The sequence below is a fragment of the Nuphar pumila genome, chromosome 7, assembly GCF_984573655.1.
Source record: "Nuphar pumila chromosome 7, dmNupPumi1.hap1.1, whole genome shotgun sequence".
Lineage (NCBI taxonomy): Eukaryota > Viridiplantae > Streptophyta > Magnoliopsida > Nymphaeales > Nymphaeaceae > Nuphar > Nuphar pumila.
Genome location: NC_143255.1, coordinates 16,593,486 through 16,730,750, shown reverse-complemented (window position 1 = coordinate 16,730,750; position 137,265 = coordinate 16,593,486). Strand labels below are relative to the sequence as shown.

Genomic DNA, 137,265 nt, shown 5'->3' with positions numbered 1-137,265 from the left:
AGCATTTCTATAACAAACTTGCTGCTTTCACCCGCACTTCATATTGCTTTCTAAGTGTTTCCTTTTCATTTTTCATGCATAATGGCTTCACAATTGTACCACGCTTCGCGCTTCATTCTCGCTTCCCCTTCACACATCTTCTCGTATCCATTTATGGTTGATAAATAAAAAAACAATAGGCAAGCACGTATCCCTTTCTATATCCTCACATGTTGCAGACCGGATGCTGTCTATCATATGGACCTTTGGTAAATCTTCAGTGGCTTGTTCCTACAATTTGTTTTTTTTTTTTTTTAATTCTTTATTGTCATGTGCTAGTCAACTTGCATGAGTTGGTGGGATTATGGATATGTATTCTTTTTTTCCTTTTTCTCGGTTAAGTTGGTGGTGAAGGTATCTTCTCATAAATTGTGATTTTTTTTAACAAAATAAAAAAATTTATTAAAATCATGCATCTGCAAGTAAGACTCTTAAATGAGTCGAATGGAACAGGTTTGGGCTTGGCTTTTTTACCAGAGAAAGCTCATGAGTCGGCTAGTGTTCTTGTTTAGCTGAGCCGAGCTCCGCTTGTCCTTGAATGAGGCAAGCCAAATATGAGCGGCTTCATATAAAAAAAAATCCATGTTATTTATTTATAGAATATATATATATATATATATATATATATTGCATACTTCTCTTTATATATTACATTAAAAATATATATCACATAAAAAATATATATTTTTAATCTACATAAGCTCACTTGAGTGAAGCCGAGCCAAACGCCTTGTGTTCGGGCTCTACTCCTTTAAGTGGCTTCACTTGCCAGCTGTATGAGCCGGTCACGAACAAGCTCATGACGAGTCAAGTCGCCAGATGTTCGGTTCATTTACCAGACCTATCTGCAACTAAGGGCTGGTAAACAAGCCTAACTAACCAAAGAGGGCATGTTCGGGCTCGGCTCATTTACTAGTGGGTTGAGCTTGTGGCTTAGCTTGTATTCTTGTTTAGCCGAGCCGAGCTCATGATCTGGTTCGTGTAAAAACATTTCATGTTATTTATACAAAGTATATACATTTGTATATATTATACTTGAAAATATATATAATTTTCTATAAATTACACTTAATAACCCACATTTTATGTGTATATTTTTCATTCATCTTTCTTTTTTATATATATTTTATTCACAACAGAAAACATATAAAGTTTGTGACAGAAACAACAAAGAAATAATTGCAATAAAGCAATTCTGTTAAAGCTGATCCACTCAATGTTTTTGGATGCAATTCTATAGTAAATCCTTTATTCGGTTGGACCTGGGTCTGGCTTATGCAATTCTAGGTGAGGTCCGGCCTGTTGATATTCCTACTAAACGCTGTGTCAATGTTCGGATGAACACAACCATAGCAGCGTCGTGAAATGAATCGAGGCATCTCATTTCACTACTATCACATTCCCTCACAGGAACCACCAACTCTCTCATGCACTCGGCAACTCTACAAAAACCCAACTGCCTTTTGATCTACAGACACCGCCTCACCCTGAGCATCTCATCTCTCTACCATTTTGACACCCAACACCACCAAACGCCAATTTCCAAGCATCGGTTGTTTCCTTCAACTCCCTGATTACCAAACACGGGAAAAATGGCGATCTCGTTGATGCAAAGGTAGTCTTTGACAGCATGCCCTTCAGAAACGTCGTCTCCTGGACGGCATTGCTCACAGCTTATGCTGAGAATGATGAGATCGAGAATGCACGCAAAGTGTTCGATGGAATGCCTCATAGAAACTTGGTCTCCTGGAATGCTATGATCTCTGGTTGCGTATGTAATGGAAGGCTGGAGGATGCGTATGTGCTCTTTCGATCTATGCTGGAAAGGAATGCGGTTTCCTGGACTGCTATGATCACTGGGTTTGCTCACAAATGGTATGTTGGCTGAAGCTAAGAATCTGTTCGACCGGATGCCTGGAGAGAAGAATTTGATAGCTTCGAATGCAATGCTTACTGGATATGTGAAGAATGGCAAGATGGATAGTGCACGTTGATTTTTCGATCGGATGGACCGAAGAGATGTGGTCTCCTGGAGGGCTATGGTCGATGGGTACTCCCGAACAGGCTCAATTATGGATGCTTGGCATCTGTTTGATAGAATGACTGAGAGAAATGTGGTTTCTTGGACGGCAATGATTGGTGGTTATTCACAGAATGGTATGTGGGATGAAGCGTTCAGTATGTTTTTGACTATTTGAAGGCAGGGTGTGATGATCAATTCAACTGCTTTGACTGTTGTTTGTGATGCCTGTGCTGAAGGTGGTAATATCAAAGAGGAAATTCAGGTTCATGCTTTAGTTTTTGTAATGGGTTTTGAATAAGATGCAATCGCGGGGAATGCTTTAATCACCATGTATTCAAGGAATGGAAAGGCAACCCATGCTTCTAAGATCTTTAATATCATGAAGAAGAAGGATGTAGCTGCATGGAATGCCATGATTACAGGATGTGTTCAAAATGGAAGAATTGATGAAGCCTACAGGTTGTTTATTAAAATGCCTAGAAAGGATGTCGTTTCCTGGACTACCATGGTTCTTGGATTATCAAACATTGGATGTATGCAGGACTCAATTTCTCTATATGAGAAGATGCCTGAGAGAGATGTGATAGCTTGGACTACTATGATTTCTAGTTTTGTACAAAATGGTGATTTCGATCCTGCATTTCTATGGTTCATTAGGATGCTTAGGGAAGGGGTTCAGCCAAACCCCGTGACTTTCAGCAGCTTGCTAAGTGCATCTTCCTGGTTAGCAGCATTGAACCAAGGGGAGCAGGTCCATGCGCAGGCCGTGAAGAGGAATTTCCAGTCAGAAATCTTGGTCTCAAACTTGCTAATCTCTATGTACTCAAAATGTGGGAGTATAGAAGATGCATATCAAGTTTTCAGAAGTACCAAAAACCATGATCTCGTATCATGGAATTCGATGATTAGTGGTTTTGCTGCTCATGGCTGTGGAAACAAAGCATTAGGACTGTTCAATACAATGCAACTAGTTGGAGAGCAACCAAACTTTATTACGTTTCTTGGGGTGCTCACATCATGCATCCACGTGGGCCTAATAGACGAAGGATGGCACTACTTCTATCTGATGAGGTCTTCATATGGAATCAACCGTGGGCCTGATCATATACTTGTATGGTTGACCTTCTTGGTAGAGCTGGATTATTAGAAGAAGCATTCAACTTCACCAAGGCAATGCCATTAGAGCCTTATCCAGCTGCTTGGGGAGCTTTACTTGGTGCAAGTAAAACACATGTGAATCTCAAGCTCGCAAAGATAGCTGCACGTCAGCTTTTTGAACTAGAACCTGAGAGTGCAACTCCATACGTGGTCCTGTCAAAGATGTATGCCATGGCAGGTCAGAAGAAGGATGAGAAAAGACTTGGGATGGTCAAGAGGCTGAAAGATGTGAAGAAGAACAGAGGACATAGCTGGATCATTGTGAACTCTGAAGTTCACTTCTTCTTTGCTGGGGACCAATCTCATCCGCAGTTTTCAGGAATAGAGTCTATGCTGAGGAAAATCTAATTTAATATGGCTGATGTCTAAGAAGTTGGGATATGTGATCATGACCAGAATGCAGACTGTTCCATGGTGTGCTAACCAACCTCTATAAAACAAGGAACATTGAGATGATTGACATTTTTGGTTGCCTCAGCACATCCCCTACGGCATCTTGCCACTGAGCCTGATCAACTGTGGCTCTTGGATGTCGAATTAATGAGATAAGCAATGCTGGAGAAAGGTCACAAATCAATCACTATAAAACAAGGAACAGTGAGATTTCATATTTGGATGTCTAATGTCAATCTCTTGTGACAATCTTTTTCCCATTAATCCATTCATTTCTGCTACAATGGCCAGTGTATGAAAAACATCACAAGGCCACCTTAGATGGCAACAGATGATTAAACCACAAAAGCTCGCGTACGATGCTGCCACTGTAAATCAGAGAACAGTGACGAGATTTCCAATATTTGGATGGCTTTGTGTAATCCTTTACCACATGAAAGAAACCGAAGAACCATGGTCACCATGTAGAGAAGGATTATCATAATTTTCTTCAAGAGAAGAATAAAACATTTGCAGCAAAAGAGAAGCTGTTGCTTTCATCATCTTGTTGGGCAGCTCAGAGCTAAACAAAGCTTCCTGAACAAAAATTGGATAAAGTAGTACAAATGAAAATTGTATCACCATTACCACGAAATCCTGAAAAGATTATGACATTATTCATTGCTTAGAAATAAGACCAAATATTTCACTAACTAACAACTAAGATAAATCCTAATCGTTGTAATTACTGTGAATTTCCCAATAACATCTTGGCAGATGAATTAATGTTTTCTGATCCAGTTCCTGTTCACGGAAGATATGGGTTAATATATAGAGAGAGATAAAGCAAAAATGAGCCATTGGAGTTTCTCTAAATGACAATAATAAGAAGCCACAATTGAGACAACTTTCTTTATAACAATTTTGGTCATATGCCGACCACCGAAAGAAAGATAAAACTGACAAAGTTATAGATGTGGCAACCAAAATAGAATATCCACAAACAGAAATACAGCTTGGGTTCTTCTCGAAAGAAGCATAGAAAGTTTAAAAAAGGCAAAACATGAAAAATGCTCCTACACATTTACACAAGATGGTACTACAACTACACGGATGAATATATGCTTGGGCCTACTCTTGAGGGCTAGCTGTCAGCGAGCATCTCCACCTTGTTCCACATCTTCAAACTTGTCCATGCTCAAGCATGGTGGGACATAGGCCTCAAAAACTGCTTCCAGATTTGGTTCTTCCTCCAAATTCTGGCAGGCAACTTCCAGTGGAATGAAAGCAAACGATCGATAGAAGCGTTTATAGCAAACGTAGCCAAAGATTACACTCAGAATCGGAAGGGGTATAGCAAACGGTGCATAATTGAAGTGCTTTACTCCTAAGAAACCAATCATGGTTAGTTGGAAAAGCAAAAGAGAGGCCAGAATTCGACTGTGAATGTGCGGCCACATGCGTCCATAGCTCTCATAGGAGGGTACATACACTTTCAAAGCCTGCATACATAGAAAGTTTTATGAATCAACTCTGCTCTGTGAATAGAAGTAACTAAATCTGTTCATAGCTGTCTTGATTGTCTGTGAAGTTTGTGGTATCAATGATTATATTTCAAACTTGAACGTGCTATAAGGCTTATTGTAGTTTTGGACATTAGTTATTTTCTGGACCATGCTTTAGTTTTAATAGTTGCGTTTTTTTAAGCCCTTTTGGAAGATTGATGATTCAGCCTTCAGACCCGAAGTGCTTTTTAGAGGCAATCCTAAGAACTAGAAGATTTTATTGTTATTTTTATTTAATGTTTGTTTCGTAGTCACTTGGTGAGGCTTTCCCTGAAAATATAAAAATAAATGGTTTTCCGTAAGAAATTCTCAGAGTTTCTTTAAAATAAAGTACAGTAAAAAAAAATGAATGAAGAATATCACAAACATATCATGATATTTTCAATTTGGAACTTTTTCAAAATATCATGATTCTTTTCTGTTTTTCTCAAAAACCTTTAGAACAGAATATATTCAATTATGATTTGGTCTGCTCAATGTTAGGACTTGGTAGAGCACTTTATTTATTATATTTCATGATAGAATATGTTTTTCCGTACTATAGTAGCATGTTTTTTTCAGTCAACAAAATCAAAGTCGGGTTTCCTCTGAGCTTCTTTTAGGAGAAGGCTAGGGACGTTGGTGAGCGTGGCAAGGTCCGACCTTGGTCAAAATCACAAATTTCAGTGGCCAAACACAACTTTTAGAAGTTACTGTTTGTATTTATTTCTAGATGCAGTGAAAAATATACTAATAATCACTATGATGAAAGTAAGAGAAAAAGGAAAGCAAAAACTCAGCAAAGATTTCAAGCCTTACCTGATTTCTGAACAAAAGCCATCCAATTGCAAAGTACACAACACCGAAGGGGAGTATCATTGGTGCAATTACCGAGTAGCATATCACAACTGTTGCTATCAGCATGTCATTGGGAACTCTAGCTACATAATTAAGATCCCCAGGAGCCCAAGCTTCCTTCAACTCGGCCTTGGTTTTGCAGAGGTACCTCCTCTTAAGATGGTAAAGGACCAATGGGACCAAGCGAGAGAGCTCAAGCCCATGGACAACAAAGAACCTGAAATAAAAAATGAACAAGCCACCATTAATTTTTTTATGCAGGAGCAGGAAATCGAAAATGAAATGGAAAAATCTGCGAGTTCAGAAAATGAAAATCTTACTTTAAAGCAACAAATGTAATAAAGAAGGTGGCGCTTTTAGGAAGAGATTTCCCAAGTGTGGGAACAATTTTGTCAGTGTGTGTGGTGAAGTCCTTAAATGAGGTAAGCAGGGTAGAGCCCAGTGTCACCCCAATGAAGACATTAAGCACTGTGAAGTAGAAATACTTGGTAGACGCTGATCTGGCCGCATGGCTCCGTGAAGGGATCCCTTCAGCCTTTGACAAAATCATGAAAATCGTTGGCAGGATAGCCAACAACACCAACAAGGCAATTTGAGGCAGGAAAGCCTCCAGCACCATCTTAATCGTCGGTTGGTCGACAATTGGCTTCAAGAAAGGCAAGTACTTCCTCAAATTCGAAAGAGTGGTGAATGCAGAGACAAATCCCATCGGTATCGTGTAGAAGAAGATGACGAGGAATACAATGCCATAGATCACATACTGCCTGATTTGCCTCATGAAATATGGGATGGATAGATTTTTCCACAGCAACTCACGAGGCTGAGGAGCTGCCGTCACCGTCCATTTTTCGACCATCTGTGCATGGATGGTCTGGGAGGCAGATACAGCGGCTCGCCAGCTGTTAAAGAACACAAGAGCAGAAGCGAGCTGCTTGTCCTTGACGGTGGTCTTCTGTTCGGCCTCTAACTTTGGAGCTAATTCTTTGATTTTCTGGTTGCAGTACTTGATCGTGTCAACTTTCTCACCAATGAGTCCCAGAAATCCAGTCCTGTGCTGCGGCCTAGTTTTCGGGTTTTCTGCAAACACGGCTTCTGAATGAGCAAGTTTCTTCTTGCAACTTTCCAGCTCTTGCCATATTTTGTTGGCCTGTAATAAATACTTGTCATTGCTTATTTACTAAAAATACATGTTTTGATTGAATATTCTGTCACTGTGAGACATGAGCTGTTGATTTTAAATCTCTTGAACAAATTTGAACCTGAATATACCTCATCTAATACATGTTTTTGTTTTCTACCGAGTAAACTATAATAAACACATCTAGAGGTTCAGATTGATCCGAAAAGGCAAAAACAACGGCAACTATGATTCTTAGCAAGATCCTAGTTTATACATATTCCATGTAGGAAGGAGCGAAGAAAAGTAGTACCTCTTTGTTGTCAGTGACCACCATAGATCTAAAGAAAGAATCGGGATGGAGCCTCCTGAAATATGAATCGACCTGCTCTTTACGTGTTTGTTCTGGAGGAAGAGAAGGCATATCTCTAACCAGTACTGCAAATCGTTCGGGCTTAGTTTCATCCGCTTCTAATCGTGCCGCTCTTAGCTCAGAGACATGTTTGTATGCTTTCCATAGTATGTAAAACGTAACAAACGACACCCAGTAAACTGCTAATAAATGTGCCCACATCCTGGAGCTTTTTGGCTGCGTATTGAACACACACCAGTTCACAACAAAGAAACATGATAGGAAAAAGTATTGCATTTGAATCATGTGATGATGACAAGTAATTAGGTTTTTAAAGGGTCCAAAAATCAACGGCTCAAAATGTGCCAAAATTTCTGTCACTCAAAAGATCACATTTTTACATTAGAAAAGCACAACCCAAGGCTTGATACTTGCAAACAAACCACGTTGAACACATTTATGTGTTTAGATTGAGTCGATACAACTTCACCTTATGATTTCTATCTCATTAGTTCCTTATCTTCATTAGTAGCAAATATTATATATATATATATATATATATATGAGAGAGAGAGATACATGGCTTTTATAAAGATTCATAAGTCCACAAATTTGTTACCTAAAAAAATTTAAAATTGATCTTACGGTTTTGATGCACATAATATATATATATATATATATATATATATATATATATAGAGAGAGAGAGAGAGAGAGAGAGAGAGTCACTAGAACATGAGAACTAGAAATATGGGCATTTTCAATACTTTTTTGCAAATTCAACCATGTGCATGTGCTTGGCACGGTGAGTTGCTAGGAATCAACCATTGGATGGTGTATTTTTGATGAAAAAATATGATTTTTGAATACTTGAATATTTATGAAGATTATGAGCCACTGATTTTAAAGCCTTAAAACATCTGCTTTATGCATCAAAATAGAATGATTCAATAATGGGTTCTTATAAAACCATACATGTAGATCACATCCTTATGGTTAGATTCAAGAGAAGAGAACAAAAAATCCATAAAAATCATGGTTCACACATTAGTTGTCATATTCTAGTGTTTATATATATATATATATATATATATATATATATATATATATATATATAGAGAGAGAGAGAGAGAGAGAGAGAGAGAGAGAGAGAGAGAGAGAGAGTTAACTTGCATTGCCTTTTATATAAAGATTCACGATCCATAAATTTGTAACCTCAAAAAATTAAAAAAATGATCTTATGGTTTTGACGTATTATCATCATTATAAGAAATTAGTTATTTTATTACAATATTATGGAAATATGCAACATTGTTTAGTGCATTTTTATTTAAATTTTTTATCAAAATGCTCATGATATAGACAACCGATGCATCAAAACTACCATTAACTTGAAAATGCATCAAGTGTATAATTTTGTGCTGGATATAAGTTTGTGGTGAACTTGTTCACAAAGGGCCATGAGAGAGAGAGTCTCGTTGCAAGGGCAAGTTTTTGTCTTGCATAGATTTCTTTTTTACATTCTATGTTTTTCCTTACATTTATGCACGAGTACCCTAAGAATTCTGTTGGTCACTTAATGAGGAAAAGAAAAAAGAAGAAAACATATAAAATATTTTCTCTGTTCCAATGAGTCATCTCTTCACAGTGCTCCTGTTGCTCCATTCCTAGTTTAACACATCTACCTTGTTAAAGAAAGTGTGGAGGATACGTGAGACCTCAAGAATCATGTGAAGGTGTCCATTGAAGGAAACAAGACATGTAATGAAGCTAATGAAGATAGAAATCTAGTTTCCCTTTCTAAATCTATTCATAATTGTGATAGGACTTTTACAATTGATAAGAGTCCTAAGAAAGAATCTTCTGGTGATTGTAAACCTCCTGTAAAATCAATGAAAACAAGGCCACCTCTCCATTGAGTGTGTGAGGTTTCCCACCGTGGATGTAGGTTCTCGAAAGGAACTGAACCACGTTAAGAGTTTGTGTCTGTTTCTCTTCTTCTCATGCAAGTCATTTATGATATCAGAGCTGTAGACGATATGAAGGAGATGGATCCTCCAAAGAATGATAACACTACCAATGGATCAGGTGCCTCACCAGCTTCTACAAATCTCCAATATTTTTTTACTACAAAATCATCGGATGATAATTTTCTGTTCTGGGAATCTTAATTCATCCCCTTGTTAAAGAGCTATGATCTCATTGGTTTTATCGGCGAATCTAATCCTTGCCAAAAAAAGAGGTTTAAACCGGCTGAACCTGAAAAAAACCTGCTTTAAACCATGCCTATATTCAATGACATCAGCAAGATCAACTTCTGTTAAGTTGGCTGGTCTCCTCTCTCAGTGAGACGGTTCATAGTTAGGTGATTGGCCTGACTACTTATGAGGTATGGATGGTTCTTAAGAAGTACTATGCTACTTGATCTAGAGCTCATGTTCAACAGTTAGAGAGGTCAGTTTCATTACCTTAAGAAAGGCAACGATAGTCCTATTTTCTAAAAGCAAAAGTGCTTGAATCTCAACTTGTACTTGCTTCCAAACCAGCCTCAAATGAGGACTTAATCATGCAGTTCTTGGTTGGTCTTGCTGTTGCAGAATATGGTTCTATTAGGACATCTACTGATACCCATTCAGATCTTGTTACTCTTGATGAACTGTTCAAACTTTTATTGACTCATGAAGCTGAACTTAGTGTGAATGAACAACATGAAGTTGTGACTCCTACTGTCCAATATACCCAAAGGCAATTCGGTAGGGGCCGCAGAAATAAATCTGGCGGTTGTTTTTACTAGAAGAAGCAAATCAATAAGGGTCGGTTCTCTAGAAATCGAGGTGGTGGTTATGATAACTGGTCGTTTAATGCTGGTGGACAAAATCTGTCTCAAAATCAGCATACCAGAGGTTCTTCTAATTCTATTTCTTGCTAAGCATGTGACAAATCTAGCCATGGGCCCTTCAATGTAGGATTTTCAAGTTTTATAAAGGTCCTGAGGGCACATGGCTGCTCATGGTGGTGATTCGTTTTGCTAAAGCTCATAAGATGAATTTTCGTGGCGCTCAATATTTTTTCTTAGGATATAGTGCTCAGCATAAAGGATATTTGTGTTTAGATATGAAATTGAGCGTATGGTTGTTTTTTACAAGGAGAAGTTTCCCTTTCTTAAACCTATGGTATCTCCCATACTCCCCCACCTACCCCTTCAGTTGGTGTAGCGCCCTTGTCACCCTCACCCCCAGTTGTTTTGACTATGTCTCTGACTGCACCCGCTCCCACTCTCGTAGACCAGCCTTCATTGCCAACCCCTCCTCCTCCTCCCTCGTCGACACCTTCTTCCCAACCTGGTTCAATGCTTGATGAGCTTTTAAAGATTGATTCGTCAGTTTGCTCATCAAAGTAGTGGCAAGGATTGATTGATTGATTATGACTTTGTAACCATGTAATCTTAACTTCTTGTATGTGGTAAAATCTCCAAAAGGTGATTATCATGGGATTAAAAAAAAACCACCTTCAAACAGTGCGGATTCATGGTGATTGAAACCGCGAATGGCTTTGTTGGTACTAGCACTTTTTAATAGACAAAGTCTATTTACATTAGGGGTGTCAACGGGACCGGTTTAATTCGGATCCAAATGAAACCAGATTTGGATAAGATTTTCAGGTATGGTATCGGGTCCAAACCTGGGTCTAATCAGGTCCATTATAAGAAAAACCATATCTGGACCTAATAAGAACTACATGAACCAAACCCGGACCATACCTGGTAAACCATATTTTTTTATCATTTTTACATTGAAAAATTATGGGTTTTAATTGGAGCTCGGGTTGGGCCTGTGTCTAGTATAAAATTTCACAAACTATAACCAGGTCCATGTATTAATCGGACCTTCGGATCTGAACTTGGGTCTTAATCAGGTCTTCTTATTTATCACCATACCTGGACCCTGTAGGGTTTGGTTTGTATCGGTTCTAGGTAAACCAGGCCCGTTGATGCCCCTAATTTACATAGTGAGGATGGTATTAGCTACCCTCGTGTATGGGTAAGGAACCCTATATATATATATATATATATATATATATATATATATATATATATATATATATATATATATATATATATATATATATATAGAGAGAGAGAGAGAGAGAGAGAGAGAGAGAGAGAGAGAGAGAGAGAGACTGTTTTGACCAAATCTGCGTTTAACATGGTTCCAATAGTGGTAATAGGCCCTTGGATATAGTGTTTTAATGTAAAAAAAAATTGTTTCTTTTCAGGTTTGAGAGAGAGAGAGGCTGTTTTGACCAAATCTGTAAAAAAAAGTTCTTTTGAGGTTTGAAATTTTGGTAGATTGCGTGGTGTTGATTTTTCAATCCTAGTAAAATCTGACGTACATAAAAAAAAAAAAAAACATGATCCAAACGCCAGTTTTTTATTAAACTTAATACGTATTTCACATCCAGATGGTTTAATGTAAAAAAACCTTTGGAAAAAAAAATGCATTTTTTTTACTAGGGGTTCCATACCCACAAGGTAGCAAACATTACCCTACATAATGTTCCCTAATAAGAAGTCTATGAGAGAGAGAGAGAGCATAAATGGAGTCACACACAAAAAGAGCATGAAGGGCATAAATAATCTCACGGGAAAATATTGGATACCCTCAGGTGTAACTCATTGGTAAAATGGATATTATCTATATGGCTTGTTTAGTAAAAACATCATGGTAAAAACAAATCTTTTGAGGGCTACAAAATACATTAGTCCACAACCAGTGATACATATTATCTTTTTTTGAAAAAAAAAAAACATGAAAAAACAGAAATTGGTTTAACATTTTAAACAATTTCTTGTGAGATTTCCAAAATAGTCGCCAACATTTCCATTCAACTATAAAATATCATGATGTTTACATTTTTAATGATTATTTTTCATGAAATATATGCATTTTTCATTTCATCACAAAGACTATATTTTTTGAAATTTAAATTATTTATTTTACCGATACTTTGCGGAAAAACATGAGAAATGTAAAACAATTGGATTTCCCATAAGATTTAGGCTGCCCAAATTTGATGAAAAGGTTAGGTGCAATATGATTGGACAAATATTTGTGCCTTAAGCACCTGATCACCCTCCATTTTGGGAACAGGGCAAAGCATGATGGAGGGCAATCAGGTGCTTAATGCACAAATTTTGTGCCAGTACCCGATCGGAACTCCCAAATTTGCTATGTTGTCAAGATTTTTTTATTAACAAAGTTATATGTTTATATCAAAACCACTCAATTCAAAGTGCATTTTTTAATAAATGAACCATGCTAAACACATCCACGTGGTCAATTAATCAAATAATGCTTCTACCTATGAGATTCACTATACAATGGTACTATAAACTGTAGCCAATTCGTTACATAACATGTTATCTTTGGTGATTGTCACATCAGGCAATGGTCATAAAGCTTGAACCAGTTTACAAAGTTCGCCCCCTTTTTCCTTTCGGTCTTCCTTAAACTTCTTATGAAGTTGAATGAAAGAAGTCCTGATGATACCACCACCACCACCACCTCCCCCACCTCCCCCACCCACCTACCCACCCCAATCCTGTTATAACCTTACCATATATAGAGAGTAGAATTTGGACTGCACAATAAGCCAAGCCATACCGGGCCGTCTATGACCAGTTGGAACTTGTCCAATTAAATAAATGAGCCAAGCTTGAGCAGGGCCTCATGCTCATCATAATTGGAAAACTCGGCCAGTCAACTCGTGACTCGCCCGAGTTGACTCAGATTGGAACCTAAAAAAGTAAAAAAAAGTTACATAACTCGGTTAGGACCAAACTTGGCTGAATCAGCTAACACTCGCTGAGTTTATCATTGACTGGGCTGAGTCTTAGCTACCATGTTGAAAATTAAAGGTTTTGCTAAAAATTCAAAACATTAACTAAAAGCATTAAAAAAGTTTGGGCCAATTAAAAAAGAACTAAATTTGAGAATCATATATATATATATATATATATATATATATATATATATATATATATATATTCTACAAACAATTATACCTACAGTCAAGTGGGAATGTCACGTGAGTTGTTTTGACTCAATCAAACCTCATAGACATGTTCAACATGCCAAATTTAGTAGAAATCAATGTGAGTTTTTTTTTATTCAATCTAACCTCATAGACATGTTCAACATGCCAAATTTAGTAGAAATCAACCCTTGGATCATGTTTTTTCGACAAAAAAATGTTATTTGCTAAGTTGATTGTAAATAGAATGGATTGTAGCAATATATAAATATATAATGGTACATGCTTGAGTTATATAGATTTAAGCTCCAAATGCAAAATCTAACCTTTGGATCATGTTTAACATGTTCTATTTGTTATTTCTATATGTTAAACTTGATTGAAATATGATGTTTGATGTCATTTCTAAACTATCCTTATTTTGGTGAATTGTGAGTCATCTATTTTCACTATAAAAAATAAGATCTATAAAGTATTAGGCACAATAAAACATGTTAATGTAGTAAATAAACCATCATTAGATCTATCATTTCGTGGCTAAATTCATACAAACACAAACAAGAGTGTGCACCACCATAAGGTATCATAGTACAAAACCATCATATATTTTTCACATACACATATAGGAAGGGTGTAATATTGGACGCTCATTTCATCTGATGTTATTAGACGCAGTTGTGCCACTAATGGCATGCGTAATCAGCAGTGCAAAAAAATTTTGCACAAAAGTGGCCTTTAGGTGCTGTCTTTTCTACCACTAGAGGCCCTTCAGTTGTAATGCTTGTTTTGCGCAAAATCAGCGTGCGCAGATCAACGGTGCATACTTGTCCAACGTCCGCATCCACTGTTACTCTCATATATATATATATATATATATATATATATATATATATATATATATATATATATATGTGGATTAATCTAACAATAAATTAATTGCTGTTAACAGTAGATGAATTCAATCATATTAAAATAACTAAAAAAAAAGCCTTAAAAATAATATTTTTTAATATATGATTGATTTTTTAAGTCAAAAAGGTAAATTTGATGGATTCATAAAGTTACTTTTTTGGGAAAGGAGTTTGACTTTTCAAATCCCTTAAGTTCAAAAAACTTTTCAATTCCCATGAAGATACATGGACTTTTTACACAGAATCAACATTGTTCTGATTCAACCCGTTACAACTCGCATCAAATTGAGGAGCCCCCAATCCAGCCCATAGGATTTTCACTGACCCGAGGTGACCCCAATCCAATCCCAAACCCTAATAAATAATAAATTACAAGAGAAACAAGTTCAAAGATCCAATAATCTATCATTCTTTACTTATTGATCAAACAGACCAACACAAAAAAAGATTCAAAGTTCCTAAGAAAAAAATTACGAAAAAGTGAACCAGCTGGGTAGACTCAGGATCAAACGGCTGGACCTGTAACATCGTAACCAATGCATCACGCCACGGCATCCTACAATACTGCAAACAGAAATATGCCTATGCACGTGGACCTTGCTGTCCTTGTGACCTATAAATGCTGGCAATGCTATTCACTGAAAGAATAACCGAATGAATGGGAGATTCAAGAAAAGCCTGCTTAGATTTCATAAGGAGGACGGATCAGGTGCAATGTGACCACACACTTTTGGTGTGCTCCGGAACCTGATCACACACCATCTGCTGTTGGGCCCCACAACTGATTGTCTCTTACCAAAGAAGGTGGGTGATCAGATGCAACAACACTACGGATGTAAATGGTTCAGATTCAGGTCGGATGTGGCCAATACCAAATTAGACTAATTGAATGTTGACTAAAAGTACTCGAATTCGGATTCAAATTGGGATGGTGAAAAGCTCATACCATATCCAGTTTTTTTACACATAATCAGATTCATATATCCATCAAATCTGGATATTTGTCAAATTAGGTAGGAAAAAAAATCAAAACCATATCCGCATTCAATTATAATTGAATATCAATTTAGCTTACCAAATCCTACTAAACAGAGTTGGATTAAAATTCAATCCATTGACATCTCTAAGCAGCACACTAGAAGTATTCAATCAGATTGCGCCTGATCATCCCTCATTTCAAAAAGAGAAAAGGAAAATTGGCATTTAATGATCAATCGAGAAAATGACAACAATAGCTCTTGTTCACACTCTGTCTGACTGTCAAATATCAAACATAAGCGACAAACAGTAGATTGGGCCAAAGGTCGTTTATCATCCAGCAAAAATACGGCATCATCATTAACTAAGATTGAAAAAATAGAAGCGTATATCATGCAATTTCACTGAAAGAAAAGCAATAAATTTGCTATCTTTCGTTACCTCGAGACACCTTGACCAAACTGTGAGTCGGTGGCAAATTTAGGCAATAAAAAAGCAAAAGCCACACAAAGACAACATTTACCAAAGAAAACAGTAACTAAATAAATGATATTGGCTTTTCCAGGGCTGGACTCCGACTAGAGACCTAAAATCTAGGATAATCTTAGAACTCAAGCGCATGTTCACAATCTCATTTCTATCAAGATGCCCTTCAACCATCTGATGCTGTATTTGCTAAGATTAACTTGCATCCATCTATCTTTAAATATACCAGCCAAACAAGTGCCTTAGCCACCACTATCCTTGGCATAAGGTTGTCATATCAGCTCCAACCAAAGTCCAAAGAGAAGGCTGAGAGAGAGAGAGAGAGAGAGAGAGAGAGAGAGAGAGAGAGAGAGAGAAGAAAAGAATAATCTATGCGTGGGAAAATATTCAGACACCAAAATCTTTTGAGAAAGAAACAGAGAAAGACCAAATGCAACTACCATGATATGAATTAGAAAGATAAGGGTCAACAACATGTTGCATGAATTACATCTTATTACCCCCATAAAAGCAGAGATATCAAAATACCTACCAAACTATTAAAATTACAAGCCAGTCCTCGGGTTTCCAGCGTCAGCTGCTGCAACCCCCATTCCAGTTGCATGGACCATGGAAACTTCCAAGTCTGTTGGCTCCTTAGGTTTTACCACAGGGATGCTGCCAGCTGCACCTTTCTGTACAAGTTCATCAATCTTGCGGAACTGATAAGGCCACCTTGTATTGTATAAAAACTGGCGAAGATCAAATCTATTGTCTTCTGGTGAATAACTCTGCAGGAAACAATGTTGTCTTTCTTAATTTTCCATGATTAGTGAAAGCCTTACTTAAAAATTCAAGAATAGAAAAAATAGGCAAATGTTTGAGCACAACCTGAAAAAATTTAAGTCGAATGAAATAAACAAAATGAAACCATATGGAGTTAAAGACATTGGAGGGTTGAAGGAAAAAAAAGAATAAGAATTTCTATTCCAAAAGATATTAGTTTCCACATTTTAAAAATAAGTCAAGTCTCTTATATCTAAGCTGAATATACTTCATAGAATGCAAGCATAGACAATTGAATAATTAGTCAGTCAAGATCTACATCATGAAAATACCTCAGCATGATATGATGGCGTTAGGACAGTCATCTTATGCCGATTCATTGAGTAGTACTTAAAGAAGTGCTTGACCTTTGCCGCAACCTCAGAAGGAGTAAGCCTACCATGCCACGTGTGAACAAGGTTCTAAAACATAAAAAATAAAGCTATAAATAACAGACATTAACCAAATTATAATGCTATGAACACCTTTCCATCAGGTACAGATCCACTGCAATGGATACCACACCAAGTTAGTCCACAGGAGTACTTGATCCCTTGATGTTTGCTACAGTTGATCGATTCCATGTCATAAATGCATGTGTGTGCTTACATGTGCACACATAATAAGAAAAAACAATAAGATAATTTCATCTCTCAAACAATCTGAGTATAATAAGTAAAAATAATATTATTTAACTATGTCATCATAAGAAGGGTTGTTGCACAACCTAGATAATAAACTGTGATAACCTGAGTTTATGAGAGTAACCTGAAACATTGAGACAGGGCCACATCGGAAAATCTTTCTAAGCCGTCCATAGAATGATAACTCCTCATATGTCATGCCCATATCCACTTCATCTAACTGTGCCACAAAGACAGAACGTTAGACCATGAACTCACATTTTTTATTCAATCTTACTTATTGTCGAATTAGTTTTTTAAATAGAAAAAGCAAATTATTTCATTTCCATCAACTATCATGTTATCATGTCTTTGTATTTGTTGCGATCTGCATTGACAAGTTTAATGTAAATCCATCTACTAATTATGGGATCAGCTGATCCTTGATCTGCAACAATACAAATGTCATTCTAGTTGAAAACCATTTGAACAAACAGATGATAAAATAAAAACTATCCTGCATACAAAAAGTGTTTCCCTCTACCACAAAACAATATCATTGGATGTTCACAGGGCAATATAGATAAAGTTTGATACCAGTGGGGCCAATATGAGGCATATTGATAGCTTGCAAACCCATGCTTTTGAAATTCATTTGCAAGTAACTGATCTGCGGCTTGCACAGGTCAACAAATGAACCAGATAGGTCAATGTGTCCATGCAGTTAGATTAATCGCCTGTCTGAGTCAAGGCATCACTCAAGTTTATGTTCAGTCCAGGTTTGATCACATAAAGGGCATACAATATTGAACACAAGCATGGGCACATTTGATTGAAAATAAATTCCTCAGGCATGTGTGAAAAAATCAGACAAACAACTAAATAGTTGCTAAAACAGAAATCTGATGTATGCATCTTATAGGTACCATAAGTAGTGCAGGAATGTGTGAGAGCTTGCACTTTCCTCAGGCTATCTGGCTCTTCAGTTGCTACTTTCTCTTTTGTAAGCCCTCCATTTGAGGGCATTAATGCAGTTAGACTGTCACCTTCATCTGCAATTGAGTTTTGTCTGATGAAGATTTACTTCCAGCTCTTTGAGGACGAACATGAGAAAGCAATCACTAGAGACATATCTTTTTTTCTTATGCACATTATTGTAATTACAGATCTTAAGGAATTTTAATAAATTTTACTTCATATCTTTCATTGTTAACATAGTAAAAAATGAAATATATGAGTTTTTCATCAGTGGAAACTAATGAATAGTGAGGCCCACCATACTGCATCTTCATCCTTTTCTCTCACATTTTTACTTTGAGATGGCATCACTGGGGCTTGTATCATTTTAAGCTGCACATTGTAGGCATTCAAACTTACTTTATGTGAATGTATCACTCACCTAACATTCTAAGTAATGTACGGGCTGAGATTCTTACTAGTTTGGAAGTAAATAGAAGGGAATGGGCATGACTTGATGCACAGCCACCACAAGATGTTGCCCAGTTATCACAAGATTGTTAAATATGTGTATATGTTATTGTTCACATATATATAGTACATATATATATATATATATATGTGTGTGTGTGTGTGTTTCTTCTCTTGTAATAAGTAATACCCACTAGGGTTTCTTTTGCAATTCTGCATGTGTAATAGGTCCTGCCCATTAGGGGCAGATTTGATATTTTTTATTTCTTTTATTTTTCCTTTTTTGTCTTTCCTTTTTTATGTAAGGGCATTATGGTCTTTAGGCCATATACCTGTTGGGGCTCCCCAACAGCTATATTTCTAGCTGTTGGGGCCTCCACAACAGCTATAATGGGCCCCCTTTAGTCCCTCTTTAGCCTAAAAGGACATCTTGTCCCCTTTGTGGGAATGCTTCTCTTGAGCATTTGTTAATATAATAAAATTATATGTTTTATGTCTTTGTGTTATGCCCATTAGTGGCTTGTGAGTTCTTGAGTGTTTGTTCTAGCCCTTAGTGGCTTATGTGCACCATCCCATAGTGGATTTGTGTGTGCACCTCTCTTTCTATTTCATTACAAAGATGTCATCCCTGATGGAGAACACTGAATACAACAAACAACAACAACAACAACTATGCCTTCATCCCAAAACAATTGGGGTCGGCGATATGAACCAACAAAGAAAATCATTCTGGGTCTTCCACATGAATCCTTCTCCTCCGATCATTTCTATCCAATGCCATGTTCTCGGTGAGGTTCAAAGCATTCATATCCTTTCTTATCATCTCCATCCAAGTCTTCTTAGGCCTACCTTGACCTCTTTTAACTAATATATTTTTCCATTTCACCATCCTTCTAATTGGAGCATCATTAGGCCTTCGCCGAATATGTCCAAGCCACCGTAAACGATTCTCTCTCATCTTATTTTCAATGGGTGCAACGCCTACCTTCTTACGCATCTCTTCGTTCTGAATCTTATCTTTTATTGTATTTCCACACATCCATCTAAGCATACGCATCTCAGCTACACTCATTTTTTGAATATGATGTCTTTTGGCAGCCCAACATTCCCTACCATATAGTAAAGCGGGCCTAATAGTCGTCCTATAAAACTTTCCCTTCAACCGCAATGGCATTCTACGATCGCACAACACTCCAGTTGCACTTTTTCATTTCATCCACCCAACCTTTATCCTATGATTTACATCTCCATCAATTTCTCCATACTTTTGAATGATAGATCCCAAATATTTGAAACAATCATCCACCGGTATTCGATGAATATTCGATGAAAATGACTGATGTATTTTATAATTTTATTATACAAGTTTATGTAATGAACTTTCATAACATTTATGTTTATGTAATGAAATTTACTTGATGTTAATGGCTTAATGCACATCTATGTTTAATTGATCTTAATGCTTAATTTTTTTTCCTATTGCATTTTTTTCTATTTTTCCTGATTTTTTAGTGTTTTTCTGTTTTTTTGTAATTTTGTAAATGTGTTTTTTCCTATATCTTATGATACAATATGATATAGTACGATATGCCTGTCTTCCTTTCTGATACAGATTCCAAAACACTTTTTTCAACATTGGCATGCTGGAATTTTATTAGGCATCGTATTCTAAAGAACAGTGGAGACGTTTCATTTGGATTAAGGATCAGATACCTCATGAATCTTGGTTTGTTTATATCTTTATATAGCAGTTGCTAATAGGCTTCCAATTCTTGATAGACTTCAGAGAAGAGGTATATTTACGGCAAATGGATGCTACTTGTGTACAAGCTCGGAAGAAAATCATGATCATCTGCTTTTAAGTATAATGTGGCTGTTAAAATCCATGGAAGGATGCTGTTAACAAGTTTGGAGTCAAGCGGGTTCTCAACTCAAATATTGGTTGCCAAATCAAGTGGTGGTTTTCCAAGAAATTCCAAGCTAGCTGGATGACTGGGAATCTTGCAAAGCTGTCTTCAATACTGTAATTTGGATATTATGATTTATTTGGAATAAAGTCGTGCATGATGACACAGGTTGGGAGATTGATAGCATTGAGGAAAATTTGGTTTTCCTATAAGGAAATTATATTGAAAATCAAGTGGCCATTGAACTAACTCCGGTTAAAATCTGGTTAAATGGACAACCAGTTATTGATCAATACATTGCTCCACCGTACGATTGTACTCGTTTGCAGTTAGCTGGTTGGGCGATGTCTTCTGGTAAAAGATTTGCTTTTGCAGTTCAGACACAGCAGTAGGTTCTATTCAAGGGTTTATGTTCAATTTCATTTTGACTGAAATAAAGTTTTTTCTTACGTTCCAAATCAAATCCAATCTACTAAGTTGCAGATTATTTCCAATTAGGAAATTGATGGTGTTTTAAAGACAGTTGGAAGGGCAAATGGAATAATTCATCTAGTATTTTGTCATGCCTATCCAAAATTTTGGATGTTTCTGTCTTTGTTAAGGGACCAGATTTGTTGATTTTTTATTTATTCTCTGTAGATATTGTGGTGGGGAATTTTATGTATTGGAAAAATAAGCCACCTGATCATCAGGCTGCTAGTGACTCTTTCCTCATGGATACTGTGTAAATGCCTTTTCAATGAACGGAAATTTTGGGGTAACCCCACAGCATTATTCATCAAAAAGGAAATGGGTAGGTGTGTATTATGCAGCTGTCAGAAGGTGTACTGTAGGTGTATACATGATTTGATACACAGAAGAGGATAGCTCAATACAAACACAAAACACAATCAAAATAACAAGTCTTTTTTCCTCGCTGACTGAGATCTTCAAAAGTATGTTTGAGTAAAATTCAAAATTATAAGCACAAGCATAATTAAGAAAAACTTCAGTCATTTAACAATAATGTCCACACACAACGCTTCCCTTAACACTTGTATGACACTTCAAACATGATAACAAAAACATTAATAAGGAATGGCTTGAGGAAAAGGTCCCCTCCCCCAGTTCATGAAATATGAAACCACAAATAATTAATCATGTCAGAAGTTTTATACGCTTTCCGAATAATGCATTACCCTTTCGTACTTAAGTGAAATGCCATGGGGAAATAGTAATAGTAACAATATCTTATAACCAGTCAAGAGAAAGACCTGGGAATAATTGGAACGGATAGGTTCCAACTCTGCAGTTGGAGGAGCTGCTTCGACTTCTGCCAAAGATGTATATCCAAGATTAACAGAAGCCCAGCGAAGGAATGCACGGAGATCCACTTTACTAATACTCCCAATTGGATTAATATCAGCCGAGCTACAATCATACTGCACCAGGAAATGAAAAATATCACACAAAAAACTCAATGACAGGAACAATGGAGACTCAATAAAGGAAAAAGAACGATGGAGACTTAATAAAGAAAAATACAACTGCCCCATCAAATGCATATTAGGGATGTATAACAAATGGTAGTAGAAATTCACACCTTGGTTAGGTACCCTCGCAATGCTTCATCAACATTTGAACTCCCAAGCACAAGATAAAAGCCAGATTTGTTATGAACCCAAGGCATGAGAGACGCTAGCATAAAAGATACGACCATTCTTACTCGAGCTTGAATATTTTGCAGTGCCAGGTTCTCCGTGTTTGAGCCACCATCAACCTTTAAAGAAGGCTTATGTTAATGTTGTGACCCAACTAGACTAGAAACAACACATTAAATGAAACACATTAATGTGCACACATGCAGAAAAGGAAAACAGACATGGACATGAAAGAAGTAAAGAATGTTATGGCCTGATAAGGGGTTGATTGACCCATGAAATACTCTAGCAACCACTAAAATCCATGTAGTCAAGAAAGAGCTCCAGCTTACCACTGGTTTAAGGCCGGGTATGGACTTGAATTGGACAGGGAAGAATAGAATAGTTTTGTAAGCAGTCTTTGGTTCTAGCTTCATAGCTGTCGCTGTTCTTGTATTTGGTTGTCCTACTTCCTTACTTTCTTAAGACAAGAGAGTGATACCTCATCATTTTTGGTAATGGTGTAATTCTTCCATCTTATTAATATACAATTTTCTTTCTTTAAAAAAAAAACAGAAGACATGAGTTAGTTTATGGTCCAAATATCCTCTCTGTTGGCTTCTCCGTGTTCAATTATGACAACCCCATAGACACAGATGTCATCGATATGTTCAAAACACCATGGTCTTATATAATAGAAAAACAATTTATCATGATCTTTTCAAAATACCACCAATTTAAATATATTGCTTCATGATATTAACACGGTTTATCATGGTGTTTTCACAAGTTGTTTTTCAAACTTTTATACACCTAAAAATGATATTTTGAAAACTTTTCTAAAAATTAAGTTATTTTTCTTACACTGGATTGTTTATTATTATCATTTTTAAATGGAAAAAACTTCCTGAGCATTTCCCAAGATTTATAAGGAAATCCTAAATATCTTGAGAAACTGCCTCATTAAGATGTAACCAACACATTGATACTGGTGACTGGATGCGTACAGTAAGGAAAACACAGGGTGTTCTAGTTCTAGAGAAGCTGTTGTGAACAGGACCATAGTTTTGCAAGTTCAGGTCCTTTAGGCATGTCCTTAGTTCATTGAAACATGACATTACTAAAATTGGATTCAAATGGTACCAAAACTTGACTTGGGTCAAAAAATCGCTGACAAAAGGCAGTCTTTAGCACAGGTTGAAGTTGAAATTTATTCGTCTGGATGATGTTGAAGAAAGTAGGGAGTACACGTATAGGCAAGGTATCCAAGGCAACCATGTCATATAAATGGACATATACCATTTTGCCAAGTTTCTGAACTGTTTCAAAGAGAGACTTCAAGAACCATCTTTTTAACAAACATCTCTTTTTTAGCTTATTCTAGCTCACATCAGTATCATTTTTAATAAAGAGAAGAAAATAAAAAGGAAATTGGAATCTCCTGTCAAATGATAGACTCAGTCAACAAATTACAGCACTCATCAACAAGCGCTCACCATAAGCCCATAAAGGTAAGACAGAATGAACTTTTCATGTAAAGAGGACACCCCAAAAACTAAAAAGAAAAAAGAACTCAAAAATATAAAATATTCAGATTAGTACCTTATAACAGGGCCTCCTCCCAGAAAGTGTGTGAAACAAGGAGATCAATGCGGATATAACCATGTCAATCTTCATATCAATATGATATGAGCCAATTTCATCAGAGAGGACCTTTGCTCGCAGCCTAGTAGCCTCAGAACTGCATAGATGAAACAACTAAGTCTCAGAGGGCTCTTGTCTCATCCAAATCACAAGATAAACACTGGAGATCATGAGAAAAAAATTTCATGATCCACCTTAATTAGGAAGCTAGCCATTTGGAAAGCAGAGACACAGCACATGGAGAGAGAAAGAGATTTCCATCTGTTACATCCATGGTAACCTTGAAAAAAAAGAAGCGATACATTTGAAATGACCTCTTATTGGAAAATTATCACTCACAAAAAGGTAAGACATGCAGCCATATGCACAGTAGTATGCAATTAAGACATGCAGCCATATGACCATCAGTATCAGTATGTCATCTATAACTATTGTAAATCAAATTAGATGAACTTGCTCAACTTGTAGTTACTATCTAGATATTATCTCTTAAAGAGTTAGTTATGTTTCAATAAAAGCAGATCGCTTAATTCATTGTATGAAAAAATATTTATTGATAAATCATGCATCTTATGTGCATTTCATCGATAATATCTCTCTCTCTCTCTCTCTCTCTATATATATATATATATATTAAGATTGTTGTTTGGTCCTTTGTGCTTAAACCCATTATAGGTTGTGTAAATGAATCCTAATGGGTTGTGATTTATGAGATTGTTCTCATTCATTATTATGTTCAATAAATATGCTTTAATTGCATGTTATATATATGTGTGTGTTTAATATTGATTATCTTGTTCACATTGTTGTATGCATGAATTTAATTAACTCCTCATTTCTTGAAGGATCTTTTGAATTGTTATATTTTATATGCATGTTGTCGTGTTTGCTTAGTATAGTTGATGATTTGTTATTTCATTTGAAGTGCTTTTCTAAAACTTTGAGATATTATTTATGCATGATTGTTTATCTCTTCTTGATAATTTATGTCTTTTAGTGATCAAATTCTCTTATGATTAATATTTATGTTTTCTTGAAAAATATGCTGATTTTTGGTATATGATTGTCTAAAATTTGATTTCATAAAAATTTATCTTTGAGGTATGCTCCTCTCATCATTCTTAATGATTGTCTAATGTTTCTAAAATCTTAAAATTATTGTTGTTTTGTTTTTATCTTTCTTAATGATTGTCTAATGTTTCTAAAATCTTAAAATTATTGCTGCTTTGTTTGAAAATTCTACTTGAGTATTATTCTTGTTCAAAATATATACTTGTTTTGAAACTTTATAACTATTTGGTTAAGATATCTTCTTTTGTGTAGTTGGAACCTTTGTTTTGTTCTCTCTGCAGCTTCTTAAAGATGATATGGGTTGAGAAAGAAATTTCATTTTTGATGCATCATGAAGATGAAGATAGTCGATGCAGGCATTTGGTGAAGATTATCATTGAAGACTTGGATCCTTCCTATTGATTCCTTTTGTATTTTCAAACTTCCGGTATATCACATCGTAAGTTTGAGGGGGAGTATTAAGTTGTATATATATATATATATAGTTTCATATTGTACATATATATTTCTAATGATGTAATAGGTAATACCCTCTAGGGGTATTTTTGTCTTTTTTAATAGGTTGTGCCGATTAGGGGCACATCAATCCTTTTTCTTTTCTTGTATTTTTTTTGTTTTTGTTATTTTCTATGTCACATAGGTGTGGGTGCGGATACGGGTGAGGCGATGCAACACTTTAAAAAAACTTGGGTGCGAGGGTGCGGGGAGGGTATATATATAAATATAATTTTTAACAGTTTTAAGTTAAAACTATGTGCATGTTTGTGCATTTATGTATATATATAAAACTAGACTTGATTAGGTTTAATTGAACCTACTTTTGGATAAAAATGGACCTCAATGTGGTTGACTTCACCTGACATAAAGGAAGTCGTGCCCAAGTGTCACACCTGCATGGTTGTGGGTGCAGTGCCCTGTTAGAAGAGTTCATGTTATAATGATGACAAGTAATTTTACCCTTGTGTCCTCCTTTGTATCCTCCCCCATTATGTCCTTCATTGAATTTTCTTTCAAAGTGAGGTGATTTATAAGTTTTTACAAAATTTCCGGGTCTTGATACGGTAAGAACCTCGTCATTAGACTTGTGCATTCTAAGTCTTGTTTCTTCTTGACAAATTTGAATAAGAGCCTCACTTATAGAAGAAGTCGAAGTCCTATGAAACAAGGAAGACCTAACTTGCTCAAATTCTGATCGGAGACCATATAGAAAAGAGAAAAGGTTTTCTCTTTCAAGTTGTAATTTTCTCATCTCAATAGCCAAATCTTCTCATTTTGCTTCTAACATAACTAGTTCATCCCAAATGAATGTTTGGTATTATGTACCATAAAGGTCTCTTACACTTTTATCTCTTTGTTTGGTATTATGCACATTGCCTTGAAGATAATATAACCTAGCCATATCTTTTTGAATGAATGTGCTCTTTAAGAAGATCCATGCATCACATGTCCTTTTAAATTTGATGATGTTAGTGGTGATCTTGAACTCCATGGTATTCATGAACCATGAAAGTATTTGAGCATTGCTAGCTTCTCGATCCTCCAACTTGTTTTGGTATTCTTGCAAAGCTTTCTCTTTTTGTCCTTCGGATAGAGCTTTGACTTGATCTCCTTTTCTTCTTGTTAATTTAAGTTGAGGTTTATTAGTAGTTCTACTAACAAACCCCCAAAGCTATTTACCTTTGATTGATTTTTCATTACGATAGCCCATATAAAATAGTTGCTTTCGTTAAGCTTGTAGGAGGTGATGGAGGCGAAATCTCTTTCTCCCATAACGAAGAAGGTTTGCGTTTGAAGACTAAAGATTGAAGATCACCACCACAAAGAGAGCAATCCCAAGATAATTTTCAACACTTCAAGAGCCATAAGCTCTGATACCATGTAATGAAACAAGATGTGCACAATCAGAATGCCAACAAAGGGCAAAACAAGTGCACAAATACAATATGATCTCTAATGGACCGATAACAATCTCATAAAAGAGATATACAAAAACACAAATTCCATGATAACACAATGGCACAACTTCCACACAAGCACAATGTAAAAAAACTAATTTTTATATAACGGCCAATAAGCTTAGAAAAGCTTGTATTACATAGAGTGGTATAGAGCCTCACGTATAATGAAAAGGAGGCAGTCCAACAGTCATATTGACTGACATACAAAAAATAGAAAATAAAAAAACAAAAAAGTCTCTACAGTCCCTATTGGACTGTACTATATTATATGTCATTAAATGACCAAAATACCCCTGATATATGTATATTGTATAAATATACGTATATCAGTTATGTATAAAAATATATACACTATATTTTAACAATGGAGACTTTCCATTTAGGTTCAAGGAGTGCCAACTTATCCCATAGAGAGGACAAAGTAGGGGTGGGCAACGGGTCGGGCCGCCTGATGGGCCAAGCCAACCCGGCCGACCATGGGTCGGGTTTAGGCCAAGATTTTAGGCCCGGACCAAAACTCGACCTGCTATATGCGTGGGCTGGGCCTGGGCCGGCCAACGGGCAACTGAGCAGGCATGATGGGCTTGAGTTATTTATTATTTTTTTAATAATATAAAAATTAACTATTTTCATAGTACCTTGGTAACTACTATTTACCTAATTAGTTATATTAATTTTATGAAAACTAGAAAGATAATTAATTGGATACATGGAAAGTTGAAAACTTATTAATTATTACTATTTACAAATGGATTTGGGTCGGGTCGGGCTGGACCCAACCCGCTTCACATTGGGCCATTGGGCCGGGCCATGGGTTGCTCTTCAAACCCGAGCCCATTAAGAATCGATCAATCTTTGTTCTGGGCCACACTTAAAGCCCGGTGGGCCAAGCTCTAAATGGGCCCAGGTCAGGCCAGGCTGGCTCGATGCCCACCCCTAGGACAAGGCACTAAAATAGTCCTAAACATTCATGACCTTTTGTTTAGTACTTCTAATCTTCAATTGCAAGAAATATTGTCTTGGTCCTTTTGGGGTTTTGGGTATACATACCCTTCATAAAGAACCATGCCTCATTTGCCTTTCTAAACTTGGCAATGTTAGCACAAGTCTTAATATCCACATTATTCATGAACCATGCTAAGATTTTAGCATGGTTGTTTTCTCAATCTTCTATCTTCATTTGATGTTCATAAATAGCTTTGGTTCGATCTTCTCTTTCAAGAGCCTTTTCTATGCCTCCTTCAAGTTTTGTGAGCTTCAGTAGAGGCTCGGGAGTAGTGCCCATCACGTACTCCTAAAGTTTTTCCTCTTTGAGGTGGTTCTCCATTACAACTGACCACATCATATAGTTAGTTCTATTGAGCTTAAAGGAGAGTTCACTCTTTGCTTCATGCTCCATGACGAGGATGATTGATCACCATGTTCCGAGGTCAAAGTACCCAAGAAGCTCTTATACTGAAACAAGCAGAAATGCAAAATACAATATGCTTAAGCACAAATACAAGTCCACTAAGGGACAACACAAATGCAAAGCCAATACAAAAGCACAAAAGTGCATACAAAGGCTTCAAAGAGCCAAACAAGAGACCAATATAAAAAAATATATTTATTCACTTAACAAATGCTTAGAAAAGCATTAAGATTACAAGGGGAAGTCCCCTATATATAAGCACAAAAGAGAGACAAAGGGGGCAGCCCAACTAGTCGTTGGGCTAGCCCCCAACGACTAGTTTGGCTGCTCCAACAATCATATGTATTACAAAATATAAAAAACAAAAAACAACAACAACAACTACGCCTTCATCCCAAAACAATTGGGGTCAGCGATATGAACCAAAAAAGAAATTCATTTTGAGTCTTCCACATGAATCCTTTTCCTCCAATCATTTATATCCAATGCCATGTCCTCGGTGAGGTTCAAAGCATTCATATCCTTTCCTATCATCTCCATCCAAGTCTTCCTAGGCCTACCCCGACCTCTTTTAACTAATATATTTTCCCATTTCTCCAACCTTCTAACTGGAGCATCATTAGGCCTTCGCCGAATATGTCCAAACCACCGTAAACGATTCTCTCGCATCTTATTTTCAATGGGTGCAATACCTACCTTCTTACGTATCTCCTCGTTCTGAATCTTATCTTTTATTGTATTTCCACACATCCATCTAAGCATCCGCATCTCAGCTACACTCATTTTTTGAATATGATGTCTCTTGGCAGCCCAACATTCCGTACCATATAGTAAAGCGGGTCTAATAGTTGTCCTAAAAAACAAAAAACAAAAAACAAAAGTACAAAACAGCCCTACTAGGATGACCCTATTACAAAAGGGAAAATACCAAAATGTCCCTATATATATACACACACACATGAATATAGGGGAATGAAAACCTCCCCAATGGAAAATTTTTGGTATTTTTTTTCAAAATTCTGACCGTACAAATGTGTTCAGCATGATTGATTTACTATAAATCAACACTTGGATCATGAATTTTAGATAGAAAAAATGGTATTCGGAGCCTCAAAAGTTTATGAAAATTGTACGCCATTGATTTTGAAACTTATAAAAACCTATCCATGCATCAGAATCAAATGCTCCAAGAACTGATTCCGATAAAAACAAGCATATAGATCACATTTGCACGGCCAGAATTTTGAAAAAAACACCAAAAATCCAATAAAACGTCCATTGGGGAGGTTTGGGAGGGTTTTCCATTGGGGAGGTTTTCATTTCCCCATGAATATATATAACTATATTTTTATACAGATCTAACACATATCACATTACCAAACATTTTAGAAGATGACATAAAATCATGATATCACTATTTTCAGTGTATTGCTAAAAAGTGCTAATCTTACCTGTTTTCTGTTCCCATGTAGACGGTATAAAAAATGCGCCTACTGAACTCTTTACTGTCATGAGGGAGCTCGCCATTATGGTATTGACCGACACGTATAGCATCAGCTTTAACTTGTTCATCTCCGTCCGCAATTGCTGCATGCATATGCAGTCATTGAGCTATAAGAGATATGGATAATAAATGTTTGCCAGCTGAGAAAGGTAACTATGGATTGCTCCCAACGAAAATTTTAACTATGAAAAACAGTAGGATAGAGTGTCATTGTAGAAGTGGCTAAAACTGACACAAGAAAGAATTAATGTCATAAAAAAAAGGAAAATAGAATGATTACCACATTTTCTGACTTGGGGAACCATCTCCCACTCCCGTTTTAACCTAGGTTGGGATTCACTTTCAAAGTTGGTACACAAGCCCTCAAAGCAATTCAACCAAAGAATTGAACATCTCATTTTTTTTTATCTTAGCCAGTTTCTAGGATATTCACATTTAGTGAGGGATTTGTTCTAAATGTAAAAATTGGTCTCACTAGATTCTACTAGCACATTGCAAAAGTACCCACCCCCTTAATAAGTTTTAAGTTGTGTTGCATAAGCCAATGCACTAATCCAAGAGAACGTGTCCCCTTGCTATATAATGCATGACGAAGTCTGGATATAAAGATAACAATGGTGAATGGTCTAGATAAACATGAGGATGTTAAATGCAAATATTCAGTGTACCTTTCATGATCAGCTGGCACATACATCCAACAATAGCTGCTACAGAAGAACTATCTGCTCCGCCTGAAAGTGGAAGCAAATATCCAGAAGCTCCACTCCTTCTCAAGTAGTCCCACAGCCAACAGCTAGGCCCTAAAGCTATCTCCTCCTCTGGCAAGTGGTACTTGACCTGCAAGGTCATAAAACTTTAGAACTTCGGATAGAAATGCAGAAAAAAGGCAACTTGCTGATAATTCTACACACAAGTTAGCCTTTGCTGGCAAAAAAAGAATTTTCAAAAAAATAAAATAGAATAAACAGAAAGGAGGTGTAGTCATTGCTGCAGTAAGGTTTGTTAACTATTTCCATGCACCTGGTTAGCATATTAAACAAACTTACCATAGAATTGACAAGTACTATCTTTTTCTTCTTTTTACTATCTTTGGGGTGTTTCTTTCATGCCCTTTGCTATGAAAGAGGCCCTTTTTCATAGGAAAGGAAGCCTCTTTCCCTAGAGGGGTAAAACAAACATCTTCGTAGGGTCTACATAATGAATGCAAAAAAACATCTTTCCTATCAAAGCCAGTTCACGCTTCCTCTCATGCTAAAGCACTTTCCCTCCTGGGTTTCCCTCTCAAGAGAAAATGGTTTCGCTTGGGTGGGGATGCAACAAACGCCCCCTTCAAGTTCACAAATTTCCATAAGGTAGCATAATGGATTCCTTATATAGTAACTTTTCCTTTCAAAATAAAAAGTTGAGACAGCTTTTAAATTATTCAGTCTGACAATTATCATTAGAGATCTTGAACAATCATATCATCACTATGTCACAGGGGGCTAGCAGGGTGCCGCACCCGCGTCGACACGAGCACCGGGTGCGGTCAACACACCCAGGGTCATTTTGGTCCAATTTTCGGACTTAAAAAAATTGCCAAGAAATTTTTTTTGTCCTATATGTCACAGGGATTCTCCAACTAGGTGCCGCACCTGCACCCAATGCGGTCAACCTGACCCTGTGTGCAGTCAACGCACCCAGGGTCATTTATGTCCAACTTTATATATATATATATATATATATATATATATATATATATATATATATATATAATTTTCTATATTTTTGCCGCACCCCCGCACCCATGTGACATAGTATCATCATGAAGCAAAAGAGAGAACAATGGTATATAGCAGAGAAGCAGAGATGGCAAGAAAGAATCTGGGCACGACTTTAGTGTAACCATACTTTCCTATTTTAATGAATGCATGCCTAAACAAGTTTTCATTCAGAGCTTGGTTTGGAACCAAGCATAGGTTGCCAGCACATCTATCCATATACATAAACTAGGCTTGGTTTATTACTCTTTACTATATCTATAAATGTAAAATTAACCTAGAGAAGTGCATTCATAAGTGAAAAGCTATTTGTGACCAAGAAATAGCTCACCTCAATTGGCAGCGAAGGAAATTCTTGGAAATTGAAAGTTTGGCAGAGTTTATAATGAACTGCCACAGAAGGAACCTTAGGCTTGTAACTTGCTTGATCTCGCAAACTACTGATTGCTCCTCGATAGCTAACTACCTGATTATTAAGACAGATCAAGAAATGAGTTGTTAGACTGTCGAGAAAATATTAAGGATAATAAATAACAGAACAATCACAGAAGGAAATCCATGCCAAAATGTTTTGGCCTGGAATATACACATGAATATCACATGTACTAACCAAGGTTTCTACTAAACCAAGGCAACATTTTGGATTGCATCCCTTAAAGAATTATAAGCATAGAATAAAGTTTTTTCAGATGGCGAGTTACAGGTGCAAATTAGTAAACTTCCCTTCAAGTTTTGGTGGGCATGCACCCACAAATTCACTTCTTCAATTAATAAAGTAATGATGAACTAAACCCATTTATAAGTTATTCTGGATGGACCATCGACAAATCAACAGAACAAACTAGAAACTCGGACATCATGACTGGATCATTTCATTATTTGATCATCAATTTCTGACACCCGCAAAAACATCCACACAATAGGGAAGAATCCAACACTCCTTCCTATGTAGTTGCTCCACATGGTGCCTTTTAAAACTCAATGGACAAAATCCTTAAATGCTGACATCTGGACCATGGAGGGATCATGCTGCAATGGAGTACTGGGTCAAAGGTCAGAACAAGTATCATTTTGAAGTTTGTGTCTGTGGATTGAGGGATTTAAGGGACGTAATCTTGCATTAGTGGAACCAGCCATCTGAAGGCAAATAGGTGGGATTTAGACTGATGGTTAAGTTCAGATTTCTCAAAAGTAAGATGAAAGGATGATTGAAGGAGCATAGAGAATATAGTTTTCGCCTCATGAACACTTAAAAAGTGAAGCTCTGGGAATTTCAACTACAAAGGCGCAACGATGATGGATTGACAGAAATGCGGGGGTTGCATTCTCACATCAGTGACCTGATTTCACAAACTCAATGGCGTATCCATGAAGAAATCTGTTGGAGACAAAGATGACATGAAGAAATCTGTTGGAAATATTTTTAAAGGTTCCAATGCTTTTGATTTTCAAATTAGTTCCATCGGCGATAGAAACAATATGAACTATAAAAGGGTTTAGTGCATTCAGATAAGAGAGATTCTAGAGGAGGCACCGAAATCAAGTATCGAAAACGTATCGGGAGGAGAGGATGTGGAGACGGTGACACTAAAAGTAAGTTGAAGATGTCTTAAGGAATTGTTGAAGTGCTTCCGTTAATTGGTTGATGGTATCCTTAAGGTCTCCTCCTTTCTTGTTTGCTTCTTCACCATTTTTGGATGATTCTTTAACAGTTGCCACCTTCTTCTTAAGCTTGAGACATTCTGGTTTGATATGTCCTGGTTCATTACAAAATGGCATATTATTCTCCTCACTCTACCATTGTTATTCCTCCCAAAATGAAGTCTATATGTTTTGACATAGTTGTTGGGTCTTGACACGACAAGGACTTCCTCACTTCCTTTGTTCATGCCAAGTCAAGTTTCAGCTTGGTATACCTCGACAAGGGCCTCGTTAAGTGAGATAGTAGTAATCCTATGCAAAATTGAGGACCTAATTTGCTCAAACTTGGGTCTCAACCTGAATAAGAACATAAAGAGTTGTTCCTTTTCCAATTACTTTCGCCTCATTTCAATGCACGTGCCTTCCCATTTAGGCTCAAGCAAGGCCAACTCATCTCAAAGAGGAGAGAGAGTTTCATAGTAATCTCTCACACTCTTATCTCCTTGTTTTATAGTTTGAACCTTCTCTTGAAGGAAATATTGTCGTGCCAAGTCTTTTTGCATGAACATGTTTTTTAGAAAGATCCATGCATCACAAGCTTTTTTAAACTTCACAATGTTGGTGGCTATCTTAAATTTCATGCTATTTAGGAACCAAGATAGGATTTGAGCGTTCTCGACTTCCTAATCCTCCACCTTAATATGATGTTTTTTAAGAATTTTTTCTCTTTCTTCATCATCAAGGGCTTTGATTTGATCTCCATCTTTTTTGGTGAGTATGAGATGTGGCTCACATGTAGTGACACTTTCGTACCCCTATAGTTTTTTGCCTTTAAGATGGTTCTCCATAGCAGCGGCCCACATTAGGTAATTTGAGTCATTTAGCTTGAATGTGACCACCGTCATGAGTTCTTTTTTGCCTATCTTTGGAGAGAAGAAATGAACTATCACGAACAAGTGTGGTGGAGAGAAATGAAGTATCACGAACAAATGCTTGAGGAAGATCCCTTCTTTGCCACAACCACGAACTTTGGAGAAGTATCACGCGATCCCAAGAGCCTATGGCTCTGATACCATGTAATGAAAGAAAGAGAAATACAAAAAGAGCCACCAAGGGCATACAAGAGTCAAAAGAGAGTGCTCAAACACAAGTCCACAAAGGGACAATACGCAAGCTAATCAATAGCAAATATAAAAGTTCACAATAGCAAATACAAGAACACACACTTAAAAATAATATGATCATTATTATGAGAAAATGCTTAAGAAAAAGCATTAATACAAGAGGGGATTTAACCCCCTTTATATAGGCTATACAAGACTCAAAAGAGTAGTTGGGATGCTCCCAACAGCTATAATTATAGCAGTTGGGGAGGTCCCAACACTCCCAACGACTATATTGGATAAAGTCCAATATACCCTCATGCAAGAGGGAAAAGACAGAATAAAAAATAAAATGAAAAAATATACACAAAGACAAAACTGCCCCTAATAGGCAGTACCTATTACATACATGTAAAAAGACTAAAATGTCCCTACATGGGCAAAACCTATTACAATGAGAAACAGTCAAATATATATATATATATATATATAAGTGAATTTATATCAATACATCTTAACAGGCCTACCTTTTCTATTGTTCGAACAATTAGAGGACTGAGACTGGGTGATACCTCGCCATCTACCCCTTAAGATTGATTATATTCTGATCTTTAATTAACAGATATATTCCTTTCTTCTTAAAAAAAAAAATTTGCTTCCAGTGCCTTGAACTGGGAACAACTCGAAATACGATAAAAAAAAAAGGCTTCAAGGGAAGGAAAAACACACATATTTTTCACTATGAACAGAAGAAAGTGAAAAGAGCAACAGCAATAATATAAATGAGAGAGGAAAGCTCACAGCATCCAAATCAACTTGTGCAAATAAAACCTCTACATCCTTAAGTGAAAACTGGGAACCTTGGGCAACAACATCTCCATTCACAGCAACACAAGAACATCCATCTGCCTCAGGGAAACACCAAAATCATCATATTGAAGAATGCATACGAGCCTGAATGCTCAGGGTAAGTGTAAAGATTATAGAAAATGGAGACATTCAGCATTGAACACAATTCACAGAATGCAACAAATGCCAACACACAAATCTAGAAAAGCAAAAAGGAAAAAAGAATAAATGTCAAACCATAGTAAAGCCGGCCACCATCACACCCTTTATGATTGCTATATATATAAACACCGCCACATACAAATGTAGCATTCTTGATCCGGTCCATTCGGATGTTTAGCTTTCTCAATTGGTGATGACTACCACTTGCATTAACAAAGACTTCAACACCATTCAACGCAAGCTCAATTCGGGGTGCATCTGGAGTAAAAAGTTCCTCACATGTTTCAGCAGCAACCACTCTGATGAGAAAAGACAAATCAGAATGACTTACTAGTGTGGAAGTTAAGGACTCATGCTTGTCAAAAGCAAGAATATACACAGTTCTTTGCTTCAAAAACTCAAAATAATTAACTCACTGGATATATTCACGCCTTTTGACATATGTATATTTCATCATTCATTGCTTATGGCAATGTACAGAAAAAATCCTAAAAAGAAGACTGAGTCTACTGAGAGGACTGTGACCTTCATGAATCAGCCAAATCAATTAAGGCTCTCTTTGGGAGCTGGCGTTGGAGGGGAGATAAGAGAGCTGATGGGAGTGGAGAGGAAAATGGATGATGAGAGTTGAGTTGTCAACTACATCTTTTTTAGGATGTAGTTGAAATGGGGATATGGGAGACCATCTCCACCCTCCTCTTCACTCCCATCTCACAAATCTGGGTTACCAAAAAAAATGGGGGAATAGAGGATACAATGAATCCCTATTTCCCTCCCATCTCCATCTCAAATATGGCATCCAAACAGAGCATAAAGGCAAAAACCATTACATGTGAAACATTATTGAGTTGCAAAGTTGAAATCTAAAACTTCCGGCCATTGTATGAAATAATCTAAAAAAGTGGATGTGTGACTCTGCAGGAGATTCTCTGTATAACCAATGCCATGAGACAAACAGTGATTGCTTCAGATAGGGGGTTGCTAAGTTTGCCAGATGCAAAAATTTAAAATGAAAAATTGACATGGTGGCCCTTGTCAATGTTGCAGATTTTTGTACTAAGTAGAAGCAGGAAGCAAACTACAACAAAACCAAACTTTACCGGAACTAATCATACATGCGATACAGAAATACATTAACAAGCAGATTAAAAAGCATACAGATTTCTCTGTGTCTGAAAGTTTAAAGTGCTGAAGACAAGAGGCTTACGTGTCTGAGAATGTCAGATACCCATAACCAAAGGGAACTGTTTTTTGTGAAGTAATCTCATAGACATTGTGCGGGAGTTGAAAATCAATCAACTGGCCTCTATGCTTCCATGCTGAAAACCATCTTGGTTCCCTGTAATTTCCATCACCAGCAAGGCACATCTTTGGTCGAATCAAAAGGATCTTCCGGTCTAAACAGAATATTTGGCAGTTGTAAAGGGTGCTTCCTTCTCTAACTGGCATGCCGATACTACATAAAATGCCTTCCGTCCATTCTCCTGACAGAAGATCTGCCAAACAATCCCACCTACATTCATCATCAGTTCACTTTTTATAAACGAAAACACCAAAAATAATATCTAACTTAATAAGAAAGATTGCAATCCAGAAGCAACATTATGAAATTGGAAATGGCAACGAACAAAGACCAAAGTTCTTTAGCCTAATACTGAATTGTTACTGTGGATAGTGAATGACAAAACGCAAATGCGCATGCAGTTCATCTAATATAAGCAAGTAAAAACAAATGTCAATTAACTTTATGTGAAATTAAAAGAATTTAGGTTCAGATCATGAATTAGTCCCAAAAGGATTACATGAATTCCTTCACACATAAGCAGAAACTTCAAAAAAGAACAAAACCGTGTAAAATCCAACTGAAATTCTGAAATTCTACTCCATTTAACATATGAATTTAATTTCTTTAACAAACGAAATTAAACCCCTAGCATGCATAAATCAAATTAAAAAGAAAAAATAACTGGAAAAGAAAATTGTCTTTTTTCAAATTATCAATTCCAAATGAACGTGATAATAAATTTGTATCAGTTGCCCGATTTCAAAAAAATAAATCAAGCAGTAATAGAAAGTTCAGCAAACCAAACAAAATTAAGGAATCCTACTTTGTCTGAAGACATCTTTTCAACCCTTTTCTAGAGCTATTTCCTAACTTGAAAAAAGAAATAACGAAAGGAATCTAAAGAGAGAAAAAGTAAACCCAACATGGAAAAACAAAAAGAGCAGAACATAAAGCTCAACGATCACAAAGAACAGAAAAGGAAAGGAAGGAACTTATACTTTGTAAAAACAACGTATTCAACGATTTCCAAACCATGCCGATTATGTAACATGCAAAAATCCACAAACCAATCCGAAATTAAAAGAGGCTCCCGATTCGAGCACAGATAGCAAAAGTTTACATCCTCAATCCGAATTGATTCAAAGATAGAACAGAAGCACCGGAATGGACAACTGCAAACCTCATCAAACTAAACCGAAATTACAAAAATCCTCCTTCGACGTGAATCAGCAAATTGAGTCCTCGACCAAACTAAACCAATTCACTACAACATAAAAACCACAAACAATTCCCAACAAATCGAAAAGGAAAAAAAAATCATCTCATGCAACAAAAACAAAGAACTTCCATTCCTTCCAAGACGAAACTCACTCTAAGAAAACACACACCGACGATTCTAAACGAAGAACGAACGATCGATTAGAAGACAAATCGAACTGCAAAAAACTCACTCTAAGAAAACACACACCGACGATTCTAAACGAAGAAGAACGAACGAACGATCGATTAGAAGACAAATCGAACTGCAAAAGAATTGAATCCACCTGACAAAGGGCTAAAGAATCGAATTCGTCAAAAAAAAAGAGAAAGTAAAAAACAAAAGGAAATGAACTCGCAATCGAAGAATTTACTTCTTCATGCCACAACAAAACGAAACAAAGCGAACTTCGGATCAGGATTCTAAGACGGCTTCCGATGAACTAAAAGTCGACTAATTAAGTGAAAAAAAAGGAAAATCACAGAGGGTGAATTTTACGCGTGGGCGTGGGTATCAGGCTCCAAGAAATGATCCTCGCAACCGTAGCCGGTGATCTCGAGCTCGGGGCCGACCCTGACCCTCGCACCCATCTCCTTCGCCCTAGCGATCGACTCCTTCACGTTTCGCAGGTTCAGGTCGAAGTCCATCGCCCACTGGTTCAGGCTGCACGTCGCTACCTTCAGGAGCCTCATCCTTCCTTACTCACTCCAAACACAGAACCCTCACAGACAGAGAAGAAGAAGAAGAATTTAGGATATCGCCGCCTTCGTCTTCTTCGGATTTTTATTGGGCGGGAATTAAGCAGAAAGTTCCAAAAGAAGCAGAAAGTGGCGTAACGGAAATGCGGCCAGAAATGCGAGAGGAGCAAGAGGGTTAAAAACAGAAGTTGATTTATTAACGCGTTAATACATGGACGTCAATGAACCGGAATTTATTCTTTGACGAACCCATATTTTAAAAATTACAAAAGTGCCACTTCTTTTTATATAATCACTTAAAAGTGCCACTTACATGTCATCTTTATAATATGCTCAATAACTAAATACTTACCATTTTATTAGGTAACGATCAAATTGTAATAAAACTCTCTTTCTCTATTAGTCCCATATTAAAAACAAAAGAACAAGTAGTGACCATTTAGTTAAGGAACTATTCAAATGGGAAAACATGTTTTATATATATATATATATATATATAACTGAAATATGTAAATCAGAATAATATGTAAACTGATATGCACCGATATTTTCATTAAGTTCTTTTTTATTTTCTTCTAAAATTTCACCTCACGGATGTAGTCTAGATGCTTGGTTTTATAGAATCAAACTCTTAGATCATCCGATTAAGATATATAAGAAGAATCTTTCAAGACTTCAAAATCAAGGGAGATTAGATTTTTTATAAATATTAAAACATGCAAAAATCACATTTTTTTATTCGATTTCAATGATCCAATAGTCAATTCCAAGCAAATGGACCACGCAGAATGCATCTGCAAGGTTAGATTTACAAAAAAAGAAAACTGATGAAAATCTCGGTTTATACTAGTTTACATATTTTGTTGGTTTACATAATTCAGTTTATATATATATATATATATATATTATCTTTTTTAGAAAAAAATGCATCAGACACAAGCTAGAGGCCTGCATAAAACTTGATTCATTTGCACCTGGTTAGCTTTGGGAACCCAATTGGCTCTCAGAACTTGACCCAACAGGGTACGTTCCACTCACTTCCTTATTGTCACACTCACTTTCTAGATTTTTTTATATTAGGAAATAATAGCATTTCTATAACAAACTTGCTGCTTTCACCCGCACTTCATATTGCTTTCTAAGTGTTTCCTTTTCATTTTTCATGCATAATGGCTTCACAATTGTACCACGCTTCGCGCTTCATTCTCGCTTCCCCTTCACACATCTTCTCGTATCCATTTATGGTTGATAAATAAAAAAACAATAGGCAAGCACGTATCCCTTTCTATATCCTCACATGTTGCAGACCGGATGCTGTCTATCATATGGACCTTTGGTAAATCTTCAGTGGCTTGTTCCTACAATTTGTTTTTTTTTTTTTTTAATTCTTTATTGTCATGTGCTAGTCAACTTGCATGAGTTGGTGGGATTATGGATATGTATTCTTTTTTTCCTTTTTCTCGGTTAAGTTGGTGGTGAAGGTATCTTCTCATAAATTGTGATTTTTTTTAACAAAATAAAAAAATTTATTAAAATCATGCATCTGCAAGTAAGACTCTTAAATGAGTCGAATGGAACAGGTTTGGGCTTGGCTTTTTTACCAGAGAAAGCTCATGAGTCGGCTAGTGTTCTTGTTTAGCTGAGCCGAGCTCCGCTTGTCCTTGAATGAGGCAAGCCAAATATGAGCGGCTTCATATAAAAAAAAATCCATGTTATTTATTTATAGAATATATATATATATATATATATATTGCATACTTCTCTTTATATATTACATTAAAAATATATATCACATAAAAAATATATATTTTTAATCTACATAAGCTCACTTGAGTGAAGCCGAGCCAAACGCCTTGTGTTCGGGCTCTACTCCTTTAAGTGGCTTCACTTGCCAGCTGTATGAGCCGGTCACGAACAAGCTCATGACGAGTCAAGTCGCCAGATGTTCGGTTCATTTACCAGACCTATCTGCAACTAAGGGCTGGTAAACAAGCCTAACTAACCAAAGAGGGCATGTTCGGGCTCGGCTCATTTACTAGTGGGTTGAGCTTGTGGCTTAGCTTGTATTCTTGTTTAGCCGAGCCGAGCTCATGATCTGGTTCGTGTAAAAACATTTCATGTTATTTATACAAAGTATATACATTTGTATATATTATACTTGAAAATATATATAATTTTCTATAAATTACACTTAATAACCCACATTTTATGTGTATATTTTTCATTCATCTTTCTTTTTTATATATATTTTATTCACAACAGAAAACATATAAAGTTTGTGACAGAAACAACAAAGAAATAATTGCAATAAAGCAATTCTGTTAAAGCTGATCCACTCAATGTTTTTGGATGCAATTCTATAGTAAATCCTTTATTCGGTTGGACCTGGGTCTGGCTTATGCAATTCTAGGTGAGGTCCGGCCTGTTGATATTCCTACTAAACGCTGTGTCAATGTTCGGATGAACACAACCATAGCAGCGTCGTGAAATGAATCGAGGCATCTCATTTCACTACTATCACATTCCCTCACAGGAACCACCAACTCTCTCATGCACTCGGCAACTCTACAAAAACCCAACTGCCTTTTGATCTACAGACACCGCCTCACCCTGAGCATCTCATCTCTCTACCATTTTGACACCCAACACCACCAAACGCCAATTTCCAAGCATCGGTTGTTTCCTTCAACTCCCTGATTACCAAACACGGGAAAAATGGCGATCTCGTTGATGCAAAGGTAGTCTTTGACAGCATGCCCTTCAGAAACGTCGTCTCCTGGACGGCATTGCTCACAGCTTATGCTGAGAATGATGAGATCGAGAATGCACGCAAAGTGTTCGATGGAATGCCTCATAGAAACTTGGTCTCCTGGAATGCTATGATCTCTGGTTGCGTATGTAATGGAAGGCTGGAGGATGCGTATGTGCTCTTTCGATCTATGCTGGAAAGGAATGCGGTTTCCTGGACTGCTATGATCACTGGGTTTGCTCACAAATGGTATGTTGGCTGAAGCTAAGAATCTGTTCGACCGGATGCCTGGAGAGAAGAATTTGATAGCTTCGAATGCAATGCTTACTGGATATGTGAAGAATGGCAAGATGGATAGTGCACGTTGATTTTTCGATCGGATGGACCGAAGAGATGTGGTCTCCTGGAGGGCTATGGTCGATGGGTACTCCCGAACAGGCTCAATTATGGAAGCTTGGCATCTGTTTGATAGAATGACTGAGAGAAATGTGGTTTCTTGGACGGCAATGATTGGTGGTTATTCACAGAATGGTATGTGGGATGAAGCGTTCAGTATGTTTTTGACTATTTGAAGGCAGGGTGTGATGATCAATTCAACTGCTTTGACTGTTGTTTGTGATGCCTGTGCTGAAGGTGGTAATATCAAAGAGGAAATTCAGGTTCATGCTTTAGTTTTTGTAATGGGTTTTGAATAAGATGCAATCGCGGGGAATGCTTTAATCACCATGTATTCAAGGAATGGAAAGGCAACCCATGCTTCTAAGATCTTTAATATCATGAAGAAGAAGGATGTAGCTGCATGGAATGCCATGATTACAGGATGTGTTCAAAATGGAAGAATTGATGAAGCCTACAGGTTGTTTATTAAAATGCCTAGAAAGGATGTCGTTTCCTGGACTACCATGGTTCTTGGATTATCAAACATTGGATGTATGCAGGACTCAATTTCTCTATATGAGAAGATGCCTGAGAGAGATGTGATAGCTTGGACTACTATGATTTCTAGTTTTGTACAAAATGGTGATTTCGATCCTGCATTTCTATGGTTCATTAGGATGCTTAGGGAAGGGGTTCAGCCAAACCCCGTGACTTTCAGCAGCTTGCTAAGTGCATCTTCTGGGTTAGCAGCATTGAACCAAGGGGAGCAGGTCCATGCGCAGGCCGTGAAGAGGAATTTCCAGTCAGAAATCTTGGTCTCAAACTTGCTAATCTCTATGTACTCAAAATGTGGGAGTATAGAAGATGCATATCAAGTTTTCAGAAGTACCAAAAACCATGATCTCGTGTCATGGAATTCGATGATTAGTGGTTTTGCTGCTCATGGCTGTGGAAACAAAGCATTAGGACTGTTCAATACAATGCAACTAGTTGGAGAGCAACCAAACTTTATTACGTTTCTTGGGGTGCTCACATCATGCATCCACGTGGGCCTAATAGACGAAGGATGGCACTACTTCTATCTGATGAGGTCTTCATATGGAATCAACCGTGGGCCTGATCATATACTTGTATGGTTGACCTTCTTGGTAGAGCTGGATTATTAGAAGAAGCATTCAACTTCACCAAGGCAATGCCATTAGAGCCTTATCCAGCTGCTTGGGGAGCTTTACTTGGTGCAAGTAAAACACATGTGAATCTCAAGCTCGCAAAGATAGCTGCACGTCAGCTTTTTGAACTAGAACCTGAGAGTGCAACTCCATACGTGGTCCTGTCAAAGATGTATGCCATGGCAGGTCAGAAGAAGGATGAGAAAAGACTTGGGATGGTCAAGAGGCTGAAAGATGTGAAGAAGAACAGAGGACATAGCTGGATCATTGTGAACTCTGAAGTTCACTTCTTCTTTGCTGGGTACCAATCTCATCCGCAGTTTTCAGGAATAGAGTCTATGCTGAGGAAAATCTAATTTAATATGGCTGATGTCTAAGAAGTTGGGATATGTGATCATGACCAGAATGCAGACTGTTCCATGGTGTGCTAACCAACCTCTATAAAACAAGGAACATTGAGATGATTGACATTTTTGGTTGCCTCAGCACATCCCCTACGGCATCTTGCCACTGAGCCTGATCAACTGTGGCTCTTGGATGTCGAATTAATGAGATAAGCAATGCTGGAGAAAGGTCACAAATCAATCACTATAAAACAAGGAACAGTGAGATTTCATATTTGGATGTCTAATGTCAATCTCTTGTGACAATCTTTTTCCCATTAATCCATTCATTTCTGCTACAATGGCCAGTGTATGAAAAACATCACAAGGCCACCTTAGATGGCAACAGATGATTAAACCACAAAAGCTCGCGTACGATGCTGCCACTGTAAATCAGAGAACAGTGACGAGATTTCCAATATTTGGATGGCTTTGTGTAATCCTTTACCACATGAAAGAAACCGAAGAACCATGGTCACCATGTAGAGAAGGATTATCATAATTTTCTTCAAGAGAAGAATAAAACATTTGCAGCAAAAGAGAAGCTGTTGCTTTCATCATCTTGTTGGGCAGCTCAGAGCTAAACAAAGCTTCCTGAACAAAAATTGGATAAAGTAGTACAAATGAAAATTGTATCACCATTACCACGAAATCCTGAAAAGATTATGACATTATTCATTGCTTAGAAATAAGACCAAATATTTCACTAACTAACAACTAAGATAAATCCTAATCGTTGTAATTACTGTGAATTTCCCAATAACATCTTGGCAGATGAATTAATGTTTTCTGATCCAGTTCCTGTTCACGGAAGATATGGGTTAATATATAGAGAGAGATAAAGCAAAAATGAGCCATTGGAGTTTCTCTAAATGACAATAATAAGAAGCCACAATTGAGACAACTTTCTTTATAACAATTTTGGTCATATGCCGACCACCGAAAGAAAGATAAAACTGACAAAGTTATAGATGTGGCAACCAAAATAGAATATCCACAAACAGAAATACAGCTTGGGTTCTTCTCGAAAGAAGCATAGAAAGTTTAAAAAAGGCAAAACATGAAAAATGCTCCTACACATTTACACAAGATGGTACTACAACTACACGGATGAATATATGCTTGGGCCTACTCTTGAGGGCTAGCTGTCAGCGAGCATCTCCACCTTGTTCCACATCTTCAAACTTGTCCATGCTCAAGCATGGTGGGACATAGGCCTCAAAAACTGCTTCCAGATTTGGTTCTTCCTCCAAATTCTGGCAGGCAACTTCCAGTGGAATGAAAGCAAACGATCGATAGAAGCGTTTATAGCAAACGTAGCCAAAGATTACACTCAGAATCGGAAGGGGTATAGCAAACGGTGCATAATTGAAGTGCTTTACTCCTAAGAAACCAATCATGGTTAATTGGAAAAGCAAAAGAGAGGCCAGAATTCGACTGTGAATGTGCGGCCACATGCGTCCATAGCTCTCATAGGAGGGTACATACACTTTCAAAGCCTGCATACATAGAAAGTTTTATGAATCAACTCTGCTCTGTGAATAGAAGTAACTAAATCTGTTCATAGCTGTCTTGATTTTCTGTGAAGTTTGTGGTATCAATGATTATATTTCAAACTTGAACGTGCTATAAGGCTTATTGTAGTTTTGGACATTAGTTATTTTCTGGACCATGCTTTAGTTTTAATAGTTGCGTTTTTTTAAGCCCTTTTGGAAGATTGATGATTCAGCCTTCAGACCCGAAGTGCTTTTTAGAGGCAATCCTAAGAACTAGAAGATTTTATTGTTATTTTTATTTAATGTTTGTTTCGTAGTCACTTGGTGAGGCTTTCCCTGAAAATATAAAAATAAATGGTTTTCCGTAAGAAATTCTCAGAGTTTCTTTAAAATAAAGTACAGTAAAAAAAAATGAATGAAGAATATCACAAACATATCATGATATTTTCAATTTGGAACTTTTTCAAAATATCATGATTCTTTTCTGTTTTTCTCAAAAACCTTTAGAACAGAATATATTCAATTATGATTTGGTCTGCTCAATGTTAGGACTTGGTAGAGCACTTTATTTATTATATTTCATGATAGAATATGTTTTTCCGTACTATAGTAGCATGTTTTTTTCAGTCAACAAAATCAAAGTCGGGTTTCCTCTGAGCTTCTTTTAGGAGAAGGCTAGGGACGTTGGTGAGCGTGGCAAGGTCCGACCTTGGTCAAAATCACAAATTTCAGTGGCCAAACACAACTTTTAGAAGTTACTGTTTGTATTTATTTCTAGATGCAGTGAAAAATATACTAATAATCACTATGATGAAAGTAAGAGAAAAAGGAAAGCAAAAACTCAGCAAAGATTTCAAGCCTTACCTGATTTCTGAACAAAAGCCATCCAATTGCAAAGTACACAACACCGAAGGGGAGTATCATTGGTGCAATTACCGAGTAGCATATCACAACTGTTGCTATCAGCATGTCATTGGGAACTCTAGCTACATAATTAAGATCCCCAGGAGCCCAAGCTTCCTTCAACTCGGCCTTGGTTTTGCAGAGGTACCTCCTCTTAAGATGGTAAAGGACCAATGGGACCAAGCGAGAGAGCTCAAGCCCATGGACAACAAAGAACCTGAAATAAAAAATGAACAAGCCACCATTAATTTTTTTATGCAGGAGCAGGAAATCGAAAATGAAATGGAAAAATCTGCGAGTTCAGAAAATGAAAATCTTACTTTAAAGCAACAAATGTAATAAAGAAGGTGGCGCTTTTAGGAAGAGATTTCCCAAGTGTGGGAACAATTTTGTCAGTGTGTGTGGTGAAGTCCTTAAATGAGGTAAGCAGGGTAGAGCCCAGTGTCACCCCAATGAAGACATTAAGCACTGTGAAGTAGAAATACTTGGTAGACGCTGATCTGGCCGCATGGCTCCGTGAAGGGATCCCTTCAGCCTTTGACAAAATCATGAAAATCGTTGGCAGGATAGCCAACAACACCAACAAGGCAATTTGAGGCAGGAAAGCCTCCAGCACCATCTTAATCGTCGGTTGGTCGACAATTGGCTTCAAGAAAGGCAAGTACTTCCTCAAATTCGAAAGAGTGGTGAATGCAGAGACAAATCCCATCGGTATCGTGTAGAAGAAGATGACGAGGAATACAATGCCATAGATCACATACTGCCTGATTTGCCTCATGAAATATGGGATGGATAGATTTTTCCACAGCAACTCACGAGGCTGAGGAGCTGCCGTCACCGTCCATTTTTCGACCATCTGTGCATGGATGGTCTGGGAGGCAGATACAGCGGCTCGCCAGCTGTTAAAGAACACAAGAGCAGAAGCGAGCTGCTTGTCCTTGACGGTGGTCTTCTGTTCGGCCTCTAACTTTGGAGCTAATTCTTTGATTTTCTGGTTGCAGTACTTGATCGTGTCAACTTTCTCACCAATGAGTCCCAGAAATCCAGTCCTGTGCTGCGGCCTAGTTTTCGGGTTTTCTGCAAACACGGCTTCTGAATGAGCAAGTTTCTTCTTGCAACTTTCCAGCTCTTGCCATATTTTGTTGGCCTGTAATAAATACTTGTCATTGCTTATTTACTAAAAATACATGTTTTGATTGAATATTCTGTCACTGTGAGACATGAGCTGTTGATTTTAAATCTCTTCAACAAATTTGAACCTGAATATACCTCATCTAATACATGTTTTTGTTTTCTACCGAGTAAACTATAATAAACACATCTAGAGGTTCAGATTGATCCGAAAAGGCAAAAACAACGGCAACTATGATTCTTAGCAAGATCCTAGTTTATACATATTCCATGTAGGAAGGAGCGAAGAAAAGTAGTACCTCTTTGTTGTCAGTGACCACCATAGATCTAAAGAAAGAATCGGGATGGAGCCTCCTGAAATATGAATCGACCTGCTCTTTACGTGTTTGTTCTGGAGGAAGAGAAGGCATATCTCTAACCAGTACTGCAAATCGTTCGGGCTTAGTTTCATCCGCTTCTAATCGTGCCGCTCTTAGCTCAGAGACATGTTTGTATGCTTTCCATAGTATGTAAAACGTAACAAACGACACCCAGTAAACTGCTAATAAATGTGCCCACATCCTGGAGCTTTTTGGCTGCGTATTGAACACACACCAGTTCACAACAAAGAAACATGATAGGAAAAAGTATTGCATTTGAATCATGTGATGATGACAAGTAATTAGGTTTTTAAAGGGTCCAAAAATCAACGGCTCAAAATGTGCCAAAATTTCTGTCACTCAAAAGATCACATTTTTACATTAGAAAAGCACAACCCAAGGCTTGATACTTGCAAACAAACCACGTTGAACACATTTATGTGTTTAGATTGAGTCGATACAACTTCACCATATGATTTCTAGCTCATTAGTTCCTTATCTTCATTAGTAGCAAATATTATATATATATATATATATATATGAGAGAGAGAGATACATGGCTTTTATAAAGATTCATAAGTCCACAAATTTGTTACCTAAAAAAATTTAAAATTGATCTTACGGTTTTGATGCACATAATATATATATATATATATATATATATATATATAGAGAGAGAGAGAGAGAGAGAGAGAGAGAGTCACTAGAACATGAGAACTAGAAATATGGGCATTTTCAATACTTTTTTGCAAATTCAACCATGTGCATGTGCTTGGCACGGTGAGTTGCTAGGAATCAACCATTGGATGGTGTATTTTTGATGAAAAAATATGATTTTTGAATACTTGAATATTTATGAAGATTATGAGCCACTGATTTTAAAGCCTTAAAACATCTGCTTTATGCATCAAAATAGAATGATTCAATAATGGGTTCTTATAAAACCATACATGTAGATCACATCCTTATGGTTAGATTCAAGAGAAGAGAACAAAAAATCCATAAAAATCATGGTTCACACATTAGTTGTCATATTCTAGTGTTTATATATATATATATATATATATATATAGAGAGAGAGAGAGAGAGAGAGAGAGAGAGAGTTAACTTGCATTGCCTTTTATATAAAGATTCACGATCCATAAATTTGTAACCTCAAAAAATTAAAAAAATGATCTTATGGTTTTGACGTATTATCATCATTATAAGAAATTAGTTATTTTATTACAATATTATGGAAATATGCAACATTGTTTAGTGCATTTTTATTTAAATTTTTTATCAAAATGCTCATGATATAGACAACCGATGCATCAAAACTACCATTAACTTGAAAATGCATCAAGTGTATAATTTTGTGCTGGATATAAGTTTGTGGTGAACTTGTTCACAAAGGGCCATGAGAGAGAGAGTCTCGTTGCAAGGGCAAGTTTTTGTCTTGCATAGATTTCTTTTTTACATTCTATGTTTTTCCTTACATTTATGCACGAGTACCCTAAGAATTCTGTTGGTCACTTAATGAGGAAAAGAAAAAAGAAGAAAACATATAAAATATTTTCTCTGTTCCAATGAGTCATCTCTTCACAGTGCTCCTGTTGCTCCATTCCTAGTTTAACACATCTACCTTGTTAAAGAAAGTGTGGAGGATACGTGAGACCTCAAGAATCATGTGAAGGTGTCCATTGAAGGAAACAAGACATGTAATGAAGCTAATGAAGATAGAAATCTAGTTTCCCTTTCTAAATCTATTCATAATTGTGATAGGACTTTTACAATTGATAAGAGTCCTAAGAAAGAATCTTCTGGTGATTGTAAACCTCCTGTAAAATCAATGAAAACAAGGCCACCTCTCCATTGAGTGTGTGAGGTTTCCCACCGTGGATGTAGGTTCTCGAAAGGAACTGAACCACGTTAAGAGTTTGTGTCTGTTTCTCTTCTTCTCATGCAAGTCATTTATGATATCAGAGCTGTAGACGATATGAAGGAGATGGATCCTCCAAAGAATGATAACACTACCAATGGATCAGGTGCCTCACCAGCTTCTACAAATCTCCAATATTTTTTTACTACAAAATCATCGGATGATAATTTTCTGTTCTGGGAATCTTAATTCATCCCCTTGTTAAAGAGCTATGATCTCATTGGTTTTATCGGCGAATCTAATCCTTGCCAAAAAAAGAGGTTTAAACCGGCTGAACCTGAAAAAAACCTGCTTTAAACCATGCCTATATTCAATGACATCAGCAAGATCAACTTCTGTTAAGTTGGCTGGTCTCCTCTCTCAGTGAGACGGTTCATAGTTAGGTGATTGGCCTGACTACTTATGAGGTATGGATGGTTCTTAAGAAGTACTATGCTACTTGATCTAGAGCTCATGTTCAACAGTTAGAGAGGTCAGTTTCATTATCTTAAGAAAGGCAACGATAGTCCTATTTTCTAAAAGCAAAAGTGCTTGAATCTCAACTTGTACTTGCTTCCAAACCAGCCTCAAATGAGGACTTAATCATGCAGTTCTTGGTTGGTCTTGCTGTTGCAGAATATGGTTCTATTAGGACATCTACTGATACCCATTCAGATCTTGTTACTCTTGATGAACTGTTCAAACTTTTATTGACTCATGAAGCTGAACTTAGTGTGAATGAACAACATGAAGTTGTGACTCCTACTGTCCAATATACCCAAAGGCAATTCGGTAGGGGCCGCAGAAATAAATCTGGCGGTTGTTTTTACTAGAAGAAGCAAATCAATAAGGGTCGGTTCTCTAGAAATCGAGGTGGTGGTTATGATAACTGGTCGTTTAATGCTGGTGGACAAAATCTGTCTCAAAATCAGCATACCAGAGGTTCTTCTAATTCTATTTCTTGCTAAGCATGGTGACAAATCTAGCCATGGGCCCTTCAATGTAGGATTTTCAAGTTTTATAAAGGTCCTGAGGGCACATGGCTGCTCATGGTGGTGATTCGTTTTGCTAAAGCTCATAAGATGAATTTTCGTGGCGCTCAATATTTTTTCTTAGGATATAGTGCTCAGCATAAAGGATATTTGTGTTTAGATATGAAATTGAGCGTATGGTTGTTTTTTACAAGGAGAAGTTTCCCTTTCTTAAACCTATGGTATCTCCCATACTCCCCCACCTACCCCTTCAGTTGGTGTAGCGCCCTTGTCACCCTCACCCCCAGTTGTTTTGACTATGTCTCTGACTGCACCCGCTCCCACTCTCGTAGACCAGCCTTCATTGCCAACCCCTCCTCCTCCTCCCTCGTCGACACCTTCTTCCCAACCTGGTTCAATGCTTGATGAGCTTTTAAAGATTGATTCGTCAGTTTGCTCATCAAAGTAGTGGCAAGGATTGATTGATTGATTATGACTTTGTAACCATGTAATCTTAACTTCTTGTATGTGGTAAAATCTCCAAAAGGTGATTATCATGGGATTAAAAAAAAACCACCTTCAAACAGTGCGGATTCATGGTGATTGAAACCGCGAATGGCTTTGTTGGTACTAGCACTTTTTAATAGACAAAGTCTATTTACATTAGGGGTGTCAACGGGACCGGTTTAATTCGGATCCAAATGAAACCAGATTTGGATAAGATTTTCAGGTATGGTATCGGGTCCAAACCTGGGTCTAATCAGGTCCATTATAAGAAAAACCATATCTGGACCTAATAAGAACTACATGAACCAAACCCGGACCATACCTGGTAAACCATATTTTTTTTATCATTTTTACATTGAAAAATTATGGGTTTTAATTGGAGCTCGGGTTGGGCCTGTGTCTAGTATAAAATTTCACAAACTATAACCAGGTCCATGTATTAATCGGACCTTCGGATCTGAACTTGGGTCTTAATCAGGTCTTCTTATTTATCACCATACCTGGACCCTGTAGGGTTTGGTTTGTATCGGTTCTAGGTAAACCAGGCCCGTTGATGCCCCTAATTTACATAGTGAGGATGGTATTAGCTACCGTCGTGTATGGGTAAGGAACCCTATATATATATATATATAGAGAGAGAGAGAGAGAGAGAGAGAGAGAGAGAGACTGTTTTGACCAAATCTGCGTTTAACATGGTTCCAATAGTGGTAATAGGCCCTTGGATATAGTGTTTTAATGTAAAAAAAATTGTTTCTTTTCAGGTTTGAGAGAGAGAGAGGCTGTTTTGACCAAATCTGTAAAAAAAAGTTCTTTTGAGGTTTGAAATTTTGGTAGATTGCGTGGTGTTGATTTTTCAATCCTGGTAAAATCTGACGTACATAAAAAAAAAAAAACATGATCCAAACGCCAGTTTTTATTAAACTTAATACGTATTTCACATCCAGATGGTTTAATGTAAAAAAACCTTGGAAAAAAAAATAATGCATTTTTTTTACTAGGGGTTCCATACCCACAAGGTAGCAAACATTACCCTACATAATGTTCCCTAATAAGAAGTCTATGAGAGAGAGAGAGAGCATAAATGGAGTCACACACAAAAAGAGCATGAAGGGCATAAATAATCTCACGGGAAAATATTGGATACCCTCAGGTGTAACTCATTGGTAAAATGGATATTATCTATATGGCTTGTTTAGTAAAAACATCATGGTAAAAACAAATCTTTTGAGGGCTACAAAATACATTAGTCCACAACCAGTGATACATATTATCTTTTTTTGAAAAAAAAAAAACATGAAAAAACAGAAATTGGTTTAACATTTTAAACAATTTCTTGTGAGATTTCCAAAATAGTCGCCAACATTTCCATTCAACTATAAAATATCATGATGTTTACATTTTTAATGATTATTTTTCATGAAATATATGCATTTTTCATTTCATCACAAAGACTATATTTTTTGAAATTTAAATTATTTATTTTACCGATACTTTGCGGAAAAACATGAGAAATGTAAAACAATTGGATTTCCCATAAGATTTAGGCTGCCCAAATTTGATGAAAAGGTTAGGTGCAATATGATTGGACAAATATTTGTGCCTTAAGCACCTGATCACCCTCCATTTTGGGAACAGGGCAAAGCATGATGGAGGGCAATCAGGTGCTTAATGCACAAATTTTGTGCCAGTACCCGATCGGAACTCCCAAATTTGCTATGTTGTCAAGATTTTTTTATTAACAAAGTTATATGTTTATATCAAAACCACTCAATTCAAAGTGCATTTTTTAATAAATGAACCATGCTAAACACATCCACGTGGTCAATTAATCAAATAATGCTTCTACCTATGAGATTCACTATACAATGGTACTATAAACTGTAGCCAATTCGTTACATAACATGTTATCTTTGGTGATTGTCACATCAGGCAATGGTCATAAAGCTTGAACCAGTTTACAAAGTTCGCCCCCTTTTTCCTTTCGGTCTTCCTTAAACTTCTTATGAAGTTGAATGAAAGAAGTCCTGATGATACCACCACCACCACCACCTCCCCCACCTCCCCCACCCACCTACCCACCCCAATCCTGTTATAACCTTACCATATATAGAGAGTAGAATTTGGACTGCACAATAAGCCAAGCCATACCGGGCCGTCTATGACCAGTTGGAACTTGTCCAATTAAATAAATGAGCCAAGCTTGAGCAGGGCCTCATGCTCATCATAATTGGAAAACTCGGCCAGTCAACTCGTGACTCGCCCGAGTTGACTCAGATTGGAACCTAAAAAAGTAAAAAAAAGTTACATAACTCGGTTAGGACCAAACTTGGCTGAATCAGCTAACACTCGCTGAGTTTATCATTGACTGGGCTGAGTCTTAGCTACCATGTTGAAAATTAAAGGTTTTGCTAAAAATTCAAAACATTAACTAAAAGCATTAAAAAAGTTTGGGCCAATTAAAAAAGAACTAAATTTGAGAATCATATATATATATATATATATATATATATATATATATATATATATATATATATATATATATTCTACAAACAATTATACCTACAGTCAAGTGGGAATGTCACGTGAGTTGTTTTGACTCAATCAAACCTCATAGACATGTTCAACATGCCAAATTTAGTAGAAATCAATGTGAGTTTTTTTTTATTCAATCTAACCTCATAGACATGTTCAACATGCCAAATTTAGTAGAAATCAACCCTTGGATCATGTTTTTTCGACAAAAAAATGTTATTTGCTAAGTTGATTGTAAATAGAATGGATTGTAGCAATATATAAATATATAATGGTACATGCTTGAGTTATATAGATTTAAGCTCCAAATGCAAAATCTAACCTTTGGATCATGTTTAACATGTTCTATTTGTTATTTCTATATGTTAAACTTGATTGAAATATGATGTTTGATGTCATTTCTAAACTATCCTTATTTTGGTGAATTGTGAGTCATCTATTTTCACTATAAAAAATAAGATCTATAAAGTATTAGGCACAATAAAACATGTTAATGTAGTAAATAAACCATCATTAGATCTATCATTTCGTGGCTAAATTCATACAAACACAAACAAGAGTGTGCACCACCATAAGGTATCATAGTACAAAACCATCATATATTTTTCACATACACATATAGGAAGGGTGTAATATTGGACGCTCATTTCATCTGATGTTATTAGACGCAGTTGTGCCACTAATGGCATGCGTAATCAGCAGTGCAAAAAAATTTTGCACAAAAGTGGCCTTTAGGTGCTGTCTTTTCTACCACTAGAGGCCCTTCAGTTGTAATGCTTGTTTTGCGCAAAATCAGCGTGCGCAGATCAACGGTGCATACTTGTCCAACGTCCGCATCCACTGTTACTCTCATATATATATATATATATATATATATATATATATATATATATATATATATATATATATGTGGATTAATCTAACAATAAATTAATTGCTGTTAACAGTAGATGAATTCAATCATATTAAAATAACTAAAAAAAAAGCCTTAAAAATAATATTTTTTAATATATGATTGATTTTTTAAGTCAAAAAGGTAAATTTGATGGATTCATAAAGTTACTTTTTTGGGAAAGGAGTTTGACTTTTCAAATCCCTTAAGTTCAAAAAACTTTTCAATTCCCATGAAGATACATGGACTTTTTACACAGAATCAACATTGTTCTGATTCAACCCGTTACAACTCGCATCAAATTGAGGAGCCCCCAATCCAGCCCATAGGATTTTCACTGACCCGAGGTGACCCCAATCCAATCCCAAACCCTAATAAATAATAAATTACAAGAGAAACAAGTTCAAAGATCCAATAATCTATCATTCTTTACTTATTGATCAAACAGACCAACACAAAAAAAGATTCAAAGTTCCTAAGAAAAAAATTACGAAAAAGTGAACCAGCTGGGTAGACTCAGGATCAAACGGCTGGACCTGTAACATCGTAACCAATGCATCACGCCACGGCATCCTACAATACTGCAAACAGAAATATGCCTATGCACGTGGACCTTGCTGTCCTTGTGACCTATAAATGCTGGCAATGCTATTCACTGAAAGAATAACCGAATGAATGGGAGATTCAAGAAAAGCCTGCTTAGATTTCATAAGGAGGACGGATCAGGTGCAATGTGACCACACACTTTTGGTGTGCTCCGGAACCTGATCACACACCATCTGCTGTTGGGCCCCACAACTGATTGTCTCTTACCAAAGAAGGTGGGTGATCAGATGCAACAACACTACGGATGTAAATGGTTCAGATTCAGGTCGGATGTGGCCAATACCAAATTAGACTAATTGAATGTTGACTAAAAGTACTCGAATTCGGATTCAAATTGGGATGGTGAAAAGCTCATACCATATCCAGTTTTTTTACACATAATCAGATTCATATATCCATCAAATCTGGATATTTGTCAAATTAGGTAGGAAAAAAAATCAAAACCATATCCGCATTCAATTATAATTGAATATCAATTTAGCTTACCAAATCCTACTAAACAGAGTTGGATTAAAATTCAATCCATTGACATCTCTAAGCAGCACACTAGAAGTATTCAATCAGATTGCGCCTGATCATCCCTCATTTCAAAAAGAGAAAAGGAAAATTGGCATTTAATGATCAATCGAGAAAATGACAACAATAGCTCTTGTTCACACTCTGTCTGACTGTCAAATATCAAACATAAGCGACAAACAGTAGATTGGGCCAAAGGTCGTTTATCATCCAGCAAAAATACGGCATCATCATTAACTAAGATTGAAAAAATAGAAGCGTATATCATGCAATTTCACTGAAAGAAAAGCAATAAATTTGCTATCTTTCGTTACCTCGAGACACCTTGACCAAACTGTGAGTCGGTGGCAAATTTAGGCAATAAAAAAGCAAAAGCCACACAAAGACAACATTTACCAAAGAAAACAGTAACTAAATAAATGATATTGGCTTTTCCAGGGCTGGACTCCGACTAGAGACCTAAAATCTAGGATAATCTTAGAACTCAAGCGCATGTTCACAATCTCATTTCTATCAAGATGCCCTTCAACCATCTGATGCTGTATTTGCTAAGATTAACTTGCATCCATCTATCTTTAAATATACCAGCCAAACAAGTGCCTTAGCCACCACTATCTTTGGCATAAGGTTGTCATATCAGCTCCAACCAAAGTCCAAAGAGAAGGCTGAGAGAGAGAGAGAGAGAGAGAGAGAGAGAGAGAGAGAGAGAGAGAAGAAAAGAATAATCTATGCGTGGGAAAATATTCAGACACCAAAATCTTTTGAGAAAGAAACAGAGAAAGACCAAATGCAACTACCATGATATGAATTAGAAAGATAAGGGTCAACAACATGTTGCATGAATTACATCTTATTACCCCCATAAAAGCAGAGATATCAAAATACCTACCAAACTATTAAAATTACAAGCCAGTCCTCGGGTTTCCAGCGTCAGCTGCTGCAACCCCCATTCCAGTTGCATGGACCATGGAAACTTCCAAGTCTGTTGGCTCCTTAGGTTTTACCACAGGGATGCTGCCAGCTGCACCTTTCTGTACAAGTTCATCAATCTTGCGGAACTGATAAGGCCACCTTGTATTGTATAAAAACTGGCGAAGATCAAATCTATTGTCTTCTGGTGAATAACTCTGCAGGAAACAATGTTGTCTTTCTTAATTTTCCATGATTAGTGAAAGCCTTACTTAAAAATTCAAGAATAGAAAAAATAGGCAAATGTTTGAGCACAACCTGAAAAAATTTAAGTCGAATGAAATAAACAAAATGAAACCATATGGAGTTAAAGACATTGGAGGGTTGAAGGAAAAAAAAGAATAAGAATTTCTATTCCAAAAGATATTAGTTTCCACATTTTAAAAATAAGTCAAGTCTCTTATATCTAAGCTGAATATACTTCATAGAATGCAAGCATAGACAATTGAATAATTAGTCAGTCAAGATCTACATCATGAAAATACCTCAGCATGATATGATGGCGTTAGGACAGTCATCTTATGCCGATTCATTGAGTAGTACTTAAAGAAGTGCTTGACCTTTGCCGCAACCTCAGAAGGAGTAAGCCTACCATGCCACGTGTGAACAAGGTTCTAAAACATAAAAAATAAAGCTATAAATAACAGACATTAACCAAATTATAATGCTATGAACACCTTTCCATCAGGTACAGATCCACTGCAATGGATACCACACCAAGTTAGTCCACAGGAGTACTTGATCCCTTGATGTTTGCTACAGTTGATCGATTCCATGTCATAAATGCATGTGTGTGCTTACATGTGCACACATAATAAGAAAAAACAATAAGATAATTTCATCTCTCAAACAATCTGAGTATAATAAGTAAAAATAATATTATTTAACTATGTCATCATAAGAAGGGTTGTTGCACAACCTAGATAATAAACTGTGATAACCTGAGTTTATGAGAGTAACCTGAAACATTGAGACAGGGCCACATCGGAAAATCTTTCTAAGCCGTCCATAGAATGATAACTCCTCATATGTCATGCCCATATCCACTTCATCTAACTGTGCCACAAAGACAGAACGTTAGACCATGAACTCACATTTTTTATTCAATCTTACTTATTGTCGAATTAGTTTTTTAAATAGAAAAAGCAAATTATTTCATTTCCATCAACTATCATGTTATCATGTCTTTGTATTTGTTGCGATCTGCATTGACAAGTTTAATGTAAATCCATCTACTAATTATGGGATCAGCTGATCCTTGATCTGCAACAATACAAATGTCATTCTAGTTGAAAACCATTTGAACAAACAGATGATAAAATAAAAACTATCCTGCATACAAAAAGTGTTTCCCTCTACCACAAAACAATATCATTGGATGTTCACAGGGCAATATAGATAAAGTTTGATACCAGTGGGGCCAATATGAGGCATATTGATAGCTTGCAAACCCATGCTTTTGAAATTCATTTGCAAGTAACTGATCTGCGGCTTGCACAGGTCAACAAATGAACCAGATAGGTCAATGTGTCCATGCAGTTAGATTAATCGCCTGTCTGAGTCAAGGCATCACTCAAGTTTATGTTCAGTCCAGGTTTGATCACATAAAGGGCATACAATATTGAACACAAGCATGGGCACATTTGATTGAAAATAAATTCCTCAGGCATGTGTGAAAAAATCAGACAAACAACTAAATAGTTGCTAAAACAGAAATCTGATGTATGCATCTTATAGGTACCATAAGTAGTGCAGGAATGTGTGAGAGCTTGCACTTTCCTCAGGCTATCTGGCTCTTCAGTTGCTACTTTCTCTTTTGTAAGCCCTCCATTTGAGGGCATTAATGCAGTTAGACTGTCACCTTCATCTGCAATTGAGTTTTGTCTGATGAAGATTTACTTCCAGCTCTTTGAGGACGAACATGAGAAAGCAATCACTAGAGACATATCTTTTTTTCTTATGCACATTATTGTAATTACAGATCTTAAGGAATTTTAATAAATTTTACTTCATATCTTTCATTGTTAACATAGTAAAAAATGAAATATATGAGTTTTTCATCAGTGGAAACTAATGAATAGTGAGGCCCACCATACTGCATCTTCATCCTTTTCTCTCACATTTTTACTTTGAGATGGCATCACTGGGGCTTGTATCATTTTAAGCTGCACATTGTAGGCATTCAAACTTACTTTATGTGAATGTATCACTCACCTAACATTCTAAGTAATGTACGGGCTGAGATTCTTACTAGTTTGGAAGTAAATAGAAGGGAATGGGCATGACTTGATGCACAGCCACCACAAGATGTTGCCCAGTTATCACAAGATTGTTAAATATGTGTATATGTTATTGTTCACATATATATAGTACATATATATATATATATGTGTGTGTGTGTGTGTTTCTTCTCTTGTAATAAGTAATACCCACTAGGGTTTCTTTTGCAATTCTGCATGTGTAATAGGTCCTGCCCATTAGGGGCAGATTTGATATTTTTTATTTCTTTTATTTTTCCTTTTTTGTCTTTCCTTTTTTATGTAAGGGCATTATGGTCTTTAGGCCATATACCTGTTGGGGCTCCCCAACAGCTATATTTCTAGCTGTTGGGGCCTCCACAACAGCTATAATGGGCCCCCTTTAGTCCCTCTTTAGCCTAAAAGGACATCTTGTCCCCTTTGTGGGAATGCTTCTCTTGAGCATTTGTTAATATAATAAAATTATATGTTTTATGTCTTTGTGTTATGCCCATTAGTGGCTTGTGAGTTCTTGAGTGTTTGTTCTAGCCCTTAGTGGCTTATGTGCACCATCCCATAGTGGATTTGTGTGTGCACCTCTCTTTCTATTTCATTACAAAGATGTCATCCCTGATGGAGAACACTGAATACAACAAACAACAACAACAACAACTATGCCTTCATCCCAAAACAATTGGGGTCGGCGATATGAACCAACAAAGAAAATCATTCTGGGTCTTCCACATGAATCCTTCTCCTCCGATCATTTCTATCCAATGCCATGTTCTCGGTGAGGTTCAAAGCATTCATATCCTTTCTTATCATCTCCATCCAAGTCTTCTTAGGCCTACCCTGACCTCTTTTAACTAATATATTTTTCCATTTCACCATCCTTCTAATTGGAGCATCATTAGGCCTTCGCCGAATATGTCCAAGCCACCGTAAACGATTCTCTCTCATCTTATTTTCAATGGGTGCAACGCCTACCTTCTTACGCATCTCCTCGTTCTGAATCTTATCTTTTATTGTATTTCCACACATCCATCTAAGCATACGCATCTCAGCTACACTCATTTTTTGAATATGATGTCTTTTGGCAGCCCAACATTCCCTACCATATAGTAAAGCGGGCCTAATAGTCGTCCTATAAAACTTTCCCTTCAACCGCAATGGCATTCTACGATCGCACAACACTCCAGTTGCACTTTTTCATTTCATCCACCCAACCTTTATCCTATGATTTACATCTCCATCAATTTCTCCATACTTTTGAATGATAGATCCCAAATATTTGAAACAATCATCCACCGGTATTCGATGAATATTCGATGAAAATGACTGATGTATTTTATAATTTTATTATACAAGTTTATGTAATGAACTTTCATAACATTTATGTTTATGTAATGAAATTTACTTGATGTTAATGGCTTAATGCACATCTATGTTTAATTGATCTTAATGCTTAATTTTTTTTCCTATTGCATTTTTTTCTATTTTTCCTGATTTTTTAGTGTTTTTCTGTTTTTTTGTAATTTTGTAAATGTGTTTTTTCCTATATCTTATGATACAATATGATATAGTACGATATGCATGTCTTCCTTTCTGATACAGATTCCAAAACACTTTTTTCAACATTGGCATGCTGGAATTTTATTAGGCATCGTATTCTAAAGAACAGTGGAGACGTTTCATTTGGATTAAGGATCAGATACCTCATGAATCTTGGTTTGTTTATATCTTTATATAGCAGTTGCTAATAGGCTTCCAATTCTTGATAGACTTCAGAGAAGAGGTATATTTACGGCAAATGGATGCTACTTGTGTACAAGCTCGGAAGAAAATCATGATCATCTGCTTTTAAGTGTAATGTGGCTGTTAAAATCCATGGAAGGATGCTGTTAACAAGTTTGGAGTCAAGCGGGTTCTCAACTCAAATATTGGTTGCCAAATCAAGTGGTGGTTTTCCAAGAAATTCCAAGCTAGCTGGATGACTGGGAATCTTGCAAAGCTGTCTTCAATACTGTAATTTGGATATTATGATTTATTTGGAATAAAGTCGTGCATGATGACACAGGTTGGGAGATTGATAGCATTGAGGAAAATTTGGTTTTCCTATAAGGAAATTATATTGAAAATCAAGTGGCCATTGAACTAACTCCGGTTAAAATCTGGTTAAATGGACAACCAGTTATTGATCAATACATTGCTCCACCGTACGATTGTACTCGTTTGCAGTTAGCTGGTTGGGCGATGTCTTCTGGTAAAAGATTTGCTTTTGCAGTTCAGACACAGCAGTAGGTTCTATTCAAGGGTTTATGTTCAATTTCATTTTGACTGAAATAAAGTTTTTTCTTACGTTCCAAATCAAATCCAATCTACTAAGTTGCAGATTATTTCCAATTAGGAAATTGATGGCGTTTTAAAGACAGTTGGAAGGGCAAATGGAATAATTCATCTAGTATTTTGTCATGCCTATCCAAAATTTTGGATGTTTCTGTCTTTGTTAAGGGACCAGATTTGTTGATTTTTTATTTATTCTCTGTAGATATTGTGGTGGGGAATTTTATGTATTGGAAAAATAAGCCACCTGATCATCAGGCTGCTAGTGACTCTTTCCTCATGGATACTGTGTAAATGCCTTTTCAATGAACGGAAATTTTGGGGTAACCCCACAGCATTATTCATCAAAAAGGAAATGGGTAGGTGTGTATTATGCAGCTGTCAGAAGGTGTACTGTAGGTGTATACATGATTTGATACACAGAAGAGGATAGCTCAATACAAACACAAAACACAATCAAAATAACAAGTCTTTTTTCCTCGCTGACTGAGATCTTCAAAAGTATGTTTGAGTAAAATTCAAAATTATAAGCACAAGCATAATTAAGAAAAACTTCAGTCATTTAACAATAATGTCCACACACAACGCTTCCCTTAACACTTGTATGACACTTCAAACATGATAACAAAAACATTAATAAGGAATGGCTTGAGGAAAAGGTCCCCTCCCCCAGTTCATGAAATATGAAACCACAAATAATTAATCATGTCAGAAGTTTTATACGCTTTCCGAATAATGCATTACCCTTTCGTACTTAAGTGAAATGCCATGGGGAAATAGTAATAGTAACAATATCTTATAACCAGTCAAGAGAAAGACCTGGGAATAATTGGAACGGATAGGTTCCAACTCTGCAGTTGGAGGAGCTGCTTCGACTTCTGCCAAAGATGTATATCCAAGATTAACAGAAGCCCAGCGAAGGAATGCACGGAGATCCACTTTACTAATACTCCCAATTGGATTAATATCAGCCGAGCTACAATCATACTGCACCAGGAAATGAAAAATATCACACAAAAAACTCAATGACAGGAACAATGGAGACTCAATAAAGGAAAAAGAACGATGGAGACTTAATAAAGAAAAATACAACTGCCCCATCAAATGCATATTAGGGATGTATAACAAATGGTAGTAGAAATTCACACCTTGGTTAGGTACCCTCACAATGCTTCATCAACATTTGAACTCCCAAGCACAAGATAAAAGCCAGATTTGTTATGAACCCAAGGCATGAGAGACGCTAGCATAAAAGATACGACCATTCTTACTCGAGCTTGAATATTTTGCAGTGCCAGGTTCTCCGTGTTTGAGCCACCATCAACCTTTAAAGAAGGCTTATGTTAATGCTGTGACCCAACTAGACTAGAAACAACACATTAAATGAAACACATTAATGTGCACACATGCAGAAAAGGAAAACAGACATGGACATGAAAGAAGTAAAGAATGTTATGGCCTGATAAGGGGTTGATTGACCCATGAAATACTCTAGCAACCACTAAAATCCATGTAGTCAAGAAAGAGCTCCAGCTTACCACTGGTTTAAGGTCGGGTATGGACTTGAATTGGACAGGGAAGAATAGAATAGTTTTGTAAGCAGTCTTTGGTTCTAGCTTCATAGCTGTCGCTGTTCTTGTATTTGGTTGTCCTACTTCCTTACTTTCTTAAGACAAGAGAGTGATACCTCATCATTTTTGGTAACGGTGTAATTCTTCCATCTTATTAATATACAATTTTCTTTCTTTAAAAAAAAAAACAGAAGACATGAGTTAGTTTATGGTCCAAATATCCTCTCTGTTGGCTTCTCCGTGTTCAATTATGACAACCCCATAGACACAGATGTCATCGATATGTTCAAAACACCATGGTCTTATATAATAGAAAAACAATTTATCATGATCTTTTCAAAATACCACCAATTTAAATATATTGCTTCATGATATTAACACGGTTTATCATGGTGTTTTCACAAGTTGTTTTTCAAACTTTTATACACCTAAAAATGATATTTTGAAAACTTTTCTAAAAATTAAGTTATTTTTCTTACACTGGATTGTTTATTATTATCATTTTTAAATGGAAAAAACTTCCTGAGCATTTCCCAAGATTTATAAGGAAATCCTAAATATCTTGAGAAACTGCCTCATTAAGATGTAACCAACACATTGATACTGGTGACTGGATGCGTACAGTAAGGAAAACACAGGGTGTTCTAGTTCTAGAGAAGCTGTTGTGAACAGGACCATAGTTTTGCAAGTTCAGGTCCTTTAGGCATGTCCTTAGTTCATTGAAACATGACATTACTAAAATTGGATTCAAATGGTACCAAAACTTGAGTTGGGTCAAAAAATCGCTGACAAAAGGCAGTCTTTAGCACAGGTTGAAGTTGAAATTTATTCGTCTGGATGATGTTGAAGAAAGTAGGGAGTACACGTATAGGCAAGGTATCCAAGGCAACCATGTCATATAAATGGACATATACCATTTTGCCAAGTTTCTGAACTGTTTCAAAGAGAGACTTCAAGAACCATCTTTTTAACAAACATCTCTTTTTTAGCTTATTCTAGCTCACATCAGTATCATTTTTAATAAAGAGAAGAAAATAAAAAGGAAATTGGAATCTCCTGTCAAATGATAGACTCAGTCAACAAATTACAACACTCATCAACAAGCGCTCACCATAAGCCCATAAAGGTAAGACAGAATGAACTTTTCATGTAAAGAGGACACCCCAAAAACTAAAAAGAAAAAAGAACTCAAAAATATAAAATATTCAGATTAGTACCTTATAACAGGGCCTCCTCCCAGAAAGTGTGTGAAACAAGGAGATCAATGCGGATATAACCATGTCAATCTTCATATCAATATGATATGAGCCAATTTCATCAGAGAGGACCTTTGCTCGCAGCCTAGTAGCCTCAGAACTGCATAGATGAAACAACTAAGTCTCAGAGGGCTCTTGTCTCATCCAAATCACAAGATAAACACTGGAGATCATGAGAAAAAAATTTCATGATCCACCTTAATTAGGAAGCTAGCCATTTGGAAAGCAGACACAGCACATGGAGAGAGAAAGAGATTTCCATCTGTTACATCCATGGTAACCTTGAAAAAAAAGAAGCGATACATTTGAAATGACCTCTTATTGGAAAATTATCACTCACAAAAAGGTAAGACGTGCAGCCATATGCACAGTAGTATGCAATTAAGACATGCAGCCATATGACCATCAGTATCAGTATGTCATCTATAACTATTGTAAATCAAATTAGATGAACTTGCTCAACTTGTAGTTACTATCTAGATATTATCTCTTAAAGAGTTAGTTATGTTTCAATAAAAGCAGATCGCTTAATTCATTGTATGAAAAAATATTTATTGATAAATCATGCATCTTATGTGCATTTCATCGATAATATCTCTCTCTCTCTCTCTCTATATATATATATATATATTAAGATTGTTGTTTGGTCCTTTGTGCTTAAACCCATTATAGGTTGTGTAAATGAATCCTAATGGGTTGTGATTTATGAGATTGTTCTCATTCATTATTATGTTCAATAAATATGCTTTAATTGCATGTTATATATATGTGTGTGTTTAATATTGATTATCTTGTTCACATTGTTGTATGCATGAATTTAATTAACTCCTCATTTCTTGAAGGATCTTTTGAATTGTTATATTTTATATGCATGTTGTCGTGTTTGCTTAGTATAGTTGATGATTTGTTATTTCATTTGAAGTGCTTTTTTAAAACTTTGAGATATTATTTATGCATGATTGTTTATCTCTTCTTGATAATTTATGTCTTTTAGTGATCAAATTCTCTTATGATTAATATTTATGTTTTCTTGAAAAATATGCTGATTTTTGGTATATGATTGTCTAAAATTTGATTTCATAAAAATTTATCTTTGAGGTATGCTCCTCTCATCATTCTTAATGATTGTCTAATGTTTCTAAAATCTTAAAATTATTGTTGTTTTGTTTTTATCTTTCTTAATGATTGTCTAATGTTTCTAAAATCTTAAAATTATTGCTGCTTTGTTTGAAAATTCTACTTGAGTATTATTCTTGTTCAAAATATATACTTGTTTTGAAACTTTATAACTATTTGGTTAAGATATCTTCTTTTGTGTAGTTGGAACCTTTGTTTTGTTCTCTCTGCAGCTTCTTAAAGATGATATGGGTTGAGAAAGAAATTTCATTTTTGATGCATCATGAAGATGAAGATAGTCGATGCAGGCATTTGGTGAAGATTATCATTGAAGACTTGGATCCTTCCTATTGATTCCTTTTGTATTTTCAAACTTCCGGTATATCACATCGTGAGTTTGAGGGGGAGTATTAAGTTGTATATATATATATATATATATATATATATAGTTTCATATTGTACATATATATTTCTAATGATGTAATAGGTAATACCCTCTAGGGGTATTTTTGTCTTTTTTAATAGGTTGTGCCGATTAGGGGCACATCAATCCTTTTTCTTTTCTTGTATTTTTTTTGTTTTTGTTATTTTCTATGTCACATAGGTGTGGGTGCGGATACAGGTGAGGCGATGCAACACTTTAAAAAAACTTGGGTGCGAGGGTGCGGGGAGGGTATATATATAAATATAATTTTTAACAGTTTTAAGTTAAAACTATGTGCATGTTTGTGCATTTATGTATATATATAAAACTAGACTTGATTAGGTTTAATTGAACCTACTTTTGGATAAAAATGGACCTCAATGTGGTTGACTTCACCTGACATAAAGGAAGTCGTGCCCAAGTGTCACACCTGCATGGTTGTGGGTGCAGTGCCCTGTTAGAAGAGTTCATGTTATAATGATGACAAGTAATTTTACCCTTGTGTCCTCCTTTGTATCCTCCCCCATTATGTCCTCCATTGAATTTTCTTTCAAAGTGAGGTGATTTATAAGTTTTTACAAAATTTCCGGGTCTTGATACGGTAAGAACCTCGTCATTAGACTTGTGCATTCTAAGTCTTGTTTCTTCTTGACAAATTTGAATAAGAGCCTCACTTATAGAAGAAGTCGAAGTCCTATGAAACAAGGAAGACCTAACTTGCTCAAATTCTGATCGGAGACCATATAGAAAAGAGAAAAGGTTTTCTCTTTCAAGTTGTAATTTTCTCATCTCAATAGCCAAATCTTCTCATTTTGCTTCTAACATAACTAGTTCATCCCAAATGAATGTTTGGTATTATGTACCATAAAGGTCTCTTACACTTTTATCTCTTTGTTTGGTATTATGCACATTGCCTTGAAGATAATATAACCTAGACATATCTTTTTGAATGAATGTGCTCTTTAAGAAGATCCATGCATCACATGTCCTTTTAAATTTGATGATGTTAGTGGTGATCTTGAACTCCATGGTATTCATGAACCATGAAAGTATTTGAGCATTGCTAGCTTCTCGATCCTCCAACTTGTTTTGGTATTCTTGCAAAGCTTTCTCTTTTTGTCCTTCGGATAGAGCTTTGACTTGATCTCCTTTTCTTCTTGTTAATTTAAGTTGAGGTTTATTAGTAGTTCTACTAACAAACCCCCAAAGCTATTTACCTTTGATTGATTTTTCATTACGATAGCCCATATAAAATAGTTGCTTTCGTTAAGCTTGTAGGGGGTGATGGAGGCGAAATCTCTTTCTCCCATAACGAAGAAGGTTTGCGTTTGAAGACTAAAGATTGAAGATCACCACCACAAAGAGAGCAATCCCAAGATAATTTTCAACACTTCAAGAGCCATAAGCTCTGATACCATGTAATGAAACAAGATGTGCACAATCAGAATGCCAACAAAGGGCAAAACAAGTGCACAAATACAATATGATCTCTAATGGACCGATAACAATCTCATAAAAGAGATATACAAAAACACAAATTCCATGATAACACAATGGCACAACTTCCACACAAGCACAATGTAAAAAAACTAATTTTTATATAACGGCCAATAAGCTTAGAAAAGCTTGTATTACATAGAGTGGTATAGAGCCTCACGTATAATGAAAAGGAGGCAGTCCAACAGTCATATTGACTGACATACAAAAAACAGAAAATAAAAAAACAAAAAAGTCTCTACAGTCCCTATTGGACTGTACTATATTATATGTCATTAAATGACCAAAATACCCCTGATATATGTATATTGTATAAATATACGTATATCAGTTATGTATAAAAATATATACACTATATTTTAACAATGGAGACTTTCCATTTAGGTTCAAGGAGTGCCAACTTATCCCATAGAGAGGACAAAGTAGGGGTGGGCAACAGGTCGGGCCGCCTGATGGGCCAAGCCAACCCGGCCGACCATGGGTCGGGTTTAGGCCAAGATTTTAGGCCCGGACCAAAACTCGACCTGCTATATGCGTGGGCTGGGCCTGGGCCGGCCAACGGGCAACTGAGCAGGCATGATGGGCTTGAGTTATTTATTATTTTTTTAATAATATAAAAATTAACTATTTTCATAGTACCTTGGTAACTACTATTTACCTAATTAGTTATATTAATTTTATGAAAACTAGAAAGATAATTAATTGGATACATGGAAAGTTGAAAACTTATTAATTATTACTATTTACAAATGGATTTGGTTCGGGTCGGGCTGGACCCAACCCGCTTCACATTGGCCCATTGGGCCGGGCCATGGGTTGCTCTTCAAACCCGAGCCCATTAAGAATCGATCAATCTTTGTTCTGGGCCACACTTAAAGCCCGGTGGGCCAAGCTCTAAATGGGCCCAGGTCAGGCCAGGCTGGCTCGATGCCCACCCCTAGGACAAGGCACTAAAATAGTCCTAAACATTCATGACCTTTTGTTTAGTACTTCTAATCTTCAATTGCAAGAAATATTGTCTTGGTCCTTTTGGGGTTTTGGGTATACATACCCTTCATAAAGAACCATGCCTCATTTGCCTTTCTAAACTTGGCAATGTTAGCACAAGTCTTAATATCCACATTATTCATGAACCATGCTAAGATTTTAGCATGGTTGTTTTCTCAATCTTCTATCTTCATTTGATGTTCATAAATAGCTTTGGTTCGATCTTCTCTTTCAAGAGCCTTTTCTATGCCTCCTTCAAGTTTTGTGAGCTTCAGTAGAGGCTCGAGAGTAGTGCCCATCACGTACTCCTAAAGTTTTTCCTCTTTGAGGTGGTTCTCCATTACAACTGACCACATCATATAGTTAGTTCTATTGAGCTTAAAGGAGAGTTCACTCTTTGCTTCATGCTCCATGACGAGGATGATTGATCACCATGTTCCGAGGTCAAAGTACCCAAGAAGCTCTTATACTGAAACAAGCAGAAATGCAAAATACAATATGCTTAAGCACAAATACAAGTCCACTAAGGGACAACACAAATGCAAAGCCAATACAAAAGCACAAAAGTGCATACAAAGGCTTCAAAGAGCCAAACAAGAGACCAATATAAAAAAATATATTTATTCACTTAACAAATGCTTAGAAAAGCATTAAGATTACAAGGGGAAGTCCCCTATATATAAGCACAAAAGAGAGACAAAGGGGGCAGCCCAACTAGTCGTTGGGCTAGCCCCCAACGACTAGTTTGGCTGCTCCAACAATCATATGAATTACAAAATATAAAAAACAAAAAACAACAACAACAACTACGCCTTCATCCCAAAACAATTGGGGTCAGCGATATGAACCAAAAAAGAAATTCATTTTGAGTCTTCCACATGAATCCTTTTCCTCCAATCATTTATATCCAATGCCATGTCCTCGGTGAGGTTCAAAGCATTCATATCCTTTCCTATCATCTCCATCCAAGTCTTCCTAGGCCTACCCCGACCTCTTTTAACTAATATATTTTCCCATTTCTCCAACCTTCTAACTGGAGCATCATTAGGCCTTCGCCGAATATGTCCAAACCACCGTAAACGATTCTCTCGCATCTTATTTTCAATGGGTGCAATACCTACCTTCTTACGTATCTCCTCGTTCTGAATCTTATCTTTTATTGTATTTCCACACATCCATCTAAGCATCCGCATCTCAGCTACACTCATTTTTTGAATATGATGTCTCTTGGCAGCCCAACATTCCGTACCATATAGTAAAGCGGGTCTAATAGTCGTCCTAAAAAACAAAAAACAAAAAACAAAAGTACAAAACAGCCCCTACTAGGATGACCCTATTACAAAAGGGAAAATACCAAAATGTCCCTATATATATACACACACACATGAATATAGGGGAATGAAAACCTCCCCAATGGAAAATTTTTGGTATTTTTTTTCAAAATTCTGACCGTACAAATGTGTTCAGCATGATTGATTTACTATAAATCAACACTTGGATCATGAATTTTAGATAGAAAAAATGGTATTCGGAGCCTCAAAAGTTTATGAAAATTGTACGCCATTGATTTTGAAACTTATAAAAACCTATCCATGCATCAGAATCAAATGCTCCAAGAACTGATTCCGATAAAAACAAGCATATAGATCACATTTGCACGGCCAGAATTTTGAAAAAAACACCAAAAATCCAATAAAACGTCCATTGGGGAGGTTTGGGAGGGTTTTCCATTGGGGAGGTTTTCATTTCCCCATGAATATATATAACTATATTTTTATACAGATCTAACACAGATCACATTACCAAACATTTTAGAAGATGACATAAAATCATGATATCACTATTTTCAGTGTATTGCTAAAAAGTGCTAATCTTACCTGTTTTCTGTTCCCATGTAGACGGTATAAAAAATGCGCCTACTGAACTCTTTACTGTCATGAGGGAGCTCGCCATTATGGTATTGACCGACACGTATAGCATCAGCTTTAACTTGTTCATCTCCGTCCGCAATTGCTGCATGCATATGCAGTCATTGAGCTATAAGAGATATGGATAATAAATGTTTGCCAGCTGAGAAAGGTAACTATGGATTGCTCCCAACGAAAATTTTAACTATGAAAAACAGTAGGATAGAGTGTCATTGTAGAAGTGGCTAAAACTGACACAAGAAAGAATTAATGTCATAAAAAAAAGGAAAATAGAATGATTACCACATTTTCTGACTTGGGGAACCATCTCCCACTCCCGTTTTAACCTAGGTTGGGATTCACTTTCAAAGTTGGTACACAAGCCCTCAAAGCAATTCAACCAAAGAATTGAACATCTCATTTTTTTTTATCTTAGCCAGTTTCTAGGATATTCACATTTAGTGAGGGATTTGTTCTAAATGTAAAAATTGGTCTCACTAGATTCTACTAGCACATTGCAAAAGTACCCACCCCCTTAATAAGTTTTAAGTTGTGTTGCATAAGCCAATGCACTAATCCAAGAGAACGTGTCCCCTTGCTATATAATGCATGACGAAGTCTGGATATAAAGATAACAATGGTGAATGGTCTAGATAAACATGAGGATGTTAAATGCAAATATTCAGTGTACCTTTCATGATCAGCTGGCACATACATCCAATAATAGCTGCTACAGAAGAACTATCTGCTCCGCCTGAAAGTGGAAGCAAATATCCAGAAGCTCCACTCCTTCTCAAGTAGTCCCACAGCCAACAGCTAGGCCCTAAAGCTATCTCCTCCTCTGGCAAGTGGTACTTGACCTGCAAGGTCATAAAACTTTAGAACTTCGGATAGAAATGCAGAAAAAAGGCAACTTGCTGATAATTCTACACACAAGTTAGCCTTTGCTGGCAGAAAAAGAATTTTCAAAAAAATAAAATAGAATAAACAGAAAGGAGGTGTAGTCATTGCTGCAGTAAGGTTTGTTAACTATTTCCATGCACCTGGTTAGCATATTAAACAAACTTACCATAGAATTGACAAGTACTATCTTTTTCTTCTTTTTACTATCTTTGGGGTGTTTCTTTCATGCCCTTTGCTATGAAAGAGGCCCTTTTTCATAGGAAAGGAAGCCTCTTTCCCTAGAGGGGTAAAACAAACATCTTCGTAGGTTCTACATAATGAATGCAAAAAAACATCTTTCCTATCAAAGCCAGTTCACGCTTCCTCTCATGCTAAAGCACTTCCCTCCTGGGTTTCCCTCTCAAGAGAAAATGGTTTCGCTTGGGTGGGGATGCAACAAACGCCCCCTTCAAGTTCACAAATTTCCATAAGGTAGCATAATGGATTCCTTATATAGTAACTTTTCCTTTCAAAATAAAAAGTTGAGACAGCTTTTAAATTATTCAGTCTGACAATTATCATTAGAGATCTTGAACAATCATATCATCACTATGTCACAGGGGGCTAGCAGGGTGCCGCACCCGCGTCGACACGAGCACCGGGTGCGGTCAACACACCCAGGGTCATTTTGGTCCAATTTTCGAACTTAAAAAAATTGCCAAGAAAATTTTTTTGTCCTATATGTCACAGGGATTCTCCAACTAGGTGCCGCACCTGCACCCAATGCGGTCAACCTGACCCTGTGTGCAGTCAACGCACCCAGGGTCATTTATGTCCAACTTTATATATATATATATATATATAATTTTCTATATTTTTGCCGCACCCCCGCACCCATGTGACATAGTATCATCATGAAGCAAAAGAGAGAACAATGGTATATAGCAGAGAAGCAGAGATGGCAAGAAAGAATCTGGGCACGACTTTAGTGTAACCATACTTTCCTATTTTAATGAATGCATGCCTAAACAAGTTTTCATTCAGAGCTTGGTTTGGAACCAAGCATAGGTTGCCAGCACATCTATCCATATACATAAACTAGGCTTGGTTTATTACTCTTTACTATATCTATAAATGTAAAATTAACCTAGAGAAGTGCATTCATAAGTGAAAAGCTATTTGTGACCAAGAAATAGCTCACCTCAATTGGCAGCGAAGGAAATTCTTGGAAATTGAAAGTTTGGCAGAGTTTATAATGAACTGCCACAGAAGGAACCTTAGGCTTGTAACTTGCTTGATCTCGCAAACTACTGATTGCTCCTCGATAGCTAACTACCTGATTATTAAGACAGATCAAGAAATGAGTTGTTAGACTGTCGAGAAAATATTAAGGATAATAAATAACAGAACAATCACAGAAGGAAATCCATGCCAAAATGTTTTGGCCTGGAATATACACATGAATATCACATGTACTAACCAAGGTTTCTACTAAACCAAGGCAACATTTTGGATTGCATCCCTTAAAGAATTATAAGCATAGAATAAAGTTTTTTCAGATGGAGAGTTACAGGTGCAAATTAGTAAACTTCCCTTCAAGTTTTGGTGGGCATGCACCCACAAATTCACTTCTTCAATTAATAAAGTAATGATGAACTAAACCCATTTATAAGTTATTCTGGATGGACCATCGACAAATCAACAGAACAAACTAGAAACTCGGACATCATGACTGGATCATTTCATTATTTGATCATCAATTTTTGACACCCGCAAAAACATCCACACAATAGGGAAGAATCCAACACTCCTTCCTATGTAGTTGCTCCACATGGTGCCTTTTAAAACTCAATGGACAAAATCCTTAAATGCTGACATCTGGACCATGGAGGGATCATGCTGCAATGGAGTACTGGGTCAAAGGTCAGAACAAGTATCATTTTGAAGTTTGTGTCTGTGGATTGAGGGATTTAAGGGACGTAATCTTGCATTAGTGGAACCAGCCATCTGAAGGCAAATAGGTGGGATTTAGACTGATGGTTAAGTTCAGATTTCTCAAAAGTAAGATGAAAGGATGATTGAAGGAGCATAGAGAATATAGTTTTCGCCTCATGAACACTTAAAAAGTGAAGCTCAGGGAATTTCAACTACAAAGGCGCAACGATGATGGATTGACAGAAATGCGGGGGTTGCATTCTCACATCAGTGACCTGATTTCACAAACTCAACGGCGTATCCATGAAGAAATCTGTTGGAGACAAAGATGACATGAAGAAATCTGTTGGAAATATTTTTAAAGGTTCCAATGCTTTTGATTTTCAAATTAGTTCCATCGATAGAAACAATATGAACTATAAAAGGGTTTAGTGCATTCAGATAAGAGAGATTCTAGAGGAGGCACCGAAATCAAGTATCGAAAACGTATCGGGAGGAGAGGATGTGGAGACGGTGACACTAAAAGTAAGTTGAAGATGTCTTAAGGAATTGTTGAAGTGCTTCCGTTAATTGGTTGATGGTATCCTTAAGGTCTCCTCCTTTCTTGTTTGCTTCTTCACCATTTTTGGATGATTCTTTAACAGTTGCCACCTTCTTCTTAAGCTTGAGACATTCTGGTTTGATATGTCCTGGTTCATTACAAAATGGCATATTATTCTCCTCACTCTACCATTGTTATTCCTCCCAAAATGAAGTCTATATGTTTTGACATAGTTGTTGGGTCTTGACACGACAAGGACTTCCTCACTTCCTTTGTTCATGCCAAGTCAAGTTTCAGCTTGGTATACCTCGACAAGGGCCTCGTTAAGTGAGATAGTAGTAATCCTATGCAAAATTGAGGACCTAATTTGCTCAAACTTGGGTCTCAACCTGAATAAGAACATAAAGAGTTGTTCCTTTTCCAATTACTTTCGCCTCATTTCAATGCACGTGCCTTCCCATTTAGGCTCAAGCAAGGCCAACTCATCTCAAAGAGGAGAGAGAGTTTCATAGTAATCTCTCACACTCTTATCTCCTTGTTTTATAGTTTGAACCTTCTCTTGAAGGAAATATTGTCGTGCCAAGTCTTTTTGCATGAACATGTTTTTTAGAAAGATCCATGCATCACAAGCTTTTTTAAACTTCACAATGTTGGTGGCTATCTTAAATTTCATGCTATTTAGGAACCAAGATAGGATTTGAGCGTTCTCGACTTCCTAATCCTCCACCTTAATATGATGTTTTTTAAGAATTTTTTCTCTTTCTTCATCATCAAGGGCTTTGATTTGATCTCCATCTTTTTTGGTGAGTATGAGATGTGGCTCACATGTAGTGACACTTTCGTACCCCTATAGTTTTTTGCCTTTAAGATGGTTCTCCATAGCAGCGGCCCACATTAGGTAATTTGAGTCATTTAGCTTGAATGTGACCACCGTCATGAGTTCTTTTTTGCCTATCTTTGGAGAGAAGAAATGAACTATCACGAACAAGTGTGGAGGAGAGAAATGAAGTATCACGAACAAATGCTTGAGGAAGATCCCTTCTTTGCCACAACCACGAACTTTGGAGAAGTATCACGCGATCCCAAGAGCCTATGGCTCTGATACCATGTAATGAAAGAAAGAGAAATACAAAAAGAGCCACCAAGGGCATACAAGAGTCAAAAGAGAGTGCTCAAACACAAGTCCACAAAGGGACAATACGCAAGCTAATCAATAGCAAATATAAAAGTTCACAATAGCAAATACAAGAACACACACTTAAAAATAATATGATCATTATTATGAGAAAATGCTTAAGAAAAAGCATTAATACAAGAGGGGATTTAACCCCCTTTATATAGGCTATACAAGACTCAAAAGAGTAGTTGGGATGCTCCCAACAGCTATAATTATAGCAGTTGGGGAGGTCCCAACACTCCCAACGACTATATTGGATAAAGTCCAATATACCCTCATGCAAGAGGGAAAAGACAGAATAAAAAATAAAATGAAAAAATATACACAAAGACAAAACTGCCCCTAATAGGCAGTACCTATTACATACATGTAAAAAGACTAAAATGTCCCTACATGGGCAAAACCTATTACAATGAGAAACAGTCAAATATATATATATATATATATATATATATATATATATATAAGTGAATTTATATCAATACATCTTAACAGGCCTACCTTTTCTATTGTTCGAACAATTAGAGGACTGAGACTGGGTGATACCTCGCCATCTACCCCTTAAGATTGATTATATTCTGATCTTTAATTAACAGATATATTCCTTTCTTCTTAAAAAAAAAAATTTGCTTCCAGTGCCTTGAACTGGGAACAACTCGAAATACGATAAAAAAAAAAAGGCTTCAAGGGAAGGAACAACACACATATTTTTCACTATGAACAGAAGAAAGTGAAAAGAGCAACAGCAATAATATAAATGAGAGAGGAAAGCTCACAGCATCCAAATCAACTTGTGCAAATAAAACCTCTACATCCTTAAGTGAAAACTGGGAACCTTGGGCAACAACATCTCCATTCACAGCAACACAAGAACATCCATCTGCCTCAGGGAAACACCAAAATCATCATATTGAAGAATGCATACGAGCCTGAATGCTCAGGGTAAGTGTAAAGATTATAGAAAATGGAGACATTCAGCATTGAACACAATTCACAGAATGCAACAAATGCCAACACACAAATCTAGAAAAGCAAAAAGGAAAAAAGAATAAATGTCAAACCATAGTAAAGCCGGCCACCATCACACCCTTTATGATTGCTATATATATAAACACCGCCACATACAAATGTAGCATTCTTGATCCGGTCCATTCGGATGTTTAGCTTTCTCAATTGGTGATGACTACCACTTGCATTAACAAAGACTTCAACACCATTCAACGCAAGCTCAATTCGGGGTGCATCTGGAGTAAAAAGTTCCTCACATGTTTCAGCAGCAACCACTCTGATGAGAAAAGACAAATCAGAATGACTTACTAGTGTGGAAGTTAAGGACTCATGCTTGTCAAAAGCAAGAATATACACAGTTCTTTGCTTCAAAAACTCAAAATAATTAACTCACTGGATATATTCACGCCTTTTGACATATGTATATTTCATCATTCATTGCTTATGGCAATGTACAGAAAAAATCCTAAAAAGAAGACTGAGTCTACTGAGAGGACTGTGACCTTCATGAATCAGCCAAATCAATTAAGGCTCTCTTTGGGAGCTGGCGTTGGAGGGGAGATAAGAGAGCTGATGGGAGTGGAGAGGAAAATGGATGATGAGAGTTGAGTTGTCAACTACATCTTTTTTAGGATGTAGTTGAAATGGGGATATGGGAGACCATCTCCACCCTCCTCTTCACTCCCATCTCACAAATCTGGGTTACCAAAAAAAATGGGGGAATAGAGGATACAATGAATCCCTATTTCCCTCCCATCTCCATCTCAAATATGGCATCCAAACAGAGCATAAAGGCAAAAACCATTACATGTGAAACATTATTGAGTTGCAAAGTTGAAATCTAAAACTTCCGGCCATTGTATGAAATAATCTAAAAAAGTGGATGTGTGACTCTGCAGGAGATTCTCTGTATAACCAATGCCATGAGACAAACAGTGATTGCTTCAGATAGGGGGTTGCTAAGTTTGCCAGATGCAAAAATTTAAAATGAAAAATTGACATGGTGGCCCTTGTCAATGTTGCAGATTTTTGTACTAAGTAGAAGCAGGAAGCAAACTACAACAAAACCAAACTTTACCGGAACTAATCATACATGCGATACAGAAATACATTAACAAGCAGATTAAAAAGCATACAGATTTCTCTGTGTCTGAAAGTTTAAAGTGCTGAAGACAAGAGGCTTACGTGTCTGAGAATGTCAGATACCCATAACCAAAGGGAACTGTTTTTTGTGAAGTAATCTCATAGACATTGTGCGGGAGTTGAAAATCAATCAACTGGCCTCTATGCTTCCATGCTGAAAACCATCTTGGTTCCCTGTAATTTCCATCACCAGCAAGGCACATCTTTGGTCGAATCAAAAGGATCTTCCGGTCTAAACAGAATATTTGGCAGTTGTAAAGGGTGCTTCCTTCTCTAACTGGCATGCCGATACTACATAAAATGCCTTCCGTCCATTCTCCTGACAGAAGATCTGCCAAACAATCCCACCTACATTCATCATCAGTTCACTTTTTATAAACGAAAACACCAAAAATAATATCTAACTTAATAAGAAAGATTGCAATCCAGAAGCAACATTATGAAATTGGAAATGGCAACGAACAAAGACCAAAGTTCTTTAGCCTAATACTGAATTGTTACTGTGGATAGTGAATGACAAAACGCAAATGCGCATGCAGTTCATCTAATATAAGCAAGTAAAAACAAATGTCAATTAACTTTATGTGAAATTAAAAGAATTTAGGTTCAGATCATGAATTAGTCCCAAAAGGATTACATGAATTCCTTCACACATAAGCAGAAACTTCAAAAAAGAACAAAACCGTGTAAAATCCAACTGAAATTCTGAAATTCTACTCCATTTAACATATGAATTTAATTTCTTTAACAAACGAAATTAAACCCCTAGCATGCATAAATCAAATTAAAAAGAAAAAATAACTGGAAAAGAAAATTGTCTTTTTTCAAATTATCAATTCCAAATGAACGTGATAATAAATTTGTATCAGTTGCCCGATTTCAAAAAAATAAATCAAGCAGTAATAGAAAGTTCAGCAAACCAAACAAAATTAAGGAATCCTACTTTGTCTGAAGACATCTTTTCAACCCTTTTCTAGAGCTATTTCCTAACTTGAAAAAAGAAATAACGAAAGGAATCTAAAGAGAGAAAAAGTAAACCCAACATGGAAAAACAAAAAGAGCAGAACATAAAGCTCAACGATCACAAAGAACAGAAAAGGAAAGGAAGGAACTTATACTTTGTAAAAACAACGTATTCAACGATTTCCAAACCATACCGATTATGTAACATGCAAAAATCCACAAACCAATCCGAAATTAAAAGAGGCTCCCGATTCGAGCACAGATAGCAAAAGTTTACATCCTCAATCCGAATTGATTCAAAGATAGAACAGAAGCACCGGAATGGACAACTGCAAACCTCATCAAACTAAACCGAAATTACAAAAATCCTCCTTCGACGTGAATCAGCAAATTGAGTCCTCGACCAAACTAAACCAATTCACTACAACATAAAAACCACAAACAATTCCCAACAAATCGAAAAGGAAAAAAAATCATCTCATGCAACAAAAACAAAGAACTTCCATTCCTTCCAAGACGAAACTCACTCTAAGAAAACACACACCGACGATTCTAAACGAAGAACGAACGATCGATTAGAAGACAAATCGAACTGCAAAAAACTCACTCTAAGAAAACACACACCGACGATTCTAAACGAAGAAGAACGAACGATCGATTAGAAGACAAATCGAACTGCAAAAGAATTGAATCCACCTGACAAAGGGCTAAAGAATCGAATTCGTCAAAAAAAAAAGAGAAAGTAAAAAACAAAAGGAAATGAACTCGCAATCGAAGAATTTACTTCTTCATGCCACAACAAAAAGAAACAAAGCGAACTTCGGATCAGGATTCTAAGACGGCTTCCGATGAACTAAAAGTCGACTAATTAAGTGAAAAAAAAGGAAAATCACAGAGGGTGAATTTTACGCGTGGGCGTGGGTATCAGGCTCCAAGAAATGATCCTCGCAACCGTAGCCGGTGATCTCGAGCTCGGGGCCGACCCTGACCCTCGCACCCATCTCCTTCGCCCTAGCGATCGACTCCTTCACGTTTCGCAGGTTCAGGTCGAAGTCCATCGCCCACTGGTTCAGGCTGCACGTCGCTACCTTCAGGAGCCTCATCCTTCCTTACTCACTCCAAACACAGAACCCTCACAGACAGAGAAGAAGAAGAAGAATTTAGGATATCGCCGCCTTCGTCTTCTTCGGATTTTTATTGGGCGGGAATTAAGCAGAAAGTTCCAAAAGAAGCAGAAAGTGGCGTAACGGAAATGCGGCCAGAAATGCGAGAGGAGCAAGAGGGTTAAAAACAGAAGTTGATTTATTAACGCGTTAATACATGGACGTCAATGAACCGGAATTTATTCTTTGACGAACCCATATTTTAAAAATTACAAAAGTGCCACTTCTTTTTATATAATCACTTAAAAGTGCCACTTACATGTCATCTTTATAATATGCTCAATAACTAAATACTTACCATTTTATTAGGTAACGATCAAATTGTAATAAAACTCTCTTTCTCTATTAGTCCCATATTAAAAACAAAAGAACAAGTAGTGACCATTTAGTTAAGGAACTATTCAAATGGGAAAACATGTTTTATATATATATATATATATATAACTGAAATATGTAAATCAGAATAATATGTAAACTGATATGCACCGATATTTTCATTAAGTTCTTTTTTATTTTCTTCTAAAATTTCACCTCACGGATGTAGTCTAGATGCTTGGTTTTATAGAATCAAACTCTTAGATCATCCGATTAAGATATATAAGAAGAATCTTTCAAGACTTCAAAATCAAGGGAGATTAGATTTTTTATAAATATTAAAACATGCAAAAATCACATTTTTTTATTCGATTTCAATGATCCAATAGTCAATTCCAAGCAAATGGACCACGCAGAATGCATCTGCAAGGTTAGATTTACAAAAAAAGAAAACTGATGAAAATCTCGGTTTATACTAGTTTACATATTTTGTTGGTTTACATAATTCAGTTTATATATATATATATATATATATTATCTTTTTTAGAAAAAAATGCATCAGACACAAGCTAGAGGCCTGCATAAAACTTGATTCATTTGCACCTGGTTAGCTTTGGGAACCCAATTGGCTCTCAGAACTTGACCCAACAGGGTACGTTCCACTCACTTCCTTATTGTCACACTCACTTTCTAGATTTTTTTATATTAGGAAATAATAGCATTTCTATAACAAACTTGCTGCTTTCACCCGCACTTCATATTGCTTTCTAAGTGTTTCCTTTTCATTTTTCATGCATAATGGCTTCACAATTGTACCACGCTTCGCGCTTCATTCTCGCTTCCCCTTCACACATCTTCTCGTATCCATTTATGGTTGATAAATAAAAAAACAATAGGCAAGCACGTATCCCTTTCTATATCCTCACATGTTGCAGACCGGATGCTGTCTATCATATGGACCTTTGGTAAATCTTCAGTGGCTTGTTCCTACAATTTGTTTTTTTTTTTTTTTAATTCTTTATTGTCATGTGCTAGTCAACTTGCATGAGTTGGTGGGATTATGGATATGTATTCTTTTTTTCCTTTTTCTCGGTTAAGTTGGTGGTGAAGGTATCTTCTCATAAATTGTGATTTTTTTTAACAAAATAAAAAAATTTATTAAAATCATGCATCTGCAAGTAAGACTCTTAAATGAGTCGAATGGAACAGGTTTGGGCTTGGCTTTTTTACCAGAGAAAGCTCATGAGTCGGCTAGTGTTCTTGTTTAGCTGAGCCGAGCTCCGCTTGTCCTTGAATGAGGCAAGCCAAATATGAGCGGCTTCATATAAAAAAAAATCCATGTTATTTATTTATAGAATATATATATATATATATATATATATTGCATACTTCTCTTTATATATTACATTAAAAATATATATCACATAAAAAATATATATTTTTAATCTACATAAGCTCACTTGAGTGAAGCCGAGCCAAACGCCTTGTGTTCGGGCTCTACTCCTTTAAGTGGCTTCACTTGCCAGCTGTATGAGCCGGTCACGAACAAGCTCATGACGAGTCAAGTCGCCAGATGTTCGGTTCATTTACCAGACCTATCTGCAACTAAGGGCTGGTAAACAAGCCTAACTAACCAAAGAGGGCATGTTCGGGCTCGGCTCATTTACTAGTGGGTTGAGCTTGTGGCTTAGCTTGTATTCTTGTTTAGCCGAGCCGAGCTCATGATCTGGTTCGTGTAAAAACATTTCATGTTATTTATACAAAGTATATACATTTGTATATATTATACTTGAAAATATATATAATTTTCTATAAATTACACTTAATAACCCACATTTTATGTGTATATTTTTCATTCATCTTTTTTTTTTATATATATTTTATTCACAACAGAAAACATATAAAGTTTGTGACAGAAACAACAAAGAAATAATTGCAATAAAGCAATTCTGTTAAAGCTGATCCACTCAATGTTTTTGGATGCAATTCTATAGTAAATCCTTTATTCGGTTGGACCTGGGTCTGGCTTATGCAATTCTAGGTGAGGTCCGGCCTGTTGATATTCCTACTAAACGCTGTGTCAATGTTCGGATGAACACAACCATAGCAGCGTCGTGAAATGAATCGAGGCATCTCATTTCACTACTATCACATTCCCTCACAGGAACCACCAACTCTCTCATGCACTCGGCAACTCTACAAAAACCCAACTGCCTTTTGATCTACAGACACCGCCTCACCCTGAGCATCTCATCTCTCTACCATTTTGACACCCAACACCACCAAACGCCAATTTCCAAGCATCGGTTGTTTCCTTCAACTCCCTGATTACCAAACACGGGAAAAATGGCGATCTCGTTGATGCAAAGGTAGTCTTTGACAGCATGCCCTTCAGAAACGTCGTCTCCTGGACGGCATTGCTCACAGCTTATGCTGAGAATGATGAGATCGAGAATGCACGCAAAGTGTTCGATGGAATGCCTCATAGAAACTTGGTCTCCTGGAATGCTATGATCTCTGGTTGCGTATGTAATGGAAGGCTGGAGGATGCGTATGTGCTCTTTCGATCTATGCTGGAAAGGAATGCGGTTTCCTGGACTGCTATGATCACTGGGTTTGCTCACAAATGGTATGTTGGCTGAAGCTAAGAATCTGTTCGACCGGATGCCTGGAGAGAAGAATTTGATAGCTTCGAATGCAATGCTTACTGGATATGTGAAGAATGGCAAGATGGATAGTGCACGTTGATTTTTCGATCGGATGGACCGAAGAGATGTGGTCTCCTGGAGGGCTATGGTCGATGGGTACTCCCGAACAGGCTCAATTATGGATGCTTGGCATCTGTTTGATAGAATGACTGAGAGAAATGTGGTTTCTTGGACGGCAATGATTGGTGGTTATTCACAGAATGGTATGTGGGATGAAGCGTTCAGTATGTTTTTGACTATTTGAAGGCAGGGTGTGATGATCAATTCAACTGCTTTGACTGTTGTTTGTGATGCCTGTGCTGAAGGTGGTAATATCAAAGAGGAAATTCAGGTTCATGCTTTAGTTTTTGTAATGGGTTTTGAATAAGATGCAATCGCGGGGAATGCTTTAATCACCATGTATTCAAGGAATGGAAAGGCAACCCATGCTTCTAAGATCTTTAATATCATGAAGAAGAAGGATGTAGCTGCATGGAATGCCATGATTACAGGATGTGTTCAAAATGGAAGAATTGATGAAGCCTACAGGTTGTTTATTAAAATGCCTAGAAAGGATGTCGTTTCCTGGACTACCATGGTTCTTGGATTATCAAACATTGGATGTATGCAGGACTCAATTTCTCTATATGAGAAGATGCCTGAGAGAGATGTGATAGCTTGGACTACTATGATTTCTAGTTTTGTACAAAATGGTGATTTCGATCCTGCATTTCTATGGTTCATTAGGATGCTTAGGGAAGGGGTTCAGCCAAACCCCGTGACTTTCAGCAGCTTGCTAAGTGCATCTTCCTGGTTAGCAGCATTGAACCAAGGGGAGCAGGTCCATGCGCAGGCCGTGAAGAGGAATTTCCAGTCAGAAATCTTGGTCTCAAACTTGCTAATCTCTATGTACTCAAAATGTGGGAGTATAGAAGATGCATATCAAGTTTTCAGAAGTACCAAAAACCATGATCTCGTATCATGGAATTCGATGATTAGTGGTTTTGCTGCTCATGGCTGTGGAAACAAAGCATTAGGACTGTTCAATACAATGCAACTAGTTGGAGAGCAACCAAACTTTATTACGTTTCTTGGGGTGCTCACATCATGCATCCACGTGGGCCTAATAGACGAAGGATGGCACTACTTCTATCTGATGAGGTCTTCATATGGAATCAACCGTGGGCCTGATCATATACTTGTATGGTTGACCTTCTTGGTAGAGCTGGATTATTAGAAGAAGCATTCAACTTCACCAAGGCAATGCCATTAGAGCCTTATCCAGCTGCTTGGGGAGCTTTACTTGGTGCAAGTAAAACACATGTGAATCTCAAGCTCGCAAAGATAGCTGCACGTCAGCTTTTTGAACTAGAACCTGAGAGTGCAACTCCATACGTGGTCCTGTCAAAGATGTATGCCATGGCAGGTCAGAAGAAGGATGAGAAAAGACTTGGGATGGTCAAGAGGCTGAAAGATGTGAAGAAGAACAGAGGACATAGCTGGATCATTGTGAACTCTGAAGTTCACTTCTTCTTTGCTGGGGACCAATCTCATCCGCAGTTTTCAGGAATAGAGTCTATGCTGAGGAAAATCTAATTTAATATGGCTGATGTCTAAGAAGTTGGGATATGTGATCATGACCAGAATGCAGACTGTTCCATGGTGTGCTAACCAACCTCTATAAAACAAGGAACATTGAGATGATTGACATTTTTGGTTGCCTCAGCACATCCCCTACGGCATCTTGCCACTGAGCCTGATCAACTGTGGCTCTTGGATGTCGAATTAATGAGATAAGCAATGCTGGAGAAAGGTCACAAATCAATCACTATAAAACAAGGAACAGTGAGATTTCATATTTGGATGTCTAATGTCAATCTCTTGTGACAATCTTTTTCCCATTAATCCATTCATTTCTGCTACAATGGCCAGTGTATGAAAAACATCACAAGGCCACCTTAGATGGCAACAGATGATTAAACCACAAAAGCTCGCGTACGATGCTGCCACTGTAAATCAGAGAACAGTGACGAGATTTCCAATATTTGGATGGCTTTGTGTAATCCTTTACCACATGAAAGAAACCGAAGAACCATGGTCACCATGTAGAGAAGGATTATCATAATTTTCTTCAAGAGAAGAATAAAACATTTGCAGCAAAAGAGAAGCTGTTGCTTTCATCATCTTGTTGGGCAGCTCAGAGCTAAACAAAGCTTCCTGAACAAAAATTGGATAAAGTAGTACAAATGAAAATTGTATCACCATTACCACGAAATCCTGAAAAGATTATGACATTATTCATTGCTTAGAAATAAGACCAAATATTTCACTAACTAACAACTAAGATAAATCCTAATCGTTGTAATTACTGTGAATTTCCCAATAACATCTTGGCAGATGAATTAATGTTTTCTGATCCAGTTCCTGTTCACGGAAGATATGGGTTAATATATAGAGAGAGATAAAGCAAAAATGAGCCATTGGAGTTTCTCTAAATGACAATAATAAGAAGCCACAATTGAGACAACTTTCTTTATAACAATTTTGGTCATATGCCGACCACCGAAAGAAAGATAAAACTGACAAAGTTATAGATGTGGCAACCAAAATAGAATATCCACAAACAGAAATACAGCTTGGGTTCTTCTCGAAAGAAGCATAGAAAGTTTAAAAAAGGCAAAACATGAAAAATGCTCCTACACATTTACACAAGATGGTACTACAACTACACGGATGAATATATGCTTGGGCCTACTCTTGAGGGCTAGCTGTCAGCGAGCATCTCCACCTTGTTCCACATCTTCAAACTTGTCCATGCTCAAGCATGGTGGGACATAGGCCTCAAAAACTGCTTCCAGATTTGGTTCTTCCTCCAAATTCTGGCAGGCAACTTCCAGTGGAATGAAAGCAAACGATCGATAGAAGCGTTTATAGCAAACGTAGCCAAAGATTACACTCAGAATCGGAAGGGGTATAGCAAACGGTGCATAATTGAAGTGCTTTACTCCTAAGAAACCAATCATGGTTAATTGGAAAAGCAAAAGAGAGGCCAGAATTCGACTGTGAATGTGCGGCCACATGCGTCCATAGCTCTCATAGGAGGGTACATACACTTTCAAAGCCTGCATACATAGAAAGTTTTATGAATCAACTCTGCTCTGTGAATAGAAGTAACTAAATCTGTTCATAGCTGTCTTGATTTTCTGTGAAGTTTGTGGTATCAATGATTATATTTCAAACTTGAACGTGCTATAAGGCTTATTGTAGTTTTGGACATTAGTTATTTTCTGGACCATGCTTTAGTTTTAATAGTTGCGTTTTTTTAAGCCCTTTTGGAAGATTGATGATTCAGCCTTCAGACCCGAAGTGCTTTTTAGAGGCAATCCTAAGAACTAGAAGATTTTATTGTTATTTTTATTTAATGTTTGTTTCGTAGTCACTTGGTGAGGCTTTCCCTGAAAATATAAAAATAAATGGTTTTCCGTAAGAAATTCTCAGAGTTTCTTTAAAATAAAGTACAGTAAAAAAAAATGAATGAAGAATATCACAAACATATCATGATATTTTCAATTTGGAACTTTTTCAAAATATCATGATTCTTTTCTGTTTTTCTCAAAAACCTTTAGAACAGAATATATTCAATTATGATTTGGTCTGCTCAATGTTAGGACTTGGTAGAGCACTTTATTTATTATATTTCATGATAGAATATGTTTTTCCGTACTATAGTAGCATGTTTTTTTCAGTCAACAAAATCAAAGTCGGGTTTCCTCTGAGCTTCTTTTAGGAGAAGGCTAGGGACGTTGGTGAGCGTGGCAAGGTCCGACCTTGGTCAAAATCACAAATTTCAGTGGCCAAACACAACTTTTAGAAGTTACTGTTTGTATTTATTTCTAGATGCAGTGAAAAATATACTAATAATCACTATGATGAAAGTAAGAGAAAAAGGAAAGCAAAAACTCAGCAAAGATTTCAAGCCTTACCTGATTTCTGAACAAAAGCCATCCAATTGCAAAGTACACAACACCGAAGGGGAGTATCATTGGTGCAATTACCGAGTAGCATATCACAACTGTTGCTATCAGCATGTCATTGGGAACTCTAGCTACATAATTAAGATCCCCAGGAGCCCAAGCTTCCTTCAACTCGGCCTTGGTTTTGCAGAGGTACCTCCTCTTAAGATGGTAAAGGACCAATGGGACCAAGCGAGAGAGCTCAAGCCCATGGACAACAAAGAACCTGAAATAAAAAATGAACAAGCCACCATTAATTTTTTTATGCAGGAGCAGGAAATCGAAAATGAAATGGAAAAATCTGCGAGTTCAGAAAATGAAAATCTTACTTTAAAGCAACAAATGTAATAAAGAAGGTGGCGCTTTTAGGAAGAGATTTCCCAAGTGTGGGAACAATTTTGTCAGTGTGTGTGGTGAAGTCCTTAAATGAGGTAAGCAGGGTAGAGCCCAGTGTCACCCCAATGAAGACATTAAGCACTGTGAAGTAGAAATACTTGGTAGACGCTGATCTGGCCGCATGGCTCCGTGAAGGGATCCCTTCAGCCTTTGACAAAATCATGAAAATCGTTGGCAGGATAGCCAACAACACCAACAAGGCAATTTGAGGCAGGAAAGCCTCCAGCACCATCTTAATCGTCGGTTGGTCGACAATTGGCTTCAAGAAAGGCAAGTACTTCCTCAAATTCGAAAGAGTGGTGAATGCAGAGACAAATCCCATCGGTATCGTGTAGAAGAAGATGACGAGGAATACAATGCCATAGATCACATACTGCCTGATTTGCCTCATGAAATATGGGATGGATAGATTTTTCCACAGCAACTCACGAGGCTGAGGAGCTGCCGTCACCGTCCATTTTTCGACCATCTGTGCATGGATGGTCTGGGAGGCAGATACAGCGGCTCGCCAGCTGTTAAAGAACACAAGAGCAGAAGCGAGCTGCTTGTCCTTGACGGTGGTCTTCTGTTCGGCCTCTAACTTTGGAGCTAATTCTTTGATTTTCTGGTTGCAGTACTTGATCGTGTCAACTTTCTCACCAATGAGTCCCAGAAATCCAGTCCTGTGCTGCGGCCTAGTTTTCGGGTTTTCTGCAAACACGGCTTCTGAATGAGCAAGTTTCTTCTTGCAACTTTCCAGCTCTTGCCATATTTTGTTGGCCTGTAATAAATACTTGTCATTGCTTATTTACTAAAAATACATGTTTTGATTGAATATTCTGTCACTGTGAGACATGAGCTGTTGATTTTAAATCTCTTCAACAAATTTGAACCTGAATATACCTCATCTAATACATGTTTTTGTTTTCTACCGAGTAAACTATAATAAACACATCTAGAGGTTCAGATTGATCCGAAAAGGCAAAAACAACGGCAACTATGATTCTTAGCAAGATCCTAGTTTATACATATTCCATGTAGGAAGGAGCGAAGAAAAGTAGTACCTCTTTGTTGTCAGTGACCACCATAGATCTAAAGAAAGAATCGGGATGGAGCCTCCTGAAATATGAATCGACCTGCTCTTTACGTGTTTGTTCTGGAGGAAGAGAAGGCATATCTCTAACCAGTACTGCAAATCGTTCGGGCTTAGTTTCATCCGCTTCTAATCGTGCCGCTCTTAGCTCAGAGACATGTTTGTATGCTTTCCATAGTATGTAAAACGTAACAAACGACACCCAGTAAACTGCTAATAAATGTGCCCACATCCTGGAGCTTTTTGGCTGCGTATTGAACACACACCAGTTCACAACAAAGAAACATGATAGGAAAAAGTATTGCATTTGAATCATGTGATGATGACAAGTAATTAGGTTTTTAAAGGGTCCAAAAATCAACGGCTCAAAATGTGCCAAAATTTCTGTCACTCAAAAAAAAGATCACATTTTTACATTAGAAAAGCACAACCCAAGGCTTGATACTTGCAAACAAACCACGTTGAACACATTTATGTGTTTAGATTGAGTCGATACAACTTCACCTTATGATTTCTAGCTCATTAGTTCCTTATCTTCATTAGTAGCAAATATTATATATATATATATATATATATGAGAGAGAGAGATACATGGCTTTTATAAAGATTCATAAGTCCATAAATTTGTTACCTAAAAAAATTTAAAATTGATCTTACGGTTTTGATGCACATAATATATATATATATATATATATATATATATATATATATATATATATATATATATATATATATAGAGAGAGAGAGAGAGAGAGAGAGAGAGAGAGTCACTAGAACATGAGAACTAGAAATATGGGCATTTTCAATACTTTTTTGCAAATTCAACCATGTGCATGTGCTTGGCACGGTGAGTTGCTAGGAATCAACCATTGGATGGTGTATTTTTGATGAAAAAATATGATTTTTGAATACTTGAATATTTATGAAGATTATGAGCCACTGATTTTAAAGCCTTAAAACATCTGCTTTATGCATCAAAATAGAATGATTCAATAATGGGTTCTTATAAAACCATACATGTAGATCACATCCTTATGGTTAGATTCAAGAGAAGAGAACAAAAAATCCATAAAAATCATGGTTCACACATTAGTTGTCATATTCTAGTGTTTATATATATATATATATATATATATATATATATATATATATATATAGAGAGAGAGAGAGAGAGAGAGAGAGAGAGAGAGTTAACTTGCATTGCCTTTTATATAAAGATTCACGATCCATAAATTTGTAACCTCAAAAAATTAAAAAAATGATCTTATGGTTTTGACGTATTATCATCATTATAAGAAATTAGTTATTTTATTACAATATTATGGAAATATGCAACATTGTTTAGTGCATTTTTATTTAAATTTTTTATCAAAATGCTCATGATATAGACAACCGATGCATCAAAACTACCATTAACTTGAAAATGCATCAAGTGTATAATTTTGTGCTGGATATAAGTTTGTGGTGAACTTGTTCACAAAGGGCCATGAGAGAGAGAGTCTCGTTGCAAGGGCAAGTTTTTGTCTTGCATAGATTTCTTTTTTACATTCTATGTTTTTCCTTACATTTATGCACGAGTACCCTAAGAATTCTGTTGGTCACTTAATGAGGAAAAGAAAAAAGAAGAAAACATATAAAATATTTTCTCTGTTCCAATGAGTCATCTCTTCACAGTGCTCCTGTTGCTCCATTCCTAGTTTAACACATCTACCTTGTTAAAGAAAGTGTGGAGGATACGTGAGACCTCAAGAATCATGTGAAGGTGTCCATTGAAGGAAACAAGACATGTAATGAAGCTAATGAAGATAGAAATCTAGTTTCCCTTTCTAAATCTATTCATAATTGTGATAGGACTTTTACAATTGATAAGAGTCCTAAGAAAGAATCTTCTGGTGATTGTAAACCTCCTGTAAAATCAATGAAAACAAGGCCACCTCTCCATTGAGTGTGTGAGGTTTCCCACCGTGGATGTAGGTTCTCGAAAGGAACTGAACCACGTTAAGAGTTTGTGTCTGTTTCTCTTCTTCTCATGCAAGTCATTTATGATATCAGAGCTGTAGACGATATGAAGGAGATGGATCCTCCAAAGAATGATAACACTACCAATGGATCAGGTGCCTCACCAGCTTCTACAAATCTCCAATATTTTTTTACTACAAAATCATCGGATGATAATTTTCTGTTCTGGGAATCTTAATTCATCCCCTTGTTAAAGAGCTATGATCTCATTGGTTTTATCGGCGAATCTAATCCTTGCCAAAAAAAGAGGTTTAAACCGGCTGAACCTGAAAAAAACCTGCTTTAAACCATGCCTATATTCAATGACATCAGCAAGATCAACTTCTGTTAAGTTGGCTGGTCTCCTCTCTCAGTGAGACGGTTCATAGTTAGGTGATTGGCCTGACTACTTATGAGGTATGGATGGTTCTTAAGAAGTACTATGCTACTTGATCTAGAGCTCATGTTCAACAGTTAGAGAGGTCAGTTTCATTATCTTAAGAAAGGCAACGATAGTCCTATTTTCTAAAAGCAAAAGTGCTTGAATCTCAACTTGTACTTGCTTCCAAACCAGCCTCAAATGAGGACTTAATCATGCAGTTCTTGGTTGGTCTTGCTGTTGCAGAATATGGTTCTATTAGGACATCTACTGATACCCATTCAGATCTTGTTACTCTTGATGAACTGTTCAAACTTTTATTGACTCATGAAGCTGAACTTAGTGTGAATGAACAACATGAAGTTGTGACTCCTACTGTCCAATATACCCAAAGGCAATTCGGTAGGGGCCGCAGAAATAAATCTGGCGGTTGTTTTTACTAGAAGAAGCAAATCAATAAGGGTCGGTTCTCTAGAAATCGAGGTGGTGGTTATGATAACTGGTCGTTTAATGCTGGTGGACAAAATCTGTCTCAAAATCAGCATACCAGAGGTTCTTCTAATTCTATTTCTTGCTAAGCATGGTGACAAATCTAGCCATGGGCCCTTCAATGTAGGATTTTCAAGTTTTATAAAGGTCCTGAGGGCACATGGCTGCTCATGGTGGTGATTCGTTTTGCTAAAGCTCATAAGATGAATTTTCGTGGCGCTCAATATTTTTTCTTAGGATATAGTGCTCAGCATAAAGGATATTTGTGTTTAGATATGAAATTGAGCGTATGGTTGTTTTTTACAAGGAGAAGTTTCCCTTTCTTAAACCTATGGTATCTCCCATACTCCCCCACCTACCCCTTCAGTTGGTGTAGCGCCCTTGTCACCCTCACCCCCAGTTGTTTTGACTATGTCTCTGACTGCACCCGCTCCCACTCTCGTAGACCAGCCTTCATTGCCAACCCCTCCTCCTCCTCCCTCGTCGACACCTTCTTCCCAACCTGGTTCAATGCTTGATGAGCTTTTAAAGATTGATTCGTCAGTTTGCTCATCAAAGTAGTGGCAAGGATTGATTGATTGATTATGACTTTGTAACCATGTAATCTTAACTTCTTGTATGTGGTAAAATCTCCAAAAGGTGATTATCATGGGATTAAAAAAAAACCACCTTCAAACAGTGCGGATCCATGGTGATTGAAACCGCGAATGGCTTTGTTGGTACTAGCACTTTTTAATAGACAAAGTCTATTTACATTAGGGGTGTCAACGGGACCGGTTTAATTCGGATCCAAATGAAACCAGATTTGGATAAGATTTTCAGGTATGGTATCGGGTCCAAACCTGGGTCTAATCAGGTCCATTATAAGAAAAACCATATCTGGACCTAATAAGAACTACATGAACCAAACCCGGACCATACCTGGTAAACCATATTTTTTTTATCATTTTTACATTGAAAAATTATGGGTTTTAATTGGAGCTCGGGTTGGGCCTGTGTCTAGTATAAAATTTCACAAACTATAACCAGGTCCATGTATTAATCGGACCTTCGGATCTGAACTTGGGTCTTAATCAGGTCTTCTTATTTATCACCATACCTGGACCCTGTAGGGTTTGGTTTGTATCGGTTCTAGGTAAACCAGGCCCGTTGATGCCCCTAATTTACATAGTGAGGATGGTATTAGCTACCGTCGTGTATGGGTAAGGAACCCTATATATATATATAGAGAGAGAGAGAGAGAGAGAGAGAGAGAGAGAGAGACTGTTTTGACCAAATCTGCGTTTAACATGGTTCCAATAGTGGTAATAGGCCCTTGGATATAGTGTTTTAATGTAAAAAAAATTGTTTCTTTTCAGGTTTGAGAGAGAGAGAGGCTGTTTTGACCAAATCTGTAAAAAAAAGTTCTTTTGAGGTTTGAAATTTTGGTAGATTGCGTGGTGTTGATTTTTCAATCCTGGTAAAATCTGACGTACATAAAAAAAAAAAAACATGATCCAAACGCCAGTTTTTATTAAACTTAATACGTATTTCACATCCAGATGGTTTAATGTAAAAAAACCTTGGAAAAAAAAATAATGCATTTTTTTTACTAGGGGTTCCATACCCACAAGGTAGCAAACATTACCCTACATAATGTTCCCTAATAAGAAGTCTATGAGAGAGAGAGAGAGCATAAATGGAGTCACACACAAAAAGAGCATGAAGGGCATAAATAATCTCACGGGAAAATATTGGATACCCTCAGGTGTAACTCATTGGTAAAATGGATATTATCTATATGGCTTGTTTAGTAAAAACATCATGGTAAAAACAAATCTTTTGAGGGCTACAAAATACATTAGTCCACAACCAGTGATACATATTATCTTTTTTTGAAAAAAAAAAAACATGAAAAAACAGAAATTGGTTTAACATTTTAAACAATTTCTTGTGAGATTTCCAAAATAGTCGCCAACATTTCCATTCAACTATAAAATATCATGATGTTTACATTTTTAATGATTATTTTTCATGAAATATATGCATTTTTCATTTCATCACAAAGACTATATTTTTTGAAATTTAAATTATTTATTTTACCGATACTTTGCGGAAAAACATGAGAAATGTAAAACAATTGGATTTCCCATAAGATTTAGGCTGCCCAAATTTGATGAAAAGGTTAGGTGCAATATGATTGGACAAATATTTGTGCCTTAAGCACCTGATCACCCTCCATTTTGGGAACAGGGCAAAGCATGATGGAGGGCAATCAGGTGCTTAATGCACAAATTTTGTGCCAGTACCCGATCGGAACTCCCAAATTTGCTATGTTGTCAAGATTTTTTTATTAACAAAGTTATATGTTTATATCAAAACCACTCAATTCAAAGTGCATTTTTTAATAAATGAACCATGCTAAACACATCCACGTGGTCAATTAATCAAATAATGCTTCTACCTATGAGATTCACTATACAATGGTACTATAAACTGTAGCCAATTCGTTACATAACATGTTATCTTTGGTGATTGTCACATCAGGCAATGGTCATAAAGCTTGAACCAGTTTACAAAGTTCGCCCCCTTTTTCCTTTCGGTCTTCCTTAAACTTCTTATGAAGTTGAATGAAAGAAGTCCTGATGATACCACCACCACCACCACCTCCCCCACCTCCCCCACCCACCTACCCACCCCAATCCTGTTATAACCTTACCATATATAGAGAGTAGAATTTGGACTGCACAATAAGCCAAGCCATACCGGGCCGTCTATGACCAGTTGGAACTTGTCCAATTAAATAAATGAGCCAAGCTTGAGCAGGGCCTCATGCTCATCATAATTGGAAAACTCGGCCAGTCAACTCGTGACTCGCCCGAGTTGACTCAGATTGGAACCTAAAAAAGTAAAAAAAAGTTACATAACTCGGTTAGGACCAAACTTGGCTGAATCAGCTAACACTCGCTGAGTTTATCATTGACTGGGCTGAGTCTTAGCTACCATGTTGAAAATTAAAGGTTTTGCTAAAAATTCAAAACATTAACTAAAAGCATTAAAAAAGTTTGGGCCAATTAAAAAAGAACTAAATTTGAGAATCATATATATATATATATATATATATATATATATATATATATATATATATATTCTACAAACAATTATACCTACAGTCAAGTGGGAATGTCACGTGAGTTGTTTTGACTCAATCAAACCTCATAGACATGTTCAACATGCCAAATTTAGTAGAAATCAATGTGAGTTTTTTTTTATTCAATCTAACCTCATAGACATGTTCAACATGCCAAATTTAGTAGAAATCAACCCTTGGATCATGTTTTTTCGACAAAAAAATGTTATTTGCTAAGTTGATTGTAAATAGAATGGATTGTAGCAATATATAAATATATAATGGTACATGCTTGAGTTATATAGATTTAAGCTCCAAATGCAAAATCTAACCTTTGGATCATGTTTAACATGTTCTATTTGTTATTTCTATATGTTAAACTTGATTGAAATATGATGTTTGATGTCATTTCTAAACTATCCTTATTTTGGTGAATTGTGAGTCATCTATTTTCACTATAAAAAATAAGATCTATAAAGTATTAGGCACAATAAAACATGTTAATGTAGTAAATAAACCATCATTAGATCTATCATTTCGTGGCTAAATTCATACAAACACAAACAAGAGTGTGCACCACCATAAGGTATCATAGTACAAAACCATCATATATTTTTCACATACACATATAGGAAGGGTGTAATATTGGACGCTCATTTCATCTGATGTTATTAGACGCAGTTGTGCCACTAATGGCATGCGTAATCAGCAGTGCAAAAAAATTTTGCACAAAAGTGGCCTTTAGGTGCTGTCTTTTCTACCACTAGAGGCCCTTCAGTTGTAATGCTTGTTTTGCGCAAAATCAGCGTGCGCAGATCAACGGTGCATACTTGTCCAACGTCCGCATCCACTGTTACTCTCATATATATATATATATATATATATATATATATATATATATATATATATATATATATGTGGATTAATCTAACAATAAATTAATTGCTGTTAACAGTAGATGAATTCAATCATATTAAAATAACTAAAAAAAAAGCCTTAAAAATAATATTTTTTAATATATGATTGATTTTTTAAGTCAAAAAGGTAAATTTGATGGATTCATAAAGTTACTTTTTTGGGAAAGGAGTTTGACTTTTCAAATCCCTTAAGTTCAAAAAACTTTTCAATTCCCATGAAGATACATGGACTTTTTACACAGAATCAACATTGTTCTGATTCAACCCGTTACAACTCGCATCAAATTGAGGAGCCCCCAATCCAGCCCATAGGATTTTCACTGACCCGAGGTGACCCCAATCCAATCCCAAACCCTAATAAATAATAAATTACAAGAGAAACAAGTTCAAAGATCCAATAATCTATCATTCTTTACTTATTGATCAAACAGACCAACACAAAAAAAGATTCAAAGTTCCTAAGAAAAAAATTACGAAAAAGTGAACCAGCTGGGTAGACTCAGGATCAAACGGCTGGACCTGTAACATCGTAACCAATGCATCACGCCACGGCATCCTACAATACTGCAAACAGAAATATGCCTATGCACGTGGACCTTGCTGTCCTTGTGACCTATAAATGCTGGCAATGCTATTCACTGAAAGAATAACCGAATGAATGGGAGATTCAAGAAAAGCCTGCTTAGATTTCATAAGGAGGACGGATCAGGTGCAATGTGACCACACACTTTTGGTGTGCTCCGGAACCTGATCACACACCATCTGCTGTTGGGCCCCACAACTGATTGTCTCTTACCAAAGAAGGTGGGTGATCAGATGCAACAACACTACGGATGTAAATGGTTCAGATTCAGGTCGGATGTGGCCAATACCAAATTAGACTAATTGAATGTTGACTAAAAGTACTCGAATTCGGATTCAAATTGGGATGGTGAAAAGCTCATACCATATCCAGTTTTTTTACACATAATCAGATTCATATATCCATCAAATCTGGATATTTGTCAAATTAGGTAGGAAAAAAAATCAAAACCATATCCGCATTCAATTATAATTGAATATCAATTTAGCTTACCAAATCCTACTAAACAGAGTTGGATTAAAATTCAATCCATTGACATCTCTAAGCAGCACACTAGAAGTATTCAATCAGATTGCGCCTGATCATCCCTCATTTCAAAAAGAGAAAAGGAAAATTGGCATTTAATGATCAATCGAGAAAATGACAACAATAGCTCTTGTTCACACTCTGTCTGACTGTCAAATATCAAACATAAGCGACAAACAGTAGATTGGGCCAAAGGTCGTTTATCATCCAGCAAAAATACGGCATCATTATTAACTAAGATTGAAAAAATAGAAGCGTATATCATGCAATTTCACTGAAAGAAAAGCAATAAATTTGCTATCTTTCGTTACCTCGAGACACCTTGACCAAACTGTGAGTCGGTGGCAAATTTAGGCAATAAAAAAGCAAAAGCCACACAAAGACAACATTTACCAAAGAAAACAGTAACTAAATAAATGATATTGGCTTTTCCAGGGCTGGACTCCGACTAGAGACCTAAAATCTAGGATAATCTTAGAACTCAAGCGCATGTTCACAATCTCATTTCTATCAAGATGCCCTTCAACCATCTGATGCTGTATTTGCTAAGATTAACTTGCATCCATCTATCTTTAAATATACCAGCCAAACAAGTGCCTTAGCCACCACTATCCTTGGCATAAGGTTGTCATATCAGCTCCAACCAAAGTCCAAAGAGAAGGCTGAGAGAGAGAGAGAGAGAGAGAAGAAAAGAATAATCTATGCGTGGGAAAATATTCAGACACCAAAATCTTTTGAGAAAGAAACAGAGAAAGACCAAATGCAACTACCATGATATGAATTAGAAAGATAAGGGTCAACAACATGTTGCATGAATTACATCTTATTACCCCCATAAAAGCAGAGATATCAAAATACCTACCAAACTATTAAAATTACAAGCCAGTCCTCGGGTTTCCAGCGTCAGCTGCTGCAACCCCCATTCCAGTTGCATGGACCATGGAAACTTCCAAGTCTGTTGGCTCCTTAGGTTTTACCACAGGGATGCTGCCAGCTGCACCTTTCTGTACAAGTTCATCAATCTTGCGGAACTGATAAGGCCACCTTGTATTGTATAAAAACTGGCGAAGATCAAATCTATTGTCTTCTGGTGAATAACTCTGCAGGAAACAATGTTGTCTTTCTTAATTTTCCATGATTAGTGAAAGCCTTACTTAAAAATTCAAGAATAGAAAAAATAGGCAAATGTTTGAGCACAACCTGAAAAAATTTAAGTCGAATGAAATAAACAAAATGAAACCATATGGAGTTAAAGACATTGGAGGGTTGAAGGAAAAAAAAGAATAAGAATTTCTATTCCAAAAGATATTAGTTTCCACATTTTAAAAATAAGTCAAGTCTCTTATATCTAAGCTGAATATACTTCATAGAATGCAAGCATAGACAATTGAATAATTAGTCAGTCAAGATCTACATCATGAAAATACCTCAGCATGATATGATGGCGTTAGGACAGTCATCTTATGCCGATTCATTGAGTAGTACTTAAAGAAGTGCTTGACCTTTGCCGCAACCTCAGAAGGAGTAAGCCTACCATGCCACGTGTGAACAAGGTTCTAAAACATAAAAAATAAAGCTATAAATAACAGACATTAACCAAATTATAATGCTATGAACACCTTTCCATCAGGTACAGATCCACTGCAATGGATACCACACCAAGTTAGTCCACAGGAGTACTTGATCCCTTGATGTTTGCTACAGTTGATCGATTCCATGTCATAAATGCATGTGTGTGCTTACATGTGCACACATAATAAGAAAAAACAATAAGATAATTTCATCTCTCAAACAATCTGAGTATAATAAGTAAAAATAATATTATTTAACTATGTCATCATAAGAAGGGTTGTTGCACAACCTAGATAATAAACTGTGATAACCTGAGTTTATGAGAGTAACCTGAAACATTGAGACAGGGCCACATCGGAAAATCTTTCTAAGCCGTCCATAGAATGATAACTCCTCATATGTCATGCCCATATCCACTTCATCTAACTGTGCCACAAAGACAGAACGTTAGACCATGAACTCACATTTTTTATTCAATCTTACTTATTGTCGAATTAGTTTTTTAAATAGAAAAAGCAAATTATTTCATTTCCATCAACTATCATGTTATCATGTCTTTGTATTTGTTGCGATCTGCATTGACAAGTTTAATGTAAATCCATCTACTAATTATGGGATCAGCTGATCCTTGATCTGCAACAATACAAATGTCATTCTAGTTGAAAACCATTTGAACAAACAGATGATAAAATAAAAACTATCCTGCATACAAAAAGTGTTTCCCTCTACCACAAAACAATATCATTGGATGTTCACAGGGCAATATAGATAAAGTTTGATACCAGTGGGGCCAATATGAGGCATATTGATAGCTTGCAAACCCATGCTTTTGAAATTCATTTGCAAGTAACTGATCTGCGGCTTGCACAGGTCAACAAATGAACCAGATAGGTCAATGTGTCCATGCAGTTAGATTAATCGCCTGTCTGAGTCAAGGCATCACTCAAGTTTATGTTCAGTCCAGGTTTGATCACATAAAGGGCATACAATATTGAACACAAGCATGGGCACATTTGATTGAAAATAAATTCCTCAGGCATGTGTGAAAAAATCAGACAAACAACTAAATAGTTGCTAAAACAGAAATCTGATGTATGCATCTTATAGGTACCATAAGTAGTGCAGGAATGTGTGAGAGCTTGCACTTTCCTCAGGCTATCTGGCTCTTCAGTTGCTACTTTCTCTTTTGTAAGCCCTCCATTTGAGGGCATTAATGCAGTTAGACTGTCACCTTCATCTGCAATTGAGTTTTGTCTGATGAAGATTTACTTCCAGCTCTTTGAGGACGAACATGAGAAAGCAATCACTAGAGACATATCTTTTTTTCTTATGCACATTATTGTAATTACAGATCTTAAGGAATTTTAATAAATTTTACTTCATATCTTTCATTGTTAACATAGTAAAAAATGAAATATATGAGTTTTTCATCAGTGGAAACTAATGAATAGTGAGGCCCACCATACTGCATCTTCATCCTTTTCTCTCACATTTTTACTTTGAGATGGCATCACTGGGGCTTGTATCATTTTAAGCTGCACATTGTAGGCATTCAAACTTACTTTATGTGAATGTATCACTCACCTAACATTCTAAGTAATGTACGGGCTGAGATTCTTACTAGTTTGGAAGTAAATAGAAGGGAATGGGCATGACTTGATGCACAGCCACCACAAGATGTTGCCCAGTTATCACAAGATTGTTAAATATGTGTATATGTTATTGTTCACATATATATAGTACATATATATATATATATATATGTGTGTGTGTGTGTGTTTCTTCTCTTGTAATAAGTAATACCCACTAGGGTTTCTTTTGCAATTCTGCATGTGTAATAGGTCCTGCCCATTAGGGGCAGATTTGATATTTTTTATTTCTTTTATTTTTCCTTTTTTGTCTTTCCTTTTTTATGTAAGGGCATTATGGTCTTTAGGCCATATACCTGTTGGGGCTCCACAACAGCTATATTTCTAGCTGTTGGGGCCTCCACAACAGCTATAATGGGCCCCCTTTAGTCCCTCTTTAGCCTAAAAGGACATCTTGTCCCCTTTGTGGGAATGCTTCTCTTGAGCATTTGTTAATATAATAAAATTATATGTTTTATGTCTTTGTGTTATGCCCATTAGTGGCTTGTGAGTTCTTGAGTGTTTGTTCTAGCCCTTAGTGGCTTATGTGCACCATCCCATAGTGGATTTGTGTGTGCACCTCTCTTTCTATTTCATTACAAAGATGTCATCCCTGATGGAGAACACTGAATACAACAAACAACAACAACAACAACTATGCCTTCATCCCAAAACAATTGGGGTCGGCGATATGAACCAACAAAGAAAATCATTCTGGGTCTTCCACATGAATCCTTCTCCTCCGATCATTTCTATCCAATGCCATGTTCTCGGTGAGGTTCAAAGCATTCATATCCTTTCTTATCATCTCCATCCAAGTCTTCTTAGGCCTACCCTGACCTCTTTTAACTAATATATTTTTCCATTTCACCATCCTTCTAATTGGAGCATCATTAGGCCTTCGCCGAATATGTCCAAGCCACCGTAAACGATTCTCTCTCATCTTATTTTCAATGGGTGCAACGCCTACCTTCTTACGCATCTCCTCGTTCTGAATCTTATCTTTTATTGTATTTCCACACATCCATCTAAGCATACGCATCTCAGCTACACTCATTTTTTGAATATGATGTCTTTTGGCAGCCCAACATTCCCTACCATATAGTAAAGCGGGCCTAATAGTCGTCCTATAAAACTTTCCCTTCAACCGCAATGGCATTCTACGATCGCACAACACTCCAGTTGCACTTTTTCATTTCATCCACCCAACCTTTATCCTATGATTTACATCTCCATCAATTTCTCCATACTTTTGAATGATAGATCCCAAATATTTGAAACAATCATCCACCGGTATTCGATGAATATTCGATGAAAATGACTGATGTATTTTATAATTTTATTATACAAGTTTATGTAATGAACTTTCATAACATTTATGTTTATGTAATGAAATTTACTTGATGTTAATGGCTTAATGCACATCTATGTTTAATTGATCTTAATGCTTAATTTTTTTTCCTATTGCATTTTTTTCTATTTTTCCTGATTTTTTAGTGTTTTTCTGTTTTTTTGTAATTTTGTAAATGTGTTTTTTCCTATATCTTATGATACAATATGATATAGTACGATATGCATGTCTTCCTTTCTGATACAGATTCCAAAACACTTTTTTCAACATTGGCATGCTGGAATTTTATTAGGCATCGTATTCTAAAGAACAGTGGAGACGTTTCATTTGGATTAAGGATCAGATACCTCATGAATCTTGGTTTGTTTATATCTTTATATAGCAGTTGCTAATAGGCTTCCAATTCTTGATAGACTTCAGAGAAGAGGTATATTTACGGCAAATGGATGCTACTTGTGTACAAGCTCGGAAGAAAATCATGATCATCTGCTTTTAAGTGTAATGTGGCTGTTAAAATCCATGGAAGGATGCTGTTAACAAGTTTGGAGTCAAGCGGGTTCTCAACTCAAATATTGGTTGCCAAATCAAGTGGTGGTTTTCCAAGAAATTCCAAGCTAGCTGGATGACTGGGAATCTTGCAAAGCTGTCTTCAATACTGTAATTTGGATATTATGATTTATTTGGAATAAAGTCGTGCATGATGACACAGGTTGGGAGATTGATAGCATTGAGGAAAATTTGGTTTTCCTATAAGGAAATTATATTGAAAATCAAGTGGCCATTGAACTAACTCCGGTTAAAATCTGGTTAAATGGACAACCAGTTATTGATCAATACATTGCTCCACCGTACGATTGTACTCGTTTGCAGTTAGCTGGTTGGGCGATGTCTTCTGGTAAAAGATTTGCTTTTGCAGTTCAGACACAGCAGTAGGTTCTATTCAAGGGTTTATGTTCAATTTCATTTTGACTGAAATAAAGTTTTTTCTTACGTTCCAAATCAAATCCAATCTACTAAGTTGCAGATTATTTCCAATTAGGAAATTGATGGCGTTTTAAAGACAGTTGGAAGGGCAAATGGAATAATTCATCTAGTATTTTGTCATGCCTATCCAAAATTTTGGATGTTTCTGTCTTTGTTAAGGGACCAGATTTGTTGATTTTTTATTTATTCTCTGTAGATATTGTGGTGGGGAATTTTATGTATTGGAAAAATAAGCCACCTGATCATCAGGCTGCTAGTGACTCTTTCCTCATGGATACTGTGTAAATGCCTTTTCAATGAACGGAAATTTTGGGGTAACCCCACAGCATTATTCATCAAAAAGGAAATGGGTAGGTGTGTATTATGCAGCTGTCAGAAGGTGTACTGTAGGTGTATACATGATTTGATACACAGAAGAGGATAGCTCAATACAAACACAAAACACAATCAAAATAACAAGTCTTTTTTCCTCGCTGACTGAGATCTTCAAAAGTATGTTTGAGTAAAATTCAAAATTATAAGCACAAGCATAATTAAGAAAAACTTCAGTCATTTAACAATAATGTCCACACACAACGCTTCCCTTAACACTTGTATGACACTTCAAACATGATAACAAAAACATTAATAAGGAATGGCTTGAGGAAAAGGTCCCCTCCCCCAGTTCATGAAATATGAAACCACAAATAATTAATCATGTCAGAAGTTTTATACGCTTTCCGAATAATGCATTACCCTTTCGTACTTAAGTGAAATGCCATGGGGAAATAGTAATAGTAACAATATCTTATAACCAGTCAAGAGAAAGACCTGGGAATAATTGGAACGGATAGGTTCCAACTCTGCAGTTGGAGGAGCTGCTTCGACTTCTGCCAAAGATGTATATCCAAGATTAACAGAAGCCCAGCGAAGGAATGCACGGAGATCCACTTTACTAATACTCCCAATTGGATTAATATCAGCCGAGCTACAATCATACTGCACCAGGAAATGAAAAATATCACACAAAAAACTCAATGACAGGAACAATGGAGACTCAATAAAGGAAAAAGAACGATGGAGACTTAATAAAGAAAAATACAACTGCCCCATCAAATGCATATTAGGGATGTATAACAAATGGTAGTAGAAATTCACACCTTGGTTAGGTACCCTCGCAATGCTTCATCAACATTTGAACTCCCAAGCACAAGATAAAAGCCAGATTTGTTATGAACCCAAGGCATGAGAGACGCTAGCATAAAAGATACGACCATTCTTACTCGAGCTTGAATATTTTGCAGTGCCAGGTTCTCCGTGTTTGAGCCACCATCAACCTTTAAAGAAGGCTTATGTTAATGCTGTGACCCAACTAGACTAGAAACAACACATTAAATGAAACACATTAATGTGCACACATGCAGAAAAGGAAAACAGACATGGACATGAAAGAAGTAAAGAATGTTATGGCCTGATAAGGGGTTGATTGACCCATGAAATACTCTAGCAACCACTAAAATCCATGTAGTCAAGAAAGAGCTCCAGCTTACCACTGGTTTAAGGTCGGGTATGGACTTGAATTGGACAGGGAAGAATAGAATAGTTTTGTAAGCAGTCTTTGGTTCTAGCTTCATAGCTGTCGCTGTTCTTGTATTTGGTTGTCCTACTTCCTTACTTTCTTAAGACAAGAGAGTGATACCTCATCATTTTTGGTAACGGTGTAATTCTTCCATCTTATTAATATACAATTTTCTTTCTTTAAAAAAAAAAACAGAAGACATGAGTTAGTTTATGGTCCAAATATCCTCTCTGTTGGCTTCTCCGTGTTCAATTATGACAACCCCATAGACACAGATGTCATCGATATGTTCAAAACACCATGGTCTTATATAATAGAAAAACAATTTATCATGATCTTTTCAAAATACCACCAATTTAAATATATTGCTTCATGATATTAACACGGTTTATCATGGTGTTTTCACAAGTTGTTTTTCAAACTTTTATACACCTAAAAATGATATTTTGAAAACTTTTCTAAAAATTAAGTTATTTTTCTTACACTGGATTGTTTATTATTATCATTTTTAAATGGAAAAAACTTCCTGAGCATTTCCCAAGATTTATAAGGAAATCCTAAATATCTTGAGAAACTGCCTCATTAAGATGTAACCAACACATTGATACTGGTGACTGGATGCGTACAGTAAGGAAAACACAGGGTGTTCTAGTTCTAGAGAAGCTGTTGTGAACAGGACCATAGTTTTGCAAGTTCAGGTCCTTTAGGCATGTCCTTAGTTCATTGAAACATGACATTACTAAAATTGGATTCAAATGGTACCAAAACTTGAGTTGGGTCAAAAAATCGCTGACAAAAGGCAGTCTTTAGCACAGGTTGAAGTTGAAATTTATTCGTCTGGATGATGTTGAAGAAAGTAGGGAGTACACGTATAGGCAAGGTATCCAAGGCAACCATGTCATATAAATGGACATATACCATTTTGCCAAGTTTCTGAACTGTTTCAAAGAGAGACTTCAAGAACCATCTTTTTAACAAACATCTCTTTTTTAGCTTATTCTAGCTCACATCAGTATCATTTTTAATAAAGAGAAGAAAATAAAAAGGAAATTGGAATCTCCTGTCAAATGATAGACTCAGTCAACAAATTACAACACTCATCAACAAGCGCTCACCATAAGCCCATAAAGGTAAGACAGAATGAACTTTTCATGTAAAGAGGACACCCCAAAAACTAAAAAGAAAAAAGAACTCAAAAATATAAAATATTCAGATTAGTACCTTATAACAGGGCCTCCTCCCAGAAAGTGTGTGAAACAAGGAGATCAATGCGGATATAACCATGTCAATCTTCATATCAATATGATATGAGCCAATTTCATCAGAGAGGACCTTTGCTCGCAGCCTAGTAGCCTCAGAACTGCATAGATGAAACAACTAAGTCTCAGAGGGCTCTTGTCTCATCCAAATCACAAGATAAACACTGGAGATCATGAGAAAAAAATTTCATGATCCACCTTAATTAGGAAGCTAGCCATTTGGAAAGCAGACACAGCACATGGAGAGAGAAAGAGATTTCCATCTGTTACATCCATGGTAACCTTGAAAAAAAAGAAGCGATACATTTGAAATGACCTCTTATTGGAAAATTATCACTCACAAAAAGGTAAGACGTGCAGCCATATGCACAGTAGTATGCAATTAAGACATGCAGCCATATGACCATCAGTATCAGTATGTCATCTATAACTATTGTAAATCAAATTAGATGAACTTGCTCAACTTGTAGTTACTATCTAGATATTATCTCTTAAAGAGTTAGTTATGTTTCAATAAAAGCAGATCGCTTAATTCATTGTATGAAAAAATATTTATTGATAAATCATGCATCTTATGTGCATTTCATCGATAATATCTCTCTCTCTCTCTCTCTATATATATATATATATATATATATATTAAGATTGTTGTTTGGTCCTTTGTGCTTAAACCCATTATAGGTTGTGTAAATGAATCCTAATGGGTTGTGATTTATGAGATTGTTCTCATTCATTATTATGTTCAATAAATATGCTTTAATTGCATGTTATATATATGTGTGTGTTTAATATTGATTATCTTGTTCACATTGTTGTATGCATGAATTTAATTAACTCCTCATTTCTTGAAGGATCTTTTGAATTGTTATATTTTATATGCATGTTGTCGTGTTTGCTTAGTATAGTTGATGATTTGTTATTTCATTTGAAGTGCTTTTCTAAAACTTTGAGATATTATTTATGCATGATTGTTTATCTCTTCTTGATAATTTATGTCTTTTAGTGATCAAATTCTCTTATGATTAATATTTATGTTTTCTTGAAAAATATGCTGATTTTTGGTATATGATTGTCTAAAATTTGATTTCATAAAAATTTATCTTTGAGGTATGCTCCTCTCATCATTCTTAATGATTGTCTAATGTTTCTAAAATCTTAAAATTATTGTTGTTTTGTTTTTATCTTTCTTAATGATTGTCTAATGTTTCTAAAATCTTAAAATTATTGCTGCTTTGTTTGAAAATTCTACTTGAGTATTATTCTTGTTCAAAATATATACTTGTTTTGAAACTTTATAACTATTTGGTTAAGATATCTTCTTTTGTGTAGTTGGAACCTTTGTTTTGTTCTCTCTGCAGCTTCTTAAAGATGATATGGGTTGAGAAAGAAATTTCATTTTTGATGCATCATGAAGATGAAGATAGTCGATGCAGGCATTTGGTGAAGATTATCATTGAAGACTTGGATCCTTCCTATTGATTCCTTTTGTATTTTCAAACTTCCGGTATATCACATCGTGAGTTTGAGGGGGAGTATTAAGTTGTATATATATATATATATAGTTTCATATTGTACATATATATTTCTAATGATGTAATAGGTAATACCCTCTAGGGGTATTTTTGTCTTTTTTAATAGGTTGTGCCGATTAGGGGCACATCAATCCTTTTTCTTTTCTTGTATTTTTTTTGTTTTTGTTATTTTCTATGTCACATAGGTGTGGGTGCGGATACAGGTGAGGCGATGCAACACTTTAAAAAAACTTGGGTGCGAGGGTGCGGGGAGGGTATATATATAAATATAATTTTTAACAGTTTTAAGTTAAAACTATGTGCATGTTTGTGCATTTATGTATATATATAAAACTAGACTTGATTAGGTTTAATTGAACCTACTTTTGGATAAAAATGGACCTCAATGTGGTTGACTTCACCTGACATAAAGGAAGTCGTGCCCAAGTGTCACACCTGCATGGTTGTGGGTGCAGTGCCCTGTTAGAAGAGTTCATGTTATAATGATAACAAGTAATTTTACCCTTGTGTCCTCCTTTGTATCCTCCCCCATTATGTCCTCCATTGAATTTTCTTTCAAAGTGAGGTGATTTATAAGTTTTTACAAAATTTCCGGGTCTTGATACGGTAAGAACCTCGTCATTAGACTTGTGCATTCTAAGTCTTGTTTCTTCTTGACAAATTTGAATAAGAGCCTCACTTATAGAAGAAGTCGAAGTCCTATGAAACAAGGAAGACCTAACTTGCTCAAATTCTGATCGGAGACCATATATAAAAGAGAAAAGGTTTTCTCTTTCAAGTTGTAATTTTCTCATCTCAATAGCCAAATCTTCTCATTTTGCTTCTAACATAACTAGTTCATCCCAAATGAATGTTTGGTATTATGTACCATAAAGGTCTCTTACACTTTTATCTCTTTGTTTGGTATTATGCACATTGCCTTGAAGATAATATAACCTAGACATATCTTTTTGAATGAATGTGCTCTTTAAGAAGATCCATGCATCACATGTCCTTTTAAATTTGATGATGTTAGTGGTGATCTTGAACTCCATGGTATTCATGAACCATGAAAGTATTTGAGCATTGCTAGCTTCTCGATCCTCCAACTTGTTTTGGTATTCTTGCAAAGCTTTCTCTTTTTGTCCTTCGGATAGAGCTTTGACTTGATCTCCTTTTCTTCTTGTTAATTTAAGTTGAGGTTTATTAGTAGCTCTACTAACAAACCCCCAAAGCTATTTACCTTTGATTGATTTTTCATTACGATAGCCCATATAAAATAGTTGCTTTCGTTAAGCTTGTAGGGGGTGATGGAGGCGAAATCTCTTTCTCCCATAACGAAGAAGGTTTGCGTTTGAAGACTAAAGATTGAAGATCACCACCACAAAGAGAGCAATCCCAAGATAATTTTCAACACTTCAAGAGCCATAAGCTCTGATACCATGTAATGAAACAAGATGTGCACAATCAGAATGCCAACAAAGGGCAAAACAAGTGCACAAATACAATATGATCTCTAATGGACCGATAACAATCTCATAAAAGAGATATACAAAAACACAAATTCCATGATAACACAATGGCACAACTTCCACACAAGCACAATGTAAAAAAACTAATTTTTATATAACGGCCAATAAGCTTAGAAAAGCTTGTATTACATAGAGTGGTATAGAGCCTCACGTATAATGAAAAGGAGGCAGTCCAACAGTCATATTGACTGACATACAAAAAACAGAAAATAAAAAAACAAAAAAGTCTCTACAGTCCCTATTGGACTGTACTATATTATATGTCATTAAATGACCAAAATACCCCTGATATATGTATATTGTATAAATATACGTATATCAGTTATGTATAAAAATATATACACTATATTTTAACAATGGAGACTTTCCATTTAGGTTCAAGGAGTGCCAACTTATCCCATAGAGAGGACAAAGTAGGGGTGGGCAACGGGTCGGGCCGCCTGATGGGCCAAGCCAACCCGGCCGACCATGGGTCGGGTTTAGGCCAAGATTTTAGGCCCGGACCAAAACTCGACCTGCTATATGCGTGGGCTGGGCCTGGGCCGGCCAACGGGCAACTGAGCAGGCATGATGGGCTTGAGTTATTTATTATTTTTTTAATAATATAAAAATTAACTATTTTCATAGTACCTTGGTAACTACTATTTACCTAATTAGTTATATTAATTTTATGAAAACTAGAAAGATAATTAATTGGATACATGGAAAGTTGAAAACTTATTAATTATTACTATTTACAAATGGATTTGGGTCGGGTCGGGCTGGACCCAACCCGCTTCACATTGGCCCATTGGGCCGGGCCATGGGTTGCTCTTCAAACCCGAGCCCATTAAGAATCGATCAATCTTTGTTCTGGGCCACACTTAAAGCCCGGTGGGCCAAGCTCTAAATGGGCCCAGGTCAGGCCAGGCTGGCTCGATGCCCACCCCTAGGACAAGGCACTAAAATAGTCCTAAACATTCATGACCTTTTGTTTAGTACTTCTAATCTTCAATTGCAAGAAATATTGTCTTGGTCCTTTTGGGGTTTTGGGTATACATACCCTTCATAAAGAACCATGCCTCATTTGCCTTTCTAAACTTGGCAATGTTAGCACAAGTCTTAATATCCACATTATTCATGAACCATGCTAAGATTTTAGCATGGTTGTTTTCTCAATCTTCTATCTTCATTTGATGTTCATAAATAGCTTTGGTTCGATCTTCTCTTTCAAGAGCCTTTTCTATGCCTCCTTCAAGTTTTGTGAGCTTCAGTAGAGGCTCGAGAGTAGTGCCCATCACGTACTCCTAAAGTTTTTCCTCTTTGAGGTGGTTCTCCATTACAACTGACCACATCATATAGTTAGTTCTATTGAGCTTAAAGGAGAGTTCACTCTTTGCTTCATGCTCCATGACGAGGATGATTGATCACCATGTTCCGAGGTCAAAGTACCCAAGAAGCTCTTATACTGAAACAAGCAGAAATGCAAAATACAATATGCTTAAGCACAAATACAAGTCCACTAAGGGACAACACAAATGCAAAGCCAATACAAAAGCACAAAAGTGCATACAAAGGCTTCAAAGAGCCAAACAAGAGACCAATATAAAAAAATATATTTATTCACTTAACAAATGCTTAGAAAAGCATTAAGATTACAAGGGGAAGTCCCCTATATATAAGCACAAAAGAGAGACAAAGGGGGCAGCCCAACTAGTCGTTGGGCTAGCCCCCAACGACTAGTTTGGCTGCTCCAACAATCATATGAATTACAAAATATAAAAAACAAAAAACAACAACAACAACTACGCCTTCATCCCAAAACAATTGGGGTCAGCGATATGAACCAAAAAAGAAATTCATTTTGAGTCTTCCACATGAATCCTTTTCCTCCAATCATTTATATCCAATGCCATGTCCTCGGTGAGGTTCAAAGCATTCATATCCTTTCCTATCATCTCCATCCAAGTCTTCCTAGGCCTACCCCGACCTCTTTTAACTAATATATTTTCCCATTTCTCCAACCTTCTAACTGGAGCATCATTAAGCCTTCGCCGAATATGTCCAAACCACCGTAAACGATTCTCTCGCATCTTATTTTCAATGGGTGCAATACCTACCTTCTTACGTATCTCCTCGTTCTGAATCTTATCTTTTATTGTATTTCCACACATCCATCTAAGCATCCGCATCTCAGCTACACTCATTTTTTGAATATGATGTCTCTTGGCAGCCCAACATTCCGTACCATATAGTAAAGCGGGTCTAATAGTCGTCCTAAAAAACAAAAAACAAAAAACAAAAGTACAAAACAGCCCCTACTAGGATGACCCTATTACAAAAGGGAAAATACCAAAATGTCCCTATATATATACACACACACATGAATATAGGGGAATGAAAACCTCCCCAATGGAAAATTTTTGGTATTTTTTTTCAAAATTCTGACCGTACAAATGTGTTCAGCATGATTGATTTACTATAAATCAACACTTGGATCATGAATTTTAGATAGAAAAAATGGTATTCGGAGCCTCAAAAGTTTATGAAAATTGTACGCCATTGATTTTGAAACTTATAAAAACCTATCCATGCATCAGAATCAAATGCTCCAAGAACTGATTCCGATAAAAACAAGCATATAGATCACATTTGCACGGCCAGAATTTTGAAAAAAACACCAAAAATCCAATAAAACGTCCATTGGGGAGGTTTGGGAGGGTTTTCCATTGGGGAGGTTTTCATTTCCCCATGAATATATATAACTATATTTTTATACAGATCTAACACAGATCACATTACCAAACATTTTAGAAGATGACATAAAATCATGATATCACTATTTTCAGTGTATTGCTAAAAAGTGCTAATCTTACCTGTTTTCTGTTCCCATGTAGACGGTATAAAAAATGCGCCTACTGAACTCTTTACTGTCATGAGGGAGCTCGCCATTATGGTATTGACCGACACGTATAGCATCAGCTTTAACTTGTTCATCTCCGTCCGCAATTGCTGCATGCATATGCAGTCATTGAGCTATAAGAGATATGGATAATAAATGTTTGCCAGCTGAGAAAGGTAACTATGGATTGCTCCCAACGAAAATTTTAACTATGAAAAACAGTAGGATAGAGTGTCATTGTAGAAGTGGCTAAAACTGACACAAGAAAGAATTAATGTCATAAAAAAAAGGAAAATAGAATGATTACCACATTTTCTGACTTGGGGAACCATCTCCCACTCCCGTTTTAACCTAGGTTGGGATTCACTTTCAAAGTTGGTACACAAGCCCTCAAAGCAATTCAACCAAAGAATTGAACATCTCATTTTTTTTTATCTTAGCCAGTTTCTAGGATATTCACATTTAGTGAGGGATTTGTTCTAAATGTAAAAATTGGTCTCACTAGATTCTACTAGCACATTGCAAAAGTACCCACCCCCTTAATAAGTTTTAAGTTGTGTTGCATAAGCCAATGCACTAATCCAAGAGAACGTGTCCCCTTGCTATATAATGCATGACGAAGTCTGGATATAAAGATAACAATGGTGAATGGTCTAGATAAACATGAGGATGTTAAATGCAAATATTCAGTGTACCTTTCATGATCAGCTGGCACATACATCCAATAATAGCTGCTACAGAAGAACTATCTGCTCCGCCTGAAAGTGGAAGCAAATATCCAGAAGCTCCACTCCTTCTCAAGTAGTCCCACAGCCAACAGCTAGGCCCTAAAGCTATCTCCTCCTCTGGCAAGTGGTACTTGACCTGCAAGGTCATAAAACTTTAGAACTTCGGATAGAAATGCAGAAAAAAGGCAACTTGCTGATAATTCTACACACAAGTTAGCCTTTGCTGGCAGAAAAAGAATTTTCAAAAAAATAAAATAGAATAAACAGAAAGGAGGTGTAGTCATTGCTGCAGTAAGGTTTGTTAACTATTTCCATGCACCTGGTTAGCATATTAAACAAACTTACCATAGAATTGACAAGTACTATCTTTTTCTTCTTTTTACTATCTTTGGGGTGTTTCTTTCATGCCCTTTGCTATGAAAGAGGCCCTTTTTCATAGGAAAGGAAGCCTCTTTCCCTAGAGGGGTAAAACAAACATCTTCGTAGGTTCTACATAATGAATGCAAAAAAACATCTTTCCTATCAAAGCCAGTTCACGCTTCCTCTCATGCTAAAGCACTTCCCTCCTGGGTTTCCCTCTCAAGAGAAAATGGTTTCGCTTGGGTGGGGATGCAACAAACGCCCCCTTCAAGTTCACAAATTTCCATAAGGTAGCATAATGGATTCCTTATATAGTAACTTTTCCTTTCAAAATAAAAAGTTGAGACAACTTTTAAATTATTCAGTCTGACAATTATCATTAGAGATCTTGAACAATCATATCATCACTATGTCACAGGGGGCTAGCAGGGTGCCGCACCCGCGTCGACACGAGCACCGGGTGCGGTCAACACACCCAGGGTCATTTTGGTCCAATTTTCGAACTTAAAAAAATTGCCAAGAAAATTTTTTTGTCCTATATGTCACAGGGATTCTCCAACTAGGTGCCGCACCTGCACCCAATGCGGTCAACCTGACCCTGTGTGCAGTCAACGCACCCAGGGTCATTTATGTCCAACTTTATATATATATATATATATATATATATATATATATATATATATATATATATATAATTTTCTATATTTTTGCCGCACCCCCGCACCCATGTGACATAGTATCATCATGAAGCAAAAGAGAGAACAATGGTATATAGCAGAGAAGCAGAGATGGCAAGAAAGAATCTGGGCACGACTTTAGTGTAACCATACTTTCCTATTTTAATGAATGCATGCCTAAACAAGTTTTCATTCAGAGCTTGGTTTGGAACCAAGCATAGGTTGCCAGCACATCTATCCATATACATAAACTAGGCTTGGTTTATTACTCTTTACTATATCTATAAATGTAAAATTAACCTAGAGAAGTGCATTCATAAGTGAAAAGCTATTTGTGACCAAGAAATAGCTCACCTCAATTGGCAGCGAAGGAAATTCTTGGAAATTGAAAGTTTGGCAGAGTTTATAATGAACTGCCACAGAAGGAACCTTAGGCTTGTAACTTGCTTGATCTCGCAAACTACTGATTGCTCCTCGATAGCTAACTACCTGATTATTAAGACAGATCAAGAAATGAGTTGTTAGACTGTCGAGAAAATATTAAGGATAATAAATAACAGAACAATCACAGAAGGAAATCCATGCCAAAATGTTTTGGCCTGGAATATACACATGAATATCACATGTACTAACCAAGGTTTCTACTAAACCAAGGCAACATTTTGGATTGCATCCCTTAAAGAATTATAAGCATAGAATAAAGTTTTTTCAGATGGAGAGTTACAGGTGCAAATTAGTAAACTTCCCTTCAAGTTTTGGTGGGCATGCACCCACAAATTCACTTCTTCAATTAATAAAGTAATGATGAACTAAACCCATTTATAAGTTATTCTGGATGGACCATCGACAAATCAACAGAACAAACTAGAAACTCGGACATCATGACTGGATCATTTCATTATTTGATCATCAATTTCTGACACCCGCAAAAACATCCACACAATAGGGAAGAATCCAACACTCCTTCCTATGTAGTTGCTCCACATGGTGCCTTTTAAAACTCAATGGACAAAATCCTTAAATGCTGACATCTGGACCATGGAGGGATCATGCTGCAATGGAGTACTGGGTCAAAGGTCAGAACAAGTATCATTTTGAAGTTTGTGTCTGTGGATTGAGGGATTTAAGGGACGTAATCTTGCATTAGTGGAACCAGCCATCTGAAGGCAAATAGGTGGGATTTAGACTGATGGTTAAGTTCAGATTTCTCAAAAGTAAGATGAAAGGATGATTGAAGGAGCATAGAGAATATAGTTTTCGCCTCATGAACACTTAAAAAGTGAAGCTCTGGGAATTTCAACTACAAAGGCGCAACGATGATGGATTGACAGAAATGCGGGGGTTGCATTCTCACATCAGTGACCTGATTTCACAAACTCAATGGCGTATCCATGAAGAAATCTGTTGGAGACAAAGATGACATGAAGAAATCTGTTGGAAATATTTTTAAAGGTTCCAATGCTTTTGATTTTCAAATTAGTTCCATCGGCGATAGAAACAATATGAACTATAAAAGGGTTTAGTGCATTCAGATAAGAGAGATTCTAGAGGAGGCACCGAAATCAAGTATCGAAAACGTATCGGGAGGAGAGGATGTGGAGACGGTGACACTAAAAGTAAGTTGAAGATGTCTTAAGGAATTGTTGAAGTGCTTCCGTTAATTGGTTGATGGTATCCTTAAGGTCTCCTCCTTTCTTGTTTGCTTCTTCACCATTTTTGGATGATTCTTTAACAGTTGCCACCTTCTTCTTAAGCTTGAGACATTCTGGTTTGATATGTCCTGGTTCATTACAAAATGGCATATTATTCTCCTCACTCTACCATTGTTATTCCTCCCAAAATGAAGTCTATATGTTTTGACATAGTTGTTGGGTCTTGACACGACAAGGACTTCCTCACTTCCTTTGTTCATGCCAAGTCAAGTTTCAGCTTGGTATACCTCGACAAGGGCCTCGTTAAGTGAGATAGTAGTAATCCTATGCAAAATTGAGGACCTAATTTGCTCAAACTTGGGTCTCAACCTGAATAAGAACATAAAGAGTTGTTCCTTTTCCAATTACTTTCGCCTCATTTCAATGCACGTGCCTTCCCATTTAGGCTCAAGCAAGGCCAACTCATCTCAAAGAGGAGAGAGAGTTTCATAGTAATCTCTCACACTCTTATCTCCTTGTTTTATAGTTTGAACCTTCTCTTGAAGGAAATATTGTCGTGCCAAGTCTTTTTGCATGAACATGTTTTTTAGAAAGATCCATGCATCACAAGCTTTTTTAAACTTCACAATGTTGGTGGCTATCTTAAATTTCATGCTATTTAGGAACCAAGATAGGATTTGAGCGTTCTCGACTTCCTAATCCTCCACCTTAATATGATGTTTTTTAAGAATTTTTTCTCTTTCTTCATCATCAAGGGCTTTGATTTGATCTCCATCTTTTTTGGTGAGTATGAGATGTGGCTCACATGTAGTGACACTTTCGTACCCCTATAGTTTTTTGCCTTTAAGATGGTTCTCCATAGCAGCGGCCCACATTAGGTAATTTGAGTCATTTAGCTTGAATGTGACCACCGTCATGAGTTCTTTTTTGCCTATCTTTGGAGAGAAGAAATGAACTATCACGAACAAGTGTGGAGGAGAGAAATGAAGTATCACGAACAAATGCTTGAGGAAGATCCCTTCTTTGCCACAACCACGAACTTTGGAGAAGTATCACGCGATCCCAAGAGCCTATGGCTCTGATACCATGTAATGAAAGAAAGAGAAATACAAAAAGAGCCACCAAGGGCATACAAGAGTCAAAAGAGAGTGCTCAAACACAAGTCCACAAAGGGACAATACGCAAGCTAATCAATAGCAAATATAAAAGTTCACAATAGCAAATACAAGAACACACACTTAAAAATAATATGATCATTATTATGAGAAAATGCTTAAGAAAAAGCATTAATACAAGAGGGGATTTAACCCCCTTTATATAGGCTATACAAGACTCAAAAGAGTAGTTGGGATGCTCCCAACAGCTATAATTATAGCAGTTGGGGAGGTCCCAACACTCCCAACGACTATATTGGATAAAGTCCAATATACCCTCATGCAAGAGGGAAAAGACAGAATAAAAAATAAAATGAAAAAATATACACAAAGACAAAACTGCCCCTAATAGGCAGTACCTATTACATACATGTAAAAAGACTAAAATGTCCCTACATGGGCAAAACCTATTACAATGAGAAACAGTCAAATATATATATATATATATATATATATATATATATATATATATAAGTGAATTTATATCAATACATCTTAACAGGCCTACCTTTTCTATTGTTCGAACAATTAGAGGACTGAGACTGGGTGATACCTCGCCATCTACCCCTTAAGATTGATTATATTCTGATCTTTAATTAACAGATATATTCCTTTCTTCTTAAAAAAAAAAATTTGCTTCCAGTGCCTTGAACTGGGAACAACTCGAAATACGATAAAAAAAAAAAGGCTTCAAGGGAAGGAACAACACACATATTTTTCACTATGAACAGAAGAAAGTGAAAAGAGCAACAGCAATAATATAAATGAGAGAGGAAAGCTCACAGCATCCAAATCAACTTGTGCAAATAAAACCTCTACATCCTTAAGTGAAAACTGGGAACCTTGGGCAACAACATCTCCATTCACAGCAACACAAGAACATCCATCTGCCTCAGGGAAACACCAAAATCATCATATTGAAGAATGCATACGAGCCTGAATGCTCAGGGTAAGTGTAAAGATTATAGAAAATGGAGACATTCAGCATTGAACACAATTCACAGAATGCAACAAATGCCAACACACAAATCTAGAAAAGCAAAAAGGAAAAAAGAATAAATGTCAAACCATAGTAAAGCCGGCCACCATCACACCCTTTATGATTGCTATATATATAAACACCGCCACATACAAATGTAGCATTCTTGATCCGGTCCATTCGGATGTTTAGCTTTCTCAATTGGTGATGACTACCACTTGCATTAACAAAGACTTCAACACCATTCAACGCAAGCTCAATTCGGGGTGCATCTGGAGTAAAAAGTTCCTCACATGTTTCAGCAGCAACCACTCTGATGAGAAAAGACAAATCAGAATGACTTACTAGTGTGGAAGTTAAGGACTCATGCTTGTCAAAAGCAAGAATATACACAGTTCTTTGCTTCAAAAACTCAAAATAATTAACTCACTGGATATATTCACGCCTTTTGACATATGTATATTTCATCATTCATTGCTTATGGCAATGTACAGAAAAAATCCTAAAAAGAAGACTGAGTCTACTGAGAGGACTGTGACCTTCATGAATCAGCCAAATCAATTAAGGCTCTCTTTGGGAGCTGGCGTTGGAGGGGAGATAAGAGAGCTGATGGGAGTGGAGAGGAAAATGGATGATGAGAGTTGAGTTGTCAACTACATCTTTTTTAGGATGTAGTTGAAATGGGGATATGGGAGACCATCTCCACCCTCCTCTTCACTCCCATCTCACAAATCTGGGTTACCAAAAAAAATGGGGGAATAGAGGATACAATGAATCCCTATTTCCCTCCCATCTCCATCTCAAATATGGCATCCAAACAGAGCATAAAGGCAAAAACCATTACATGTGAAACATTATTGAGTTGCAAAGTTGAAATCTAAAACTTCCGGCCATTGTATGAAATAATCTAAAAAAGTGGATGTGTGACTCTGCAGGAGATTCTCTGTATAACCAATGCCATGAGACAAACAGTGATTGCTTCAGATAGGGGGTTGCTAAGTTTGCCAGATGCAAAAATTTAAAATGAAAAATTGACATGGTGGCCCTTGTCAATGTTGCAGATTTTTGTACTAAGTAGAAGCAGGAAGCAAACTACAACAAAACCAAACTTTACCGGAACTAATCATACATGCGATACAGAAATACATTAACAAGCAGATTAAAAAGCATACAGATTTCTCTGTGTCTGAAAGTTTAAAGTGCTGAAGACAAGAGGCTTACGTGTCTGAGAATGTCAGATACCCATAACCAAAGGGAACTGTTTTTTGTGAAGTAATCTCATAGACATTGTGCGGGAGTTGAAAATCAATCAACTGGCCTCTATGCTTCCATGCTGAAAACCATCTTGGTTCCCTGTAATTTCCATCACCAGCAAGGCACATCTTTGGTCGAATCAAAAGGATCTTCCGGTCTAAACAGAATATTTGGCAGTTGTAAAGGGTGCTTCCTTCTCTAACTGGCATGCCGATACTACATAAAATGCCTTCCGTCCATTCTCCTGACAGAAGATCTGCCAAACAATCCCACCTACATTCATCATCAGTTCACTTTTTATAAACGAAAACACCAAAAATAATATCTAACTTAATAAGAAAGATTGCAATCCAGAAGCAACATTATGAAATTGGAAATGGCAACGAACAAAGACCAAAGTTCTTTAGCCTAATACTGAATTGTTACTGTGGATAGTGAATGACAAAACGCAAATGCGCATGCAGTTCATCTAATATAAGCAAGTAAAAACAAATGTCAATTAACTTTATGTGAAATTAAAAGAATTTAGGTTCAGATCATGAATTAGTCCCAAAAGGATTACATGAATTCCTTCACACATAAGCAGAAACTTCAAAAAAGAACAAAACCGTGTAAAATCCAACTGAAATTCTGAAATTCTACTCCATTTAACATATGAATTTAATTTCTTTAACAAACGAAATTAAACCCCTAGCATGCATAAATCAAATTAAAAAGAAAAAATAACTGGAAAAGAAAATTGTCTTTTTTCAAATTATCAATTCCAAATGAACGTGATAATAAATTTGTATCAGTTGCCCGATTTCAAAAAAATAAATCAAGCAGTAATAGAAAGTTCAGCAAACCAAACAAAATTAAGGAATCCTACTTTGTCTGAAGACATCTTTTCAACCCTTTTCTAGAGCTATTTCCTAACTTGAAAAAAGAAATAACGAAAGGAATCTAAAGAGAGAAAAAGTAAACCCAACATGGAAAAACAAAAAGAGCAGAACATAAAGCTCAACGATCACAAAGAACAGAAAAGGAAAGGAAGGAACTTATACTTTGTAAAAACAACGTATTCAACGATTTCCAAACCATACCGATTATGTAACATGCAAAAATCCACAAACCAATCCGAAATTAAAAGAGGCTCCCGATTCGAGCACAGATAGCAAAAGTTTACATCCTCAATCCGAATTGATTCAAAGATAGAACAGAAGCACCGGAATGGACAACTGCAAACCTCATCAAACTAAACCGAAATTACAAAAATCCTCCTTCGACGTGAATCAGCAAATTGAGTCCTCGACCAAACTAAACCAATTCACTACAACATAAAAACCACAAACAATTCCCAACAAATCGAAAAGGAAAAAAAATCATCTCATGCAACAAAAACAAAGAACTTCCATTCCTTCCAAGACGAAACTCACTCTAAGAAAACACACACCGACGATTCTAAACGAAGAACGAACGATCGATTAGAAGACAAATCGAACTGCAAAAAACTCACTCTAAGAAAACACACACCGACGATTCTAAACGAAGAAGAACGAACGATCGATTAGAAGACAAATCGAACTGCAAAAGAATTGAATCCACCTGACAAAGGGCTAAAGAATCGAATTCGTCAAAAAAAAAAGAGAAAGTAAAAAACAAAAGGAAATGAACTCGCAATCGAAGAATTTACTTCTTCATGCCACAACAAAAAGAAACAAAGCGAACTTCGGATCAGGATTCTAAGACGGCTTCCGATGAACTAAAAGTCGACTAATTAAGTGAAAAAAAAGGAAAATCACAGAGGGTGAATTTTACGCGTGGGCGTGGGTATCAGGCTCCAAGAAATGATCCTCGCAACCGTAGCCGGTGATCTCGAGCTCGGGGCCGACCCTGACCCTCGCACCCATCTCCTTCGCCCTAGCGATCGACTCCTTCACGTTTCGCAGGTTCAGGTCGAAGTCCATCGCCCACTGGTTCAGGCTGCACGTCGCTACCTTCAGGAGCCTCATCCTTCCTTACTCACTCCAAACACAGAACCCTCACAGACAGAGAAGAAGAAGAAGAATTTAGGATATCGCCGCCTTCGTCTTCTTCGGATTTTTATTGGGCGGGAATTAAGCAGAAAGTTCCAAAAGAAGCAGAAAGTGGCGTAACGGAAATGCGGCCAGAAATGCGAGAGGAGCAAGAGGGTTAAAAACAGAAGTTGATTTATTAACGCGTTAATACATGGACGTCAATGAACCGGAATTTATTCTTTGACGAACCCATATTTTAAAAATTACAAAAGTGCCACTTCTTTTTATATAATCACTTAAAAGTGCCACTTACATGTCATCTTTATAATATGCTCAATAACTAAATACTTACCATTTTATTAGGTAACGATCAAATTGTAATAAAACTCTCTTTCTCTATTAGTCCCATATTAAAAACAAAAGAACAAGTAGTGACCATTTAGTTAAGGAACTATTCAAATGGGAAAACATGTTTTATATATATATATATATATATATAACTGAAATATGTAAATCAGAATAATATGTAAACTGATATGCACCGATATTTTCATTAAGTTCTTTTTTATTTTCTTCTAAAATTTCACCTCACGGATGTAGTCTAGATGCTTGGTTTTATAGAATCAAACTCTTAGATCATCCGATTAAGATATATAAGAAGAATCTTTCAAGACTTCAAAATCAAGGGAGATTAGATTTTTTATAAATATTAAAACATGCAAAAATCACATTTTTTTATTCGATTTCAATGATCCAATAGTCAATTCCAAGCAAATGGACCACGCAGAATGCATCTGCAAGGTTAGATTTACAAAAAAAGAAAACTGATGAAAATCTCGGTTTATACTAGTTTACATATTTTGTTGGTTTACATAATTCAGTTTATATATATATATATATATATATATATTATCTTTTTTAGAAAAAAATGCATCAGACACAAGCTAGAGGCCTGCATAAAACTTGATTCATTTGCACCTGGTTAGCTTTGGGAACCCAATTGGCTCTCAGAACTTGACCCAACAGGGTACGTTCCACTCACTTCCTTATTGTCACACTCACTTTCTAGATTTTTTTATATTAGGAAATAATAGCATTTCTATAACAAACTTGCTGCTTTCACCCGCACTTCATATTGCTTTCTAAGTGTTTCCTTTTCATTTTTCATGCATAATGGCTTCACAATTGTACCACGCTTCGCGCTTCATTCTCGCTTCCCCTTCACACATCTTCTCGTATCCATTTATGGTTGATAAATAAAAAAACAATAGGCAAGCACGTATCCCTTTCTATATCCTCACATGTTGCAGACCGGATGCTGTCTATCATATGGACCTTTGGTAAATCTTCAGTGGCTTGTTCCTACAATTTGTTTTTTTTTTTTTTTAATTCTTTATTGTCATGTGCTAGTCAACTTGCATGAGTTGGTGGGATTATGGATATGTATTCTTTTTTTCCTTTTTCTCGGTTAAGTTGGTGGTGAAGGTATCTTCTCATAAATTGTGATTTTTTTTAACAAAATAAAAAAATTTATTAAAATCATGCATCTGCAAGTAAGACTCTTAAATGAGTCGAATGGAACAGGTTTGGGCTTGGCTTTTTTACCAGAGAAAGCTCATGAGTCGGCTAGTGTTCTTGTTTAGCTGAGCCGAGCTCCGCTTGTCCTTGAATGAGGCAAGCCAAATATGAGCGGCTTCATATAAAAAAAAATCCATGTTATTTATTTATAGAATATATATATATATATATATATATATATTGCATACTTCTCTTTATATATTACATTAAAAATATATATCACATAAAAAAAATATATTTTTAATCTACATAAGCTCACTTGAGTGAAGCCGAGCCAAACGCCTTGTGTTCGGGCTCTACTCCTTTAAGTGGCTTCACTTGCCAGCTGTATGAGCCGGTCACGAACAAGCTCATGACGAGTCAAGTCGCCAGATGTTCGGTTCATTTACCAGACCTATCTGCAACTAAGGGCTGGTAAACAAGCCTAACTAACCAAAGAGGGCATGTTCGGGCTCGGCTCATTTACTAGTGGGTTGAGCTTGTGGCTTAGCTTGTATTCTTGTTTAGCCGAGCCGAGCTCATGATCTGGTTCGTGTAAAAACATTTCATGTTATTTATACAAAGTATATACATTTGTATATATTATACTTGAAAATATATATAATTTTCTATAAATTACACTTAATAACCCACATTTTATGTGTATATTTTTCATTCATCTTTCTTTTTTATATATATTTTATTCACAACAGAAAACATATAAAGTTTGTGACAGAAACAACAAAGAAATAATTGCAATAAAGCAATTCTGTTAAAGCTGATCCACTCAATGTTTTTGGATGCAATTCTATAGTAAATCCTTTATTCGGTTGGACCTGGGTCTGGCTTATGCAATTCTAGGTGAGGTCCGGCCTGTTGATATTCCTACTAAACGCTGTGTCAATGTTCGGATGAACACAACCATAGCAGCGTCGTGAAATGAATCGAGGCATCTCATTTCACTACTATCACATTCCCTCACAGGAACCACCAACTCTCTCATGCACTCGGCAACTCTACAAAAACCCAACTGCCTTTTGATCTACAGACACCGCCTCACCCTGAGCATCTCATCTCTCTACCATTTTGACACCCAACACCACCAAACGCCAATTTCCAAGCATCGGTTGTTTCCTTCAACTCCCTGATTACCAAACACGGGAAAAATGGCGATCTCGTTGATGCAAAGGTAGTCTTTGACAGCATGCCCTTCAGAAACGTCGTCTCCTGGACGGCATTGCTCACAGCTTATGCTGAGAATGATGAGATCGAGAATGCACGCAAAGTGTTCGATGGAATGCCTCATAGAAACTTGGTCTCCTGGAATGCTATGATCTCTGGTTGCGTATGTAATGGAAGGCTGGAGGATGCGTATGTGCTCTTTCGATCTATGCTGGAAAGGAATGCGGTTTCCTGGACTGCTATGATCACTGGGTTTGCTCACAAATGGTATGTTGGCTGAAGCTAAGAATCTGTTCGACCGGATGCCTGGAGAGAAGAATTTGATAGCTTCGAATGCAATGCTTACTGGATATGTGAAGAATGGCAAGATGGATAGTGCACGTTGATTTTTCGATCGGATGGACCGAAGAGATGTGGTCTCCTGGAGGGCTATGGTCGATGGGTACTCCCGAACAGGCTCAATTATGGATGCTTGGCATCTGTTTGATAGAATGACTGAGAGAAATGTGGTTTCTTGGACGGCAATGATTGGTGGTTATTCACAGAATGGTATGTGGGATGAAGCGTTCAGTATGTTTTTGACTATTTGAAGGCAGGGTGTGATGATCAATTCAACTGCTTTGACTGTTGTTTGTGATGCCTGTGCTGAAGGTGGTAATATCAAAGAGGAAATTCAGGTTCATGCTTTAGTTTTTGTAATGGGTTTTGAATAAGATGCAATCGCGGGGAATGCTTTAATCACCATGTATTCAAGGAATGGAAAGGCAACCCATGCTTCTAAGATCTTTAATATCATGAAGAAGAAGGATGTAGCTGCATGGAATGCCATGATTACAGGATGTGTTCAAAATGGAAGAATTGATGAAGCCTACAGGTTGTTTATTAAAATGCCTAGAAAGGATGTCGTTTCCTGGACTACCATGGTTCTTGGATTATCAAACATTGGATGTATGCAGGACTCAATTTCTCTATATGAGAAGATGCCTGAGAGAGATGTGATAGCTTGGACTACTATGATTTCTAGTTTTGTACAAAATGGTGATTTCGATCCTGCATTTCTATGGTTCATTAGGATGCTTAGGGAAGGGGTTCAGCCAAACCCCGTGACTTTCAGCAGCTTGCTAAGTGCATCTTCCTGGTTAGCAGCATTGAACCAAGGGGAGCAGGTCCATGCGCAGGCCGTGAAGAGGAATTTCCAGTCAGAAATCTTGGTCTCAAACTTGCTAATCTCTATGTACTCAAAATGTGGGAGTATAGAAGATGCATATCAAGTTTTCAGAAGTACCAAAAACCATGATCTCGTATCATGGAATTCGATGATTAGTGGTTTTGCTGCTCATGGCTGTGGAAACAAAGCATTAGGACTGTTCAATACAATGCAACTAGTTGGAGAGCAACCAAACTTTATTACGTTTCTTGGGGTGCTCACATCATGCATCCACGTGGGCCTAATAGACGAAGGATGGCACTACTTCTATCTGATGAGGTCTTCATATGGAATCAACCGTGGGCCTGATCATATACTTGTATGGTTGACCTTCTTGGTAGAGCTGGATTATTAGAAGAAGCATTCAACTTCACCAAGGCAATGCCATTAGAGCCTTATCCAGCTGCTTGGGGAGCTTTACTTGGTGCAAGTAAAACACATGTGAATCTCAAGCTCGCAAAGATAGCTGCACGTCAGCTTTTTGAACTAGAACCTGAGAGTGCAACTCCATACGTGGTCCTGTCAAAGATGTATGCCATGGCAGGTCAGAAGAAGGATGAGAAAAGACTTGGGATGGTCAAGAGGCTGAAAGATGTGAAGAAGAACAGAGGACATAGCTGGATCATTGTGAACTCTGAAGTTCACTTCTTCTTTGCTGGGGACCAATCTCATCCGCAGTTTTCAGGAATAGAGTCTATGCTGAGGAAAATCTAATTTAATATGGCTGATGTCTAAGAAGTTGGGATATGTGATCATGACCAGAATGCAGACTGTTCCATGGTGTGCTAACCAACCTCTATAAAACAAGGAACATTGAGATGATTGACATTTTTGGTTGCCTCAGCACATCCCCTACGGCATCTTGCCACTGAGCCTGATCAACTGTGGCTCTTGGATGTCGAATTAATGAGATAAGCAATGCTGGAGAAAGGTCACAAATCAATCACTATAAAACAAGGAACAGTGAGATTTCATATTTGGATGTCTAATGTCAATCTCTTGTGACAATCTTTTTCCCATTAATCCATTCATTTCTGCTACAATGGCCAGTGTATGAAAAACATCACAAGGCCACCTTAGATGGCAACAGATGATTAAACCACAAAAGCTCGCGTACGATGCTGCCACTGTAAATCAGAGAACAGTGACGAGATTTCCAATATTTGGATGGCTTTGTGTAATCCTTTACCACATGAAAGAAACCGAAGAACCATGGTCACCATGTAGAGAAGGATTATCATAATTTTCTTCAAGAGAAGAATAAAACATTTGCAGCAAAAGAGAAGCTGTTGCTTTCATCATCTTGTTGGGCAGCTCAGAGCTAAACAAAGCTTCCTGAACAAAAATTGGATAAAGTAGTACAAATGAAAATTGTATCACCATTACCACGAAATCCTGAAAAGATTATGACATTATTCATTGCTTAGAAATAAGACCAAATATTTCACTAACTAACAACTAAGATAAATCCTAATCGTTGTAATTACTGTGAATTTCCCAATAACATCTTGGCAGATGAATTAATGTTTTCTGATCCAGTTCCTGTTCACGGAAGATATGGGTTAATATATAGAGAGAGATAAAGCAAAAATGAGCCATTGGAGTTTCTCTAAATGACAATAATAAGAAGCCACAATTGAGACAACTTTCTTTATAACAATTTTGGTCATATGCCGACCACCGAAAGAAAGATAAAACTGACAAAGTTATAGATGTGGCAACCAAAATAGAATATCCACAAACAGAAATACAGCTTGGGTTCTTCTCGAAAGAAGCATAGAAAGTTTAAAAAAGGCAAAACATGAAAAATGCTCCTACACATTTACACAAGATGGTACTACAACTACACGGATGAATATATGCTTGGGCCTACTCTTGAGGGCTAGCTGTCAGCGAGCATCTCCACCTTGTTCCACATCTTCAAACTTGTCCATGCTCAAGCATGGTGGGACATAGGCCTCAAAAACTGCTTCCAGATTTGGTTCTTCCTCCAAATTCTGGCAGGCAACTTCCAGTGGAATGAAAGCAAACGATCGATAGAAGCGTTTATAGCAAACGTAGCCAAAGATTACACTCAGAATCGGAAGGGGTATAGCAAACGGTGCATAATTGAAGTGCTTTACTCCTAAGAAACCAATCATGGTTAATTGGAAAAGCAAAAGAGAGGCCAGAATTCGACTGTGAATGTGCGGCCACATGCGTCCATAGCTCTCATAGGAGGGTACATACACTTTCAAAGCCTGCATACATAGAAAGTTTTATGAATCAACTCTGCTCTGTGAATAGAAGTAACTAAATCTGTTCATAGCTGTCTTGATTTTCTGTGAAGTTTGTGGTATCAATGATTATATTTCAAACTTGAACGTGCTATAAGGCTTATTGTAGTTTTGGACATTAGTTATTTTCTGGACCATGCTTTAGTTTTAATAGTTGCGTTTTTTTAAGCCCTTTTGGAAGATTGATGATTCAGCCTTCAGACCCGAAGTGCTTTTTAGAGGCAATCCTAAGAACTAGAAGATTTTATTGTTATTTTTATTTAATGTTTGTTTCGTAGTCACTTGGTGAGGCTTTCCCTGAAAATATAAAAATAAATGGTTTTCCGTAAGAAATTCTCAGAGTTTCTTTAAAATAAAGTACAGTAAAAAAAAATGAATGAAGAATATCACAAACATATCATGATATTTTCAATTTGGAACTTTTTCAAAATATCATGATTCTTTTCTGTTTTTCTCAAAAACCTTTAGAACAGAATATATTCAATTATGATTTGGTCTGCTCAATGTTAGGACTTGGTAGAGCACTTTATTTATTATATTTCATGATAGAATATGTTTTTCCGTACTATAGTAGCATGTTTTTTTCAGTCAACAAAATCAAAGTCGGGTTTCCTCTGAGCTTCTTTTAGGAGAAGGCTAGGGACGTTGGTGAGCGTGGCAAGGTCCGACCTTGGTCAAAATCACAAATTTCAGTGGCCAAACACAACTTTTAGAAGTTACTGTTTGTATTTATTTCTAGATGCAGTGAAAAATATACTAATAATCACTATGATGAAAGTAAGAGAAAAAGGAAAGCAAAAACTCAGCAAAGATTTCAAGCCTTACCTGATTTCTGAACAAAAGCCATCCAATTGCAAAGTACACAACACCGAAGGGGAGTATCATTGGTGCAATTACCGAGTAGCATATCACAACTGTTGCTATCAGCATGTCATTGGGAACTCTAGCTACATAATTAAGATCCCCAGGAGCCCAAGCTTCCTTCAACTCGGCCTTGGTTTTGCAGAGGTACCTCCTCTTAAGATGGTAAAGGACCAATGGGACCAAGCGAGAGAGCTCAAGCCCATGGACAACAAAGAACCTGAAATAAAAAATGAACAAGCCACCATTAATTTTTTTATGCAGGAGCAGGAAATCGAAAATGAAATGGAAAAATCTGCGAGTTCAGAAAATGAAAATCTTACTTTAAAGCAACAAATGTAATAAAGAAGGTGGCGCTTTTAGGAAGAGATTTCCCAAGTGTGGGAACAATTTTGTCAGTGTGTGTGGTGAAGTCCTTAAATGAGGTAAGCAGGGTAGAGCCCAGTGTCACCCCAATGAAGACATTAAGCACTGTGAAGTAGAAATACTTGGTAGACGCTGATCTGGCCGCATGGCTCCGTGAAGGGATCCCTTCAGCCTTTGACAAAATCATGAAAATCGTTGGCAGGATAGCCAACAACACCAACAAGGCAATTTGAGGCAGGAAAGCCTCCAGCACCATCTTAATCGTCGGTTGGTCGACAATTGGCTTCAAGAAAGGCAAGTACTTCCTCAAATTCGAAAGAGTGGTGAATGCAGAGACAAATCCCATCGGTATCGTGTAGAAGAAGATGACGAGGAATACAATGCCATAGATCACATACTGCCTGATTTGCCTCATGAAATATGGGATGGATAGATTTTTCCACAGCAACTCACGAGGCTGAGGAGCTGCCGTCACCGTCCATTTTTCGACCATCTGTGCATGGATGGTCTGGGAGGCAGATACAGCGGCTCGCCAGCTGTTAAAGAACACAAGAGCAGAAGCGAGCTGCTTGTCCTTGACGGTGGTCTTCTGTTCGGCCTCTAACTTTGGAGCTAATTCTTTGATTTTCTGGTTGCAGTACTTGATCGTGTCAACTTTCTCACCAATGAGTCCCAGAAATCCAGTCCTGTGCTGCGGCCTAGTTTTCGGGTTTTCTGCAAACACGGCTTCTGAATGAGCAAGTTTCTTCTTGCAACTTTCCAGCTCTTGCCATATTTTGTTGGCCTGTAATAAATACTTGTCATTGCTTATTTACTAAAAATACATGTTTTGATTGAATATTCTGTCACTGTGAGACATGAGCTGTTGATTTTAAATCTCTTCAACAAATTTGAACCTGAATATACCTCATCTAATACATGTTTTTGTTTTCTACCGAGTAAACTATAATAAACACATCTAGAGGTTCAGATTGATCCGAAAAGGCAAAAACAACGGCAACTATGATTCTTAGCAAGATCCTAGTTTATACATATTCCATGTAGGAAGGAGCGAAGAAAAGTAGTACCTCTTTGTTGTCAGTGACCACCATAGATCTAAAGAAAGAATCGGGATGGAGCCTCCTGAAATATGAATCGACCTGCTCTTTACGTGTTTGTTCTGGAGGAAGAGAAGGCATATCTCTAACCAGTACTGCAAATCGTTCGGGCTTAGTTTCATCCGCTTCTAATCGTGCCGCTCTTAGCTCAGAGACATGTTTGTATGCTTTCCATAGTATGTAAAACGTAACAAACGACACCCAGTAAACTGCTAATAAATGTGCCCACATCCTGGAGCTTTTTGGCTGCGTATTGAACACACACCAGTTCACAACAAAGAAACATGATAGGAAAAAGTATTGCATTTGAATCATGTGATGATGACAAGTAATTAGGTTTTTAAAGGGTCCAAAAATCAACGGCTCAAAATGTGCCAAAATTTCTGTCACTCAAAAGATCACATTTTTACATTAGAAAAGCACAACCCAAGGCTTGATACTTGCAAACAAACCACGTTGAACACATTTATGTGTTTAGATTGAGTCGATACAACTTCACCTTATGATTTCTAGCTCATTAGTTCCTTATCTTCATTAGTAGCAAATATTATATATATATATATATATATATGAGAGAGAGAGATACATGGCTTTTATAAAGATTCATAAGTCCACAAATTTGTTACCTAAAAAAATTTAAAATTGATCTTACGGTTTTGATGCACATAATATATATATATATATATATATATATATATATATATATATAGAGAGAGAGAGAGAGAGAGAGAGAGAGAGAGTCACTAGAACATGAGAACTAGAAATATGGGCATTTTCAATACTTTTTTGCAAATTCAACCATGTGCATGTGCTTGGCACGGTGAGTTGCTAGGAATCAACCATTGGATGGTGTATTTTTGATGAAAAAATATGATTTTTGAATACTTGAATATTTATGAAGATTATGAGCCACTGATTTTAAAGCCTTAAAACATCTGCTTTATGCATCAAAATAGAATGATTCAATAATGGGTTCTTATAAAACCATACATGTAGATCACATCCTTATGGTTAGATTCAAGAGAAGAGAACAAAAAATCCATAAAAATCATGGTTCACACATTAGTTGTCATATTCTAGTGTTTATATATATATATATATATATATATATATATATATATATATATATATATATATATATAGAGAGAGAGAGAGAGAGAGAGAGAGAGAGTTAACTTGCATTGCCTTTTATATAAAGATTCACGATCCATAAATTTGTAACCTCAAAAAATTAAAAAAATGATCTTATGGTTTTGACGTATTATCATCATTATAAGAAATTAGTTATTTTATTACAATATTATGGAAATATGCAACATTGTTTAGTGCATTTTTATTTAAATTTTTTATCAAAATGCTCATGATATAGACAACCGATGCATCAAAACTACCATTAACTTGAAAATGCATCAAGTGTATAATTTTGTGCTGGATATAAGTTTGTGGTGAACTTGTTCACAAAGGGCCATGAGAGAGAGAGTCTCGTTGCAAGGGCAAGTTTTTGTCTTGCATAGATTTCTTTTTTACATTCTATGTTTTTCCTTACATTTATGCACGAGTACCCTAAGAATTCTGTTGGTCACTTAATGAGGAAAAGAAAAAAGAAGAAAACATATAAAATATTTTCTCTGTTCCAATGAGTCATCTCTTCACAGTGCTCCTGTTGCTCCATTCCTAGTTTAACACATCTACCTTGTTAAAGAAAGTGTGGAGGATACGTGAGACCTCAAGAATCATGTGAAGGTGTCCATTGAAGGAAACAAGACATGTAATGAAGCTAATGAAGATAGAAATCTAGTTTCCCTTTCTAAATCTATTCATAATTGTGATAGGACTTTTACAATTGATAAGAGTCCTAAGAAAGAATCTTCTGGTGATTGTAAACCTCCTGTAAAATCAATGAAAACAAGGCCACCTCTCCATTGAGTGTGTGAGGTTTCCCACCGTGGATGTAGGTTCTCGAAAGGAACTGAACCACGTTAAGAGTTTGTGTCTGTTTCTCTTCTTCTCATGCAAGTCATTTATGATATCAGAGCTGTAGACGATATGAAGGAGATGGATCCTCCAAAGAATGATAACACTACCAATGGATCAGGTGCCTCACCAGCTTCTACAAATCTCCAATATTTTTTTACTACAAAATCATCGGATGATAATTTTCTGTTCTGGGAATCTTAATTCATCCCCTTGTTAAAGAGCTATGATCTCATTGGTTTTATCGGCGAATCTAATCCTTGCCAAAAAAAGAGGTTTAAACCGGCTGAACCTGAAAAAAACCTGCTTTAAACCATGCCTATATTCAATGACATCAGCAAGATCAACTTCTGTTAAGTTGGCTGGTCTCCTCTCTCAGTGAGACGGTTCATAGTTAGGTGATTGGCCTGACTACTTATGAGGTATGGATGGTTCTTAAGAAGTACTATGCTACTTGATCTAGAGCTCATGTTCAACAGTTAGAGAGGTCAGTTTCATTATCTTAAGAAAGGCAACGATAGTCCTATTTTCTAAAAGCAAAAGTGCTTGAATCTCAACTTGTACTTGCTTCCAAACCAGCCTCAAATGAGGACTTAATCATGCAGTTCTTGGTTGGTCTTGCTGTTGCAGAATATGGTTCTATTAGGACATCTACTGATACCCATTCAGATCTTGTTACTCTTGATGAACTGTTCAAACTTTTATTGACTCATGAAGCTGAACTTAGTGTGAATGAACAACATGAAGTTGTGACTCCTACTGTCCAATATACCCAAAGGCAATTCGGTAGGGGCCGCAGAAATAAATCTGGCGGTTGTTTTTACTAGAAGAAGCAAATCAATAAGGGTCGGTTCTCTAGAAATCGAGGTGGTGGTTATGATAACTGGTCGTTTAATGCTGGTGGACAAAATCTGTCTCAAAATCAGCATACCAGAGGTTCTTCTAATTCTATTTCTTGCTAAGCATGTGACAAATCTAGCCATGGGCCCTTCAATGTAGGATTTTCAAGTTTTATAAAGGTCCTGAGGGCACATGGCTGCTCATGGTGGTGATTCGTTTTGCTAAAGCTCATAAGATGAATTTTCGTGGCGCTCAATATTTTTTCTTAGGATATAGTGCTCAGCATAAAGGATATTTGTGTTTAGATATGAAATTGAGCGTATGGTTGTTTTTTACTAGGAGAAGTTTCCCTTTCTTAAACCTATGGTATCTCCCATACTCCCCCACCTACCCCTTCAGTTGGTGTAGCGCCCTTGTCACCCTCACCCCCAGTTGTTTTGACTATGTCTCTGACTGCACCCGCTCCCACTCTCGTAGACCAGCCTTCATTGCCAACCCCTCCTCCTCCTCCCTCGTCGACACCTTCTTCCCAACCTGGTTCAATGCTTGATGAGCTTTTAAAGATTGATTCGTCAGTTTGCTCATCAAAGTAGTGGCAAGGATTGATTGATTGATTATGACTTTGTAACCATGTAATCTTAACTTCTTGTATGTGGTAAAATCTCCAAAAGGTGATTATCATGGGATTAAAAAAAAACCACCTTCAAACAGTGCGGATTCATGGTGATTGAAACCGCGAATGGCTTTGTTGGTACTAGCACTTTTTAATAGACAAAGTCTATTTACATTAGGGGTGTCAACGGGACCGGTTTAATTCGGATCCAAATGAAACCAGATTTGGATAAGATTTTCAGGTATGGTATCGGGTCCAAACCTGGGTCTAATCAGGTCCATTATAAGAAAAACCATATCTGGACCTAATAAGAACTACATGAACCAAACCCGGACCATACCTGGTAAACCATATTTTTTTATCATTTTTACATTGAAAAATTATGGGTTTTAATTGGAGCTCGGGTTGGGCCTGTGTCTAGTATAAAATTTCACAAACTATAACCAGGTCCATGTATTAATCGGACCTTCGGATCTGAACTTGGGTCTTAATCAGGTCTTCTTATTTATCACCATACCTGGACCCTGTAGGGTTTGGTTTGTATCGGTTCTAGGTAAACCAGGCCCGTTGATGCCCCTAATTTACATAGTGAGGATGGTATTAGCTACCCTCGTGTATGGGTAAGGAACCCTATATATATATATATATATATATATATATATATATATATATATATATATATATATATATATATATATATATATATAGAGAGAGAGAGAGAGAGAGAGAGAGAGAGAGAGAGAGAGAGAGAGAGAGAGAGAGAGACTGTTTTGACCAAATCTGCGTTTAACATGGTTCCAATAGTGGTAATAGGCCCTTGGATATAGTGTTTTAATGTAAAAAAAAATTGTTTCTTTTCAGGTTTGAGAGAGAGAGAGGCTGTTTTGACCAAATCTGTAAAAAAAAGTTCTTTTGAGGTTTGAAATTTTGGTAGATTGCGTGGTGTTGATTTTTCAATCCTAGTAAAATCTGACGTACATAAAAAAAAAAAAAAACATGATCCAAACGCCAGTTTTTTATTAAACTTAATACGTATTTCACATCCAGATGGTTTAATGTAAAAAAACCTTTGGAAAAAAAAATGCATTTTTTTTACTAGGGGTTCCATACCCACAAGGTAGCAAACATTACCCTACATAATGTTCCCTAATAAGAAGTCTATGAGAGAGAGAGAGAGCATAAATGGAGTCACACACAAAAAGAGCATGAAGGGCATAAATAATCTCACGGGAAAATATTGGATACCCTCAGGTGTAACTCATTGGTAAAATGGATATTATCTATATGGCTTGTTTAGTAAAAACATCATGGTAAAAACAAATCTTTTGAGGGCTACAAAATACATTAGTCCACAACCAGTGATACATATTATCTTTTTTTGAAAAAAAAAAAACATGAAAAAACAGAAATTGGTTTAACATTTTAAACAATTTCTTGTGAGATTTCCAAAATAGTCGCCAACATTTCCATTCAACTATAAAATATCATGATGTTTACATTTTTAATGATTATTTTTCATGAAATATATGCATTTTTCATTTCATCACAAAGACTATATTTTTTGAAATTTAAATTATTTATTTTACCGATACTTTGCGGAAAAACATGAGAAATGTAAAACAATTGGATTTCCCATAAGATTTAGGCTGCCCAAATTTGATGAAAAGGTTAGGTGCAATATGATTGGACAAATATTTGTGCCTTAAGCACCTGATCACCCTCCATTTTGGGAACAGGGCAAAGCATGATGGAGGGCAATCAGGTGCTTAATGCACAAATTTTGTGCCAGTACCCGATCGGAACTCCCAAATTTGCTATGTTGTCAAGATTTTTTTATTAACAAAGTTATATGTTTATATCAAAACCACTCAATTCAAAGTGCATTTTTTAATAAATGAACCATGCTAAACACATCCACGTGGTCAATTAATCAAATAATGCTTCTACCTATGAGATTCACTATACAATGGTACTATAAACTGTAGCCAATTCGTTACATAACATGTTATCTTTGGTGATTGTCACATCAGGCAATGGTCATAAAGCTTGAACCAGTTTACAAAGTTCGCCCCCTTTTTCCTTTCGGTCTTCCTTAAACTTCTTATGAAGTTGAATGAAAGAAGTCCTGATGATACCACCACCACCACCACCTCCCCCACCCACCTACCCACCTCAATCCTGTTATAACCTTACCATATATAGAGAGTAGAATTTGGACTGCACAATAAGCCAAGCCATACCGGGCCGTCTATGACCAGTTGGAACTTGTCCAATTAAATAAATGAGCCAAGCTTGAGCAGGGCCTCATGCTCATCATAATTGGAAAACTCGGCCAGTCAACTCGTGACTCGCCCGAGTTGACTCAGATTGGAACCTAAAAAAGTAAAAAAAAGTTACATAACTCGGTTAGGACCAAACTTGGCTGAATCAGCTAACACTCGCTGAGTTTATCATTGACTGGGCTGAGTCTTAGCTACCATGTTGAAAATTAAAGGTTTTGCTAAAAATTCAAAACATTAACTAAAAGCATTAAAAAAGTTTGGGCCAATTAAAAAAGAACTAAATTTGAGAATCATATATATATATATATATATATATATATATATATATATATATATATATTCTACAAACAATTATACCTACAGTCAAGTGGGAATGTCACGTGAGTTGTTTTGACTCAATCAAACCTCATAGACATGTTCAACATGCCAAATTTAGTAGAAATCAATGTGAGTTTTTTTTTATTCAATCTAACCTCATAGACATGTTCAACATGCCAAATTTAGTAGAAATCAACCCTTGGATCATGTTTTTTCGACAAAAAAATGTTATTTGCTAAGTTGATTGTAAATAGAATGGATTGTAGCAATATATAAATATATAATGGTACATGCTTGAGTTATATAGATTTAAGCTCCAAATGCAAAATCTAACCTTTGGATCATGTTTAACATGTTCTATTTGTTATTTCTATATGTTAAACTTGATTGAAATATGATGTTTGATGTCATTTCTAAACTATCCTTATTTTGGTGAATTGTGAGTCATCTATTTTCACTATAAAAAATAAGATCTATAAAGTATTAGGCACAATAAAACATGTTAATGTAGTAAATAAACCATCATTAGATCTATCATTTCGTGGCTAAATTCATACAAACACAAACAAGAGTGTGCACCACCATAAGGTATCATAGTACAAAACCATCATATATTTTTCACATACACATATAGGAAGGGTGTAATATTGGACGCTCATTTCATCTGATGTTATTAGACGCAGTTGTGCCACTAATGGCATGCGTAATCAGCAGTGCAAAAAAATTTTGCACAAAAGTGGCCTTTAGGTGCTGTCTTTTCTACCACTAGAGGCCCTTCAGTTGTAATGCTTGTTTTGCGCAAAATCAGCGTGCGCAGATCAACGGTGCATACTTGTCCAACGTCCGCATCCACTGTTACTCTCATATATATATATATATATATATATATATATATATATATATATATATATATATATATATATATGTGGATTAATCTAACAATAAATTAATTGCTGTTAACAGTAGATGAATTCAATCATATTAAAATAACTAAAAAAAAAGCCTTAAAAATAATATTTTTTAATATATGATTGATTTTTTAAGTCAAAAAGGTAAATTTGATGGATTCATAAAGTTACTTTTTTGGGAAAGGAGTTTGACTTTTCAAATCCCTTAAGTTCAAAAAACTTTTCAATTCCCATGAAGATACATGGACTTTTTACACAGAATCAACATTGTTCTGATTCAACCCGTTACAACTCGCATCAAATTGAGGAGCCCCCAATCCAGCCCATAGGATTTTCACTGACCCGAGGTGACCCCAATCCAATCCCAAACCCTAATAAATAATAAATTACAAGAGAAACAAGTTCAAAGATCCAATAATCTATCATTCTTTACTTATTGATCAAACAGACCAACACAAAAAAAGATTCAAAGTTCCTAAGAAAAAAATTACGAAAAAGTGAACCAGCTGGGTAGACTCAGGATCAAACGGCTGGACCTGTAACATCGTAACCAATGCATCACGCCACGGCATCCTACAATACTGCAAACAGAAATATGCCTATGCACGTGGACCTTGCTGTCCTTGTGACCTATAAATGCTGGCAATGCTATTCACTGAAAGAATAACCGAATGAATGGGAGATTCAAGAAAAGCCTGCTTAGATTTCATAAGGAGGACGGATCAGGTGCAATGTGACCACACACTTTTGGTGTGCTCCGGAACCTGATCACACACCATCTGCTGTTGGGCCCCACAACTGATTGTCTCTTACCAAAGAAGGTGGGTGATCAGATGCAACAACACTACGGATGTAAATGGTTCAGATTCAGGTCGGATGTGGCCAATACCAAATTAGACTAATTGAATGTTGACTAAAAGTACTCGAATTCGGATTCAAATTGGGATGGTGAAAAGCTCATACCATATCCAGTTTTTTTACACATAATCAGATTCATATATCCATCAAATCTGGATATTTGTCAAATTAGGTAGGAAAAAAAATCAAAACCATATCCGCATTCAATTATAATTGAATATCAATTTAGCTTACCAAATCCTACTAAACAGAGTTGGATTAAAATTCAATCCATTGACATCTCTAAGCAGCACACTAGAAGTATTCAATCAGATTGCGCCTGATCATCCCTCATTTCAAAAAGAGAAAAGGAAAATTGGCATTTAATGATCAATCGAGAAAATGACAACAATAGCTCTTGTTCACACTCTGTCTGACTGTCAAATATCAAACATAAGCGACAAACAGTAGATTGGGCCAAAGGTCGTTTATCATCCAGCAAAAATACGGCATCATCATTAACTAAGATTGAAAAAATAGAAGCGTATATCATGCAATTTCACTGAAAGAAAAGCAATAAATTTGCTATCTTTCGTTACCTCGAGACACCTTGACCAAACTGTGAGTCGGTGGCAAATTTAGGCAATAAAAAAGCAAAAGCCACACAAAGACAACATTTACCAAAGAAAACAGTAACTAAATAAATGATATTGGCTTTTCCAGGGCTGGACTCCGACTAGAGACCTAAAATCTAGGATAATCTTAGAACTCAAGCGCATGTTCACAATCTCATTTCTATCAAGATGCCCTTCAACCATCTGATGCTGTATTTGCTAAGATTAACTTGCATCCATCTATCTTTAAATATACCAGCCAAACAAGTGCCTTAGCCACCACTATCCTTGGCATAAGGTTGTCATATCAGCTCCAACCAAAGTCCAAAGAGAAGGCTGAGAGAGAGAGAGAGAGAGAGAGAGAGAGAGAGAGAGAGAGAGAGAGAGAGAGAGAGAGAGAGAGAGAGAGAGAAGAAAAGAATAATCTATGCGTGGGAAAATATTCAGACACCAAAATCTTTTGAGAAAGAAACAGAGAAAGACCAAATGCAACTACCATGATATGAATTAGAAAGATAAGGGTCAACAACATGTTGCATGAATTACATCTTATTACCCCCATAAAAGCAGAGATATCAAAATACCTACCAAACTATTAAAATTACAAGCCAGTCCTCGGGTTTCCAGCGTCAGCTGCTGCAACCCCCATTCCAGTTGCATGGACCATGGAAACTTCCAAGTCTGTTGGCTCCTTAGGTTTTACCACAGGGATGCTGCCAGCTGCACCTTTCTGTACAAGTTCATCAATCTTGCGGAACTGATAAGGCCACCTTGTATTGTATAAAAACTGGCGAAGATCAAATCTATTGTCTTCTGGTGAATAACTCTGCAGGAAACAATGTTGTCTTTCTTAATTTTCCATGATTAGTGAAAGCCTTACTTAAAAATTCAAGAATAGAAAAAATAGGCAAATGTTTGAGCACAACCTGAAAAAATTTAAGTCGAATGAAATAAACAAAATGAAACCATATGGAGTTAAAGACATTGGAGGGTTGAAGGAAAAAAAAGAATAAGAATTTCTATTCCAAAAGATATTAGTTTCCACATTTTAAAAATAAGTCAAGTCTCTTATATCTAAGCTGAATATACTTCATAGAATGCAAGCATAGACAATTGAATAATTAGTCAGTCAAGATCTACATCATGAAAATACCTCAGCATGATATGATGGCGTTAGGACAGTCATCTTATGCCGATTCATTGAGTAGTACTTAAAGAAGTGCTTGACCTTTGCCGCAACCTCAGAAGGAGTAAGCCTACCATGCCACGTGTGAACAAGGTTCTAAAACATAAAAAATAAAGCTATAAATAACAGACATTAACCAAATTATAATGCTATGAACACCTTTCCATCAGGTACAGATCCACTGCAATGGATACCACACCAAGTTAGTCCACAGGAGTACTTGATCCCTTGATGTTTGCTACAGTTGATCGATTCCATGTCATAAATGCATGTGTGTGCTTACATGTGCACACATAATAAGAAAAAACAATAAGATAATTTCATCTCTCAAACAATCTGAGTATAATAAGTAAAAATAATATTATTTAACTATGTCATCATAAGAAGGGTTGTTGCACAACCTAGATAATAAACTGTGATAACCTGAGTTTATGAGAGTAACCTGAAACATTGAGACAGGGCCACATCGGAAAATCTTTCTAAGCCGTCCATAGAATGATAACTCCTCATATGTCATGCCCATATCCACTTCATCTAACTGTGCCACAAAGGCAGAACGTTAGACCATGAACTCACATTTTTTATTCAATCTTACTTATTGTCGAATTAGTTTTTTAAATAGAAAAAGCAAATTATTTCATTTCCATCAACTATCATGTTATCATGTCTTTGTATTTGTTGCGATCTGCATTGACAAGTTTAATGTAAATCCATCTACTAATTATGGGATCAGCTGATCCTTGATCTGCAACAATACAAATGTCATTCTAGTTGAAAACCATTTGAACAAACAGATGATAAAATAAAAACTATCCTGCATACAAAAAGTGTTTCCCTCTACCACAAAACAATATCATTGGATGTTCACAGGGCAATATAGATAAAGTTTGATACCAGTGGGGCCAATATGAGGCATATTGATAGCTTGCAAACCCATGCTTTTGAAATTCATTTGCAAGTAACTGATCTGCGGCTTGCACAGGTCAACAAATGAACCAGATAGGTCAATGTGTCCATGCAGTTAGATTAATCGCCTGTCTGAGTCAAGGCATCACTCAAGTTTATGTTCAGTCCAGGTTTGATCACATAAAGGGCATACAATATTGAACACAAGCATGGGCACATTTGATTGAAAATAAATTCCTCAGGCATGTGTGAAAAAATCAGACAAACAACTAAATAGTTGCTAAAACAGAAATCTGATGTATGCATCTTATAGGTACCATAAGTAGTGCAGGAATGTGTGAGAGCTTGCACTTTCCTCAGGCTATCTGGCTCTTCAGTTGCTACTTTCTCTTTTGTAAGCCCTCCATTTGAGGGCATTAATGCAGTTAGACTGTCACCTTCATCTGCAATTGAGTTTTGTCTGATGAAGATTTA

At 36.6% G+C, this 137,265-nt stretch overlaps 8 protein-coding genes and 1 pseudogene across 11 annotated transcripts in view; 1 reads left to right on the top strand and 8 right to left on the bottom strand.

Annotated features, from left to right (window-relative positions):
• The first annotated feature begins 2,390 nt into the window (after positions 1-2,390).
• Positions 2,391-3,209, top strand: LOC149831305 (pentatricopeptide repeat-containing protein At1g53600, mitochondrial-like). The gene has a single exon (XM_090012993.1). The coding sequence runs from the start codon at positions 2,391-2,393 to the stop codon at positions 3,207-3,209; it is 819 nt and encodes a 272-aa protein (XP_089869119.1).
• Positions 3,210-4,583: 1,374 nt separating this feature from the next.
• On the bottom strand, positions 4,584-10,855 carry LOC149831304 (hyperosmolality-gated Ca2+ permeable channel 3.1-like). The gene is made up of 5 exons (XM_090012992.1): positions 10,730-10,855; positions 7,425-7,700; positions 6,315-7,141; positions 5,956-6,211; positions 4,584-5,094 (listed from the first exon to the last, which is right to left on the bottom strand). The coding sequence occupies exons 1-5, from the start codon at positions 10,853-10,855 to the stop codon at positions 4,744-4,746; spliced, it is 1,836 nt and encodes a 611-aa protein (XP_089869118.1). The 3' UTR covers positions 4,584-4,743.
• Positions 10,856-16,291: 5,436 nt separating this feature from the next.
• On the bottom strand, positions 16,292-38,765 carry LOC149831303 (glutamine-dependent NAD(+) synthetase-like). Of its 2 annotated transcripts, XM_090013805.1 has the most exons (13): positions 38,397-38,765; positions 36,563-36,868; positions 35,431-35,654; positions 35,146-35,249; positions 31,932-32,066; positions 30,509-30,677; positions 29,788-29,923; positions 23,855-23,993; positions 22,216-22,392; positions 21,887-22,054; positions 17,444-17,539; positions 16,969-17,097; positions 16,292-16,641 (listed from the first exon to the last, which is right to left on the bottom strand). In XM_090013805.1, exons 1-13 carry the CDS (start codon positions 38,588-38,590, stop codon positions 16,417-16,419), a joined length of 2,202 nt encoding a protein of 733 aa, XP_089869931.1. In that variant the 5' UTR covers positions 38,591-38,765; the 3' UTR covers positions 16,292-16,416. The 2 variants fall into 2 exon arrangements, with proteins under 2 accessions (XP_089869931.1, XP_089869932.1); XM_090013806.1 differs by lacking the exon at positions 31,932-32,066 and having other exon boundaries at positions 38,397-38,764.
• Positions 38,766-44,263: 5,498 nt separating this feature from the next.
• On the bottom strand, positions 44,264-54,538 carry LOC149831302 (hyperosmolality-gated Ca2+ permeable channel 3.1-like). The gene is made up of 5 exons (XM_090012991.1): positions 54,458-54,538; positions 47,105-47,380; positions 45,995-46,821; positions 45,636-45,891; positions 44,264-44,774 (listed from the first exon to the last, which is right to left on the bottom strand). The coding sequence occupies exons 1-5, from the start codon at positions 54,536-54,538 to the stop codon at positions 44,424-44,426; spliced, it is 1,791 nt and encodes a 596-aa protein (XP_089869117.1). The 3' UTR covers positions 44,264-44,423.
• A 1,327-nt stretch (positions 54,539-55,865) lies between these two features.
• On the bottom strand, positions 55,866-78,327 carry LOC149831301 (glutamine-dependent NAD(+) synthetase-like; annotated as a pseudogene). Its single transcript, XR_016433272.1, has 13 exons — positions 77,954-78,327; positions 76,124-76,429; positions 74,992-75,215; positions 74,707-74,810; positions 71,479-71,613; positions 70,087-70,255; positions 69,366-69,501; positions 63,426-63,564; positions 61,786-61,962; positions 61,457-61,624; positions 57,018-57,113; positions 56,543-56,671; positions 55,866-56,215 (listed from the first exon to the last, which is right to left on the bottom strand). The product of XR_016433272.1 is annotated as a glutamine-dependent NAD(+) synthetase-like (transcript).
• A 5,493-nt stretch (positions 78,328-83,820) lies between these two features.
• Positions 83,821-94,137, bottom strand: LOC149831300 (hyperosmolality-gated Ca2+ permeable channel 3.1-like). Its single transcript, XM_090012990.1, has 5 exons — positions 94,057-94,137; positions 86,662-86,937; positions 85,552-86,378; positions 85,193-85,448; positions 83,821-84,331 (listed from the first exon to the last, which is right to left on the bottom strand). Exons 1-5 carry the CDS (start codon positions 94,135-94,137, stop codon positions 83,981-83,983), a joined length of 1,791 nt encoding a protein of 596 aa, XP_089869116.1. The 3' UTR covers positions 83,821-83,980.
• A 1,303-nt stretch (positions 94,138-95,440) lies between these two features.
• Positions 95,441-117,936, bottom strand: LOC149831299 (glutamine-dependent NAD(+) synthetase-like). The gene is made up of 13 exons (XM_090013804.1): positions 117,568-117,936; positions 115,738-116,043; positions 114,606-114,829; positions 114,321-114,424; positions 111,086-111,220; positions 109,662-109,830; positions 108,941-109,076; positions 103,005-103,143; positions 101,365-101,541; positions 101,036-101,203; positions 96,593-96,688; positions 96,118-96,246; positions 95,441-95,790 (listed from the first exon to the last, which is right to left on the bottom strand). Exons 1-13 carry the CDS (start codon positions 117,759-117,761, stop codon positions 95,566-95,568), a joined length of 2,202 nt encoding a protein of 733 aa, XP_089869930.1. The 5' UTR covers positions 117,762-117,936; the 3' UTR covers positions 95,441-95,565.
• A 5,506-nt stretch (positions 117,937-123,442) lies between these two features.
• Positions 123,443-133,820, bottom strand: LOC149831298 (hyperosmolality-gated Ca2+ permeable channel 3.1-like). The gene is made up of 5 exons (XM_090012989.1): positions 133,740-133,820; positions 126,284-126,559; positions 125,174-126,000; positions 124,815-125,070; positions 123,443-123,953 (listed from the first exon to the last, which is right to left on the bottom strand). Exons 1-5 carry the CDS (start codon positions 133,818-133,820, stop codon positions 123,603-123,605), a joined length of 1,791 nt encoding a protein of 596 aa, XP_089869115.1. The 3' UTR covers positions 123,443-123,602.
• A 1,355-nt stretch (positions 133,821-135,175) lies between these two features.
• LOC149831297 (glutamine-dependent NAD(+) synthetase-like) overlaps positions 135,176-137,265 on the bottom strand; it is a 22,478-nt gene continuing 20,388 nt past the window's right edge. For both annotated transcript variants that reach the window (XM_090013802.1, XM_090013803.1), the window contains 3 exons: positions 136,328-136,423; positions 135,853-135,981; positions 135,176-135,525 (listed from right to left, as the gene is read on the bottom strand). In XM_090013802.1, coding sequence (XP_089869928.1) covers positions 135,301-135,525; positions 135,853-135,981; positions 136,328-136,423 — 450 coding nt within the window. In that variant the 3' untranslated portion in view covers positions 135,176-135,300. The remainder of the gene's footprint in view (positions 135,526-135,852; positions 135,982-136,327; positions 136,424-137,265) is intronic.

Excerpts from the sequence above, each read along its gene's own strand:
- LOC149831298 (XM_090012989.1), bottom strand. The coding sequence starts at position 133,820 with ATGCCGTGGCGTGATGCATTGGTTACGATGTTACAGGTCCAGCCGTTT. Across the intron at positions 126,560-133,739 it reads CCCAGCTGGTTCACTTTTTC|CCAAAAAGCTCCAGGATGTG; the intron begins GTAATTTTTTTC and ends TTCAATACGCAG. Across the intron at positions 126,001-126,283 it reads TGGTCACTGACAACAAAGAG|GCCAACAAAATATGGCAAGA; the intron begins GTACTACTTTTC and ends TATTTATTACAG.
- LOC149831300 (XM_090012990.1), bottom strand. The coding sequence starts at position 94,137 with ATGCCGTGGCGTGATGCATTGGTTACGATGTTACAGGTCCAGCCGTTT. Across the intron at positions 86,938-94,056 it reads CCCAGCTGGTTCACTTTTTC|CCAAAAAGCTCCAGGATGTG; the intron begins GTAATTTTTTTC and ends TTCAATACGCAG. Across the intron at positions 85,449-85,551 it reads ATTACATTTGTTGCTTTAAA|GTTCTTTGTTGTCCATGGGC; the intron begins GTAAGATTTTCA and ends TTTTTATTTCAG.
- LOC149831302 (XM_090012991.1), bottom strand. The coding sequence starts at position 54,538 with ATGCCGTGGCGTGATGCATTGGTTACGATGTTACAGGTCCAGCCGTTT. Across the intron at positions 45,892-45,994 it reads ATTACATTTGTTGCTTTAAA|GTTCTTTGTTGTCCATGGGC; the intron begins GTAAGATTTTCA and ends TTTTTATTTCAG. Across the intron at positions 44,775-45,635 it reads GGCTTTTGTTCAGAAATCAG|GCTTTGAAAGTGTATGTACC; the intron begins GTAAGGCTTGAA and ends CTATGTATGCAG.
- LOC149831299 (XM_090013804.1), bottom strand. The coding sequence starts at position 117,761 with ATGAGGCTCCTGAAGGTAGCGACGTGCAGCCTGAACCAGTGGGCGATG. Across the intron at positions 109,831-111,085 it reads TTCCTTCGCTGCCAATTGAG|GTCAAGTACCACTTGCCAGA; the intron begins GTGAGCTATTTC and ends ATGACCTTGCAG. Across the intron at positions 95,791-96,117 it reads CGCCATCATATCATGCTGAG|AGTTATTCACCAGAAGACAA; the intron begins GTATTTTCATGA and ends TGTTTCCTGCAG.
- LOC149831303 (XM_090013805.1), bottom strand. The coding sequence starts at position 38,590 with ATGAGGCTCCTGAAGGTAGCGACGTGCAGCCTGAACCAGTGGGCGATG. Across the intron at positions 36,869-38,396 it reads CCTGATACCCACGCCCACGC|GTGGGATTGTTTGGCAGATC; the intron begins GTAAAATTCACC and ends TGATGAATGTAG. Across the intron at positions 23,994-29,787 it reads TACATGGGAACAGAAAACAG|TTCTGAGGCTACTAGGCTGC; the intron begins GTAAGATTAGCA and ends TCATCTATGCAG.
- LOC149831305 (XM_090012993.1), top strand. The coding sequence starts at position 2,391 with ATGTATTCAAGGAATGGAAAGGCAACCCATGCTTCTAAGATCTTTAAT.
- LOC149831304 (XM_090012992.1), bottom strand. The coding sequence starts at position 10,855 with ATGAGCAAACTGACGAATCAATCTTTAAAAGCTCATCAAGCATTGAAC. Across the intron at positions 7,701-10,729 it reads GTCTACGAGAGTGGGAGCGG|CCAAAAAGCTCCAGGATGTG; the intron begins GTGCAGTCAGAG and ends TTCAATACGCAG. Across the intron at positions 7,142-7,424 it reads TGGTCACTGACAACAAAGAG|GCCAACAAAATATGGCAAGA; the intron begins GTACTACTTTTC and ends TATTTATTACAG.